The sequence below is a fragment of the Lissotriton helveticus genome, chromosome 10 (assembly GCF_964261635.1).
Source record: "Lissotriton helveticus chromosome 10, aLisHel1.1, whole genome shotgun sequence".
NCBI lineage: Eukaryota > Metazoa > Chordata > Amphibia > Caudata > Salamandridae > Lissotriton > Lissotriton helveticus.
In genome coordinates, this window is record NC_136071.1 from 1,043,624,919 (window position 1) to 1,043,769,097 (window position 144,179).

Genomic DNA, 144,179 nt, shown 5'->3' on the forward strand with positions numbered 1-144,179 from the left:
GGGGTGTAGAAGTTGAGTCTGTTGTTCAGGTAGGCTGGTCCGGTTTTGTGAAGTCCTTTGTGGGCGTGGGTGAGGAGCTTGAAGGTGATCCTCTTGCTGATGAGGAGCCAGTGCAGGTCTCTAAGGTGGGAGGTGATGTGGCTGCGTCTAGGGATATTGGGGATCAGGTGGGCGGAGGCGTTCTGGATCCGTTGCAACGTTGTAGGTGTTTGGTCAGGGTTCCTGCGTAGAGTGCGTTGTAGTAGTCCAGCCTGCTGCTAACGAGGGCTTGGGCCACCGTTCTCCTGGTTTCGGTCGGGATCCACTTGTAGATCCTGCGAAGCATGCGGAGGGTGTTGTAGCAGGAGGAGGAGACAGCGTTGACCTGTTTTGACATGGAGAGGGAGGAGTCGAGGATGAATGCTAGGTTGCGTGCGTGGTCTGTGGGTGTTGGTGCTGTTCCCAGCGAGGTCGGCCACCAGGAGATGTCCCAGGCAGAGGGGGTGGGGCAGAGGATGAGGACTTCCGTCTTGTCTGAGTTCAGTTTCAGGCGGCTGCTCCTCATCCACTCGGCGACGGACTTCATTCCCTCGTGGAGGTTGGTTTTGGCGGTGTGCGGGTCCTAGGTGTGGGAGAGGATGAGCTGGGTGTTGTCGGCATAGGAGATGATGTTCAGGTCGTGCTGTCGGGCCACTTGTGCGAGGGGGGCCATGTAGACGTTGAACAGGGTTGGGCTAAGGCATGAGCCCTGGGGTACACCGCAGATGATGTCAGTGGCTTCGGATCGGAAGGGTGGGAGACGGACTCTCTGGGTTCTGCCGGAGAGGAAGGACGTGGTCCAGTCCAGGGCCTTCTCCTGGATTCCGGCTTCTTGAAGGCATGTTCTTAGTGTGCGGTGGCAGACCGTGTCGAAGGGGGCTGACAGGTCCAGGAGGATGAGGGCTGAGGTTTCGCCATTGTCTAGTTGGTGCCGGATGCCGTCTGTGGCAGCGATGAGGGCTGTCTCGGTGTTGTGGTTTCTCTTGAAAACCTGACTGCGATGGGTCTAGGATGTTGTTGTCCTCAAGGTGGCGGTTCAGCTGTATGTTGGCAATTTTCTCAATGACCTTCGCCGGGAAGGGGCTCTTGAGGAGGGCGTTGATTTCAGCGTGCTTCCAGCTTTCCGGGAATGTCGCGGTGTCAAAGGAGAAGTTGCTGACCTTCCGTAGTTGGGGGGCGATGGTAGAGTCTGCTTTGTTGAAGACATGGTGCGGGCGGAGGTCAGATGGAGATCCTGAGTGGATGGAATTCATGACTTTGCATGTCTCGTCGTCGTTGACGTGGATCCAGGAGGTCAGCTGGTTGGTGCAGGTGGCGTATGGGGTGGGGACAGTCGTGGTTGGAGCGGATGGAGTGTTAAAACTGTCGTGGATGTCGGCGATCTTGCGATGGAAGAAGGTGGCTAGTGAGTCGCACAGATCTTGCGAGGGCGGGATGTTGTTGGTGTTGGCGCTGGGTTTGGAGAGTTCCTTCACTATATTAAAGAGCTCTTTGCTGTCGTGTGCGTTGTTATCCAGGCGGGCTTTGAAGGAAGATCTCTTGGCTGTTCTGATGAGGTGGTGATATCTGCGGATGGCGTCATTGTGGGCTGCGTGGCTGTCCTGTGTGCGGTCGTGGAGCCATTTCTTCTCCAGCTTCCGGCATGTCTGTTTGGAGGTCTGGAGTTCTTCGGTGAACCAGGCGGCTTTTTTGCTGAGGTGGTCGGTTGAGAGTTTCTTGAGCGGGGCGAGAGTGTTGGCGCAGTCGTCGATCCACTGTCTGAGGTTACGGGGGGCGGCGTCTGGGTCGGTATTGTCAGTGGGTGGGTTCTGGGCGAGGGTGGAGGTCAGTTGGTCCTTGTTGACTTTGTTCCAGCAGCGGTACAAAAGGGGGTGGTGATGGACGGAGCATCTGAACCAATCAAACACTCACACCCAGTCAACAGATCTGGGTTTAATCCATCGCCGTTCTTTAGCCCACTCTGCCACCCCAGTTCAGACATGGCCATATGCAAATCAGTCTTACCCTGAGCCTCATGGGAACAGTCCAGCCCCAACTGCCAAGCCATGCCTTCCCTGGACCGGAAACAAGCTGGATTCAAGCGAACCTGGCTGAAGATGGCCGAAATGCCAGAAACCGGTCCTAGGAAGCTTGTTTCCGGTCCAGGGAAGGCATGGCTTGGCGGTTCGGGCTGGACTGTTCCCATGAGGCACAGGATCAGACTGATTTGCATATAGCCATGTCTGAACTGGGGTGGCAGAGTGGGCTAAAGAACGGTGATGGATTCAACCCAGATCTCTTCTCTGGGTGTGAGTGTTTGATTGGTTCAGATGCTCCGCCCATCACCACCCCCTTTTGTACCGCTTTGTTCACCATAAGTTGGCAGGGTATGCTTAGACGTGAGTCCCTTGCTCACTTTGCCATTGGATTCAAGCAAGCCTGGCTGAAGTCCGATGAAATGCCAGAAACCAGTCCTAGGAAGCTTGTTTCCGGTCCAGGGAAGGCATGGCTTGGCAGTTCAGGCTGGACTGTTCCCATTAGGCACAGGGTCAGACTGATTTGCATATGGTCATGTCTGAACTGGGGTGGCAGAGTGGGCTAAAGAACCGTGATGGATTCAACCCAGATCTGTTGACTGGGGGTGAATGTTTGATTGGTTCAGTTGCTCCGTCCATCACCACCCCCTTTTGTACCGCTTTGTTCGCCACAAGTTGGCAGGGTATGCTCAGACGTGAGTCCCTTGCTCACTTTGCCATTGGATTCAAGCAAGCCTGGCTGAAGACGGCTGACATGCCAGAAACCGGTCCAAGGAAGCTTGTTTCCCGTCCAGGGAAGGCACAGCTTTGCAGTTCGGGCTGGACTGTTCCCATGAGGCACAGGATCAGACTGATTTGCATATAGCCATGTCTGAACTGGGGTGGCAGAGTGGGCTAAAGAACGGTGATGGATTCAACCCAGATCTCTTCCCTGGGTGTGAGTGTTTGATTGGGTCAGATGCTCCGCCCATCACCACCCCCTTTTGTACCGCTTTCTTCACCATAAGTTGGCAGGGTATGCTTAGACGTGAGTCCCTTGCTCACTTTGCCATTGGATTCAAGCAAGCCTGGCTGAAGTCGGCTGAAATGCCAGAAACCGGTCCTAGGAAGCTTGTTTCCGGTCCAGGGAAGGCATGGCTTGGCAGTTCTGGCTGGACGGTTGCCATTAGGCACAGGGTCAGACTGATTTGCATATGGTCATGTCTGAACTGGGGTGGCAGAGTGGGCTAAAGAACCGTGATGGATTCAACCCAGATCTGTTGACTGGGTGTGAATGTTTGATTGGTTCAGTTGCTCCGTCCATCACCACCCCCTTTTGTACCGCTTTGTTCGCCACAAGTTGGCAGGGTATGCTCAGACGTGAGTCCCTTGCTCACTTTGCCATTGGATTCAAGCAAGCCTGGCTGAAGACGGCTGACATGCCAGAAACCGGTCCAAGGAAGCTTGTTTCCGGTCCAGGGAAGGCATAGCTTTGCAGTTCGGGCTGGACTGTTCCCATGAGACACAGGGTCAGACTGATTTGCATATGGCGTGGGTGCTGGCGAGGGCGGCGATGGAGTCGCTGAACAGGGCCCGTGGGCCGGGGGGTTCCTCTGAGGGTGGTGTTGGGGTCCGTGTGGATCCGGAAGTGCAGGTGTTCGGTGGAGTTGAGGGTGTCGTCTGCGAGGGTGTGGACCTGGAGGGTGGACTTGTGGATGATGGATAATCCTCCTCCAGTTCCGTTGGTGCGGTCTCTGCATGAGATCTTGTAGCCGTCCTATGGCGATGTCAGGTGCCGAGGAGTCGTTCCACCAGGTCTCGGTCAGGAAGGCGACATCTGGGGCTAAGGTGTCGAGCTGGTCCCAGAGCTCGACGGCGTGTTTGCGTGTGGTGTGGGTGTTTAGGTGTTTAGGAGTATGCATCGGAGGTGGTTGGGTCCGGTCTTTGGAGTCTTGGCGGTTCTGTCGCAGGTGAAGCTGCAGGTGTGGCAGGAGAAGGGCCCGTAGATGCGTTTTGGGGCGGCATGGAAGCAGCGGTGGTCTCGGCCGGTGTTGAAAGCGTGGAGGGTGTTGGTGTCGTATCGGAGTCTGGCATCGTGAAGTGTGCGGGGTCCAGTGGTCCTGGCACTGGGCATGGTCCAGGCGCGGACGGGCTTGCCTTTGGCGTGCCTTCGACATGCCAGCGGCGCATCTGCTGCATTTCCGGGCGGTGGTCACCATAAGAGGCGAAGAGGGAGGGAGCAGCAGCTGGGAGACGGGAGCGGCAGGAACAGTGGGCAAAGCAGGCAGGAGTTGGGGTGTAGGGGGGCTGAGGGGTGCAACGAAGGAGTCTATAGGGGGCAGGGGGGAATACAAAAATAAAAGCAGCATTCAGGGATAACAGTTACGTAGAAACGGACCACCGGCTGAGCTGGGCACAGGAGGCTCGAACCCCAGTCAGGAGCGGCAGCAGCGGGGGAGAGCGCGCACAGGTAGTGCTGTGGCGGCAAGGGAGCGACCCGGCCCTTGACCAGGGTCGAAGGTCATTCAGGGAACCCAAGTGAGACGTGTAGGTGATTGGGAGGGTCTTTTCCTCATTGTAGATCACATAAGTGTAACCACTGTGACTGGGTATGACTGTGATACCTAGGTTAGTTTTATTGCCACCCATTTGTAAATATTTTGTCTCAAGCATGCCTGTTTTTAGAACACACACAATATCAGTATGTGCATTCAGCCATTGTTTGGGGGGAAATGTGGGAAATGTCAGGTCATACAGAGGCTTCACTCTCTCTGCGTAGTGTGGCAAATATGTATGTCCAAAGCCCCAAAAGGGATTGGAATGTTTTTACTGTGTGGGGGGGCTACAAGGTAACACATTTCTGGAGGACGTCTGGAGCTAAGCCCTCACTGGATAATTGATATCCAAGGAAGGGCACTCTCTTGTAAGTGATCTTTGATTTTTTTTTTATTAATCATGTAATAATGCGAGGGTAAAATAGTCACTAGTGTGTCTACCCTGATGAGGTGTAGATTCATGTTATCGTCACTTAAGTAGATATCATCAATATTCAACAATACCTCGGGATCCAAATGTAGGATCTCCATTATTTGTGATGAAAATCCAGAACTATCTTTATAGCCCATGGGCAAACGTCGGAATGAAAACTTCACTTTGTCAAAGCTGAAAGAGGTAAAATATTCACTTTCAGGTTCTATGTTTGGAATGAAGAACCCTTTGATAATATCCAGGGTAGTTTATATTTTTTCCACACCAGGTTCATCATTAAACCTGTGCTATGTGCATTTTTGTTCTGCTGATGTTCAGGTGTGCAAATTCAGGTTTCTTGTGTCTAGGAACATTCTATAGGAACCGTCTGGTATACAGATGGGGAAAATGAGTGGGTTCACAGGTGAGAGGCAAGGCGGTATGATTCCTCAATATTTGATTTGGCCTAGCATTGCTTTGAAACCAAGTTTTGTTTCTGGTTTTAAAGAGTGTTGTGGTTTTAAAGAGTATTGTGGTTGTGGTAGCATAGCATCCTGATCACTTGTAAGACACCTTGTGACCAGAAGAAATCATGCAGTCCTCCCTAGGGTTACCCAAAACAGGGCAAGGCCACAGTAGTTCAAGGTAACACCCTTGTCCATATTTCTCAGCAAGCCCGCCTGTTAGAAATGGGGGTCTCTAGTTGGCAGAGGTAAGTACCTTTGTCCAAATAGGGAACCTTGCTTCTAGTCAGGGTAAGGGGGATATACTTCTAAAATAACCCCTGCTCACCCCCTCTGTAACTTGGCATGAGCCGACAGACTTATCTCAAAGGCAATGTGTAAAGCATTTGTGAACACATACATTAATACAGTGAAAACACAACAAATGGACACCACACCAGTTTAGAAAGATAATATTTATCTAAACCAAAATAAGACCCAAAACTACAAGAATCAACAATAAAATAAAAGATATGACTTTCAAATGATAGAAATAGTTTAGTTCAAAGCAAATTGCAGATTCAACACTTTTCACACAAAGTGCCTTGGATGTGTCATGCAAACAACCAAAATGGGCCACAAGGAAGGTAATGCATTGGTTCCTTACACTTAGGGAAGGTGATGCATTGGTTCCTTGCTCCAGGGAGGTGATGCACTGGTTCCTTACTGCTGCGCAGAGGAGGTGATGCATTGGTTCCTTACCGCAGAGGAGGTGATGCATCAGTGTCTTACTGCATGGGAAGGTGATGCATCTGGTTTCTTTCTGTGTCCCCCAACGAAGAGACAAACTTGGTGCCTTAATGCGATGTGAGGATCCGGAACGATGCGTAGATTCTTGCAGCTGCACAGCAGGGCTTGCTTTGGAATCGGTGCTGTGATCTCAGACTTTGGAGATCATTGCACTCAAAGCGGTGTGCGGTGTGCGGTGATTTCTCGAGCTGCAGCAAGCGCTAGGCCGGTTTCTTAGGCGATGCATCCGAAACAGGTACGGATGCATCATGCTTCTCGGTGTTGTGTTGATTTTCTAGCTCTCAGTGAAAAACAGTCTCTAGAGGTGCCACAACAACAGCAGACACCTCTTTGCAGGTCAGAACTCCCAGCAAGGAAGTTCAGGGGAGCTGATGGTGAAGTCTTTGTGTCTCTGAGACTTTAAAACAGGAGGCAATCTCAGTTTCAAGTCATTGGAGATCTCCCTCAAGCAGGGGACACAGCTAACAGCAAAGTCCTGTCTCCTTTCTTTGGCAGCAAGTAGCCACTGCAGGCTAACCCTAGACAGCAAGAAGCACAGGGGCAGTATTCCTACTCAGCTTTGCTAGCTCTTCTCCTTGGCAAAGGTTCCTCTTGATTTCCCAGCAGTGATCTAAAGTTCTGAAGTCTAGTCCTCAATATTTATACTACAAAATCCTTTGATCTCTGCTGGCAGAGAATCTCTGTGCACAGTCCAAACCAGTTCTGTCCTCTCCGGTGCAGCTTCCTGGCAGGAGGTGGAGACTGTATTGTGGAAGGCAGACCAGGCACATTCAGGTGAAAGGAAATCTCTTACCCCTACTCTAAATGCAGCCCAGGTCTATTCAACTCAGCCCTGACTCATCAGACTCTCTGGAGCCATTGCTCTTCCCCAGCCCCTGTCATTCCAAAGCCAGACATGCAATACACAAACCTAGCAGAGGCACACTGGATGGCTAAGCAAGAAAATACCTAATTTCTTAAAGTGGTATTTTCAAACACAGAATGTAAAAATCACCCTCCCTAAAAGATGCATTTTAACATTCTGATTTCAGGCTTACTAAACGTTATTTTCCTACCTTGTTCCCAGGAGTAGTTATGTTTATAAGATGTTATAAGCAAACTCCCTTTCTATCCTATGAGAACAGGTAGCCTTGAAGTGAAAAACGAAATTTTCAGTATTTCACTATCAGGACATGCCACACACACCAAGGCATGTCTTACCTTCCACATAAACTGTACCCTGCCCACAGGGGTACCTTGGGCCTACTGGGTGCACTTGCCAAGTCGACATGGCAGTACCAGACTGAACACAGGCTCTGCAATGGCAGGCCTGAGTTCCATTTAAAGGCTGCTTATGTGGATGGCACACTCAGTGATGCAGCCCACTAGCAGCATTTGATCTACAGGCCCTGGGCACATACTGTGCACTGTACTAGGGACTTACTAGTAAATCAAATATGCCAAGCATGGAATCGCCAATCCATAACAATAATTTACCCAGGCAGCACTTGTACTTTGGCACTGAACAGCAGTGACAAAGTGTCCAAAGCATTTAGACCAGCAAAACAGTCCAACACACAGCAACAACACAGGAGGTCAAGGCAAAAAATACAGGGGAAACGCATGCCAATGGTGACAGGTCTAACACTGACCTCTGGGTCCTTTAGAGGGAGTTGGAAGGCAAGTGCCAATCCGTTCCGCTCGCGAAATTTTTGGATTTTCGGCAATTTTGCAATCCGGGAATCTCGCGAAATTGCCGCAGAATTCGCTAGCGGGCGGAATTATTTTTTTTTTGATGGCCAGCTGACTCAAGGGACCAACGTTACAGGCACACACGGTCACTGGAGGCAAAGCTTCTGGCCCTTTACGCAGCAGCAGTGTAGGAAATACATTTACCCAACGAGGTAGCACTTACTGATTCGCCAGTAGAAAGTACTCCAGTTGAGTAGAGGTATTGCACAAAATGGTGGCATCTTCGTGGATAACTATGCAGGGCAGGATTCATTCTGGCACGAGGCTCCTGTCACAAAAATTAAACCTCAACAGGAAGCACTTACAGATATAGCAGGTGCCCGAGTTGAAGCTCAAATTCAGTAACGTTTTAATCAGCCCAAAACATTAGTGAGCACGGTCGAGGCTGGGCAAGTGTGCTTTAACCCCATATCTGCTGTTGAAAATTAGCTGTAATACTTGAGGGAGGTCTTTGAATCCATGAGTTTCTCGAGCGCAATCCCCGTGTAGTTCCTGTGACCAGGAGGCTGCTTTCTCCTCATCTGCTGCCCTGCTCACTCTCTGACCCTTTATACACAAGAGGTATGTTGACACGCATAGAAGCCCCACCCGTTTGGCCCCGCACCACACAATAGCGGTATCAAACGTCTTCCCGCCCTTTCCCAACTATGATGGACAGCTCACTCAAGGGACCTCGGTGCCTTTTGGCGCGGTGGCAAAGTTACAGGCACACATGGTCAGTGGAGACAAATCTTCTGGCCGTTTAAGCAGCTGCAGTGTAGGAAAAGCACTTTACATTTACCCAACGAGGTAGCACTTACCGATTGGCCAGTAGAAAGTACTCCAGTTGAGTAGAGGTATGCACAAAATGGTGTCATCTTCGTGCAAAACTATGCAGGGCAGGATTCATTCTGGCACGAGGCTCCTGTCACAAAAATTAAACCTCAACAGGAAGCAACTTACAGATATAGCAGGTGCCCGAGTTGAAGCTTAAATTCAGTAACGTTTTAATCAGCCCAAAACATTAGTGAGCACGGTCGAGGCTGGGCAATTGTGCTTTAACCCCATATCTGCCGTCGAAAATTAGCTGTAATACTCGAAGGAGATCTTTGAATCCATGAGTTTCTAGAGCGCAATCCCCGTGTAAATCCTGTGACCAGGAGGCTGCTTTCTCCTCACCTGCTGCCCTGCTCTCTCTCTGACCCTTTATACACAAGAGGCATGTTGACACACATAGAAGCCCTGCCCGTTTGGCCCCACACCACACACTAGCAGTATCAAACTTCTTCCCGCCCTTCCCCAACTATGATGGACAGCTCACTCAAGGGACCTCGGGGCCTTTGACAGCGGTGGCAAAGTTACAGGCACAAATGGTGAGTGGAGTTAAATCATCTGGTCCTTTACACAGCTGCAGTGTAGGAAAAGCACTATACATTTACCCAATGAGGTAGCACTTACTGGATTAGCTAGTAGAAAGTACCCCAGTGCAAATCGCAAAAAAATCCGCGAGTTTGCAGGAAAATCCACGAATTCACGGATTTTTTGTGAATTCGCTGACCGCAGATCCGCAAAATTCGCCCATACTTAGTCTTCTCCTGGTAGCAATTTGTTCACATTTGAGGTCCTTCTTTACGCTTCTGCAATCCCTTCTTTTCTCTAAGTCCCTCCCTTTTTCAGGGGTTAAAATGCGGAGGTGGAGAATTCCAGAAGATGGGCACCTCATCCCAATCCTGACAAGCCACATCACCATTGGAAGGCTATTCTTAGGAGCAGCACAGAGACTGAACCACCACTCCAGGCACAGCATATTGGATGTTTTGGAAACTGCCGAAACAAGCTGCTATTTACTTGAGGACTCCTTGTGTCTTAGAGTCATCACTAACTGAGGCTCCTAAACTGGTTCTGTCACGCTAAGACAACAAAGGAACCCCTTGCTGTAAATGGTGCTGCTCATTCCCTATTCATTCCTGTGAAAAGAGTATGCACATGCTTGCCAGGTAATGTTATATAGTCTAGCTGTTTCTTTTTAAATATCAAGTAATTCACCTGATCCATCAGGGTAGTTCAAAATGCAGATCTCAGATCTCATTACAACTGCCTCAGAGAAATAACGTCAAAACCAAAAAAACATGAAGGAATGCAAACATGGCAAGATAAACATTTTATTTGTGCTCGGGACCTTTTTAAATATAGGAAAACTCACATCAATAATCCAAATGTATTACTTGGCTCAGTTTTCACCCAAAATGTAAACATAGAGAAGCACTACTGATTTACATTTACATTGTAGCCAAAAATGTATGTGACACTTTTTTTTTAATGTCCAATTAAATTATAAGGCCTGCTTGAGACTTCACCAATTAAAGCAGGCCCATTTCTGTGACATGCAACCTATGCATAAATACCAGGCTGTGTCCGACAGTAGTCTTTTTCGCTCAGCCTGCATACAACATTGCACACGTGTGCCCATGTAATTAGCATAAAAGGCTCTTTGCCTAACTGTACAGCAGTGGACCTTGTTTTAAATTATGAGCACTGGTTGTTGCTCAATTCTATTTAACCAGAAGCCAACAGTTAGTGAGAGTCTTTGAGTAGGACTCGTCCAACTATTAGGCTGTCCAAAATCAAAACCCTTGGGGAGATTAAATAGGGCAGAACCCAGTTCATAACAAACTCAAGATGAAGAAAAAATAATAGACAGCGAATAGTTCATAGAGTATTAAATAATGGACCAAGCACAGAACACAGGCTCACGCTATCATAGTGGAACTTCAGAAGATCAAGAAATTCTCCAAAGAACAGTCAAAGAACGACCAGATTGATGCATGACAAAATCTAGGACAGAAAGAACCAGAAATAACCATGAAATGTAAAGCATTGTTTCCTGTAGAAAACCCCACTCTTGGCCACTCCCACAATGTGTGCTGGGATCCTTCCCTCGTCTTGCACAAGAAAAAGGGGGTAAATATCCCTGGTTATCCACCATTTGGAATGTTGGGAAGAAGTTTGAGAATGCCAACAAAAACATGTTAAGTTAATGAGATTTATTGAGCGTGCGAAGGTGTCTTAGCGCTAGGAATGCGGTAAGCCCAGCCAAAGCGTCTAGTTCTGAAATAGTCATGTTTTTAGCCCTTCCCTGAAGATGGTGAGGGAGCTTGAACTTCTGAGCTCTCTTGGCAACATGTTCCAGAGTTTTGCAGTGCCATAAGAAAAACTTTGGCCGCCCCAGTTTGCGGACCATATTCTCTGAACTTTCATAAGTCTAGCACCTGTGGAAAGTTACTGTCTGGACGGTCCATGCCAGGCACAGAGATTTCTAAAAAATAGTGGTCCTGTTTTGCTCAGTGCCTTGTATGCCTGACATAATGACTTGAATTTAATTTGTTGTGCCACCGGGATCCAGTGGAGTCTACGAATTTCCTTGGCTACTGAATCGTACTTAGGGATCTTTAGCAACAGTCGTGCAGCTGTGTTATGAACTCTTTGAAGCTTTTTTTTTTGAGCTGACAAATCTCAGAGCAAACCCAGCCTTGACCTGTGCACGCCCCAGACCCTCTTGAATGGGGTTTACACCTGCCAAGTATTGTTTTGTGCATGTCTGAAATTATGTTATTTTGACCCATGAACTCAGTGTTAATACTCTTACTGGCTTCGTAAATCTGGTATGCAGTTTTTCGGCCGTGTTATAATTAGGACTCCCGGAATTATGGTATTTATTTTTGGGACATTTCCATCTGTATTTATCCATATTTACTTTTTGTCAACTTTATCTGTATTTATCCATATTTATAATGGGTTTTGAGAAAAAACATAAAGAAAGCTGAAACTGATATATATCTACATTTATTTAACCAATAAATAGGCAGTCATGTTTGAATACCTGCCCAATATCAGTGATACGCAGAAGATAAATCGATGCCCTTCTATCAGCCTTGTGCATATCTACTTCTGTTTAAGTCTCTTTACTAAAATTCCTTTCTTTTTTAACCCCCTTACCTATCAATCCACACAGTTATTGGCGTAGGCAGTCATGGAAAGTGTATTTAGAATCACTAGAAAAAGCACCCAACTTCCGTTCGTTTTTATCCACATTTAAAATTAAATACAGACAAGAAAATAAATGGTTCCTGTCTGTATTTATCTGGAAAAATCCCAAAAATTGGAAAGAAAATGGATTTCCAATGCTGATGCTTCTATTCCTAGATTTCCTTTCATCCGAAATTAGCATGATGCAGTGTCTAAACTTCAATTACCGTATGTGTAATGCTTCTCATAATATAGGGGCATATTACCAAGCAATAGCGATAATTATCGCTATACATGGTTAGCGGCTATAATTATATCGCCGTGCTCCGACAATTTTTACCGCTGAGATACCTTGATATTATCAAGGTTTATCTCAAAAGCGGTAAAAATCCTACGAAATGCATGAATATCGCTGACAAATCAGCAATATTCATGCATTATCGTGACAATGCTCTTAGCCCTGTTATCCATCTTCCATTGGATAACATGGCTAAGAACTGCTCTGGGCAGGCGTTAGCTTTTGGAGATAATCGTGCTTAGCGTGATTATTTCCAAAAGTAGGTAATAGGAGATAGCGATGTTAGCGACTGTTTCCAGTCGCTAACATCTTGGCACACCCACTTTGCATATCATTAGCGATAATTATCGCTGACATGCAAAGTGGGCCCCAAGATGATCGCTATCTCCTAATAGCTGTCGCTAACTGGTTTTAGCGACAGCTAGGTAATAGGGCGATAAAATTATCGCCACTTTAGCGGGAAAAATTCCCGCTAAATCGGCGATAAGGCCCTTGGTAATATGCCCCATACAGTGTTCATACACTAGCTAAATGAAATAGTGTCACTTTGAGAATGCTCATGCTCATTAATTCTGCATCTCTCTTTTTTTTAGAACTCCGATTTAAATAAATGTACGCATCGTTTCAAATATACAATATTTAGAAACCGTTTTCATTTTATTCCTTTGTATGACATTCTACGTGTGTTTATTACTGACCGGTAACGAGTATTTTTAAGTTCATCACCTACATGTGTTCAAATGTTACCCGGTAGCAACAAAGTATGCTGGGATGCACATCACATCCTTTCCACCGGGTAGGAAATGTGTAGAAATACATGTAATCGCACAAGAATAACCTTCAAAATGCAACAAAGGTCAGGCCGATTCTTTTTTAGAAGAGAATTAAAAAGTGAAGATGGATATCTTTCTTTCATCTGCATATTTTAGGCATCTTCTGCTTATACATAGGCAAATGAGCTGCAGCGCTAATGTTAGTGCTGTATAATGCTGCCATAAAACGACAAATGATTAATATAGCAGTACAGCATCCAGTGGCTATCAGAGAATTGTAATGCAGAGCTGAGTGCATATTCCTCTTGCAGATGCAGTCTGATTACACCTGCTATTGCTGCATACATCCTTGATGGGCTGTTTTGTATTTATGAAAGCTTATCACATCTTGGCCAAGGAACTGGAATATAATAAAAAGTAATGTGTTATTCTGATCACTCAGCATTGTGAAGGCCCCTGTGTTCATGCCATTTTTTAAGATGTGATAGCCCGTGCTCCTAAGGACCTCTCAGCGTTTCAAATTCCAGGAGGAGGATCCTCTCGTCTGTGTGTCATAATGCCTGATAATGTTTTCCTTTTGCATAGTTGCTGTCCTACTTGTGTCGATGTTTTCTTATCATACCTATTTCTTTCAGAGAATACCATTAGTCATTTTTCCCTGCCCTGCCTCTGGAGTGCAATGTAACTGCCCTTATATTATGCTATATTAGTTACCTCTAGGCCAGGATGCAATTTCTTGCAAGTCTTCCTTTCCCGGTCTTACAACTTTTTCTCTATATTCAGGATTAAGTTATTTCGTTAATTACTTGAAACTTTATTTTAAAATGTGGCATATACTGTGCAATCATTTTTAAATGACTCTATTCATTTCACAAAAGTATCCATTTATTTAGCTAAAATATACATCTCCGTACCATCCAAAACATATCTGTAGTCCTGAAGGCAAGGGCGAAATGAACAATAGGAATCGTATTTATGATTGTCAATAGCCTTACCTTGGGGTCTTTTTTTGGGCAAGGATAGTAAGGCCAGGGCCCACGGTATTTCACAGCAGACCACCGCAGCCTGTACACCCTGCTAGTGCTGCCAAGGGCCAATGTTGCGGTTACCTAATAAACCTAACACTCCAAAAATGTGTTCATTTGCATTAGCCCATGTCACAGTACTTGTAAGAATTGCCTGGATGAGATGTTGTTTGTTATTTTACTTTTCACGTATATATAATTTTGAGACCGTCTGCTGACGTTCTTTGTATGACAATAGGAAGAGAGTTCCACCATGTGGTTGACTATCAGAAATAGTTATGTAACGGAAACCCTCACCACTGGTATAGGGCACCCAGCTAGATGGGTGACTTTTCTATGCCAGGGAAGTGGTTTGTAGGCATGGCACACATGGATGTGTGCCACACCGACTCTTCACTTTGTTCTGCACAAAGACACGCAGCCTGCAAAGGCAGTGTGTGATTGTCAGGGTACAGGATCTCTAAGGGGGGCACAATAAGTGCTGCAGCCCTTTGAGGCCTTCTTTGGTCACAGTGCCCTGGGTACCTGTGGTACCATTTACCAGGGGCTGACCTGTGGCCAGAGATGCCACTTGGGTTTAGGCTTCAAAGTACTTTTAGGGAAGGAATATAGGCCCTGGGGACCTGATAAGCAGGAGCCCTGGGCACACTCAGTCAAAGAACCTCAGCAATCCAGCAAAAGGTAGGGGCAAACCATGAGGAACGAGTGCACATTCTCACAGACGGGCCTTCGTTATGTCGCTGGTAGCAACTACTCAGTCTCCTCCTCCGATACAAGCTTCTGATGGCCCAACTAAATAAGGGGCCTTCGGAGGTTTAGCTATGTGTTCTACCACTGATTTACAGTGGGCAAACACATGGCCAGTTTTCAGACCCCTATACTGGCAGGTAAAACCTGTCGGTAAGGGGAAATTGCAAAATACCCCCCTCGTCTTTGGCGAAAACCCCCATGGTGAAAGGAGAATTTTTTTTCGAAAACAAAATCCCACTTTGGGTTTTTGTTTTTGGAAAATAAATAAAAATATTGAAAGTTTACAGTGTGGCTTTGTCAAGTCGACAGACCAGTCTGTCAAACTTACAATGAATTGACAGGAACTGCTGAAGCACATCTCAAAATTTGGCAGATGGGGACTACATAAGGGTGACAGAGTAATTTATTTTGTTGCCCTGCCTGAGAAAAACCCTGTCCTTTGCATTCTAAATAGGCCCATTATTCTCTAAAATGGAAGTCAAAAATCTTCCAGAGAGAAACAACCCAAGTCTGGGGCTGGCAAAGTTCCCTTAAAGGTACAGATGTCATTGCCCAAAATAGTAGTTGGGTTTGGTGCCAAAAACTCTGATTAGGGTAAACCAGGATTTGAAATTCTGCAAGGCTGGAATTAAATTGCCACCACACCCAGGGTGGCATTGGGATCACAATTTGGCCCGGGCACTGACGAAAAAAGTGGCCCACATTCATGAGGCGTGGCCCACATTCATGAGGCGTGGCCCATATTTAAGGGGCGTGGCCCACATTCAAGGGGCATGCCCATTCATGAAAAACCCTTTGCACAGACAAGGAATGAAAGTGGGAGGATACTGTTCTTGAGCAGGACACAGGGCCAAGTTGACAATGGCCTACATGCTAAGCAACTAAAAAAAACAGCAAGGCCCCTTTCTGTCACAAAATTATTTGAGCCCTCAAGCGCAGGAGCCCCTGAAAAGCAGAAAGCCACTGCTATTACGAACCAACTTAGCCCTCCCCAGACCTTCAGCTCAGGAGCACATGAACAGAGGTAAGGCCCCTGCAATAAGTAAATGAATCAGCCCTCCAGGCCTCAGGGCAATGTCCTGCCAGGGGAGCACAAAACACAGCGTCTGGGTCATCCAAGGTAGCCAGGTAGCCAGGGGGAGGCTGAGGTGAAGATGATGTGAGTTCCAAACATCACCTGGCCCCCACAGCGAGACCCATTCTTCCTCGCCCACTATGCCCTGAATGTGAAGGGCTGTGGGCGAGGTGTTAATGCAAACACTGTTTCTGAGCTGCGTGGGCCCCAGGGGGGCTCATAGGCCTGAGCAACACCTGGCTCCCTGGGAGGCCGATGCTTGCAAACAATCACCCCTCCCCAGCCCAGCCTCAGCGTGATTGCTTGGCAGAGCAGGGGAGGAAGGAGAAGCCACAGCTGATAATCGCTGTATGGCCGCACAGAAAGGTTGCTTTCATTTCCCTGTCTCTAGTTCAAGTTCAAGTTCAGGAATTTATAGAGCGCACTACTCACCCGGAGGGTCTCAAGGCGCTTGAGGGAGGGTGGGTGCGTTTAAATATCGAATAGCCAGGTTTTTAGTTGTTTTCTGAAGGAGAGGTGGTTCTGTGTAAGTCGGAGGTGAGTGGGGAGGGAATTCCAGGTTTTGGCTGCTAAGTAGGAGAAGGATATTCCTCCCATGGTGGATCTGTGGATGCGTGGAATTGCGGCGAGGGCTTGATTGGATGAAAGTAGTTGGCGGGTGGGAGTGTAGAAGGACAGTCGTGTGTTGAGGCATTCGGGTCCTAAGACGTAGAGGGCCTTGTGTGCGTGGGTGAGGAGGCGGAACGTTATTCTCTTGTTGACGGGGAGCCAGTGGAGATCCTTCAGGTGACCGGAAATGTGAGCCTGACGGGGAATGTCCAGTATGAGTCTGGCTGAGGCGTTTTGGATGCGTTGGAGTTTTTTCTGTAGTTTGGCTGTGGTCCCGGCGTAAAGGGTATTTCCATAATCCAGTCGGCTGGTGACCAGTGCGTGGGTGACTGTCTTTCTTGTTTCGGTGGGGATCCAGCAGAAGATTTTTTTGAGCATGCGTAGGATGTTGAAGCAAGAAGATGAGACGGCGTTGACTTGTCTAGTCATCGAGAGGGAGGAGTCTAGGATGAAGCCAAGGTTACGAGCGTGATCTGTAGGTATGGGTGCTGTACCCAGGGCCGGTGGCCACCATGAGTCGTCCCAGGCAGAGGGGGATGCTCCTAGGATGAGGGCTTCAGTTTTGTCCGAGTTTAGTTTTAAACGGCTGTTCTTCATCCATTCGGCTACTTCTTTCATTCCTTCGTGTAGATTGGTTTTGGCGGTGTTTGGGTCTTTAGTGAGGGAGAGGATCAGCTGGGTGTCGTCTGCGTAGGAGATGATGTTGAGGTTGTGTTGGCGCGCGATGGATGCGAGGGGACTCATGTATACGTTGAAGAGGGTGGGGCTGAGTGAAGATTCTTGTGGTACACCACAGATGACTTCGGTGGCCTCTGATTTGAATGGGGGGAGGGGGACTCTCTGGGTTCTTCCTGCGAGGAACGAGATGATCCAGTCCAAAGCTTTACCTTGTATTCCGATGTTGTTGAGGCGGTGAATGAGGGTGCTGTGGCATACTGTGTCGAAGGCGGCGGAGAGGTCGAGAAGGATGAGGGCAACTGTTTCTCCGTTGTCCAGTAGCGTTCGGATGTCGTCTGTAGCTGCGATGAGGGTGGTTTTGGTGCTGTGTTTGGCTCGGAAGCCGGACTGAGAAGGGTCGAGGGAATTGTTGGATTCCAAGAATGCGGCGAGCTGATTATTGACGGCTTTCTCAATGACTTTGGCAGGGAATGGGAGGAGTGAGATGGGGCGGTAGTTCTTAAGTTCACAGGGGTTTGCTGAGGGTTTTTTCAGAAGGGCGCTGAGTTCGGAATGTTTCCAGCTTTCCGGGAAGGTGGCGGAGTTGAGGGAACAGTTGATGACATCGCGCAGATGGGGTGCGATGATGGAGCCTGCTTTGTTGAATATGTGGTGGGGACATGGGTCGGTTGGCGATCCTGAGTGAATGGAGTTCATCAGGCGGATGGTATCTTCAGTGGTGATTGGGTTCCAGGCGAGAAGGTTGTGAGATTGCTGTTTTGGTTCGGAGGTGAGTGGAGTGGGCTGTTCGTCGGACTGGTTTTCAAAGCTATTATGAATGTTGGCGGAAGAAAGAGGATAAAGAGTCGCAGAGGTTTTGAGAGGGAGTGATGTCGTTGGTGCCGGCGGTGGGGTTGGTAAATTCTTTGACAATGTTGAAAAGTTCTTTGCTGTTATGGGCGTTGTTGTCGAGTCGATCCTTGAATGCAGATTTCTTGGTGGATCGGATCAATTGGTGGTGTTTGCGGGTGGCGTTCTTGAAGGAGGTTTGGTTGTCGGTAGTTGTTTTTTTTCTCCAGGTTTTTTCGAGAGTGCGACATAATTTCTTGGATTTCTTAAGGTCATCGTTGAACCAGGGGGCCTTTTTGCTACCTTGTTTGATCTGGTGGTTTTTCAAGGGTGCTAATTCGTCAGCGCAGTGGGTGATCCATTGTGTGAGTTTGGTGGCAGCTTGGTTTGGGTCCGCTGATGTGGCAGGAGGGTTTTGGTTGAGCGATGTGAAGAGTTGGTCGGTGGTGATTTTGTTCCAGTTTCTTCGAGGAATAGGTTGCGGGGGGTTGTGGGTCGTGGTCTTTGTATAGTTGAAGTGAACGCAGTGGGGTCCGTCCAATGGAGAGATGTGGTGTGGTTGAAGGAGATGTGTTTGCTGGAGGTGAAGATAGGGTCGAGCGTGTGTCCGGCAAGGTGGGTGGGGGTGTCAACAAGTTGTTTGAGTCCGAGATTGGCCAGGTTGTCCAGAAGGGTGGTGGTGTTGCTGTCGTTGTTCTTTTCCAGGTGGAAGTTGAGGTCTCCCAGTAGAATGTAGTTCTCAGAGGTGAGGGCATGTGGATTGATGAAGTCTGTGATGTCTTCGGTGAATTGTGTGCGGGTTCCTGGTGGTCTGTAGATGAGGGTGCCTCTGAGTGTGGTCCTGCGGTCAGTGTGGATCTGGAAGTGGAGGTGTTCGGCGCTCAAGAGGTTATCGTCGGAGTTGGTCGTGATTTTGATGGTATACTTATGGACGATGGCGATGCCTCCTCCTGTTTGGTTGATGCGGTCTTTTCGGATGATCTTGTAAGCGTTCGGGATGGCTATGGCGATGTCGGGTGCTGATGAGGTGTTCATCCAGGTTTCTGTAAGGAAGGCGACGTCCGGCGATGCAGTGTCGAGTAGGTCCCAGAGTTCCGTGGCATGTTTGTGGATCGAGCGGGTGTTCAGCAGGATGCACTTCAGGTGGTTGGAGTTGGAGCTGTGTTTGGAGGTGGAGGAATCGGTGTGGGTCCTTGTGCAGGCGAATTTGCAGGAGTGGCAGGCGAATGGTCCATGGGTGTATCCTGGGGTGGCTGTGAAGCATTGTCGTGTGCGTCCGGGGTTGAGGGCGAGAAGGGAAGCGGCGTTGTACGTTAGGCGGGTTGCGAGGGTATTGCGTGGACCAGGGGGTCTGGCGCTGGGCGCGGTCCAGGCGCGGACGGGCGTAGACGGGCTTACCTTTGGCGCACCTTCGGCGCGCATGGGGCGCGACCGCTGCGCGCAGAGGCATCTGTCATATGTGGATAGTGGGGGGGGGGAGGGGCGAGGGAGGTTCAGCTGGGAGGCGGGAGCGGGGGTGGAGATCCGGAGGGAGCCACAACAACAACAATAAAAACAAAATGGCAGCAGGCCAAAAGCCAATCAGGATTGGGGCGCAAGCAGGAATAACGCGGTGCAAATGGCAGTGGCACCGGTACAATCAGGCAGCAATCACTAATACAGTCAGCGCGGCACTGTTTAAGAGTTAATTAAAGCTCTGGCTCTGGCTCTGGCTCAGTGCCCTCTGTGGGCCGATTTTTTCTCCCCTTTCCTACTCCACTCTCTGTGGACTGGGAAAGGGGAGAAAAAAACGGCCCACAGAGGGCACTGAGACACCAGCCCTTCGGCCGATGCCCGAATGCCCGCCTTGCCAATCCGCCCCTGACCACACCAGCTCCAAAGATTTACCTTCATACTTACTTGCTTTTTTGGAAGTCGAAATCTTCCAGTGGGCAAGGCTACAAGCCATAGCTGGGCAGGACTCGACAAAGCTGGATACCTTCGCTGCAAGCTCCTGCTAAACTAATTTACAGTGTGACAAAAACCTCAGAGTGGGGCAAACCTCTAGACTGCCTTGTGTGGGACTTTCCTGGGAACATGTCAGTACCTTGTCCTTGTCCTCTAAATGTGGAAAAAATTACTAAGTTCCAATTTTTTCAAAGTTTGGGAAAGTGTCATTCCTTCAACCACATGCTACTCAGGGCAGAAGTCGAAGCATCAGGTCTGTCTCCTGCAGGGTTCAGTCTTCTGTGGACGGCTGGGTCTTCTTGGGATCAGGAGTCCTTTAGCTTTTTGTGTCCCTGAAGCAGGAACACAGCAGTAAACCATTTGATGCTTGGGGAGCAATCTCAGACCCTGCGGTTCAGATGGAGCTAGAAGTCCTTGTGTGAGTCATCTTCTTCCAGCAGGGTTGTCTTCTTCATCAGGTGAAGTTTTCCCAGGTCAAGAAATGTTCTGAGGAAGAGGTGGGGGAGATGCCACTTGTTTCTGGTGCCTGAGCCAGCATTTGCAGATATTCTACCCCTTGATCCTAACCTTTTTCTCACAGTCCCCACCTCCTTTTGCAGCACTTCCTCTTTGCCTTACTGTAAAATTACCCAGAGCCCCTGTTTCAAAATTGTAAAACTCATCTGTCATCAGGCAGGCCTGTCTGGAGCTCCTAAGCTACTGCCTTAATTAAGTCTGCACTTCCCACATCTAACCAGGAGTGGCTGGTGTTGGTGGGCAAAAGGGGCGTTGCCCTGCCCTCCCGGCGACCCTGAGCCTGAGGGGAGAGGCAAGAAATAAATGTAAAAAATCAAGCAGCCGAAATGAAATTCCTACATCCTGGCTGCTCTGTTTATTACTTTTAATAAGCCAGCTGTAATAAATGACAGACGTCCTGCTGCCTATGTGCCTGCCAGGGCAAGGTCATCTATCGACCTGCAGGCACAAGCTACAGCAGTGACATAATTGCCGAGTGAGAATGCTGTGAATTAGGCTGTTTACCGGGCGATTACAAAATAGCCATGGGAGGAGTTGGAAAAACTCTATTAATTTTAATGGCAGGGGGCGGGGCAGGCTGGGAGGGAGAAGGAGGTAGTGGGTGGCAACAATTACCAGTCATCACGAGAGGGGCCAGGCTGTAGGAGGGGTGCAGCTCGCGTCTCTCTTCATTCCTTTCCTCAGGTGGAGTCGAGTGTGCTTTCACTTTTAAAAGCGGTATGGAGTTGAAGCTGAGCCATGTCTCGTGTTTAATACAGCGTAGGCTCAAAAGAATACAGGCTGGTAGGTGCCTATTTTCACTTTAAAATGTAATTATTTAAAACACAACTAACTTTTTGTAGGTTTTTATTTGCGTGCAGTTCAGCAGCCATGTGGTTTTCACGCAGGTATTAGCGCGCATTTCAGGAGCGCCTGCTACATTACTTGAGGTCATATTTTTCAAGGCAACAGACGGCTAGGTGATTTGCCCAGAATCATGGGATATACTTGGGACAAGCGCTGAGATTGACCTCACAGTCTCCAGGAGGCATTTCGTCTGTTCTCTGTCAATACAATCTCGCTCTCTCCATTTGGTGCTGTGCACATTTATTTGGCAAAATATTTCGTCCGGAGATGCGTCTTTATAATTTTTTTTTTATTTACCACCCATCCCTCACTTCCTTCATCCTGCCCCGCTTCTATAGTCCCTGCAGTTGCACATTTGTTAGGGGATTTTCCTCGTAGATTACAGCCACAGCAATTTAATCGTTCAGATGATCTCTGATTTAAGGGGACGTGCCTTTCTGTATTCGGCAAACAGGCCAAGGCTAGATGCTGTCAAATGAACTGTGTAACTATGCTCAGTGGTCGAAGTGGGGGGAAAAAAGTAGGGGAACTGTTGGTGGACAATCAGAGGGTGGGAATAACCCATGGATTGGGTCAGTGGGCGGAGTCAGAGGTGTGGCAGAAAGAGCTAACTATCCCAATTTACTTGTTTCCCATTTCACTAACCGGTTACAGCTTATTTCGTTATTTAATTTAACAGATTTTATTTAAGGTTTACTATTTGTCATTAACATTAAAATACATTCACAAAGTTGGATACCTCTCCAATCACTGAATGTACCAAATATCCTTAAAAGTGGAATCGCAAGCCATTTGTCTCACAGCCATAGAGTTTCTGTCATCCGCTTCTCCCTTTTTCCACAAGAGCAGTTCAAACATGGATGGCAAAATATTCTAGTTTGCAAATGTTTTCCACATAATTACGGCTCTGCCTTATTTACCACATAGTACATCATCTGCTGCATAATCTGACGCTGTTAACTAATAAATTGTTTAGAGCTCAAATGGATCAAAAGTTACTAAAAAATGTGACTTGTGCTGTTGTGAAGTGGAGGGCCCTTTGCAGAGGTTGACTGGTCATCTTTCTCACTGTTGTAGTTGTATGCTCCACTGGTACTAACAAGAAAACATCTCTGCAGAGATTGTTAGCATGTGTAAAAATGTCAAAATAATAAAGTATCATAAAATGTACAGCACCGCTAATACCAGGGTAGGGTGTCAGAGCACTTTACATCACACATATTACACAGAGACAACCAATATGTGTGTAAATCACTGTATAGGAAATCACTGTATAGGAAATGTTACATAAGACAAAGGACTACAAGGTGTAGGAGTCACATGACAACCATACTAGTAGGTGTCTTATGATACCATTGTTTCATACAACTTGAATATGCATCTTTCAAAAGATTAAAATAATTTTTCTCGTTTTCAATTTAACAGTTAACGGGATTCAAATTAAACAACAACATAGTCTTAGGGTTACTGTTTTAGTAAGCATGGGTGGATTTAGTTGGCTACTTGAAGAAGGCATCTATTCAGGTATTCTACTATGTAGTTTTTAAAAACGATTTAACATATGTGAAATAGCTATAATATATTTACAATATTTTCTTTATTTCAGTAGGGGTGGGGGTTGATGTAACACTTGTCCTACATATATAAATAGTTCATATACGGTTGAGGAATATATTCACATCTTAAGCCTAAACATTTTGGTCAGCATCTACTTAACCTCAATGTGAAATATTTCTCCCAACTTTAACCCTGACAAAACATACATCTTTGTTGGGGAAACATCCTTTACAACGAAACTTTTACCACGCAGTGCTTTTACAACGCAAGTATTACAACGAAAAGCTTTACAACGCATTACACTGGGGGGCGCTCTAGGATAGGGAATAGTTTTAATTTACTATCCAACACCTTCCCTAGTGTCCACGGGGACTGGAGTTGGAATAGTAAATTAAACTATTCACTATCCAGCACCCCCAAGTGTAATGCGTTGTAAAGGTTTGCGTTGTAATACTTGCGTTGTAACAGCATGCGTGGTAAAAGCATGCGTTATAACGTCATACATCCTTTTTGTTGTGTTCTTCACTACACCTAATATTACTTTTGGAATTTCTGTTACCAGGGTTTCCTTTGGGGTTAAAATGAAATGTCCATGATCTGTCTGCCAGCTTTTGCTGTGGTGGTTATACTATCTGCAACAGCTTCTGCAAAATTCAGTATCTGTGGTGCCCACATCCTGAGTCCTTTTGTTTTGATGATAGAGAAAGTATATGCTGGGCTCTTTGACCACAATCCTCCTTGTCTATCATTTATCCTAGCTACTGTTTCCACTGTGGTTTTCCGTTCCATTCTGATATATGTCCACTGTCTGTTGCAGTCCTGTATCAATTTACAGTCTGACCTCTAAAATAAGTCTCCATTGCAATCAGGTAAGGGAAAGACTTTAGTGTTTGTGCCCAGGTCCAGGTCTCTGTATAGCACAAATGAAAGATTGATGAGTGTATTTCAGAGGAAAATGCGTGTATTTGTTCAGAAATCGTAAGCTGAGGTCTTCGGAAAATGGTAGGATTTTCAAAACACTTTTAAAGCTGGTACTTGAGTGACCATTCATGGGGCCTTAGGATACAGTTAAGTAATAATATTAACCTGGTGGCAGGGGCATGGCATCTAAGGCTGCTATGTATTTTGCATGCAGAGGCATTCCACATTGACAAAACTTTTCTCTATTTTTACTCGAAACCGTGTCTGTTACAATGAGTTGATCATTGCTGATAATCATGTATATGATGGCCACTAATGTAGTCTTATCTGATGTGGTCCTTTCAAAACTGTAGCTCATGATTTTTATTGAAAATAAGTAGCTCTTATTACAGAAAAGGTTAAATGCCTATGGTCTAATCCATATTTCAGAACAGGGAACCTCAATGTTACTGATAACAGAAGCTTTGAGATGTACCATTGTTTATTTATCTAAGTAAGAATGCTGAACAAATGGGTGAGGTTAACACTATTTACACATTTACCAGGCGAGAGGGCATCTGACATTATAAAAGTCACATTGCAGCATGAAATGCTATCAAAAGAACATACAAGTGAAATACTAAAAAGATTTTGTTGAACTAAAAACACCCAAAAACTTTGTTGTAAAAAGGGTACACAAGTGAAACTGGAGCAGAAATATTTCATGTGTTGCTGTCCTGATTCAACCTGCCCATCAAGGGGCTATTGCTCGACATAAAGTAAAATGATGCTTTAGAAGATGCATTCAAGATTCACTCAAGAGCACATCACGTGATTTGAATATGTGAGTATTGTTGATGATCTGTAGTAACAAGGTCAGCTAAAATAGGACGCAAAGATGCAGGGTACGTTTTCTTGCCAAAGAAACACAACATTGAGGGGGCTTCTGGCCTTATTGCCAGGATCCTCCCATTTGTTTATCAGGTGGTAGTGCTTGCATCCATCATGAACACTAGGTTGTAACTATTCTCTGTTCCATTGTTCAATCATGGGCATTTTGAATCCTTCTTGAAACTAGGGCCGTTCTAGATTTTCTGGAGATTGCTTACCAACCACTGTTTTTGTGATACAAGTCTGAGAGCAAGAGAGGGTATCTTCAGTGAATCCAATTACACTTAAATGTGTCTTATCGCCACATGTATGACTCTGTGCTCCTTTTCATGCCTTTTTCCAAAAGCAGGATACCTTCCATTCTCTTTTCTGAATGTCAGATCTGTCTACTTATTGAGTCTTGAATCGTCCATGCACTAATTCTGGCAGAGAGCTGGAGGACCTGCACTAGCTCACTTCTGTCCTCTGTGTGATGCCCATGATGGGACTGCAAGCTTTTGTTTTGGTGGTTATAGTATCTGCCACAGTTTATACAGAATTCAGCATCTGTGGTGCCCACATGCATACTCTTTTTGTTTTGATGATTGAGAAAATATCTGCTTGAGCTCTTTGACTACAACCCCGATCAATTGTTTAGTCTGGCTATTGTTCCACTATGGTTTTCTGTTCCATTCTGAAACAAGTCCACTGTTTGTTGTGGTCCTGTATCAATTTAGAGTGGGACCTCTTCATTAGTCTCCATTCTGCTCAGGTAAGGGAAATACTTCAGTTGTTTTTCCCAGATCTTTTGCAGTTTTTCATGTAGCATCATTTTTAGTCTAATTCTATATTCAAACTGAAGACACAGCTTCTATTATAGCAGGCATAAACTTTGACCTTGCTCTATGGCTATTGTTAAGAACAATATACTGGCATAAATGTAAAGGGCTGTGCCTAACCTGCCAGTAGACACCTTGTCTCATAGCATACAGTCCTCACTTTGATCAAACCTTGTGACCTAGCACCCTTGATTGTTTCCTGTCTCTCTCTTTGTCACAGCTTACAGCCCGCATTTTCTTTTTAAGAACGGCTTGGTATTGGTTTTTCATGTTACATTGCATATTGAGTAAGTATGTTAACCGCCGAATCACTAGATTCCACACTCAAACTTGTCCTAAAAAGCCTGAAACACATGAAAAATATCTGATCCATGGTGTTGACTGGTCTTTCTTGAAATTAATATCCTGTAACATTCTATTTGAAATCACAGAGCTGCTGTAGAAACTGAGCCCCTGACTTGCAACACAAAAGTCATAGAATATTAGTTAGGTCATACTGGAGAACTCTTGATGAGAGTGGCCATGAAGGCCAATCCAGAAGTTAATACAGACATGAATAATGGGATCCATGAAGGAACAGTTTTTATGAGCTACTCACCTGATCACCGGAAAGTTCTGTTGGTGTGACAATGGAACCCGACTCCCGCTAAGGACCTTTCCTAGATAGCAATGAATGGTATTTACACTGTTCCAGTTAAAGTTCCCAAGGTAAAGGGGGAATGGGAATGAGAGACAAACAAAGCCACAGATCACACAGGTTCTGCACGTCTCTCAGGACACTGGACTGCTTTGACTGGGGAGTGATTTTCTTGACCTCTGTAAAGGACAAGTTATGATAATACACAATTGTTAAACAAAAACAGATATTGAGTAAATACTTTGCTAACTGGATGATTGATTACCTTTTTAAAACAGTCCTTGTGGATGCCATTGCCGCAGGAGTTATTTGTGTGGACAGCATGCTACCAAACCCGTGGGCCTGGACTAAGCCAGTAACCCATATGTTGGTGCCAATTTACTAAAGGCAACTGACAGTTTACTCATGAATAAACGCCTGTAATTATGTGATCTACTAGCACTGATGTTTAAGCCTTCTGTCAATTTTTGGCTTCTTGAAATTATTTGAAGGAATTGGCGTTATATCATTTCACCTATTCTTGGAGCCTTTGAATTTATGCATGATCTCCTGCGATTATAATTCAGCATTTCTTCTTGATCTTCATTCTACAGAATAATGTTCCGGACGGACTCCATACGATTGTTGCACCTTCAGTTGGGTCTACTTTAACAATAGATGTTTTATTGAAACTGGTACGGACGCGTGTTAGACCTGGCATCTTTGGCGTGGTTTCCCCCTATCTTTTTGCCTCTACCTCCTGTATTTTTGATGCTGTGCTGGATTTAGTTTTTGCTGGTTTGGAGGCTTTGGACACTCTGCCACTGCTGATCAGTGCCAGAGTGTAAGTGCTCCCTATGTAAATTGTTATTATGATTGGATATACATGATTGGCATACTTGTATCACCATGAAGTCCCTAGTAAAGTGAGCTGGGTATGCCAGGGCTGGTGATGACAAATGCTACTAGTGGGCCTGCAGCACTGATTGTGCCACCCACATGAGTAGCCCTAAAATGGTGTCTCAGGCCTGCCACCGCAGTGCCTGTGTGCAGTCTGTGAACTGCCATGTCCTCCTGGTCAGTGTCCCCACTGACCAGGCCTAACCCTTTCCTTTCTATGCACATTGGTCACCCCTATGGAAGGCCCAAGGTACCCCCCTGGGCAGGGTGCAGTGTATGTGAAAGGTAGAGCATGTACTGGTGCAGGTGACATGCTCTGGTAGTGAATTACAGCCATTTTCGTTTTTCACTATTGTAAGGCTATCTTGCTCCGTAGATTAACATGGGGGATGCTGGCTACAGTGGCTACCAGCATTTCTTCTCAAGATAGGACATAAGAGTCTAGTATCCCTGAACTCAGAATGTAATAACACATCTTTTAAGAAAGGTTGTTTTTAAATCCTGAGTTTGAGAACAGCGCTTTTAGAAAGTTGCTGTTCTCTTGTCTGACCCTTCTGTGTGCCTTAGCCTGTTTGTGTATTGACTGTCTGGTTTGAGAGTGACAGGGGCTGGGGATTCCCCAGGAGGCTGGCTGAGTCAGCCCTAGGCTGAATGACTGCATTTGCAACTTGAGTGGTGGGAGGAGATAGCACCTGGGCCTGAATAGGGCTGTGCCTGCCTTCCACAATGCTGGCTCCTCCTCCTGCTGGGCGGCTGACGACCCTGCTCCTCACGCTGAAAGGAAAGGAGAAGCCAGGAAAACAAAGTGCTCAAGAAACACCCAGAACTGGTTCAGACCGGGCTCAGAGCCCTCCTGCACAAAGGGATCAAATACTTTTTGGGGTATAACTACAGGGCCCCTTACAACAGGAAATCAGATCACCCTGGAATCAAGAAGGAACCTCTGCCAAGGACAAAAGCTGAAACTGAAGAAGGAAGATTGTCCAGCTGTTGCTCTGCTGGATTGCCCTGCTGTTGCTTTGCTGCCAAGGAGAGGGGAAGAACTTTGCTTTGTGCTGTGTCCCCTTGCTTGAAGGAATCTCCAAGAGCCTGAGAAGAGCTGGCTCCCTGTTCTGAAGTCCCAGGAACAAAAAGACTTCACCCCCAGCTTCCCCTGAGCTCTACTGAGAGAGTTCTGTCCTTCCTGGAGTGCTTGGCCCATGTGTGGTGCCTCTGGAAGTTGTACCTGTGTTGGGAAGCTGGAAACTAAGCTTGAGAGACTTTGCTAAAGAAAAGTTATCGCATCGCTCGCTGCGGAGCGCATCCCCGACAGTGTGAGAAGATTCCCGCCGCCACGAAGGTCAAGATCGTCGCAGCTCCTGTTGCCGCTGTCAGACCCGTTGCATCTTTCGTTTGCGGGACGCACCCGATCAGTGCGGGAAGTCTAACATCGCTGCGAGTGTTGTCGCAGAGCCTGTCGTGGCTAGGTGGGATCGCCGCACCGCCTGCTTGCGGACGGCATCACGTCCCTGCGAGAGTCATCGCCGAAGCCAACGCATCGAGGAGCTGCGAGAGAGAAGATCACTGCTGGTCCGCGCATCGTCGCCCTGGAGAACGCCGCACCTCCAAAGATTGTCGCATCTTGCCTTTGTGAGAACAAACTTCCTACGGAACCTACGCACCGGAATCCATACAAGTGACCTTCCTCCCCATACAGACCGGATTCGTCGCAACACGCCTGCTGCTGCAGCGGGGCTGTCGCAAACGCCTCCCCAGGGTCTCAGGAGCAACGCATCTCTTGTTTTCCACCGCACCAGCTTCTGCTTTTGGAACTTTGTCGCAACTAAAGGTACTGTGAGCTAAACATGACGCAACTGTGAACTTTTCACGTAACTGTGGATTATTTTATCGCAACCTGAAGAATTTTTATCGCAACCGTAAGAACTCTTTTGAAACCATATTCTTGAACTGTGTATGTTGGATTTTTGTCGTTCTGGTCTTGTGTAGTTTAGATTAAATACCTTTGCCGTGGGGCAAGATGGCCGCTACAGCGTTGTGCTGAGAGGTCACACTAATCCCTCTCTTGCTTTAACAAAAAGAATCATGTAAAGGGCGCTGTATTGCAGAATCAACCCGATTTTCTACCGAAATGGTGACTAATGGGGCCGGACTGGCTGAGCAGTGCTGCAGCAACTAGGTATATACAGAAGCGTCTGCTCCGATTACGGGTGGCCTGGACTTGGGTTAAACTCAGAGCGGCAAATATACATATCGGCCGTACTATGGCACCGAAGATACCCCCTCGGGAAAAAGCACACGAGAGAAGTAAGAAGGCGCCGGAACTTTCTACAGCTAAAGTCGGTTTAAATGCGAATATGCAACTGGACTCCCCCGCCGGGAAGAGTGCCGGGGCTGTAAGGACGAGACTACCTCCTCCTGCGGTCGACAAAGGCGGGGGGAAAGGAGAGCTGCGGGGAAGGTTGAACATAGGTGCCAAAACTGCGAGCGGACAGGCGAAGGAGGAGACCTTTCCAGCCAGGGGCGAGATGCGCCCTAAGGACAATATCTGCAAGAATCGAGAGGCAGTTTTGAGACAGCCTACCTTGGCACAGGTACTGGCAGGGAAAAGCGCGGAGCTGCGCACACCGCAGAGGAGCTCAGCCGATCCAGCTGATCCATCGGCCCAACACAGTAACGTCCTCGAGGACGCAATGGACGTGGCAGACCTCGGAGACGCGGCGCTGGTGGTTGCTGAGCAACGATCAGTCTCGGCAGAAAGCACAGCGCAAACCATCACCCCCGAGGCTTCTGAGGCCCGAGAAGAGAACTGCACACAAATCAGGGGTGAGAGTCCTGAAGGTCCCGTAGTGAATAACAGAGGGGGACCCAATAATAATTTGGATACAGAAATACCAGATACGACAGCTGATATGCTTGGGGCTCTGCTAAGGGTGGAGGAGGAAATGAATACATTGAAACAGCGGGACAGTACTTGGGGTAGCAGAGCTAGTTTGGATGCTAATATTATTACACAAAACAGTCAAGCTGCGGTTGGAGGCGACAATACCTCTGTGGAGTCAGAATTTTACTCAGTAAATGAGGACTCTGAGACAGCTGAGTCAGCTGTAGCTACTGATACTAGTTCCGAGGCGGAAGATGAGGAGTTGTCAAGCACAGACTATACCACCTCAGGAAGGGAATCTACAGCGAGGGAAAAACGAGGGATGCTAAGGAAGCTAAGGAGTCAGAAGACCGGACATTCTGAGCGCATGGAGCGCATGGAGGAAAAGCTGATATGGGACTATTCAGCAACTTCACAGGTATACCAAGAGGAGGACAAGGAAAAGACTAAAGATAAGGGAAACACCAATGCAATAATGTGCGATCAAGGAGCTACAGGCCCATCACCCAAGCAGGACTCTTTTGGAAACTTGTACAGCATTCTCAAACAGATGCAAGGGGAGGCCAGGGTAGAATCACGAAGGGCAAGACAGGCTACAAAGAAAATACAGAATACTTTGAGGAAAGTGAACAAACTTTATGAGGGGATAGCGGAAAGGGTAACGGAAGTGGAGGAACGCACAGGAAGATTGGAAGACGATGTTGGAACCTGGCAGACATTTAAAACAGAACAGGAGATGCTATCAGTGGACATGTGTTGGAAAATGGAAGATTTCGAAAACAGGCAGAGGAGGAATAACGTCAGGCTGCTGGGTGTGGCAGAGGGGACAGAAGGGCAGGACGTCAGGCAATTTGTGGTTAACCTACTGAAGGGGGCTTTCCCAGAATCCCAGTGGCAGTGGGATAGGGAGATTCAGAGGGCACATAGGTTCCCATTTACAGCAAAGAAAATTCAAGGCCCGGGGGGTGTAGTGGGAGAAGGAGCCGCAGGGCAGAGAAACCTCCCAAGAGCTATCTTGATAAATGTAGGAAATGTTTTGCTCAGAGAGGAGATTATTAGTAAGGCTAGACAAGACAATAGGAGGACATTCGAAGGTGTAACTTTCTTCGCCAGGCCTGATTTTTGTCATGCCACGATAGAAAGGAGATGGAAACTTCGGGAGATGATCTCCCCTTTTCAGACCCTAGGGGCGGAGGCTTACCTCAAAGTCCCAGCTAGATTTAAGTGATAGTGAGGGGTAAGCCTTGGATATTCACTTCGGAGATTAAAGCACAACTATTTTTGGAAGAGATGAAGAGGAAGAAGGAAGGTTAGAAGGGGTGGTTACAACAGTCACTGTTAGTAGAGAAACCACAGAGGGTCACTAGGGTGATTAAGTAGTACAGTACACAAAGAGAACTCAGGCGAGAGAGGGGTGCGACTAGCGCAACCTAATGCGGGCACGCATAGGTCTACTGACCTATTTGCCTGTAGCAAGGGGGAGAGAGGTGGGAGGGGGGGAGGGCGGGGAGCCATGGGGAGGAGGGAGATGGCTCAGGGGGGTTGGGAGGGGGAAAAAAACGGAAACTATAATTTTTGTTTTGACATATGATTTAACACATTGTTACTTGGTTAGAATTGATGCTATGGCTGTACACTGGTTGTTGAGCTTAAAAAGAATTGGACTCAGTGGATATGTTCTTCAACTCTTCTATAATGACGTGTAAAATAGCAACGATGAATGTTTGTGGCCTCAATGACAAGAATAAGAGGATGAGGGTGGCGGAATATTTAAAAACCCTGCGTGTAGACGTGATCTGTCTGCAAGAGACACATATAGAAGAGAGTAAGAGCTATCTTTTGGAGCAACTAGGATTTAAGGTTCTCGCAAGTACTAAACAGGGCACCAGGACTAGAGGGGTAGCAATCCTGTGAAAAGGTAGGGATACGACTATGGTCAGAAGGATTTAGGGGACAGACATTAACTATTGTTTCAGTCTATGGATCGACAGCAGATGACCCAGAGGTGTTCCAATTCTTAGATACTGAGCTGGCCCAGTGGCCCGAGCCTATAGTGTGCTGTGGGGATTTTAATATACACGATCCAGAGAGCTCTTTCACACAATCTAGTGGATCTTACTTGGGAAGGAAAAGGAGGCACTAGCAGCTATGGTGAATCACAATGCCTTGGTTGATCCATGGGTTAAGTTACATCCAAACCTAGATGGGAGCACCTTTTACTCCGCACCACACAAAGTAATGGTTAGGCTGGACTATTTTTTAACATCCACTACCCTACTTCCTGGACTGTGTATTGAAAAACTCCCACGGATTATATCGGATCATAGCCCACTGATTTGCACAGTTAAAACTACCCAAGCACAAAGAACACCCTCGCAATGGTCTTTTGAGAGAGCCTTGCTTAAAGATAGTACATACAGGGAGCACATGGCCCTATGGATCCAAGACTTTTGGGAAATTAATAGAGGGACAGCATCTCCAGGGGTGGTTTGGGACACATTTAAGGCTGGAGTAAAGGGGGAAACTATGAGTTTTGTTCTGGCTAGGCAGAAGAGGGAAAATGATAAGAGAAAGCAAATAGAAAAAGACCTACTCAGGGAGGAAGACAGCCTGAGCAGGGCTATTGGTCAGAACCTACCTCTGGCAGAACATCTATTTAAAATCATAGCATTAAAAGCGGATGCTGTTGAAGGTTTAGCCAGGAAAGCGGCAGACAATTACTTGACAAAAAAAGAAAGAACATATGAATATAGCGAGAGAATAGGACAGGTATTAGCAATAAGATCTAGACAGAAAACTGCAGCAGCAACAATAAAGGAGATAAAGGATGAACAGGGGGATATGGTAACAGATTCTAATTTAATAAGGGAAGTTTTTAGAAGATTCTATCCAAATTTATATACGCGAGAGGATATAGCAAGTCCGACAAATAAGGAAAATTATCTTAAGAATATTATACCGCTGATTCTGCCAGGCGAGAACCGCGCGGTAATGGAGGGCTCTTTCCACTTGGAAGAAGTAGAATCTGCCATCGGAAGTTTACCACCGGGGAAAGCAGCAGGACCAGACCTAATTCCAATTGAATTTTATCAAATATTCAGGGAGGTGTTACTTGCAGATATGTTTTATATAATGACGCAGGCACAATTAGGGGTATCTATTCCGGAATCCTGGGGCGGCGCTAACATCATAGTTATCCTAAAAAAAGGGAAACCATCAGATGTACCAGGGTCCTACAGACCCATAACATTAATGAATGCCGAGATAAAAATATACTCCAAAATATTGGCAAGAAGACTGGCAAAAAATATTGAACAATTAGTAACCCCCACTCAACATGGGTTTATACCCGGGAAAGGGACAACCCAACACGTCAGGACTGTAGTTACCATACTCGATGCCGCAGGGGTCCTAGGAGACCCTGTCGCAGCGCTTTTTTTAGATGCGGAGAAGGCGTTTGACAGGGTCTCCTGGGAATATCTGTGGTATGTTATGAAGTGGTCTGGATTGGGGGATGGGTTTATAAAAGCTATGCAGGCCTTATATATCACTCCCACTGCTAGAATTAGCGTTAACAGAGAGCTTTCAGCTACCGTTAGTATTGCTAGGGGGACAAGGCAGGGGTGTCCTTCCTCACCTCCGCTATTTGCACTATATTTGGAGCCGTTATTGAGGCATTTTGAATCTAATGTGGATATACAACCAATAAAAATTTATAATTGTACTGTGAAGACGCTAGCATACGCTGACGACGTAGCAATCTTAACATCGAACCCTACCTTAGCGATAAAAGAGGTGGAAGCAGAGGCCCTCATGTTTGGACAGATATCTGGGTATAGTTTGAATAGAGCTAAAACCCAAATTATAAAGAATGTATATACTAAGTGTGATGATACTAGAGTGGTAAGCTCGGCAGTATATCTGGGGGTTACATTATCGGCGGATCTTAGAGTAATAGTTGAGACCAATATGACTCCTTTAATTTCGAAGGTAAAGAATGATTTAGAGAGAATGAACAACCTTCACTTTTCCTTGATGGGATGTACTAATATTATAAAAATGTTGATATTGCCCAAATTTCTTTATTTTTTTAGAACTATTCCTTTGGTATTTGATGTTAAATGGTTTAATATGCTGGAAAATGTACTGAATAGATTCATTTGGGCACACGGAAAGACCCGGCGCGCATATCGATACATGACCCTTCCAAGAGAGAAAGGGGGATGGGGGGCTCCTGATTTCCGAATGTATCATATGGCAACAGCACTACAGTACATGCAGGGACTAATCGGGGGTGGCGGTCTTGATGTAAGAGTTACGACCATGTCCACAGAAGTGTATTCAGCAGTACTAGGGGCCGAGACGGAAAATTGTTTTTTAAATTGTGTAGAATTTGGATACTACAAAAGGACTAGATTCAAGACCGTAGAAGCAGCAGTTAAGATATGGAACGCTTTTTTAAAAAAAGCGCACCTAGGAAGATATAATAGATATATCAGGCTGTACAAGAATAAATCTTTTCCGAGGGAAGTTTTTGCTGACTCAATAATGGCTGGATGGGCGCAAAAAGCGATAAATCAGATAGGGGATATAATGGATGAAGATGGGATTGTCCAATTTGAAGAGCTAGCCCGAAAATATGATGTTGCAAGTAGGGATTTATTTAAATTCTTACAGATCAGGATTTTTTTCACCAATAAGCAGGGTGGGGCAGCCGGCTTTAGTCGAAATGAAATATTGGAGAAAATAGTATTAGGAGGGGATTGCACGATAAGATCTTTCTATCTAAGGGGTCGATTAGGATGGCGGACGGAAGAGCCACCGCGGCCCTGGAGTAGGCGGAAAAAGCCTTTTCCGTGTCCGCCTGCCGCGGATACTCCGTCCGCCATATCAGGATAGGAAAACGTGTCAAATTTCCGTCCGCGACGGAAAAGCACGCACCGCCGCCGAACTACACACGAGCACGTGGCGGACGGAACACATCCGGAGGCCCCGCCGTACGTACTGACGTCTAAGACCGTCCCCCAAATCAAGATGGCGGAAAATACACATAAAACCGCAGCGGAAAAACAACCTGTCTGAACACGGCGGATTCTCCACAGCGAACATAGGTGACATAGCAGAGATACCCACCGCAAGCTGACCTCCACCATGGACCCAGCGCTACACGCTTTCCCGATGCTCTTCGCGATCCACCACGTCCTAGTCATGGCCCACTATGGACGACGACGCAGGTAAGGCACAAACCATTGGCTGTCTGGAGGGGAATACCAGCAAGGGACGTGACTTAGGGAGGGGGAGTGTCATGTTACCGAAACCACTGATGAGAAGCAAATACGAATACACATTTGTAGTACGCAAGCAGGAATGACAACGACAGACCACGAGACTTGATAGACTACCTTTATTGTACAAAATAGGGGTATAATCACAGTGTATGCGTGAGCATGGGCAAAGTGGGCACCAGAGCAGCTACATCATTGGCAGTTAACGAGAGGGCAGAATGCAGTATCAGAGCATCAACAGGGCATTGTGCAGTACAGAGCAGGTACATCATAGGCAGTAAACGAGAGGGCAGAATGCAGTATCAAAGCATCAACAGGGCATTGTGCAGTACAGAGCAGGTACATCAGAGGCAGCACGTGAGAGGGGCTAAGTGCATCAACAGTCCATTGCACAGAACAGGTCCATCAGAGGCAGCACGTGAGAGGGGCTAAGTGCATCAACAGTCCATTGCACAGAACAGGTCCATCAGAGGCAGCACGTGAGAGGGGCTAAGTGCATCAACAGTCCATTGCACAGAACAGGTCCATCAGAGGCAGCACGTGAGAGGGGCTAAGTGCATCAACAGTCCATTGCACAGAACAGGTTGATCAAAGGCAGCACACGAGAGTGCAGAATGCAGTATCAGAGCATCAACAGGGCATTGTGCAGTACAGAGCAGGTACATCATTGGCAGTAAACGAGAGGGCAGAATGCAGTATCAGAGCATCAACAGGGCATTGTGCAGTACAGAGCAGGTACATCAGAGGCAGTAAACGAGAGGGCAGAATGCAGTATCAGAGCATCAACAGGGCAATGTGCAGTACAGAGCAGGTACATCAGAGGCAGTAAACGAGAGGGCAGAATGCAGTATCAGAGCATCAACAGGGCATTGTGCAGTACAGAGCAGGTACATCATTGGCAGTAAACGAGAGTGCAGAATGCAGTATCAGAGCATCAACAGGGCATTGTGCAGTACAGAGCAGGTACATCATTGGCAGTAAATGAGAGGGCAGAATGCAGTATCAGAGCATCAACAGGGCATTGTGCAGTACAGAGCAGGTACATCAGAGGCAGTAAACGAGAGGGCAGAATGCAGTATCAGAGCATCAACAGGGCATTGTGCAGTACAGAGCAGGTACATCAGAGGCAGTAAACGAGAGGGCAGAATGCAGTATCAGAGCATCAACAGGGCATTGTGCAGTACAGAGCAGGTACATCAGAGGCAGCACAAGTACGTGTCCCTACCAACCCGTCACAGGAACCACAAGAGTGCCACGCAATTCTCAATGGACACACCATGTGAAATAACATTTGAGTGAAGTGTTCAGCACCTCACATCACAGAATCAGGGGGACTGCGTGAACTACCTGCCTCAGCCACACTGGCAGCACCAGCAACAGGAGTGTGAGTCACAGCCACAGCCCGAGTGACACACACATGGGCCACGGACCCAGACACACTGGCAGCACCAGCAACAGGAGTGTGAGACACAGCCACAGCCCGAGTGACACACACATGGGCCACGGACCCAGACACACTGGCAGCACCAGAAAAAGGAGTGTGAGACACAGCCACAGCCCGAGTGACACACACATGGGCCACGGACCCAGACACACTGGTAGCACCAGCAACAGGAGTGTGAGACACAGCCACAGCCCGAGTGACACACACATGGGCCACGGACCCAGACACACTGGCAGCACCAGAAACAGGAGTGTGCAACACAGCCACAGATGTAGTCACTGACACGTGACCCACTGACCCAGACAGACTGCCAGCACCAGAAACAGGAGTGTGCAACACAGCCACAGATCTTCTAACTGACACGTGAGCCATAGACCCAGATACACTGCCAGGACCTGCAACAGGAGAGGGCACAACTGACACTGTGCCACTACATGATGCATGACAGCCAACAACAGACACAGTGCCACCATCTGATACATGAGAGTCAACTGCACCAGCGCCACTGGGACAACTGAAATGATGAGCCACAGGGCTGTATGGGCCAGGAGGCAGGATGGGCCTGGGAGCTGGGGATAGCTGACCTTGAGCCAAATCGGGGTTGGCAGGTGTCAATGGTGTGTGTCTGCGTTTCTTAGGGATGTGTGAGTGCACCCTGGACAGGACAGGACTGCCAAGTGGTGGGGACTCTCACCACCCACCATAGGTGGAGCATCTGCAGCCGGGGATCTGGTTTCTGGGGACGTGCTGGAGCCTGCTTGTCGTTTGCTCTGTGCCTGCCGCCTGGACTCTGAATCATGTGTACTGGGGGATGCAACAACAGGGGACACCCTCCTCTGCTTCTGACTGGCCTGGATGGGAGTGGAGGTATGGGGGGACTCCTCCGCGGAGACATCTGTTTGGCGTTCAGTAGAAAACATCAGCCTCAGTGCAGCCAGGGGTGAAGTATGCCTGTCCTTGATTGCGCCATTGTCCATGCTAGATGCCTTGTCCGTAGGATGTGCCTTATCCTTAGGTGGAGTGTTGTCTCTGGATGTAGCCTGTGCCCTGGTCGCCGCCCTGTTCCTGCCAGCAGACTTGTCGTGTGTGGTGCACCTGTCTCCAGTAGACACCTGCTCTCTGTGTGTGTCCCTGCCCTTGGGAGATGGACCTTGCTCTGCTGTGGGCCTGCCCTTGGGAGTCTCCCTGCTCCTAGGAGGTGCCTTTGTCTTGTCACTGTCCTTGGGAGTGTCCCTTTCCTCTGCTGTGGGCCTGCCCTTGGGAGTCTCCCTGCTCCTAAGAGGTGCCTTTGTCTTGTCACTGTCCTTGGGAGTGTCCCTTTCCTCTGCTGTGGGCCTGCCCTTGGGAGTCTCCCTGCTCCTAAGAGGTGCCTTTGTCTTGTCACTGTCCTTGGGAGTGTCCCTTTCCTCTGCTGTGGGCCTGCCCTTGGGAGTCTCCCTGCTCCTAAGAGGTGCCTTTGTCTTGTCACTGTCCTTGGGAGTGTCCCTTTCCTCTGCTGTGGGCCTGCCCTTGGGAGTCTCCCTGCTCCTAGGAGGTGCCTTTGTCTTGTCACTGTCCTTGGGAGTGTCCCTTTCCTCTGCTGTGGGCCTGCCCTTGGGAGTCTCCCTGCTCCTAGGAGGTGCCTTTGTCTTGTCACTGTCCTTGGGAGTGTCCCTTTCCTCTGCTGTGGGCCTGCCCTTGGGAGTCTTCCTGCTCCTAGGAGGTGCCTTTGTCTTCTGACTGGCCTTGTCCAAGGTACAGTCCATGGACATGTGAGTATCCCTTGCCTTGGGAGTACCTTTTGTGTTGAATGCCTGTGTAGCTCCTGAAGGCATGTCCCCCAACAACACTTGTGGATCCTGTGTGTGTACTCCAGTGTATCTGACGTTGTCTACGTGAACAGATTTAGCTGATCTAGGGGATGGGGTCTGTGCCCTGCGTGCCCTGACGTGCTGTCTGACGCTGCTTCTAGTGCAATAACCTGTATTAGAGTCCTGGTCAGAATAATCACTACCCCCTGAGACATCCAGTGGTGTAGATGGGGAAACAGAAGTAGCACCCTGTTCATGCGACTGTACTATTGCAGACGACACACTGCTTGCCAATGACTGCCCTGTCCTGTGTAGACCTGCAAGATCGCCATGCATCCCTTCCATGAATGCCACCACCTGCCCCAACTTCCTATCATGGTCCTGGAAAGCATTTGTCATATTGGTCTGCCCCACACACAGCTGTCGCAGCAGATCAACGGCCTCAGCACACAGTGCATTTTGGCTCACCGTGGCAGGGGCAGCGGTGCCTGCACCGAACGCCACTCTGCTCCCCCTACTCCTCCGGCCACGAACAGTACATGGTGCAGTTGGCGGAAGTGTGGGCCCTGTGTGCTGTCTTCCGACAGAAGGTGATGAGTGCCCACTCCCAGTCTGTGACAACAGTGCAGGCTCACCAAGAGTGTCCGAAGAGGAGGACGATGGTGTCTCCACATGCGAGTCCTCAGGGGCGGTCCTGTCCCCCTCTCCGGCGCTGGCCTCCTCTGTGTCAGTCTGCGTGTGTGCGAAGTCTGAGCCGGACTCATTTCCTCGACTACTCTCCACCGTCTGTGGCTGAGTGTCCTCTGTCATAGCTGAAATGCACATAAAAGATGTGTGAGTCATGGGCAGACTGACATACAGAAGGACCAGGATTGCCAAAATACATAGCTGACAAAGATTTTGTAGCCCTCATCCTGCACACGGCCCACCTCTACCAGTCATCCTCACATTTCCTGCCATGGGGCCATGGACCACTAGGGGATGTGCTTCAACACTCAACTACTAAGCAAGTGGCGTGTCAACATGGCGGACCTGGATGTCAAATGAGAACGACCCAATGGGACCAAAATGGCATCACAGAGATACATACGCAACACGGAACTCAATACTGTGTCTGTGCACCAATACATGCATAGCACTCACAGGTTTCCTACACAGACAGTATGCTCACCGCTAGTTTGCTGTTGATCGGCACTCAGACGTTCGGCCAGTTCAGGATGCGTCACTGCAATGATACAGTGCATGAGAGGGGTCATGGAGCGTCGGGCCAGATGGGGTGTCCTTGGAATCATGCCCAGTGTTACTTCCGCTACATTCTTGCTCAGCCTGGAAATGTCGTCCCAGCGTTTGTGGCAGTGTGTATGTCGTCTGTTGCACACCCCCAATGCCCGTACTTCCCGTGCTATGCTCCTCCACAGGTCCTTGCGAAGGTGCAGCTTGACCTACCATGATGGGAGACAAAAGGGTTTAAGTCAGTGGACTGGTGGCCTGTCACACACATAGGGGCAAGACGTAACTGTCAGCAGCCATGCACAATCAGGAACATATGTCTAGCCCACACTACACAGCTAAGATAGAAATAGGCCTGATTATTTGGCCCCCTCATGCACACCAACATGTCCCACACTGCACTTACCACCCGTCCTGGTGCGCCGTAGAGGCGGCCATAGTTGCGGAGTACACCGTCCACGAGGACATCAAGCTCCGCGGCGGTGAAGGGTCGAGACCGGATCTCTTTGCCTCTCGACATGGCAAGATCACGGAGTATGGCACTAGAGCAGCAGTCGGTGGTCAGCTCAGCAGCAGCAGCAGGTCGAGGGGATGGTCACAGGCAGCAGTCGGTGGTCAGCTCAGCAGCAGCAGCAGGTCGAGGTGATGGTCACAGGCAGCATTCGGTGGTCAGCTCAGCAGCAGCAGCAGGTCGAGGTGATGGTCACAGGCAGCAGTCGGTGGTCAGCTCAGCAGCAGCAGCAGGTCGAGGTGAACAGGCAGCATTGGTCCCCAGGGTAGGAAGTGTCATTTTGGCCAACACACATATATAGGGCCCTCAGCACGTGTCAGTGGCATACGTCGCCAGCAATTGGTCAGCCCTGGAAGCGTGTTCGTGAAATGGGCCAATGACTGGCCCTGTTGTTGCGGTGCACTGCTTCCGCTACTTGCGATTGGCCATATGCGGCCAGCGTCCCTCTTCCCATTGGCTGCATGTGCAGGGACCGTCACGGGCACACATCGGCAACCGCACGTGCAAGCCTCAGGCACGGATGCTTCAGTTGCAACAATGTTCTATCACTGGCGCCTCCATGGCGGTGCACGTACTCAGCGGGGGAGGTGCAGGCCTATACACCCTGTAGATGTACTCAATGGACATACCAGTTCATGACCCCCCTTACAGTCACCTTGCATCATCCACCGTACACCGGCCGGAGCGGCCGGGCCTAGGACGGCCGTGCCCGGCCATGTACACAACCGCCGTGCCCGGCCATGTACACAACCGCCGTGCCCGGCCATGAACACAATCGCCGTGCCCGGCCATGTCCGCAACCGCCGTGCCAGGCCCGGCGGTTGTGTACATGGCCGGGCACGGCGGTTGTGTACATGGCCGGGCACGGCGGTTGTGTACATGGCTGGGCACGGCGGTTGTGTTCATGGCCGGGCACGGCGGTTGTGTACATGGCCGGGCACGGCGGTTGTGTACATGGCCGGGCACGGCGGTTGTGTACATGGCCGGGCACGGCGGTTATGTTCATGGCCGGGCACGGCGGTTGTGTACATGGCCGGGCACGGCGGTTGTGTACATGGCCGGGCACGGCGGTTGTGTACATGGCCGGGCACGGCCGTCCTAGGCTCGGCCGCTCCGGCCGGTGTACGGTGGATGATGCAAGGTGACTGTAAGGGGGGTCATGAACTGGCATGTCCATTGAGTACATCTACAGGGTGTATAGGCCTGCACCTCCCCCGCTGAGTACGTGCACCGCCATGGAGGCGCCAGTGATAGAACATTGTTGCAACTGAAGCATCCGTGCCTGAGGCTTGCACGTGCGGTTGCCGATGTGTGCCCGTGACGGTCCCTGCACATGCAGCCAATGGGAAGAGGGACGCTGGCCGCGTATGGCCTTTGGGAAGTAGCGGAAGTTGAGCACCGCCATGGCGGCGCCAATTATGTTATCTTGTCAGACGCTGCACCGTGATGTGTTGTGTGCAGTTGCATCATGAGGGATGTGAGCGTGATAGGGAAAAGTCATATGTCATACAATATAGCATGTGTGTCCATACTATGCCCATCGGTCGGCACACAATGGGCAACAGATGTGCATTAGTACGTGTTGACGTCGGGTGTGACCCTACAGACGTTCTTACATCTTCACAACTACACAGTACATCACGGCTGTATGGCCAAATTATGCATCTGTTGTCAGTGTCTTGTTCTGGCGAGGTGACTACAGTGGTGGTGGTACACATGCATTCCGTGTATGTGTTTTGGACGTTGTGTCACCATGCATGTAATTACCGTATGCACAACATTATTGGTGTTGGCATTTGTGCTTGATGACATGGCGTGTGTATAATTATCGTTTGTGTGCATGCAGTTGCATGTGTGTCTGTGATGTGGCTACTAAACATTAGGGTTAAGACTGAAGTTTTGTCAGTAAGGTTCACATGTGATGGAGTTGTACACGTATGCGTCGTTTGTAAGTTGACCTAAGTTACATCTCTCTCCCACACAGGAGGGCTCCAAATGTGCATCGCCCATACACTGTGCTGGAGGACATGGTTGACGAGGAGGTGATTCGGAAATTCCGGCTGGATCGACGTCGGTTGCTGGAGCTTGTGGCTCAATTGTCTCCTCATCTGCAGCCACGTAGGACGTATCCTGGGTCGATTACACCCACTGCAAAGGTCATGGCGGTACTACATTTCTTTGCTACTGGCACATTTCAGTACACAGTTGGACATGCCGGGGGGATGTCACAGGCCATGTTCAGCACGGTTCTTCGGGATGTCTTAACAGCTATGATGCTGTACAAGAATGACTACATACATTTCCCACGGCCGGAAGAGTTGGCAGCAGTCAAAGCTGACTTCTATGCACTGGGCCACATACCTCACGTTGTGGGTTCAATTGATGGCACACACATTCCACCACGGGCACGGGAACAAGTGTTCAGGAATCGCAAACACTTCCATTCGCTGAACGTGCAGGTGGTGTGCCTGGCAAACAACATCATCTCCCATGTGTGTGCAAGATTTCCTGGCTCCGCACATGACGCCCACATCATGCGGAGCAGCATTGTCCCACGACTCATGGCAAATCTGCGACCCGGTCAAGCGTGGCTTGTTGGTGAGTGTGCAGTGGGGACTCTTGTGATCTCTGTGTTGCATGGGGTACCCACCATATCTTGTTGTGATGTTTGTGTCTGTCATCCCCCTACATAGGCGATTCGGCGTACCCAAACCGGCCCTGGCTCCTCAGTCCCCTACGTAATCCTAGAACAGCGGGTGAAATGCGGTACAATGATGCACATGGAAAGACACGGAGAGTCATCGAACGTACCTTTGGACTGCTAAAGTCTAGGTTTCGGTGCCTCGATAAGACCGGAGGGGCCCTGCCTTACTCACCAGGAAAAGTATGCAGGATCGTGATTGCCTGCTGCATGCTCCACAACCTGGCAGTACGCAATGACATTGAACTGCTGTTGGACCCTGAAGACGAAGAAGTTCCTCGGCCTCCCATCCCACCCATGTCGACTGATGAGGATAGTGGTGAGGAGGAAGGTGTGGACCAGAGGCGCCAGCTCATAGATCGCTACTTCCCTTGAATGTGAGTAACTACCTCTAGTGGCGGTTGACAATGCCTCATGTATGTTTGCTGGTGTTGTGTGGATGTGGGGTTCATCAGCTGGGTGTTGTTTGTGATGGTTGCATATGTGTGTCTTCATGTCTTTGGACATACAAGTCTCCATGATGTGTGTGCTCTCATCCCATGCTTTTGTGATGGTTGTCGTTTGTGTAATGTTGCTGTGCATTGTGTTGTGATGTGTGTGTATCTGTTTCCTGACGTGTGTTTGCTGTCTCTGATTATCCCTAGGTCACTCACGCAGCACCATGATCATGTACGACTATGATCCCTGAACCTGTTTACGTCTGTTTCTGAAGGCAATCATGTGAATAAACATGGAGGCAGAACATCATTGTGTGTGTAAGTGCAATTTATTTACAGGTTGTGCTTTTGTGCTGGTGAATATTTACAAGTAAGTGGGGTGGAGGCAGTTGGAGTTGAAGGTAATGGCAGATGAAATGTCCGTGCTGACACCAAATTGGGGGGTGTCAGGGTAGTCCAGCAGACCAGTGGGAATGATTGTCTGTGGGACAGGATACTTAGCAGGGTGAATGTCTGGCACAGGCTGTGACATTGTCATTGGCGTCCCCTCTTGGAGCGTGTGGATGGCGCTCCAACACTGCTCTCAGCCACTTCCTGCCTCAGCCGGCCCCTCCGTCTCTGAGGTGGAACAGAGTCAGCTGGGAGGGCAGGTTGTTGATGGGCCACATCCGTCGCGAGGGGCACAGGTGGTGGTGGCAGCGGTGGTGGCGGAGGTGACGGTGGCGGTAGAGGCGGAGGTGACGGTGGCGGTGGAGGCGGAGGTGACGGTGGCGGTGGCGCTACGACAATTGGTGGAGGGGGGGGGGTTGTTCCGGCCAACCCATTCCCTCCACATCGTTGCCTGCTGGCCCATGATGTCCACCATCTGGCCAAGGAAGCCAGAGATTTCGCGCAGGATGTTGGTGTTGTCCACTGAGTCCTGGTGTGCACGATCAGCGTTTGCCTGGGACCGGTCGTATGACGCCTGACACCTGGCAAGGGCTTGTAGGGACTCTGCCACTGGATGGGGTAGCTGTCCTTCCTCTGCACGGCGGTGTGTGGCTTGCCTGATTGGCTGATGTCCCGTTGCCTGTGTTTGTGGCCCACTCACCCTGCTTGTGTGTGAGGCCGATGGACCAGCGTCGTGCGCTGGGTTATGCTGGGTGGCACAGGCAGGAGTCGTGGTACTGGTGGTACTGGTGGTACTGGTGGTACTGGTGGTGGTGGGGACTGTGCAGATCACAGAGACAGGTGTCGCTGGAGTCACACATGCGACGTTGGTCGGTCCCGGGAGTCCCTGTGAGCCAGATGGCCCTGGCTGCGTGCTTGGTCCCGCTCCATCCTCCGCACCGGAGCTGCCTGTGTCCTCGTCACCAGAGAGTCCTGTCTGTGTGGGAGGCGAGGCTGGCGGCCGGGTACTGGTTTCCCCAGTCAGTTGACGATCACCTGAGGGACAAGATAGAGCTGGTCAGTAATGTGGACATTACATGGTTATATAGATTTGCAGACATTTCTGTTTCCTGTCGCACACACCCCACCCTCCACCACCACCACCCTCCCCGTGAACATGGGGGCCTGTTGGGAGTTGTAGTTTGGGCCTCTCACACACCCCACCCTCCACCACCACCACCCTCCCCGTGAACATGGGGGCCTGTTGGGAGTTGTAGTTTGGGCCTCTCACACACCCCACCCTCCACCACCACCACCCTCCCCGTGAACATGGGGGCCTGTTGGGAGTTGTAGTTTGGGCCTCTCACACACCCCACCCTCCACCACCACCACCCTCCCCGTGTACATGGGGGCCTGTTGGGCGTTTAGTTTGGGCCTCTCACACACCCCACCCTCCACCACCACCACCCTCCCCGTGAACATGGGGGCCTGTTGGGAGTTGTAGTTTGGGCCTCTCACACACCCCACCCTCCACCACCACCACCCTCCCCGTGAACATGGGGGCCTGTTGGGAGTTGTAGTTTGGGCCTCTCACACACCCCACCCTCCACCACCACCACCCTCCCCGTGAACATGGGGGCCTGTTGGGAGTTGTAGTTTGGGCCTCTCACACACCCCACCCTCCACCACCACCACCCTCCCCGTGTACATGGGGGCCTGTTGGGAGTTGTAGTTTGGGCCTCTCACACACCCCACCCTCCACCACCACCACCCTCCCCGTGAACATGGGGGCCTGTTGGGAGTTGTAGTTTGGGCCTCTCACACACCCCACCCTCCACCACCACCACCCTCCCCGTGTACATGGGGGCCTGTTGGGAGTTGTAGTTTGGGCCTCTCACACACCCCACCCTCCACCACCACCACCCTCCCCGTGAACATGGGGGCCTGTTGGGAGTTGTAGTTTGGGCCTCTCACACACCCCACCCTCCACCACCACCACCCTCCCCGTGAACATGGGGGCCTGTTGGGAGTTGTAGTTTGGGCCTCTCACACACCCCACCCTCCACCACCACCACCCTCCCCGTGAACATGGGGGCCTGTTGGGAGTTGTAGTTTGGGACTCTCACACACCCCACCCTCCACCACCACCACCCTCCCCGTGAACATGGGGGCCTGTTGGGAGTTGTAGTTTGGGCCTCTCACACACCCCACCCTCCACCACCACCACCCTCCCCGTGAACATGGGGGCCTGTTGGGAGCCATGTACATGTTTGTGAGTTGGTGTCCAACGTGCATGGGTTGGGGCGTAGGAGATGTTTCTTCTCAGTTGTGTGAGCCTGACCATGTCGTGCTGATCGTGGTGCTTGGTTTGTACTCACCAGCCTCTTCTCTTTCGTCAAGTCCATCTAGGCTCTCTGGGTGTAGTATCACCAGCACCTTCTCCTCCCAATCGGTGTAGGGTATGGGCTCCGGGGGTGTGCCACCGCCAGTCTGATTGGCTCTAGCGAAGTTTTTAGCTAGAATGCCCTTGACCCTGGTCTTCAGGTCATGCCACCGCCTCTGAATGTCATGCTTCGTCCTCGGCACAGTCCCCGACGCATTCACCCGAGTGACGATCCTGTCCCACATGTGGTTCTTTTGCGCCACAGACGTCTGCTGGACTTGGGCCCCGAAGATGTGGGGCTCAACACGGATTATTTCATCTACCATTACCCTCAACTCTGTCTCCGTGAATTTAGTTTTTTTTTGGGGTGCCATGGTGTGTGGTGCTCAGTGTGTGAGTTGAGTGAGTTGGGGGGTGCAGGTGTGTGGTGTGTGATGTGTAGGATTTGTGTGGTGGGTGTTTGTGTGGTGGGTGTGGTAGGGTGGTGGTTGTGTGTCTTCTATGTGAGTTAGCAGTATCTCGAATAGGGCCTCTTGCTAGCAGCAATGCTGTGATGCAAAGGATTGTGGTAGTGTGTGGGTGTCATTTTATAGTCGTGTCTCAATGGTTGTTGGCAGTCAGGTGGTAGGTGGGCGTGTTGACTAGTGTGCATTATTGGATACTTGGGACGTGTCATGGTGGCTTGTGCTTGGTGTTGGTGTATGGGGGGGCCTTGTCAATGTTCGTATGTTTGCTTTGGACTTGCGGTACACTTTCTAACATTTGTTTGCCGCTAGGGATGTTGTGCGTGTTGGCCTTCCGCAGTGATGCTGTGGTTATCGTTGCATTCTTTCCGCCGCGGACGTGGATGGCTGTGCGTTCCGTGGTACGGGCGGATTTATCCTAATTGCGGCCACGGAGTATTCACAGGTATGGCGGTACATGTGATATTTTCCGCGGTCATTTCCGTCCGCGGCAGTGGTTGTTCATTGGACTCCGTCCGCCGCGGACGGAGTTGGATGTGTTCCGTCCACCGCGGACGGTGCTGGTTATGATCCGTCCGCCGCGGTCGGAGTTTCTTGACATGATTATCCTAATCCCAACCGCGGAATCTCCGCGGCGCAGCCGGGAGTAAAATTTCCCCCACCGTGGCGGACAGTACCCATTTCCGTCCGCCATCCTAATCGACCCCTAAGTCTTGTGAAAGGGAAGGTGGATGATTTAGATAAATTCAGTAACAAATGGATTGAGAAGTTGGGGGGAGAGTCTGGAAATTTTGCGGAATCTCTTGAGCTGGGGCGTACCATCTTGTGTTCAGGTCCTCTCCAATCCCAGCATTATAAAACTCTTTTTTCACTGTACCACACCCCGGCTAGAATAGCCAAATGGGGAGGATCGACTGGCACCACCTGTCCCGCTGTAATGCTGTAGATGCAGATATTGTCCATATGTTCACCACCTGCCCGCAGCTACATACCTTGATTAAAAGCATAGAAGAATTTTTGGGTAACACGTTAAGAATACCCGTCCATTTGACATCACTGTTAATACTGCTGGGGAGGGATAGAGGGGAAGAGTATACCCATATTGAATTTATGTTTATTGTCACTGCAGTATTAAGGTTATCAATAGCAAGAGCATGGTTGGAGTAGTCGCCTCCAGTACTTCAAACTTGGCTTTCTAATCTACTAGGCATGTACAATCTGGAGAAGGCAATATATGCACGCAAGGGGAAAAGAGGAAGAAAATTAGGATTAAAAATATGGGAGCCAATTGCGAATTGGAAAGAGACCATGTTATTATAGTTATTTACTTAATTTGAACACAGAGTAGGAAATACAGGCATACTTGTAAGACAAAAGCCCAGAGGGATATTGAATAATTTAAAGTATCTTTGTTTTTGCTTTTTCTTTTTTTCCATGTAAAACTCTTGTAGAATTCTGGTGTGTTATATAGCTGGTGATGCCTTATCTAACCAGAAGTGTTTAAGTATTAATGCAAAATTATCAATGGACAAACTGAAAATGTATGTATAATATAACTGATACAATGTGTATTGAAATAAAAATAAAAATATAATTTAAAAAAAATAGATTAAATACCTTTATTTCTCCAAACTGTTGTGGAGTCAGTTTGTGGTGTTTTCACTGTGTTACTGTGAGTGTTGGTACAAATTCTTTACACATTGCCTTTGGTTAGGCTAGACTGCTCGTGCCAAGCTACCTAGAGGGTGAGCAGAGGTTATCTCAGAGGGTTTCCTCCTTACCCTGACTAGAAGCAAGGGTCCCTATTTGGACAGTGGTACCTATCCCTGCCAACTAGAGACCCCCATTTCTAACAATGCTCTTATAATTACTGTTTGTCCTGATGATATCCATTTAGGTTCACTATGGTCGAAACGCCGTAGACGCACATATGTGTCCGAAAAGGAAGAGGACGCATTGTTTGATCTGTGCTGTTTCAGTTTTGTACTTCGGATTTTTCTAAACCTTTTTTCCTCAGCCACTTGTCTGTTTACACACTGCACTGTTTACAGGTCTTTGTTTGTGTATTGTGTTGAGCGCCTTTTGTCTTATATGTTTTAAGATTGAATAATTTATCATTGTTAATAAAACTTTTTCTAGGAATTGTATATATTTAAACATGGGTTTTCTCTTATTTCTCCTTTTTTCTTTCCTTTTTCTTTTCTGTGTCTTCATTGGTATAATTTTCCATATTTTTCATATTATAATTTTTCTTTAGGTTATTTTGATTTTTTGTTTAAAATGTGATGCACGTATTGTGTTAAATTGAACCCTTGTTAGGATTCCATAGTAATGTTTGCCCCTGGTTCCAGTTTTCAGGGATCTCCTTGTTGTTGATAACTATTGCCAAATGTGAAGCAGGGTTATTTTAGCTGATTTACCAAAATGTTGAGCCTTGTTCCAAACCAAACTTGGTCTTGTTGATTCCAGAGTTCGGTATAGTAACAATAAAACTGTCTTAACAAATCCTTAGATTAAGTTTTGTCTATCGAGCATACAAAAAGAATCGGAGAGATAAGCGCTTCCAGTAGTATATGCAAGAAGCGATACACTCGTGTACATCTATCTGTTTCTTACAGTATACTTATGATTCCCTAAACTCATGATCTGTCCTTTTGAGTCTTTTGTTACAATGTTTTTAACTCTTGCGCTGTTCTTATTGTGCCTGCCTTTTAGAAAATGAATTGGTTTACCTGAATGTGGGTTGAGATTTGAACATCAAGTGGCGGTTCTGTGGTGGGTTATTCTTGTTTTTTTCCTTTCCTCCTTTGTGTTTGTCAGTAGGAAGATTGAGTCCACACGGAGATGAGGTGCACAGCTGGAAGAAGATCCGGGATTTAAGTGGTTGCCGTGGAGGCCTTGAAGACGCAGAGCTGGGCCGGGTGACAAGCAAGACAACAGGAGTTGCTACAATGAGAAGAGCTGGACCTGCTGCAAAAAGGTAAGTAGGATTCAAAGCAGGAGAAATCCGGAGCTCAGGTGAGTAGGTTTGGGTTACGAGGCAAAGCACTCATTCCAGAGCCTAGGGGGTTTAAATAGATAGTAGGTGCAAGTGTGATGCAGAGTCATCAGAAATTAGATTGGGGCTAGCAGGGACCAATTAGCGAGTCATCAGTAATTACCAATTAGTGAGTCATCCCAATTACCAGCAGGAAACAATCAGTGAGTCATCAGTAATTACTGGCAGGAAAATAATCAGTGAGTCATCAACAATTACTGCAGGAAACAATCTGTGAGTCATCAGTAATTACTAGAAGGAAATAATCATTGAGTCATCAGCAATTACTGCCAGTGTAGGTAATCAGTGGTGGTACAATGACACATGAATGTTTCATAAGAACTTTGGAGGTCATTATTATGGTGGAAGGACCGCCACCGCTGTGACGGCAGTGGCAGTCCTTCCGCCATCACCAAGCTCATTACCCACTGCCAAATTAGGATGGCAGTGGGTATCACGGCGGACGCAAAGTCCGTCCGCCGCTTGTCCACAAAAGGCAATCGTACCTGGCTGATAATGCAGGGCCCCTGAAATGGTGGCGGTGCCTAGCAAACACCATCCACCAGATCAGAATGTGGGTTTAAGAATGCCTTTCCATGGTAGCGATGACACTGTGGAAAGGCTCACGGGGAGTGTGTTTGGGGCCCTGTTGCGGGCCCCCCTTGTGTTGGGGAAAGTCTCTGCGCTGGGGGTTTCCATGCACCAAGCGTCAGGCACCGGTAGTAGTGCCTGACACGTAGTGCAGGGAAATGCTGTGCCCGCACTTTTCACATTGCGTGCAGTGCTGTAGCCAGCATCACCGCCCACAATGTAAAAAGCCCAGGATATGCCTGCCAGTATGGCGAGCCCATCCTAATCGCAGTGGTAGGTCTGCCGCATGTCTGGCAGGTGGACCCAAACACCACTACACTGGCTACCACTACAGTGGCGGGCGGACTAGGTCTGCCCGCCATCCTAATCAGCCTCTTAGTTCTTTTTTCAAAGTCAAGAGCCATCCTAGGGGCAACAAACGCACATGTGAAAAAAAAAGACCTACTTGAGTGTACATTACCATTGCTATTAGAGAATTTCTACTCCAAGTAATGTCTTATAGGGTAGGGGGCACACTATGGACAATGACAGGAACAAATATTTAGGGTTTACATGCCCTGAAAGAGAAAAACCTCAAAAGTTTTTTTTCAGTGTAGAAAGGCTGGTGTAATAATTTATAGTGCTAAATTCAGATCAGGAGTAGCTAGAACAATGATTCAAGGGCTCATCATTTTAATAGTAGATTACAAAATCCAGCTTAATGGTCAGGTCGGACTTATAGAACTATTTTGAAAATTACACTTTTTGAAAGTTATCATTTTTCTGATGATGCTGAAAGTGACCTGTTAGTGTCACCTGAATACTGATGGCTCTCCTGTAGTGTGGTTGTAAATGGGTCCCAGACTGTGGAAACGGACATGGGTGTGGAGAGGTGTTTTTCCTTCTTAGGGCGTGATTTAGAGTATGGAGGTCCACAAGACGGTGGTTCGACCTCCACCACCACTGCTGGTCCTCCTGCAATATTTGGAGTGTGACGGTCAGACTGCCACAGGACAGCCATGTCCACCAGGATCAAGGATATTGTTGCAGTAGAGCAGCAGTCAGGAGCAGTAATATGCTGACGGTGCAGCCGTGGTACCTCAGAGCATATTACCAGTTGCCTGTTCACCACCCATTTTATGGCAGTGAGCATGCATGAAATTGTGGTAGAGAGGAAATTAAGGGGCCCTAACAGGGCCTCATGCCACTCTTAGGCCTTTGGGATGCATGCAGGGGTGCACATATTGTACCCCCCTGGAATTGCACCCCTGATCCTGCAATGTGGTCTGCATGGCATGGTGCATTCCACACCGTTCTGGCACTAGGCATAAATTGTGGCATCCAAGTGCCCTCCTCAGAACTCTCCTGAGCTGTGAAGAGTCAGAAGAAAGACTGAGCTTCTATTGTAAGTTTTTCTTCCTGGAACTGCTTGCCCTAAGACCAGTTGCCCCGGAATTACTTTGGCTCACCTCCAGTTTGAGCCATAGGGACAAAATGAGCTTGCAGAGGCCTTTTACTGCAACTTCCCAGCTGACAGTACCACTGGAACTGCCATTGACCTTGCTGTAGGCCTCTGTTGGTGGACATCTTAATCCCCAATCAATTGGTACTCCCCAGGTCCTGGACCCTTGACTGGTGTTAGAGTGCACTCCTCCTGTCCTCAAACAGCAAGAAGTAGTACTTAGAAAATGTTTGCTAACTTTCTGACTGGAGAGCCAACATAATCTGTGATCACCGTTGAAGCCTCAGCTGGTGACGTTAAATCACTGGTAGGCCTCAGCTTACTGGTTTGCTCTGTTAAAGGGGATCTGACTTCCAGAAAAGTTTTAAAGTACAAACACAGACTGACACCGAGCAACAACCCATTGAAAGCGAGGCCTTCCTGGGCACAGACTCTGGAATTCACCTGCTCAGATATTTCCTGCTTTCAATGACAAACGCCGTGGGGCCCTGCTCTTCAGCAACCTGCCATTGTCGAGCCCTAGCCACACCCTTTTATTTAGCTTGCAGCTTACTCTGCACACTTCTCATTATTGGCCACTCTTTCTGTTTGAAAGTCTTTGAGTCTGAAGGTAAACTTCGACCAGGAAGAACCTGGTCTCTGTATCCGATCCATTCTCTGTCATGGTCAGTCTTAACTTGTATTATTTACAGGGTCTAGAAGGTTTATATAAACAAAGTTGGCGCTTTGTACTTTTTTGCACAATTTTAATTCAAACTTTAAAAAATCATATCTCCTGTTCTACTTATTAAATAAATGGTCGTTTGGGTGTCATTTTATTTATTAAAATGTACTCTATTTTTCTAAATTGGTTTGGGGGTTTTCTTGTGTTGTCTTTTAACTTTAATACTGTTTGAGTGCGGGATAAATGCTTTACACATTGCTTCTAAGTTAAACCCGAGTGCTTTGGGCCAAAGCTACCAAAGGGTTAAGCACAGGTTTATATAGTGACTTTGTTGGCTTTCCACAACAAAGATTGTGATTAATATTTCAGGTGGATTCTCACCTCCTAAAAACATACTCTAATTTATTTCAGTACAGTACAACAAAAGTATCACAACTGTAATAGAAATGCGATTATCCTACTAAAGTTGTATGTTTCTAGAGCAATGCAATACAGTAATAATATGTTGAAATAACCATTTCTCTAGTTTCCATGAAATGTGCAATCATTTCCGTAACTAGTTCTTAACTTAGTGGAAATAAATAAACCCAGACGTTTTTGGGAAACTATTCTGATTGTCTAGAAACTTAAAACCATTGGATATTTTTTCTGTGTGGATATTTTAAGTACCCAGACGCCTGAGATAATATCGGGTTGATTATACATGGAATTTGGCGATTACATATGGGCATGGTGCATAGACAGATTGCCTGTAATCAACTACTAAAGGTTGGTTTCGGAACACAGTACCTATCTACAATTCTGCACTAGTAGGTTCTTCTAAATAATGACTAAAGACCTTCTTTTGGAAAAGGAAATTCCATGTCAGGATTAACCAGGATGGAATAGTTTGCCGTGCATTATAAATCTTTGAATCTATAATGTATCCATTAGGCCTCTTCCAAACCTAAAGCTTAAATCACCCGTACCCATTAGTGCCAAAGAAGTACTCATTTCACTTTCTTCTTTAGCTGGTAAGGGAGTGATACACGAATTCAAATCAGGCAGTGTCTGTAAAAGCCTTCATCAAGAAAGGCTTGGAGCTTTCTATCCTAGAGATGCAAGTGCTTGTAAACACAATACATACATATATAAAAAAAATGGTTCTGCATTAACTTGATTTTTGTTTGGCTTTAGTTATTGCTTAAGACTCAGCATACATAATTTTGTTTTTTTAAATCTTGAGGCACTTTATAGAAAATGTATTTGTCGTGATGGAAGGTATGCTGCCAAAGAAAAGTGAGACACAGAAACCACAAATTCATTTTAGTAGTATAGTGTTTGCTTTTCCTACCAGTGCAATAAGCCCTCAAAAATCATTCGATCTTCACCTTGAAAACTTGCCAAGTAGTAGTGTTTGACACGAAAGGGGCTATCATTCAGTACAATAGGTAGTAAAGAACACATTGTTTTTGCAGAGTCGCTGCAGGTTCACTGCCAGGATAAACTAAGGCAATTAAGTAATAGCAAAATGTCATGTAACGAATGTACAGCTAATATTACAAAATTGGACTTAGATAGACTTAAAAGACATACACTTGCAAACAAAGTAAGCGAAAAAATGACACAGTTCATGTAAGTAGTGACCTGTCAGAAAATTATGCACAATACATGCTCTCGTAGTGTCAATGAAAGCAGGCAATCCTGACAAAAGCACCCTCGGCGAATGCATGTCTGCCAACTAAAATCCGACAGAATGCAAACCTGACAAAAGGTTGAAAAAGGGTCAAGTTGGAGATTAGTTAAACTGTAATAAATACAAAAAAAGATGATATTTATCATCCAGGGTGAAAACTCTGTTCCAGAGGGGTAATAAACTTAATAGGTGTGCACCAGTCCTAAAGCAATAGTAAGGGTAAATATACTTAATGTCAGCAATTAAAATAAAGAAGGAAGGGAATGTTATAGTATATTTAACAAGCAGTGGCAGAGACAATCATTTTGTATATCGAAAACATATTCACAAGCTTGAGCATAATCCAAAGAAAAAAATGCACTACTAATTAAGGTGATTTATTTCCCACGCCTAGGGAGACACTGCTCAATTCACCAAGAACCCATGGGTAGCAGAAGTGATGCACGCCTTTGACCCCTCTGTATTCACAGGAAGTGAGGTCACAGAATATCTACATTTGATGGCATTATAGTGAGTGATTTTCTATGTTCATTGACCCTAATGACATTACAGGAAGTGACACCACCAAAGGCTTTTTAAAAAAATAGAAAACCAAAAAAAAACAATGCATTGAGGGCAAGAACATTTCAAGAATATTTACACAACAAAAAAGTTGATGAAGCAGATAATATATTTTAGTTACCATCTATATACAATTTGCTGTAATCTTCAATTTCCCATCAGCATTTCTACTCCTAGTGGCCCCTTCTATGTGGTGGTACCACAGGCACTCTCTTATGGTGTTATGTGTTATTGAGCTCCACTCATGACCCCCAGCCCACCCCCTGAACTGTGGCCTGGCTATGTGGGGACCAATAACAAGGGCAGGGGAAAATAATGATCCTTGACTGACACGCAGACATACCTTGGCGTGAGACTGCCTCTCTCCTCATCCCCTGAGGCCTTCTTCCATTTGTATTTGCCTTCAGCCCTTCCTCTCCCTTCACGCTCCTCCATCTGCCCTATTTAAAAGAATAGGAGAAATGTTTTTTTTTATTGCTTGAACAGGTAAAACTGTGCTAGCAAGCATTATGTAAAGATTTCAGTTATCATTCTCAGTTGTTTTCCATGAATGGCTGTATTGGTGACTGAGCGGATGTATGAGTGCTTGTATAGATGTGTGAATGGATATGTAAGTGGGTGTGTGAGTGAGTGTTTGTATGGGTGAGTGAGTGGCATCCCACCCAGAGGACCTACTCTCTACTGATGGGGACTGTGGGGGGAGCCCCAAGCCCCTGCTGTCCCTGCTGGCTCCCCACCTCCAGTGGGAGCCGCCATTGCTTTTACAAAAAGGGAGCTGCTAACATGCAGCTCTATCTCTGTCAAAGTAATTGTGCTCTCTTTCAGCAAGTGAAAGCATTTGGAAGAGAGCACTGTTTGCTATGGCTTGGTGGGAGCGTTAAAGCTCCCGCCAAGCCATAGCAAAGAGGTATGTCCCGGGGGTGAGCATCCCGGGACATAGCAGGAGCTGGCCCTGGGGTCCTCTCAGCTATGTATGGCTCCAGGTTAAGGAACCGAAACGCATCGGGGAGGCACACCTTGTTCATGTTCTGAATGGAATGAACAACATTAGAAGCCTACAGTGAGCGTGTCTCCTTTCTCCCTGTGGGCATTGGAGATACTATATATTTTCTTCAAAATTCAGACACACAGGTGTACACCACTTTATAATCCGTTAATCAAGATGAATCATATATAGTATCAAAAGTCTATGTCCCAGGTTTACTGAATCATCAAGCAGCACAGTGCAGCAGATGCAAATACATGCAAAGTAGAGAGCAGGAGAGTGTCATATTTACAGAAATATGGCACACTCTTCCCCTCTCCCTAGCAGCAGTGCAGAAATGTGCTGCCGTGCGCCATGGGCACACTTTTGCAACATAGTGGAGTGGTGTCTCTGTAAGTCTAGCACAGGTTTTCTACTAGAAGGATACCCTTCCAGTACAAAATACTATGGTTAGACTAACTTTAAACCTTTTCCCACTTTGTATGGGAGCTGTACAGTGCAGTACACATACAAAGTTGAAAGAAAGGAGAAATGAAAGCTTTTCTCCTTCACAGCTCCTATTTGAAATGAGCACAGTTTTTGGCCGCAATACCCTCTTTACTTTTTTAAGTAAATAGGGTTTTGCGCCAAAAACCTTGGGTGGTTGATGGGAATGCCCATGCAGCACCCAGGTAACGTCCCCTTGGGGCTAAGTAATGCAAAGCAGTGCTATGCACTGCTTTGCGTTACGTTCAAGGGATTTTCCAGCACTAAACAGGTTTAGCGCTGAAAAGTATATAGGTAAAAAAAGATTTTGCCTCAATTTCCGTTATTTTTGTGAAACCTTATATGACGGGAAGCCAACGCGTTTTGGCAAACGCCTTCAACCAGCACAACCCATAAGCAAAATACAATACTTCTTATAAAGTCCTTCCTCTATTGCTTTCCAACAACTAGACTGCAGACCTCGTTTTCTATTTGGGAATTTCCCTTCACCACTGAATTCTCCCGATCTATTGACGTGACAAGCGCACAATGTTCTATATCTCCAATTATTTTATCCTCAAGTACAAATACATATTCATCTATATTTGCTAAAGCACTTCCTAGATCATAAAAGTGGGAGATATAGGTGATGACCAAATGAATGATTGCAACAATGATGGCAACAGATACCTTTCCTTTGCCCTTTTTCTTTTTGGTTTATACATCTTTCTTTTCTCAAGAATATATATGTATCCAGCTTCACAAACTTCATGCGTCAATAAGGATAAAAACTCCATCGGGAATGCTTCACATTCATCAATTTGGGACTCTTTGTGATGTTACCCTTGTGATTCCTTTCCAGGAAGTCCAAGGATGTTAACTGGCTAGCATACTACTTTGGGAGTGAGCTGAGGGAGTTCCGTAAAGAGAGGAGGCTGAATGCGGACAGGAAAGCTTCCACAATAGAGGTACAGATAGCCCTTAGAGGCTATGAGGGTGTCAGGAGGCTGCAAGCAACTACAGAGGATGCAAATCTTTAGTTGAGCGTAGGGTGCAGGGTGCAGGGTATATCCCTCGAGCAGAATATATACCTGGAGCGGGACACATATGGTGTTGTAAATCGACAACATTGAGAACTACAGCGAGGCTGAGTTGAAGAGGTTGTCCTGAGAGAGGGGACTGAGAATCCCAAAGAGTGAAGTAAAATTGGACTACCAGTTCACCTTCAGTGCCTGGGAGGATATCCACAGGAAGCAATCTGCACCACCAGATGAGTCTGAAGAGTACTATTCAGCACTCTTGAGAATATTGAACTCTGGTTGTAGCTGCACTCAGAATCAGGACTCCAAGAGGGCAGTGGCCCTGAGAAGGATGAGGAGGAGAACTATGACTGGGCAAAGGCCCCAGAAGAGAAAGGGGAACCTAGAGAGAGGAAGTCCCCTACTGGATCCTATGCTGGGAGCAGTTTTTCCTCCCATATCCCATCCCCCAAGATGCTCAAGGCCAGGCTGAGAGGGACCTGAGGCCGCAACTGGCCCAGCTAGCGGCAGAGGAGAGAAAAGCAGAGGCTGAGAGAATTTTGGGAAAGAAAAAGGTCTTATGGGCTCATGAACTGAGTATCAAGGACCTGGAAATCAGAGCCTTGCAAGTGGGGGCAGCAGCAACAATATCAGTGGCAACAAAACTATTGTTTCCAGTGGTAAAGTTACAGTCCACATATCCAGTTACTTGGTGCCTGACTTCAAGGAGGGGTGGTGACATACACCAGTGATTTGAGGCATAGGAGGTAGATCAAGAGGTGCACAGAATACCTGAGAAGGATTGGGGAGCTGGCATATCGAGTCATATTCCTGGTGGTGCGAGGGATGCCCTACTGGACCCAGAAGAGGGGGTAGGTTGAGGTATACCCCTTTGAAGGAGGACCTGGTTAAGAAGTATGAATTCACCCCAGAATAGTGTAGGTTGAGATTCAGAGGCAGTCAGAAGCTGTCTCAACAATCCTGGGATGATTCTGTCGGGTACTTTTACACAGCACTGAATGTTTGTTGATGGGCAGCATGATAAACACTTTTGAAGGGCTGTACAATTTGATTGCGAAAGAACACATGTTCAGTAATTGTTTTCCAGGCTTATTGTCATGAATTAGGCACATTGGCTAGAAAACTACGATTCCCAGAATGCTTGACCATGAGGTCTGTCTTTCCTTTCTCCTCATTCTCCTCCTGTTTTCTATATCTCCTCCTTCTCACCATGCATCCGGTGCTTGTCACCTGTGGTGTATCTAGTTTGCTTCGTGTTTCGTGGAGGAAGATTATTGCTGTTTTCGGCAGAAATCAAGTGACTGTGCCGATCTGGACAAGCACGGCGTGCTGTGAACCTTGACCCCTTCCTAGGAGCCCCGCTGAAAGGGAGCCGCGCTGGGAAGGAGCCGCGCCTTTTCTGCAAAACCTTTTTGGGATTTCTTAGCGCTTGGAGTGCCTTTTTGAGGTATCAGTGAGAAGGACCCGAGTTTAGAAAAGCGGGTGAGAGACGCTTTTCTATTTTTTGAACTTTTCTTCTACAGACTGGTAAAGTGACTTTGGATATCGGAACGGAGGTTCCTGTCGAGCACTGTGTTGTGCAGTGGCGCTGAAAACAATGTTGTAACGTGAGAGCTATAAAGCAAGAGTTATTGCTTTTTCATCACGTATTGGACATACCAACCTGAACTGTGTTACAAGTGGGAAGGACTATAATTCGAAAGCCAGTTGGTTAATACTCGAATGACTAGTTACCTGTGAATGGCTATGTTTCATAGTCCTTCAGAACTTTAATTCACAGGTATTATTTTGCTTTCTTTTTTCTTGCTTTATTTTTTCCCTTTTTTCTCACATGACTTTTTCGTGGATATTAGTGGCAGTCATTTCAAGTAAGTGTAATGGGACACACACATAATTAAATCACTAGGTATAGAAGACAGGGGTGGGTTGAATTGATGTGTGTTGTTTATGTCTTTTCTGCAGGAAACTTAATACAGATCTACAGAAGGTGCCTAGTTTGTCGACCCTTGCTGTGGATGGTTTCTGGCTGTCAGCCTTTATATTTTATTTCTCCACTTTTTCCCCTTCCCTGTGTGAGGTCCTCATAGTGGAGTGTTTTTCCTTGTACTCACTGGAGGTACCGCATTCAGGGAGGGACGAATAGAGCAACGGCATCGCTCCTGCTGTACCTGGATTGCAAGGTTAGTCAATCTGCCTTGCTTTGTGACAGAGTGACAAGCCCACGTAGTCATACGGCCTGAGCGATGGATACAGACACGGTTTTGGTGTCCGTGTTGGACGCTATTTCCGCTTTAAGGGTGGAAGTAGAAGCCATTAGAGGGGAAAATCAAGGATTGAGGCACAATATGAGTATACTTAGACAAGAGGTGGCAGGAGTGGCTAGGCCTAGCCCCACTGTTTCAAAGGGAGCCCATTACATTAGAGAAGCAACCTTATTCCCTCCTGTACAGACTCAAACCCCTGGGATAACAGGAATGCAAGGTCCGTCTACTATTCAGGTTATACAACCGGTACAATTACCATTGGCACCACCGGAGAGGTTTTTGGGGGATCCCAAAAAGTATAGCACGTTTTTGGGACAGTGTAAATTGCATTTCATGTGCAAACCAGCTGTTTTTCAAGATGACCATTCTAAAACAGCTTTTATGTTGTCCTATTTAGGGGGTAATGCCGCTAGTTGGTCTTTTCCTCTAATTGAGAGAAAAGATCCGGTATTAGACAATTTTGATGAGTTTTGTGAGGAAATGCGCAAATTGTTTGATCGCAAGGCTCATATGTTGTCTCTAGATAGGGAACTCATTACGCTAAGACAGGGCTCACAGGATCTTCTGTCCTACATTACTACATTTAAACGTCTTGTTGTCGAAACTGATTGGCCAACTGAAAAGCGAGTCTCCTTGTTTTATCAAGGATTGAGGGGTGAATTAAAAGATGTGCTGGTCCAAGTGGTGCATATGCCAATGACTTGTGCAGAGTTAATTGATCTGACAGTCCAGCTGGATCATAGACTCCAAGAACGCAAAGGTGATAAACATCGAAACGAAATGCGCCTTCCTTTCTTTAGATCAAGGGCTGTTATGAAGAGTACGGTACCCACAGAGACAACTGAACCTATGCAGATAGGAGGAGTGCGGGGTCCTTTGAGTCAAGAAGAACGAACCAGAAGGCGTAATCAGAAACTGTGCATGTACTGTGGAAAGGCTGGGCACTTTATCAAGGATTGTACATCCAAGACCAAGGGGGCAAGAAACGTTCCAGTGGTTGCAAATCTCTTCAGTGCTTCGGGAAACGAGAATGCTCAAACAAGTCTGAGACCCCTTGTTGGAGTCAAGATGTGGAGAAAGCGGTCTTACATGCTGTTGCAAACACTATGCAACCTTCGGTACCCCATATGAAATTGTGCGTTACGATCAAATGGCCAGAGGTGACCCCTGTGATGGTACTCGCAATTCTGGTGCTACAGGCAATTTTATAGATCTTCAATATGCTAAGAGATTGGGAGTGCCTTGCATTCGGAAAGAAACACCTGAAGTTGTAAAGGCCGTGGATGGATCAGATTTGACGTCGGGCCCGGTGTGTTATCATACACGCCAATTGATCAAGCAAGTGGGACAAAACCATTATGAGCACATTTCTTTTGATCTAATTGATGCTCCTCAGTTTAAATTGATTTTGGGAATGCCGTGGTTTACGCAACACGATCCTTTGGTACGATGGGCAGCTCGTACTATCATTCTTAGCTGGGGCTACTGTGCAGTTCATTGTACCCTGCAATGTGTACATGAAGAAATAAGGATGGAAACGCCTGCAAGGTCTTTAGCTGAAGGAGGGAGAATCTTGAGCGTAAATGCTGTTACTACTCTTCCAGAGATCTATAATCGGTACCGAGAGGTTTTCAGTGAGAAGGAAGCTAGCAAGCTACCGCCACACAGAGAGTACGATTGTGTGATCGAGTTGGAACCTGGAGCTAGCATTCCATGCAGTAGAATCTACGCACTGACGGAGAAAGAAAACACCTATCTTCAACAATATCTGAAGACGCTGCTGGACTCGGGGTTCATACGCCCATCTACTTCCCCGGCATCGTCTCCTCTCTTTTTTATTCCTAAGAAGGAAGGAGGGTTGCGCTCCTGTATTGACTACAGCGCGATCAATCGAGTGACTAAAAAGAACAGGTATCCACTCCCTCTCATACCGGTCTTGTTGGATCAGTTGAAGGATGCCCGGATATTTACCAAACTTGATTTGAGGGGTGCTTACCATTTGGTGAGAGTCCGCCGTGGAGACGAGTGGAAAACAGCATTCCGCACTAAATATGGGCTTTATGAGTACCAAGTCATGCCTTTCGGCTTGTGTAATGCCCCTGCGGCGTTTCAATTCTTTATGGATGAAGTGTTAAGGGGGTTACTTGACATATCATGTATTGTCTATATTGACGATATTCTGATTTTTTCCCCCACCCCGGAGGAACATGTACGGCATGTTTTGGAAGTACTGGAGAGGTTGCACCAACACGAACTCCATGCCAAACTGGAGAAATGCCTCTTTCATGCCACGGAAGTGGAGTTTCTGGGATATGTCATTGGTCCGAATGGGTTGCGGATGGACCACAAAAAGACACAAGCCATCATCCAGTGGGAATCCCCTTCGTGTGTAAAAGCTTTACAAAGTTTCCTGGGATTCGCAAACTTTTATCGGCGGTTCATTCAAGACTTTTCAGAAACCATACAGCCATTGACCCATCTATTAAAGAAAGGAGTGGCATTCCAGTGGACAGAATCAGCTGAAGAGGCCTTTCAAGCTCTAAAGAACCGTTTTGTCTCTGCGCCCATCTTGCGACATCCGGATGCTAGTCAACCCTTTGTGATGGAGACAGATGCCTCATATTATGCTATTGGAGGCATCTTATCACAAAGAAATCCTGATTCAGGCCAATTACATCCGGTGGCTTACTTCTCACGGGAACTGACTGCTAGTGAGATCAATTATAGTATCACCGATAAAGAACTGTTGGCTATAAAGAGAGCGTGTGAGGAATGGCGTCACACTGTTGAAAATGACAATGTGTATGTACATAAGCGGCGTTCATTTGTGTTCACAGTACCCCTTGTTGTAAGCAGAACGGATATCGCTAAAACACTGACTGTGTTATCCCGCTAGCATAGACCCATGCACACACGTACACGACAGCCATTTTAGGTATCATGGTCTCCCTGTTCACGATCGATCATCGGCGCACTTCCCTGACCCTGCAAGCATCCCCCACGCACCCTGGCTGCCCCCCGCTCTCACATGCACAAGTCATGAGCCCTCCCATCCCGCATGACTCTGTCTCTGAGAATCACACCCCGCGCCTGACCAACACCTCCTTTCCTTCCATGAATACCCCTCTTCTGATAAACCCTTTTCTCTACGCTCGATTTTCCACACTGATCCTTCCTTTCATGAATATCTCTCCTTTGATGACCTCTTCCTCTGAACCTAATTGTCTACATGGACCGCTGGTCATCCCTTAGCCTGAGGATACGGTTTATTGCCCACTACTGTATGCACTCGCCTCTCTTGAAAGGGGCTACTATTGATCATGACCTCCCCACCCCCTGAGATTCGATCAGGCGCACACATTCCAAAGGAATCAGCAGAACACTCAGCTGCGTGACAGCCCCCTCCTATTGTATGGAGGATAAGGGCCCCTACTGTAGCCACGTGTTGGAATATCTTCATACTTCACAATGTCTTGATTGTAATGAAGGATGTCTGTGTGCCATAAACCTGTGTATAAAAGACGAAGCCTCAGAGAAACTTGTTAGAGCACCTCCTGAAGACACTATGCGAGTGTCCGAAATGACAGGCTCTCCTCATGAGAAATAAAACTCTGTTCTTGTTTTCCTGCTTCCAGTGCCCGTCTCTTTATTTGGTAATTATTTACGATGGGAACTAAGAGGCGCCTTGCGCCAGCAGCCTCGGCATCTGGTGCGTTATGGGCTGACTTTTCCACAATTGGCGTCCCAACGCGGGGCCCATCAGCAACATAAGGTCCGGTAAGAGAGGTCCAGACGATGGGGTGAACATCTAAATGATTGGAGTATACCTGCCTTGAGAGGTCCCTCGTCCGGCTGCCAATTGAATGAACTTCACAGATTCCGAACGGACCTCTCTCAAGTGACCTAACGTCCTGACTGGAATCCCACAGGAATGCTGCGGTAAAAACATGGAGAAAGAGAACGATCGGGCGCTGGAAAAAGGAAGGCGAAGAACTGTCCACACGGTCCGGTCCGGGTAAGGTTAAGTAGGACGTCTTTACGTCTAATTGGTTGGATGGCTTTATCCATCTGATTGATTGATTGATTATTGATATTGGAAACGGTATTTAGATACTGGTATTGTTCATTGATTGGTTCATTTAGCCTTGGGTGCTACTTGAAGTATTGGTTCTCTTGGAGACATTCTCTGTTTGCAAACAGCGACAGATAGGAACGTCTCTCTCTCTTTGCAAATAGTGAAGGATAGGTAATGCGGACTTTTGTCCCCCATTGTAATCCGTCATGCCTATTTTTCTCCCCTTTGATTGATTGTTTGATCGAGCATTGAATTGTTCGAAGTTGGCTCTCTTAAGGATCTTCTCTGCCTACAAACGGGGAAGAATAGGAATATTCTCTCTCCCTTTGCAGATAGTGAAGGGTAGGTAACGCAAGCTTTTGCCCCCATTGTAACCCGTCGTGCCTATTTCGTTCCTCATTGATTGATTGGTTGTCCGAACATTGACTGTTTGGAATTTGTTCTTTTTGGAGGTATTCTCTGTTTGCAAATAACATAGAAAAGAAATACTCTGTCTAGTCTTTGCAAGTAGTGAAGGGTAGGTAATGCGGACCTTTGTCCCCCGTTGTAATCTGTCATGCCTATCTACTCCCCACTGATTGATAAACCAGTTCCACCCGGACCATTTACTAGAGGTAGGTCATCTGGCCCGACCAGAGAGCACCCCTAGTGAAAAGGACATATGCACTAATAATGAAGTGATCACTGTATCCTGTTAACAGAAACTTTAGCACGAAACAAACTAGAAAGAAAGGAATAGGAAAACGAAATCAGTAGGCCACTGATGAAATTTGTATTAAATAACGAATAAGGAAATGATAACAATACTTAATGATAAAACATATGATTGTCCTAGAAACAAGAAACATTAGAAATAAGCCCGTAATAAGAAACATGAAAATGATAAGAGAAGCCAGGCTTGACATTGCGACGGCCACGAGGCAACGAGGCTTCATCGCCCCTCACTGCTCCAAACATGTCTGCCCCACCGCCTGCCACGCCCCAATAACGGCAACCTGGGAAAGATACAAGTCAGCAGACATCCGCCCCCATTCTGGAAACTCCCAAAGTGCAACAGGTTTGCGGCTACGCCCAGCCGGAAGACGAGATCTTCAACACATGTAGGGCGGGTCCTGCTGCCAGCCGTTGGCCGGAGGTCATCGCATGAGGTGGGCCTGAGGAGAGGCCGGGGCCGACGGGATCCGGCCGCGGTGGCGGCTGTGACAACACTGAAGAGTTGTAGGGGGGAATGTCCATGCCCCGACCCCCCCTCTCTCAGACAGTCTGGACCGGCTTCCATAAGAGGCCTGGGGGTGGAGAGGCCACTACGCGAATAGCCTGAAGACGGCACCACGCGCCAAGGTCTGTCCCCCGGATGAACCAAGGGACCCGTTCCTGGGGCCGTGGCGAAGAGCGTCCGGCCGCCATCAACCGGAGGCCCGGCCCGAAACGTACTAGGCGCCACTTCTTCTATAATGGCTGCGACAACACTGGGGGGATGTCTTGCACATGCCTCCGACCCCCCCCCCACTCGTCCTCATCACCTGGTCCGGCCATAACAAATGTCAAGCGAGACGCCGTGGGGTGCACCGGGAGGGAGAGGCGGCGCAAACAAGCCTCTACCACCTCCCCAGGTGAAGGCTCCCCAGCTGCACCCCCAACGCTCCTCGCACCCGGCAAAGGGTTCGTCCACTGTGGCGATGCTGCGACGCCTCGCCCGGCAGGTTGGAGCCCGTCTGCTCATTTGACCCCGCGATTGCCGGTGGCTGCCGAACTCTCAAAATGGCGGTCGACCCTGCAAGAGCGGGCCCAGCATGAAGGAATGGCCCGGTCACTTGTTGACTCCACCATCATAAAAGTTCTCCACGACCTTGAAGATTCTATGGGAGCCGCGGGGGCCTCCGACCCCCGCAGAAACCCCCGATGGGGAATGACTGCCATGATTGCCCACGGAACGATGAAAATGTAGCCGCAAGACGTCGACGCTCTCATGCTGACGCCAGCCTCGATTTGAATGACTAAAATCCTGCAGACTACAGTTTGGATCAGTTCCGGTGAAAACCCAGTATGACCCGGTAGGAAAATTGTTGCCTCCCTCCCCCCTTTGACTGATGGTTCAGACCACCGATCCTTTCTTTTGCCCTTTAACGGAACTTTTGGATTGCCGAAAGAGGCTCTGGGCCAACCACGAGTTAGTGGAGATTTAGACTATGCCTGGATCTACCTGGTCGCACCCAAAATGGCGCCGGTACAAATGAAACTTTCAACTCCTTGTTGCACCCCGATTGCTCAGCCTTGGTGTCATGGGATATGTATGTAGTTTTTAAACATATGGATTGATATAGGATTTGTACTGATTATATGTTCGGACAATGGATTGATATAGGATGTATACTGTCAGTTCGGACAATGAATTGATATGGGATGGGTACTGATTATGTATTCGGACAATGAAGGACAATGAATTGACATGAGATGGGTACCGATTGAACATTCGGACAATGAATTGTTGTTAATTAAGTTTTGGCACCTCATGATTATTGCAAGTTCAAATTTCAACACTTATGATACTCGCTCACACTGAATTCTCAACATGATTTTATTGCACTTGTCGCACTTTTTATAGTAAAATAAACAAGCCCCGACTCCATTTTTTTTTCCACTAATAAAGTATCCCCACATCTACAGTTCCAGCCTGCTCCGTGGCCGGCCCACGGGGTTGTAGGCCCGTATTTGTGCACCGACATTCTTATTAAAGATTTTTTGGAAAAAGCAAACGTAGTCGTCACGCGTAGATTGATAAGTTTCAAATAAATTATCACTATTTCCGATATAACTAAAATACAGGTGAAACGACTCAGCTCGATTAGTTAAGGGTTAAAAGGTATAATATATAGAGATATTGCAGATATGAAGGGTCCAAGTTTTAGTTGTGTATTTTCCCCTTTTTGTACAGCCAAAAGCAACCGCTAAAGATCCTGGTATTTAGCCTATACTTTATATGCTACCTGTATAGGAAAAGTCACACTAACGGTCCACCTGGGCTTGAACGCCCAGTTGGCAAGGACTGCATCCCGTGGAGATAGGCCGAGTATGCAGTAAGTAAAAGCCTTTCTGGGTTTATGCGCGCTAATGTGTCTATCAATGTAGCCCCTGCCCCCTTCTTTTTTCTTCTCTCTGCAGGTCACATCGGAATGACGATTAATGTACGAAAATGGTGATCTAGCGGACGAAGAGACGGGAAAGAGGGTTTGATTATGGTACCTAACCGCGACAAACCCCGAATAATGCAACCAAAAATGACGTACAATAATGAATACATTCCTAGGTTTAACTAAATAGGGAAAGTTTAAGGAATATTCCGAGGTAAGGTTTACACAAGTATCCTCCGCCGAGAGGACTAGGAATATTGCCAATATTTAAAAACCTACTACCTCCTTTTTCGCATCCTCATAGACATGTAACTCAAAGCTGCCCCATTGTTCTCCAATTGACACCAACTGTTGTCTCAGCCTGGAAACACATTTGCTAAAATGACTCGAAAATCCCACCGTGAGCATTAGCCCGACCAGGTTAGTTCATGACCAATTGGCAGAGGTGTAAGTGTGTGCAACCACAACATCCAGTGAAGGCAGCCGACAATAAAAAGAAAAAAAAGGGTAAAGAGAGCTTAGGATGCTGAGAATGCGCAGCGTACAGGAAGAGATCATTTTGGCCAATAACTGTTCTATGTTTTGTCTTGGATTTTTGTATATAATACATGTACTGTCTCCCCCGTCTGAGTTTGTGTACGTGATGTATAGATCTACGTCATCCCTCTGCCTGTGTTTCCGTATTGCTTAACCCCCGCTGTTCTGTGTTATGTGCGCACTGAATGGACCATTATTGTACACGTCTCTCTCTCTCTCTCTCTCTCTCTCTCTCTCTCTCTCTCTCTCTCTCTCTCTCTCTCTCTCTCTCTTTCCACGTCATACGTGTACCAAATGGTTCGTTTAGAGTGCGGGCGACTCTCTCTGTCTCTGAGGGTCCCCCTGTTCCCTCCTCCCTTGTGGTAACGTTGTGCCCCACCAGCACGAACCTAATTGGGTCTCTTCGAACACAAAGGTGTTCGGCAAAATTGACTGGAACCAAAACGATTGTAACTTGCCATATTACTACCTCTCCTTTCTGCAAAACGATAGAACCCGAGTTGGTAATAAAAGAAAGGACAGGTGAGACGACTGATGTCCCCTAATATGGCCTTCTACAGGGGGACTATAACGTCAATGGTCTTCTGTTTTTCAGTTTGTTAGAAATGCGATCCCCAATGCCCAGATTGTCCCACCCCTCTGCACTTAAGTGCGGATGTCCAAAGTGTCCCCGCTTCTTCCGATTGACCCCAGCTCCCTGTCCAAAGCGTCCCCGCTTCCCCCGATTAACCCCAGCTTCATGTCAGCTACCCTCGAAGCATAATTGATGACCTTGATTAACGGTCATTCCCCAAGAAACGCATGCTTTACATCTGCCCCCCTCCCCCTTCTTCATGACGATAACGCCCCTGCTTGCAAGAGTTGGCCGACTCCGAAGGAGAAATGTAAGATTGTCAGTACTTGGGTTAAAAAAGAAAAAGGGCGAGTCTCTACATAAGGACTCGATTTTGAGTTTGATATAATACACCATGTATAAAAGTCCAATTTCTCTCACCATACGTCGCGAATGAACGCCACACAGGTTTATGAATTCAACAGCAATGCACTCCTACAGACTCCATAAGTGACGACTTCTGACTGTGACCGATGAACTTATCCCCCACCTACATAGGATTGGGGACGGAATTGAGATGTATAAATGTCTTCTCCTGCCAGTTTTTCTAAAACTTGTTTTGTACTCATTCAAAGATACAATCACTGGAGGAGAGGAGCTGGACGTGACGCACAGCCTGGCCACAGATCATGAAGCACGTGTGACCTCGACCAAAGATGGAGCCGCAGAGCAACGAGACGCGGGACGAGGCACCACTCTCAAACTCGGCAGATGAAGGAATAAAGGGCTGCCTTGAAGCCCTCGATTTGCTGACCCACTCGTGCCTGAAGTCCCCGTCCTTTTTGAGCCCGACTGATGGGCCTGCCTGCTCGTCATCCTTTGCTCCTTTGGTCCCTTGGTGTGTTCAAAGATCTGATCCCACTCCGCCCTCTTTTCCCTTGATTATTCAACAACATCACCCTTTTCGCATAAACTTTTGACTATAGAATGAGGTTTTGCCACGGAAAAAGAAAGACACGCAGGTGCCCAGCTTGAGGCACCCCTAAGAAAATAAGTTAGGAAACAGGACTGTGATCTAACAGCAGAGGACTGATCGCACCCTGCAACGTGTAAGGATGAATCAGAGCTGGACCTATAGCTCCACCGCCGGTGCTCAGCAGCGCCAACAAAAGAAGACGGACTCTGTTAAAAGACATTGCGACAAAGACCCCCCCCCCTTTCCAGAACTTTCTACTCACCCCTTGACTAATTGCTTGTATCGAATTGAATCCCTCCCTCAACTATTTTGTATTGCCTTTTAAAATGTTTCATCGGTCACTCATGTATTTAGTTTTTCAAAAGTCTCTTATAGTACTGACAAGACCCGAAGGTATCAGAGCACTTTCTACTGTATGTTGATGCCACCGGAGAGAAAGTCGAACATGATTTCCTTTATTAACCCCGACTAAGTATTATACCAATCTCTAGACTTGTATGAAGAACACAACAAATATAAATTCACATGTACCGCATTCTATTTATCGTATCGACCGTATACAACTGAACTAGCTTATGAAAAAAAGCGGCGACTGTTGAAAATGACAATGTGTATGTACATAAGCGGCGTTCATTTGTGTTCACAGTACCCCTTGTTGTAAGCAGTATGGATATCGCTAAAACACTGACTGTGTTATCCCGCTAGCATAGACCCATGCACACACGTACACGACAGCCATTTTAGGTATCATGGTCTCCCTGACCCTGCAAGCATCCCCCACGCACCTTGGCTGCCCCCCCCCGCTCTCACATGCACAAGTTATGAGCCCTCCCCTCCCGCATGACTCTGTCTCTGAGAATCACACCCCGCGCCTGACCAACACCTCCTTTCCTTCCATGAATACCCCTCTTCTGATAAACCCTTTTCTCTACGCTCGATTTTCCACACTGATCCTTCCTTTCATGAATATCTCTCCTTTGATGACCTCTTCCTCTGAACCTAATTGTCTACATGGACCGCTGGTCATCCCTTAGCCTGAGGATACAGTTTATTGCCCACTACTGTATGCACTCGCCTCTCTTGAAAGGGGCTACTATTGATCATGACCTCCCCACCCCCTGAGATTTGATCAGGCGCACACATTCCAAAGGAATCCGCAGAACACTCAGCTGCGTGACAGCCCCCTCCTATTGTATGGAGGATAAGGGCCCCTACTGTAGCCACGTGTTGGAATATCTTCATACTTCACAATGTCTTGATTGTAATGAAGGATGTCTGTGTGCCATAAACCTGTGTATAAAAGACGAAGCCTCAGAGAAACTTGTTAGAGCACCTCCTGAAGACACTATGCGAGTGTCCGAAATGACAGGCTCTCCTCATGAGAAATAAAACTCTGTTCTTGTTTTCCTGCTTCCAGTGCCCGTCTCTTTATTTGGTAATTATTTACAATGGGAACTAAGAGGCGCCTTGCGCCAGCAGCCTGGGCATCCGGTGCGTTGTGGGCTGACTTTTCCACAACCATCTCTTGGGAGCTAGACATACTGTGGAGATCTTTACTGATCACCGGAATCTTCTCTTTTTGAAGAGTGCAAAGGCTTTAACACCACGCCAGTTGAGATGGTCTCTGTTCTTCGCCGACTTTGATTTTGTGATCAAATATCGCCCCGGCCCGCAAAATGGCAAAGGTGATGCTCTTTCACGACCTGAATCAGGTTTTATCCATCAACCAAGGGAGCATGAGAACCCTCCTTCCATCTTACATATGGCTTCATTCGTTCCAACGGTCTCAGCAATCACCGGCTCAGCTGATTTCTTAAGACAAGTGGAAGAAGAAATCAAAAACCTGGATGCCCATTCTTGGATAACGAAAGAACCACTATTAAGAACCCGGAAGAACAAATTGCTGTTCAGAGAAAAGCAGTTTTATGTGCCAACGAAAGAATTACAGACTTTAGTCCTACATTGGACTCATGATTCCTCCTTGAGTGGACATATGGGAATACAAAAGACATTTCAAACTACTTCCAGATACTTTTGGTGGGAGTCAATGCGAAAGGACATTGAAGAGTACATTGTCAGATGTTCTATATGTACTCAAGCTAAAACAACGCACCAACGAAGCAGTGGTTTACTCCGTCCTATACCAATACCCCCAGCACCATGGCATACTGTTTCCATGGATTTCATTGTGGAAATGCCTATCAGTTTCGGCAACAATACCATTCTAGTGGTGATAGATCATTTAACTAAAATGGGTCACTTTATTGCTTTAACTAAGTTGCCCACATCAGGAGAACTGGCCTTAGCATTCATGCAGAATGTGGTACGGTTACATGGTGTGCCCTCTGTTCTTATTACAGATAGGGGTACACAGTTCACTTCCAAATTCTGGAAAGCTTTGTGTACTTTGATGTGTATTGATGCCCGTTTGTCAACAAGTTATCATCCGCAAACGGATGGGAAAACCGAAAGATTAAATCAAACGCTGGAGCAGTATTTAAGGTGTTTTACATTACAGCAAAACGAGGAGTGGAGAACATTGTTGTGGATGGCTGAGTTTGCCTACAACAGTGCTACTCATTCTTCGTTGGGATGTTCACCTTTTTATTGCCTTACTGGGTTTCATCCCAACTCTATGCCTTTTGAACAACCTGGTACGTCTCCCTTGCCTTCTATTCAACAGCATCATACCCATCTCATTACTGTTTTGCACGATGCTAAAGAGCATCTGGCGACAGCCAGAAACCGTGATAAGCAACAAGCAGACAGGAAAAGAACCCCTGAGCCAGATTACGTGCTGGGAGATAAGGTGTGGCTGAGTACTAAACACTTGAAGTTGAAGGGGAATACACGCTTGCAACCCAAATTTGTTGGGCCTTATCCCATTGTGGCAGTGGTTAATCCCGTTGCTATGAAGTTACAACTCCCTCCTTCCTGGCACATACACCCTGTGTTCCATGTGTCCCTATTGAAACCCTATATACTGGGTACCAGGGTTGTTGGTAGACCTTGTCCTTTGGAGATTGAGGGAGAGGCTGAATATGAGGTGCGAGCTGTGCTGGATTCCAGGAGAGTGAGGGGTGTGTTGCAGTATTTGATTGATTGGAAAGGATATGGGCCCGAGGAACGTTCATGGGAACCGCATGCTAACTTGCATTGCCCTGGCCTGCTGAGGCGGTTCCACGTGATGCATCCTTCTAAACCTGGTGGACCGCCGGGACGGCGGTCATAGTGAGGGTGTTCTGTCATGAATTAGGCACATTGGCTAGAAAACTACGATTCCCAGAGTGCTTGACCATGAGGTCTGTCTTTCCTTTCTCCTCATTCTCCTCCTGTTTTCTATATCTCCTCCTTCTCACCATGCATCCGGTGCTTGTCACCTGTGGTGTATCTAGTTTGCTTCGTGTTTCGTGGAGGAAGATTATTGCTGTTTTCGGTAGAAATCAAGTGACTGTGCCGATCTGGACGAGCACGGCGTGCTGTGAACCTTGACCCCTTCCTAGGAGCCGCGCTGAGAGGGAGCCGCGCTGGGAAGGAGCCGCGCCTTTTCTGCAAAACCTTTTTGGGATTTCTTAGCGCTTGGAGTGCCTTTTTGAGGTATCAGTGAGAAGGACCCGAGTTTAGAAAAGCGGGTGAGAGACGCTTTTCTATTTTTTTAACTTTTCTTCTACAGACTGGTAAAGTGACTTTGGATATCGGAACGGAGGTTCCTGTCGAGCACTGTGTTGTGCAGTGGCGCTGAAAACAATGTTGTAACGTGAGAGCTATAAAGCAAGAGTTATTGCTTTTTCATCACGTATTGGACATACCAACCTGAACTGTGTTACAAGTGGGAAGGACTATAATTCGAAAGCCAGTTGGTTAATACTCGAATGACTAGTTACCTGTGAATGGCTATGTTTCATAGTCCTTCAGAACTTTAATTCACGGGTATTATTTTGCTTTCTTTTTTCTTGCTTTATTTTTTCCCTTTTTTCTCACATGAATTTTTCTTGGATATTAGTGGCAGTCATTTCAAGTAAGTGTAATGGGACACACACATAATTAAATCACTAGGTATAGAAGACAGGGGTGGGTTGAATTGATGTGTGTTGTTTATGTCTTTTCTGCAGGAAACTTAATACAGATCTACAGAAGGTGCCTAGTTTGTCGACCCTTGCTGTGGATGGTTTCTGGCTGTCAGCCTTTATATTTTATTTCTCCACTTTTTCCCCTTCCCTGTGTGAGGTCCTCATAGTGGAGTGTTTTTCCTTGTACTCACTGGAGGTACCGCATTCAGGGAGGGACGAATAGAGCAACGGCATCGCTCCTGCTGTACCTGGATTGCAAGGTTAGTCAATCTGCCTTGCTTTGTGACACTTATGCGTACACCTGGTTGGGTGTAAGTTCTCTGCCCCCAGGGAACTTGCAACGGAGGTAGACCTCTGGGGGAGCACCAGAGGGTCTGAAAATGCATTTAGGAGTGATCCTAAGGGGATTGGCTGAGATTCCCCACAACCAAGGGCAGGGGACGCTCAGAGTAACCCAGACAGGTCCCATTATAGTGGGGGGCTCGTTTGTCCATTCTAAGAGAAGGAGGACAAGTGGGGTTGGGCAGAGCTTGGATTGTTCCCAAAGCGAGCACAAGCAGGAGGGCTTAGTGTGTACCAAGAGATCATCCAGTGATGGGAGCGCCACAGTGTAAGGAGAGCTGGAAGTCAGCTGCCACAAATGCTCGATCAGTTCTGTTGTCTCTGGGTCCTAACCCACCGCAGAGGGTGCACAGGTCCAGGGGTAGGGGTAGGGGGTGGAAACAGTCCACAGTGGGAGATCCAGTGGGTCAGTGGTTTCTAGCTCTGAGATCAGAGAACCACAAGGCTGACCCTGGTCAACTATTTCTGACCTGGGGTGGCTGCATGCACTGTCACAGGGACAGAGGGCTGGAGACCTGCACCATGGAGACTCTTGTACAACCCATGTGATTGTACTTCTCTGGCCTATTACCCCTGGCCTGCTGAGGGGGCGTAGAGAAAGGAGACAAGTCACCTGGCGTCTGCCCCCCACTCTGCAAAACTTCAGATATAAGATATCAGAGAGCCCAAACTGGCCTCTGGCCTGGCTCCTGACACTGACCGCTCTCAGTGATCTGTGTGGGTTGCAGTCCCTGTGGGCAGAACTTTCCCTGGGATGGGGACAGTATTCAGACCCAAGGGGTGGAATGGGCCACACCACTGTGTTGGCCTTGGTGGTACTGTAAACCTACTGTGATGCATCTGTGAGAAAATTAAAGTTAGGTGCTACAAAGATGGGGCCCACATGTAAGGAGAAGGATACCCCATGGGTTAGCCCAGTGACCCCTGTGTGCATAGAAAGAGGGGTCTCTCGGGGTTCAGAAAGGCGTAGAACTGGCAGGTACCCCAGCAGTAGTGGGCCATTGTCCATGTTATACTTCCTCAAGCAGGGATGTCCATCAAGGTATTGATTAGGCTACCCTCCCTTTAGGCTGGAGAGGGGTTGTATTGGAAAATGGCCCTCTCTGAAGTGGCACCCAAAGCTTTTTGACTTCCTCCTCCTCCTCCTTATCTGATCTTTTTTGTTGGCTTTAGGACTAAGTGTGGCAGGGTATGCTCAGACGTGAGTCCCTTGCTCACTTGGCCACTGGATTCAAGATAGCCTGGCTGATGAGGATTATGAATCCGAAACCGGTTCCAGGATGCTTGTTTCCGGTCCAGGGAAGAAATGGCTTGGCAGTTCGGGCTGGACTGTTCCCATGAGGCACAGGGTCAGAATGATTTGCATATGGCCATGTCTGAACTGGGGTGGCTGAGTGAGCTAAAGAATGGTGATGGATTAAACCCAGATCAGTTGACTAGGGGTGAGCGTTTGATTTGCTCAAACGCTCCGTCCATCATCCCCTTTTGTATCGCTTTGTTCGCCCTAAGTGTGGCAGGGTATGCTCAGGCGTGAGTCCCTTGCTCACTTGGCCACTGGATTCAAGATAGCCTGGCTGATGAGGATTATGAATCCGAAACCGGTCCCAGGATGCTTGTTTCCGGTCCAGGGAAGACATGGATTGGCAGTTCGGGCTGGACTGTTCCCATGAGGCACAGGGTCAGACTGATTTGCATATGGCCATGTCTGAACTGGGGTGGCTGAGTGAGCTAAAGAATGGTGATGGATTAAACCCAGATCAGTTGACTGGGGGTGAGTGTTTGATTTGCTCTAACGCTCCGTCCATCATCCCCTTTTGTATCGCTTTGTTCGCCCTAAGTGTGGCAGGGTATGCTCAGACGTGAGCCACTTGGCCACTGGATTCAAGACAGCCTGGCTGATGAGGATTATGAATCCGAAACCGGTCCCAGGATGCTTGTTTCCGGGCCAGGGAAGACATGGCTTGGCAGTTCGGGCTGGACTGTTCCCATGAGGCACAGGGTCTGACTGGTTTGCATATGCCCATGTCTGAACTGGGGGGGCTGAGTGAGCTAAAGAATGGTGATGGATTAAACCCAGATCAGTTGACTGGGGGTGAGTGTTTGATTTGTCAAACGCTTTGTCCATCATCCCCTTTTGTATCGTTTTGTTCGCCCTAAGTGTGGCAGGGTATGCTCAGATGTGAGTCCCTTGCTCACTTGGCCACTGGATTCAAGATAGCCTGGCTGAGGAGGATTATGAATCCGAAACCGGTCCCAGGATGCTTGTTTCCGGTCCAGGGAAGACATGGCTTGGCAGTTCGGGCTGGACTGTTCCCATGAGGCTCAGGGTCAGACTGATTTGCATATGGCCATGTCTGAACTGGGGTGGCTGAGTGAGCTAAAGAATGGTGATGGATTAAACCCAGATCAGTTGACTGGGGGTGAGTGTTTGATTTGCTCAAATGCTCCGTCCATCATCCCCTTTTGTACGGCTTTAGGACTGGGCACTTTACCACTGCTGATGAGTGCTAAAGTGCATGTGCTCTCTCCTCTAAACATGCTCTAATTGGTTTATACCTGTTTGGCATATTTGATTTACTTGTACATCTCTTGTAAAGTGGCATACCATATACACAGGGTCTGTACTTCAAATGCTACTAGTGGGCCCACAGCACTGATTTTGCCACCCAAAAAATGATCCTCTCAAACCTGTCTAAAGCCTACCACTGCAGGGCCTGTGCGTACAGTTTACTGCTACTTCGATTTGGCATTTAAAACCACTTGCCAAGCCTTAAACTGCCCTTCTATTACATATACATCACTCCTCGGGTAGGCCTTAAGTAACCCTAAGGGCAGGGTACTATGTAAGTAAAAGGTAGAGCATGTATGTTTATATTTTGCATGTCCTGATAGTGACAAACAGCCTATTTTGTTTTCCACTACTGTGAGGCCTACCATTCTCACAGGCCAGCATTGGGAATTCATTAATACATGTTTAAGCTGTTATTCCTGATCAGAGACGAGTAGCATTTTCATGCTTCATATCTTTGGATTTAACACTTCTGTTTTAGAAATACCACTTTTAGAAATTGGAGATTTCTCTGCACTTACTGATCTATGTGCCTGACAACCTGCCTCCAATACAGGCCGGGTTGGGTGACAGCTGGACTGTGTATTCACTGTGTAGTTGGGTGAAACATGGGGAAGCTGATTACTGTGCAGGTTTTGAATAATCATAGGGTATATAGTGGAGAATGTATTAGTTAAGAAAGGGAACGATTAAGGTGAACGGTGGATGCTTCTCAGTACTGTCTGAGGGAGGTAGAGTGGGGTAATAAGAGAGGGCTGGATTGCAAATATAGTATTTTGTAAAACGCATTTTGAACAACGAATTTTTGGATGTCAGTTTAAAGCATGATATATTTGTGTGTTTTACACAAATGGTAATGGTCATTATTGTTTTTGTTCTTTACAGTGACCCCCGACGAAGGGCACTTGATTGCCCGAAATGCATTGGGTTTTATTTAATAAAACACTATCTTGGATGAATTATTGCATTGGTCATGTTCTTTCAAGAGGTCCGGACGGGCACAGTTGGAGCATAAGAAACTTGGGAAATGTCAAACCATTCCGTGTGTGGCTTGAAAAACAAGTGAAACTTGAAAGGATGTTAAAAAATTGGTTTAAAACGAGTATAGTGATTATAATTCATTAAAATGGACTAACAATATGATCGTCATGATGGCGCACTCAGCTGTGCAACTGGTAGGGGCAGGAAGGATGCCCCATCCTTTACTGTTGATATTAACCTGGTGCCAATTGGGCAAGGCACTATTTACCAGTTTGCACGCATTCCTTGATTAACGGAATAAAGTTTGGACAAGCAAATGTAGGAAAGGTGTGCATCCCACCCTCACAATTGTTCATGTATGAAGATTGCCCTGCTCTGGGGTAGCACCCAGCAGATTCAGATGGAATAAATAGCGGAGAGAGAGAACTGTGTATGCGACCACACACGGTGAAAAATCTTGATTCATCATACAAGCTGGTGTTGATATTAAAAAGGAATTTTTTTTCCAAACGAACAATAGAAAAAAATTAACATTACCATATGGAGATTAGTTGCATTGAATGCGTACTTTCATCTTTCACACTGTTTGTCTACCAGGGGTTAGGTAGTTGTGTGACTATGCAAGCTCTGTCAGAGCTTTGATCAGTTCACTGTATTATGGGTGATGTAGTTGGTGTGATATGTAAGTAGTCTTGATTGTAGCACTGATGGCGGCAAAGCATTTGAAACGGGCCAATCAGGAAGTTTAAACTAAAGACACACTTGGTTAACCCCTTCGACGCTCATGACGAGCTGGGCTCGTCATGGCGTAGCCTCCTCGCACGCTCATGACGAGCCCAGCTCGTCACGTAAAGTGCGCTTTCGCAAAACCCAGCGTACGGGCGGAATTCGCCCCGCATGCATGCGATTAAATAAGGGATGGATGTAGAGCTAACAATTGGCTTTGAATGGAGAGGAGACAGGATGGTTTTATAACGCTTATTGCAGGTACGGGAGGAGTAGGGTTGTTTATCATAGCTGAGGGATGAATGAGAGGTGAAAGACTGTGTTATGGGGGAGGATAGTTTATTATGCAGTTATGATCGTAGCACTGATAACAGGAAAACTCAGGGTAATTATGAAATAGATCGAGTTAAGAACAGCAGTTTTCGAATGCAGGAAACTGACATGATAGGAGAGACACAGTGCTAGGATTACGTTTGAGGGGGAGAGTACTTGGTCAGTTTGCTGTGGGGAGGAAACGTAGGATAAGGATGAGGGTGCAGGTTGATGGGGGAGTGTTGAGGATGGTAGCCGAAGGGAAGTTGGGTAAAACATGGGGAAGCTGATAATTGTGCAGGTTTTGAATGATCAAAGGGTATAGAGTGGAGAATGTATTAGTTAAGAAAGGGAACGATTAAGGTGAACAGTGGGTGCTTATCAGTACTGTCTGATGGAGGTAGAGTGGGGTAATAAGAGAGGGATGGATTGCGAATATAGTATTTTGTAAAACGCATTTTGAACAACGAATTTGTGAATGTCAGTTTAAAGCATGATATATTTGTTGTGTATTGCACAAATGGTAATGGTCATTATTGTTTTTGTTATTTACAGTGACCCCTGACGAACGGCACTTGATTGCCCGAAATGCATTGGGTTTTATTTAATAAAACATTGTCTTGGATGAATTATTGCATTGGTCATGTTCTTCCAAGAGGTCCGGACGGGCACAGTTGGAACATAAGAAACTTGATAAATGGCAAACAATTCCGTGTGTGGCTTGAAAAACAAGTGCAACTTGAAAGGATGTTAAAAAATTGGTTTAAAACGAGTATAGTGATTATAATTCATTAAAATGGACTAACAATATGATCGTCATGATGGCGCATTCAGCTGTGCAACTGGTAGGGGCAAGAACGATGCCCCATCTGTGGAAAAGTAAATTTTGCCATGTTCTGTGTCCCTACGCCTCATCCATCATATGTTATGTGTGCATGACCAATATGCATATGTTATTCCCCATGTCCGATTAATGACGCAATTCCAGTTGTGTCCACCTCTAGTATGTTAGTTTCCAGTCCTCGTGAATACTACGAATATCAGGCCTATGTAAAGTAATGTTGCCACGTTTCTCAGTGTGCACGTTATTCCATTATAAAGTCCCCGTTTCCAGGCCTCAAAAGGGCCCGGACCACAGATTCAGCTCCTGTCTCCTGAAAGCCTCGCTGAGGAGCGATACAGCCCCCACCTGTATCCTCGACCCTTCACTTACTTCCTGCCTCGCAGTGCCCGGTGCAGCTTGGCTCTGCCTCTGAGTCTGCCAAGAGTATGTTATGATTCCAGCTATCAGTTCAGTCCTCCTCCTCTGCATTCCTAAGCTACTGAACTGCATCAATAGTTTCCGTCATTGTCTAGCCTATTCGGCTCCACGTTAGAGAAATACTGTATTAATGGTCATTTAGTATTCTTCATCACGCACTACATGTAGAATAATGCATGGTTCAGTCTTAGAGTCAAGTTAGCTTTTCCCCTCATGACTTCTAGTTTATATCAACATGTTCCCTAAACATCAGATACCAGATAGGGTTTAGGTACATGTCGCTCCGACCCTCCAGACTCTAGTCTCTGCTCCTAGCACAGAGTTCGTAGCCCCCAGCTTCTCCTAGTAACACGTCATTGCCAGTTTACGCGCACCATTAGGTTAGAGGTCCCGGCTCCTTAGGTAGCCCCCTCCTATGTTTCCGCCCATTCATGACATATTCTGTTACGTTTGCATCACATGTCTATGTATACTCCCAGTTACACCTCTTTTTACTGTTATCTTTCGCGACTGCTACGCGTCACGCCTTCTGCTCCACCCACTGTTACGCCTACTGCAATGTAATGCTATGTGTTTGCGCTATGTATATAAGTCAATGTATTGTTATTAAAAGTTAGCGCGCTCATCCCAGATCAAGCCCCGGCAGCTGCTGGGCCCCAGTTGTCCTGCTGGGCCCTGTTACCCCTGTTCTACGCAGGTTGTCCTGATCCTGTCCTTATGCTGTAATAAACCTGCAGAAACTCCTACTACCTCGAATCTTGACTCTTATTTTATTGAGCTATCTGTTATTCATTCATTCATCCAAAAATAGATCCGGTATTATTTATTTATATACCACATAATGGCGCCCGAATAGGGACTTGCCCTTTCCCCACGCGTCGGTGAAGCCACGCCGACCCCCTGACCCTCTGCAGTCGTGACGGAACTCTTCTGCGCAGTGGCAGATATTTCTGCTCAAGTATCCCTCAGGCCCACGGAGGAGACGGAGGAGGCGGTCCAGCATCCGAACGAGACGGTGGAGGAACGCGGCGAGTCCCGACCAGAGCCCAAGCCGAGAGTCCAAGGTCCGAGGTATCCGGAGGCCCACCTGTAACTGAAGTCCGAAGTTCGTCGTCCGTCGTCCAGTCCAGTCCGAGGCCTTCCGTTCCGTGCTGCCCGGTGAGTACCATTGCTGGGGTAGTATCTAGACAGGACCAATCTAAATTGACTCCTGGTCCGTGGGTTGGTGGTGCCCAGACTCACAAACGAAGTGTTCACCTAGGTGGATGCGGGTCTTGATGCGTCCCTTTATGGGACCGGTATGTTCCGTACTGTTACAGCAGTGCATCCAGTAACTCTAGTCTGTTCCGTTCTCGAGAAAATCTGTTCTGTTTCTGTTCTCAGTATTCCAGGTAATATTCTGTTCGAACTGTTATTTATAATGTTGTTTAATGTCTTTCCAATGTCGTGGTATGCCTGAATTGTTTTTCCCAGATGTTATTGTTTTTCGTGTATTGTATTGTGTTCCGATTCAAGTTTACAATGCCGCTCTTTTCCAAGTTACGTCAGTTAAAAACTAGAAAGGGTTTATTAGAAGAAGCAGTTCCTGTTCCGCCTAGGGACAGTCCAGGTCACTTTATGTATCAGAAACATGGCATAAGCGCCATATTGTATCTAGATTTATGGGTAGAGTATACCAAACAGTTAGAAGAAAAATATAGATGGCCCGTATCGGGTACATGGGATGCCGAATGTATCATGCGAGTAGAAGAAGCATTATGGAAAAAGAAAGCCAGACAGTCACAGAAAGATGCCATCGAGTTATGGCGTAAAGAAGCGCATAGAAGAACGGAAAAGGAAGTCAGAAAGTCAGAGTTAAGTAGAGAATCCCAGGAACGAGCCCAAGAAAGAGAATTAATCGAGATAGGTGAACAAGTCAAAGCCGAACAGTCAGACAGACAGAGGCATGCCCTTATTAGGGGTATGTATCCTCTTCTTGCCGAATGTTTGCCAAAAGCGACCCCAGAGGCATCCAGTAATTTCCCGCCACCATTAGTTCCGACTAAGCTACGTCACAAACAGACCGCAGCTGATATTTTTATTTCGTCCTATTTGGACGACACAGTCCCAGAATATGCAAATCCTGTTCGCGCCCCGCCAGTCCCTGTAAATCAGGCACTTCCCGCTCTTCCAGACACCGGAGTACCTGTTACGGTACCCCCGGTCCAGCCTACAGTTCCATTTCCCACTCTGCCAGGACGTAGAGCCTCAGTAGACGACTCCAGTCTAGGGGCCGCAGGAGGAGCTACTCCTCAAACCCCGCCGCCACACAAGCGTTTAACGTTAGCCGAATTACATGCACAAGCATCACAGCGTACGCCTAGATATCAGTCTGTTGCAGAAATAAGAAAATCCCTTGCCGAATGTTGCTATGATCCAGTCCCAGGCGAGGATAATATGGTTTTATATTCATTCCGCGTAAGAAAGGTGACCGAGTATCTAGTCACCTTGCCGAATATGAAAGAAGATCTAGACAGAATATATCGTTTCATCCGTACAGGGGATGATCCAGAAAGTATTAGCGAGACTATGTCTCAAAGGAAAGCCGAGATCCAGCTCATGATATTAAAGTTTCTGATCAATTGTCTAATAAGAGAACAAGATTACCCGTCTAAAGATTCCGCCGAAATGAGAATCCTGACAAGGTGGAGTGATAATATAGCCGAGGGTAAGCACAAGACCGTCGGTGCCATGGAGAGTATGTACAAGAAAATTCGTAAAGAAATAATAAGGTTACACGAACAACGTAAAGCAGCACAAGTAAGCGAGAAAGAAAGTATCTCTGATCCTGAAGAGGAAGAGAACGAGAATTCCGCCAGAATAGCGTATGTAGGAAAATCTAGATTTCCAGATCGTCATTTACGTCTAGAACACAAGTCTGTTTTCCATCATCAAGCACTAGAACAAGGTTCTCTAGAACAAGTATTTCAAGCTACCGATCACATTCTGAAATCACGAATCGGTTATAGTGAATTAAGTACCATGCATGAACAAGAACTAGCCCGATCAGCAGTCCGATGGATTACTGATTCTACCACTTTTCCAGACGAAATAGTGGCACAAATGTTTCTGAAACTGCCCCCAGCCGAGCAACGACTGGTGGGTATGTATATGATCCAGCACCTCATCACTCTGTATGAGGGTCAACATTCTGATCCAGGTCCGTTGCATGATATTCTGAACGAGTTACTCCAGTATAGATGGAGAGGTCTAGGTACCGATTTAATTAGTGTCATTCTAGAACAGCGTCACAAGTATAGAACGTTCCTGAATCCGCATTTTGTCCATGTCTCACCCCCAGAAAGTAAATCATTTTACATAGACAGACAGAATCCGTTACGAGAAGTCCACCCAGTCCAAGGGGCGGGTGGCGTAATGCAACAAGTGTTTGTATACACTCCGATTTCAAAGATGGAACTTCTTGAAATGAAGAAATTAATTCCCTGTCATGACAAAGATCCAGCAGGGTTCCATAGAGAATTAAAAGACATGCTCCGTATGGGAGAATACACTTACCCAGATATCATTAAAATGTTAAAGGTCCTGTTACCCGCAGGGGTGTATGAAAAGTTAAAGGAAAAAGAATGGGAGGTGGGAGAGAAAAAGATCGATTGGGCAGCTCTAGAAGCTGAAGACAAGGCACGAGTACCAGGTACCGGTCTTGGAGATAAATGTAAAGAATTACCAGAATTACTGATTCAAGTTTTACCCAGATTATTGACAACTAGGAAGGAAGACTGGGATGCAATCTCAGCCTGTAAACAGAAACAAGATGAAGATATTAGTGATTTTTATTCTAGATTTGAAAAATGTTTTAGTATTAACAGTGGTCTCAAGACAAGTAGTGAGTCATACCCTCACCTTTTCGTTACCAAATTAGTCGAGAATTCAAGTCCACAGATTAAAAACCGAGTTTTGAAAGTCGAAAGCACCTGGCAAGCAAATACCCCGTCCCAGATGCTCCAGATGCTCCAGTATCACCAGAATAGAATCAGGGAAGAGCAAGAACACGAGAGAAAACGTATGAAAGACACGAAAATGAAAGTGCTAGTTGCACAAACTGTTCCTCAAGACAGTCAGAAGAGGGGTCCGAATCAAGCCAGTCATCCTGCAGCTCCCGTTAAAGGGAACTGCAATTATTGTAAACAGCCAGGTCATTTTATAAACGAGTGTGCAGTTCTGAAACATAACATAGCTACTGGTAAGACTAAAGAAAGACCACGTCCGCCTAGACAAGAACAAGTTTCACAGATTCCTCAGTCACAGAATGCACAACAGACAGTTTCCGCACCGCAGCCTATTGCTGCAACACAGCATGTTACATCACAGATGTACCAGTATGCACAGTCCGAGTATCCAGAGTACCAGCCATATTCATGAAACAGCCTAGAGAGGGAGGTAGGCTTGCCTCTCATCGAGATACCTGTAGATCAAGAAGGTCCCTATGTCCACAGTCAAGTATTAGGGAAAGACAGAAAGTTTTTGATCGATACAGGGGCAAGTAGGACCACAATTAGTCATGCCGAAGTTCCAGGGGCTCCGCTCTCAGGCTCAAGAAATGTTTCCCTTGGATTTTCAGGAAAGCCAATAGTTAATGAGATATCAAAGCCAGTTACTCTAGAAGTAGGTCCATTGTCCCGTACTACTGATCTGTTACTTACTAAGTCATGTCCAGAAAATCTGTTAGGCATTAAGACACTGAAAGAATTAGGTGCAGTTATTTGCTGTTCCCCAGAGGGAATACGACTGTTCCTACGTGACTTTAAGGGTCACTATGTATTACGAGATTTTGATTCAAGATTGTCTAAAGTTCCACAGCACTTATGGGCGCAAGGTCCAACTGATGTAGGTTATATGCAAATCACACCCTATCGTGTGACTCTCAAATCAGGTGTAGTGTTACCCCGAATCAGACAGTACAGATTGCCACCTGAGGCTGTAGCAGCCTTATCCAAAATTATAGACGAGCTCATTGCTCAAGGAGTAGTTGTAGAAACTGACTCCAATGTATGCAATTCTCCGATCATTCCAGTCATGAAACGTACTGATCCGAATGCACCCCCAGTATATCGATTAGTGATTGATTTACGAGAGCTTAATAAATGTATTATTCCGCAGTACCCAGTTGTCCCAGACATCTCTTCCCTGTTAACAGCCATTGATTCCGAAGCCATGTTTTTCACTGTCATTGACCTCAAGAATGCATTTTTTAGTGTTCCAATTCATCCAGACAGCCAGTTTCTTTTCGGATTTTGTTTAAATGGAAGGAGCTATATGTTCACACGCGCTCCTCAAGGTTTCACAGAAAGTCCTAGTATTTACAGTCAGGCACTCAAGAGACAACTAGACAATATTCACATGCCAACTGACACTGCCCTGCTCCAGTATGTCGATGATCTACTGATCACAGCCCGTTCTGAATGTGCCTGCGAGCGAGCATCCCTTACAGTTCTGTATTTTCTAGCCGAGATGGGGCACAAGGTGTCACCTTCGAAGCTTCAATTCTGTGTCCAGCAAGTGGTATACTTAGGACACTTGCTGTCCAAGAGGGGTAGGCAGTTGACACCAGACCGTATCCAGTTAATAGCGAGTCTTCCCCAGCCCAGAACCCAGAAGGAGGTACGTGCTTTTGTCGGCCTTACTTCTTATTGTAGACAATGGATTCCCCAGTATGCATTTCTAGCCAAGCCACTGATACAGTTAACGACACAGGAGGCAGCCGTATCGACTGTCCTCCCTTGGACATCTGACCATACACTTAGTTTCAATGAGTTAAAGAAAGCCCTATGTCAAGCTCCAGTTCTAGCTACACCGAACTACAGTAAGCCTTTTACACTTTTCGTTACTGAACGCGAAGGTACAGCATTATCTGTTCTCACACAAGATCAAGCAGGACAATACAAGCCCTGTGCTTATTTTTCGAGCACATTAGATCCAGTCGCCCAGGCGTTGCCTGCGTGCCTCAAGTCAGTTGCAGCCACAGCACTAGCTATCAGACAAAGTGATTCCATAGTTTTAGGACATTCCCTGACAGTACAAGTTCCACACTCCGTAGAAGTTCTTTTAAACCGAACACAAACTCAGCACTTGACAATTGCACGTTTAACAGGTTATGAATTGACACTGTTCCAGCCACACATAGAAATTAGACGCTGCAACGTTCTGAATCCTGCTACACTGTTACCATCAGTTAATTCAAATCCAGACACACATGACTGTGTGGAAGTAGTCAACATTACGACTAAGCCAAGACAAGATCTGACAGACATTCCGTTATCAGATCCTGACCTGACACTTTATGTGGATGGTTCATGTATGAGAACCAGTACAGGAGAACTAGTCGCCGCGTATGCAGTGACTACTGACACTGAAGTTATTGAAACACACCGTATTGACACCCTGTCTGCTCAAGCAGCAGAGCTAGTCGCTCTGACACAAGCCTGTATACACGCCAAGAACCAGAAAGTTAATGTTTACACAGATTCACGTTACGCATTCGGAGTTGTACACGACTTCGGAGTGCTCTGGCAGGAGAGAGGTTTCATGACTTCTCATGGAACCAAGATTCAGCATGGTCTCCTTATTCAAGCCCTGTTAGATGCCATACATTTACCGACGTCCATCGCTATCATGAAATGTAAAGCACATACGAAAGATACGGACATTATTTCCCAAGGTAACGATCTAGCAGACCGCACAGCCAAGCTTACAGCACAGACTCCAGACATTCCAGTTAATCAGACACATACTCCAGATCCGACTACATGCATGACAGTTAAGGACCCTACACAAGACGTCATAGATATACAGTTACATGCTACCCCTGATGAAATCAAGAAATGGTCTGAACAAGGAGGGGTCCAGACAGATCAAGGATGGTTAACAAAGGGTAGAGCCACATGGTTTCTCCCCGACTCTATGGTTCAAGTCATTATCAATACCGCACATAGTCCAGCACATTTAGGAGAAAAAGCTATGTTAGACAGTATCCAGAACATTTGGTTCAACAAACATTTACGAGCTGCAGCCAAGCAGAAAGTCCGTACCTGTATGATATGTTGTCAGTTTAATCCAGGTAAAAGTGTCCCGGTGGAACAAGGTGGTTTCCAGCCCCCTGACCACCCTTTTGAGGTCCTCCAGATGGATTATATTCAGATGGAGCGATGTCGAGGTTTCAAGTATGTCCTTGTAGTTGTATGCGCTTTGTCCAGGTGGACAGAAGCATATCCAGTCCCAGATTACACAGCCGCGACCACTGCCAAGCAGTTGGTTCGTGAATTCTTCCCTAGATATGGACTCCCTAGAGTCGTATATTCTGATAACGGTCAGCCATTCTCATCTGAACTCATGAAGCACGTTTCCCTTTTGTTAGGGTACCAGTGGAAGTTCCATTGTGTACGCCATCCTGAAGCAGCCGGTCTAGTCGAAAGACATAATCAGACCCTGAAAATCCGTATTGCCAAAGTCTGTAAAGAAAAAGGTGTGGACTGGCTAGTAGCTCTGCCAGTCGCTTTGTTTTATATGCCCATGGTCGCACATTCCAGATCAGGTCTGTCCCCGTATGAGGTCGTATTCGGCCGCCCCCCTAACATGTGGGGTACTCCTAGACCCCGAAGTATTACCGATGTTTCATGTAATATGCTGACAGATTACCTAGCTTCCTTGATGTCTGCCCTCAACTCATGTCGTTCACAGGTTGCTGCCGCCTTTCCAGACAATACCGAGGTGGCACCACATGAAATCGTTCCAGGCTCCCTAGTGATGATCAGAAATTTCGACAGATCAAGTCCGCTGGAACCACGTTGGAAGGAGCCACGTCAGGTCCTCCTCACCACCCGTACAGCCGTGAAGTTGGAAGGCAGAAAAGGATGGATCCACCTGTCTCATGTTAAACTTTTTAAAGGACTGAAATCCGTTTCTAAAAACATTTCCCAGGATTTGAAGGACTGCCAGAATATTGCTCTTAAGGACTGTCCCGCACAAGACATTATTACAACCCCTCCCTTGTTAGAGAAAACTCCGCAACAGGAGTATAAGTTAAAGCTCAGGTCTAGTAAAATAAGTCAGTCAGTTTGATTGTATAAGTCCTCCCCTAGGTGAAACGGTTAGACTGTTTCTGACATGTATAAAATAGACCCCCATAGTGAGAGAGTCAGTTTAAACGCAAACCGATGTATTGTTTTTCTGAGTTTCATATTATTCATCAGCATTATGATTTCCTGCACCAGCTATGCATTCTATCTGTATTTTCCAGTTCCTCATGTAAATATGTCTGCTAATGCTACAGCAGAGCACACGTTTAGTGATCTGCCTCCTCACGAATATTCTTACCGCCTCGCTATGCGCAACAACACATTTATCCGTATGTTACATTACTCACACCAGACCAGCAATGCCACTAATTGTTGGGTGTGTGGTCGACTCCCCCCTTTTCAGACACCGAAGGGAGTTCTGCCACTCTTTCCTTATCCATTCTCACACAACGGTTCGTGTGGAGCATGGTCCACGTTAACGTCATCCTCAACAGATATGTCTTTTCTTAACAGTACATGTTTCTCAGACAAGCAAGGTTTCCCCCACAGAACAGGTTTAGATCTAGAAAATGAAGTATATAATTTAGGTAATTATTCGTCGAATTTTATGGTCCTGAATGTTCAGTCTGATACTACTCCAGACTTACCTGCTATTTCAGTACTACCAGTCAAAGGCGAATTATGTGTCCGTAATTATGGTTCCGTACACGTAGGACATAGTGATTGTACTACTGTTATCCAGTATAGTGACAGTGGGAAATCTGTTTTCAAAGCTTCACGTCATTCTTATTTTATTTGTGGTCAGACCGCATATGTCCGTCTGCCCCTCGATTGGGAGGGAACCTGTTACATTGCTTTCCTACTGCCACCTGTTTTCCTAGCCCCATCTGATTATCACAGAAACACACATCTAGTACACATTAGACATAGAAGGGAGTCCCCAATTGTCGATTATACTGAAACTACTCTAGAACAGTATACAGATTTCAATAAAGGTTTCTTCTTCTTTGTAGGACCTGTCCAGAATAGTAAACTGATCCGTAGGTTAACAAGAACCCTTGAAGCTGTAGTAAATGAGACTGCCTCTGCTCTAGGTAACTTAACCGAAGAACAATCTGCTATGAGATTTGTCGTTTTGCAAAATCGTCTCGTCCTTGACGTCATACTGGCCGATAGGGGCGGGGCCTGTAGAGTCATCGGATCTAGTTGCTGTATTTTCATTCCAAATAACGCACCGTCTGTTTATTCAGCTATAACCAGACTCCATAAAATTGCCCATCTGTTACACCAAGATCCAGGCACCTGGACATGGTCCGGTTGGTTCTGGAATATAATTTCCGCATGGGGATGGAAAGTCCTGTCCTTTCTAGGTATTGCAGTAGCGATCATATTTAGCTGCTGCCTCTGTATACAATGTGGCCCTGCGATTTGCAGCATGTGTGCTACCTCTTGTATTCCTAGTCCCAAGCCCCGTTCTAAATCCCGTTCCAAGACAATTCGAGACGAGCAAATGGTACTGTATGAAATGATAGATGGTATCATGAAAATTGATGTTTCCTGATGGAAACGTAGTGACAAGGAGGGAATGTGGAAAAGTAAATTTTGCCATGTTCTGTGTCCCTACGCCTCATCCATCATATGTTATGTGTGCATGACCAATATGCATATGTTATTCCCCATGTCCGATTAATGACGCAATTCCAGTTGTGTCCACCTCTAGTATGTTAGTTTCCAGTCCTCGTGAATACTACGAATATCAGGCCTATGTAAAGTAATGTTGCCACGTTTCTCAGTGTGCACGTTATTCCATTATAAAGTCCCCGTTTCCAGGCCTCAAAAGGGCCCGGACCACAGATTCAGCTCCTGTCTCCTGAAAGCCTCGCTGAGGAGCGATACAGCCCCCACCTGTATCCTCGACCCTTCACTTACTTCCTGCCTCGCAGTGCCCGGTGCAGCTTGGCTCTGCCTCTGAGTCTGCCAAGAGTATGTTATGATTCCAGCTATCAGTTCAGTCCTCCTCCTCTGCATTCCTAAGCTACTGAACTGCATCAATAGTTTCCGTCATTGTCTAGCCTATTCGGCTCCACGTTAGAGAAATACTGTATTAATGGTCATTTAGTATTCTTCATCACGCACTACATGTAGAATAATGCATGGTTCAGTCTTAGAGTCAAGTTAGCTTTTCCCCTCATGACTTCTAGTTTATATCAACATGTTCCCTAAACATCAGATACCAGATAGGGTTTAGGTACATGTCGCTCCGACCCTCCAGACTCTAGTCTCTGCTCCTAGCACAGAGTTCGTAGCCCCCAGCTTCTCCTAGTAACACGTCATTGCCAGTTTACGCGCACCATTAGGTTAGAGGTCCCGGCTCCTTAGGTAGCCCCCTCCTATGTTTCCGCCCATTCATGACATATTCTGTTACGTTTGCATCACATGTCTATGTATACTCCCAGTTACACCTCTTTTTACTGTTATCTTTCGCGACTGCTACGCGTCACGCCTTCTGCTCCACCCACTGTTACGCCTACTGCAATGTAATGCTATGTGTTTGCGCTATGTATATAAGTCAATGTATTGTTATTAAAAGTTAGCGCGCTCATCCCAGATCAAGCCCCGGCAGCTGCTGGGCCCCAGTTGTCCTGCTGGGCCCTGTTACCCCTGTTCTACGCAGGTTGTCCTGATCCTGTCCTTATGCTGTAATAAACCTGCAGAAACTCCTACTACCTCGAATCTTGACTCTTATTTTATTGAGCTATCTGTTATTCATTCATTCATCCAAAAATAGATCCGGTATTATTTATTTATATACCATATACGTATACTTTACTGTTGACATTAGCCTGGTGCCAATAGGGCAAGGCACTATTTACCAGTTTGCACGCATTCCTTGATTAACGGAATAAAGTTTGGACAAGCAAATGTAAGAAAGGAGTGCATCCCACCCTCACAATTTTTCCCTCTGGACAGCCTCAAAGATAGGAAGGTGAGGCTCATCTGCACTCTGAGCATTCATCTGAGTTCTGATGGGTTTTCCAGGGCAAGTAGGAATGGGAGGGGCTGACAAACTTCAATAGGCAGTTTCTTGTCCACACACAAAGCACTGATTAACCCCCCACAGATAGACTGGCAGACGGAACTGGGTTGAGAGGGATTCTTGTACACTTCAGAGAACTGCTTTGAAGTCACTTCTACTTCAAAGGCTCTTTTGTATATAAGTACTGGGACAAGGATCCCTTAAAATCAGACACTTCTAGATCTTGATCTGCCTTTCCTCCAAGTAATCCCAAGGGCTTGCTCCTGTTTCCTGAAGTCTCAGGAACACAAAAGACTTCTTGCAGCTCTGCCTTCTTGGACTTCTGTGAGTCTTATTCTTTCCTAAGGTGCCCTCTCCAAGTCTGGACCGTAGAAGGAGGTTTTGTAGCTGTTTTGCTACAAAATTGATGCATTGTCTTTTTTTTTTTTTTTTTTTTTTTTTAATCCTCATATTGCGATTTTTATGTTTTGTTTGGGAATCCTAGGGGTTCAAGCCTCTCAATTGGTGTACCAGCACTGCCCCAAAACGCGAGTATGCTAGGGGAGTTTCCCTACCGATGGTATTGCAGAGGACTCCCCTTTGGAACCAACACATATGTAACTTGTCTGTTTTTTCGTAAGTCGGGGAGAGCTAGCCACCATTGACTACTCGATGAGTATTATACCCATCAACAGATGTTACCATCGCTTAATCATAGGATCATCATTTCATCAATCCATCTCGACCATTAATTAGTGTTAAAGTGATTTTCCCAAATTCCCCAAAAGTTATTTCTTTTCGTATGCTTTTCCCTTCTATCTAGTTTGTTTATTTTTATGACCGAATTCATCCATTCCCCGACCGTTGGAGATACTGGACCAACCCATTTAATACAAATCTCCCTTCTTGCGAGAAGGATCAGCACAAAAACTAGATCTTCTTGCTCTTTTGTTAGCTTGCCCGCTCCCATATTACTATCAATCCCAAAAAGTACAAGAGAGGTACTTACAATTATTTGCTGTTGGAGGACTGTAGTTAAATTCTTACCCACATCGTACCAGAACTCTTCAAGGGATGGGCACTCTTTAAAGATGTGAATATCGTCTGCCTTCTCCTCACCACATTTCGGGCATTTCCTGATTTGAGCTCCCTTGAATTTGGACAGTTTTTTAGGAGTCCAGTAGGCTCTATGAATCGTGAAGATGTGATTCCTTTTTAGGGCCGCTGATTTTAATGTAGCCCAACATTTCTCAATTGATTTCAGCCACACCTCTTCAAGATTTAGAATTTGGAGGTTCTTCCCCCAAATTGGTTCTGCAATCAGGGCATCTTCCTCATTTGATGTTATTAAAGCCCAATACCATCTGGCTATCTCTTTTTCTATGGGGATAACTTTCTGCATTTCTTTCTCCAGTTCTTCGGTATCATTTTCCTGCTTTGTAAGGGTATTTGCCCAACTGGAAAGCTGGTAGTATTTGAATTTGGAGATAGTAAAGTTGGTCTTGATTTGAAGGTCCTCCCATGAAATTAGTGATGTTCCAGTTAGTAACTGGCCCCAGTGCTCGATGTTTGATAATTTTAGCGGATTTGCCAGGCAATCTTTCAGACAGTCTGGGGTGCCTGGGGAGTCCCATATGGGAGCCAGAGGGCTATAGTATGAGATGTTTAGAGACCCTCTGACCTGAACCCATGTTCTGGCCGCGTCCTTCAGAATCTTCAATTTAACCTTTTTGAAAAATTTTGGGTGGCCAAATTTATACAGGAAGTGGTCGGATTTCATGGTCATTGCTTGAAGATATTCAGGGTAATATTGATAAGCTCTCAACAATGGTCTTATATTTTTAAATGAAAAGGCTCTATAGTATTCCCACAGATCCGGGCTAGCTATACCTCCTTGTTCTTTTCTTCTTCTGATTTTCTTCCACGATATTCTGGTTCCCTTAGATGCCCAGATAAAGCTTGCAATTTCTCCTTGTAATTTTTTCAGAGTATTCTTTTTAAATTCTAAGGGGATTGTGTTGAAAAGGTAGGTATATTTGGGTAAAATAGACATTTTTACAATATTTGATCTCCCTATAAAACTTAATGGGAGGCTGGTCCAGGTCTTTAAAAGTTTTCTTGTTTCCTCTGCCACTCTTTTTAGGTTTATTTGTGGTATTTTTTCCAGATCGTGAACTATTGTAATTCCTAGATATTTAATTTCCTTCTTAGTATCTGGGCTGGGAAGAATTGAGTTCCAAGCCATGATTTCCGTTTTGGAGTGATTAACCAGGTAACCTGAAACTTTCCCAAAATTCTCCAAAGTGATTTTGATTTCGGGTATAGAGGACTGATAATCATTGGTAAAAATCATTAGATCGTCGGCGTATAATGCCACTTTTTTAGACCATTCCTGGTGTTTAAATGGGAGTATTTTTTCATTTCCCCTTAACAGATTTGCCAACGGCTCGATGTATAGGTTAAAAAGTAGGGGCGATAATGGGCAACCTTGCCTGGTGCCTCTTTCAATTTGTATGTTATTGGTTAAACACCCATTCACTAGAATTCTCGATCTCGGGGATCTATAGATTTCTTTTATTATATGCAAAAAGGAGTCTCCCAAATTATTTCTTCTCATTACTTCAGTCAAAAAAGCCCAGTTCACCCGGTCAAAAGCCTTTGCGGCATCAAAGGTAAGTATTGTGAGAGGATTTTTTTCAGAGATAGCAATGTCGATTGCCCCAATTAACTCATGAGTCAGGTCTTGCAGTTGTCTTCCTCTGATAAAGCCTTTCTGGTCATTATGAATCAGTTTGGTCATCCATTTCCCTAGCCTTTTTGCTATGATTTTTGTGCAGATCTTGTAGTCACAGTTAAGTAGGGATATTGGCCGGTATGATTCACATAGTGTTGGCTTTTTCCCGGGTTTTAGGATTATAGTTATGATGGCATCATTCCACGAGTCTGGGATTTTTTCTTGATGTTTGTACACCTGATTAAGTAAATCTGTTATTTGAGGTGATAGCGTTTCTCTAAGTGCCATATATAATTCATTTGGGAGAGCGTCTGGTCCCGCAGCCTTTCCTTTTTTCAGATCCTTTATTGTTTCTTCTACTTCCTCCTTAGAGAATTCTTCATTTAAAATTTTTTTCTCCTCAGTTGTTAGTGAAAGGGTGGGTAGAGTATTTAAGTAGCCTTCTATTTGTTTTTTCGATGGGTTTACATCTTCCGAGTATAACTTGGCAAAGAAGTTTATGAATTCCTGTCTAATTACCGTGTCTTCGAAGGAAGGGGCTAACTGACTGTCTTGTAATATGCTAACTACCTTGTTCCTGGCTAAATCTGATTTTAGTTTCCATGCCAGAAGTTTTCCGCAGCCTTCCCCATATTCGTGGTTTGCTAATTTGCTCGCTTCCCACTTTGTTCTTATTCTATTTTCTAAAATGTCTACGAGACATTCTTTTTGTCTTTTTCTTTCCTTCTCCAGTTCCTCTTTTATGTCTGCCCTATGTTCGACCAGAATTTGTGCATCCTGCATCTTTATGGAGTTTTCTAATCCCCTGATCTTTTGATTTATTGTCTTTGATCTGTATGCACCTTGACTAAGTAATTTTCCTCTTATCACTGCCTTGTATGTATCCCATATGGTTTGTTTTGATGTGCCTACCTTATTATTTTCAAAAAAAAGTTCAGTTTCAATCCTGAGCTCATCTATATATTGTTCTTCAAGTAATATAGCTCGTTCAATTGTCATTCTGTTTTGTGTTTTAACCTCCGTCCTTTGAATCATAAGCTGGACCGCAGAATGATCTGATAAGTGAGCAGGAAGGTGTTCTAACTTTATTACATCTTCTATTAAGCTTCTATCTATTAAGAAGTAATCGATTCTCGATCTATGACCCAGTTTCTTATTATGTAGGGTAAACGGTTGTTTTTTCTCCCCTTTTAACTTCCATATGTCTAGTAAGTTTAAATCTCTTTTGTAAATCCCAAGCCACTCTCTCATATTAGGGAGATTTTTTTGTCTTCCCGGGGGTGATCTATCTACTTTAGGATCTATAATTATATTGAAGTCACCTCCCAAAATTATTGGTGAAGTCACCGACAATAAATGGGTATATAACTTTTGTAATGGACCTGAGTCATCTGTGTTTGGGCCATAGTACCCTGCTATTGTGTAAAAATCGTTTCCAATTCTTAGATTGGCTATAGCCCATCTGCCTTTACTGTCCGCTTCGGACGATACTAGCTTGATTTTGAGTGTTTTCTTGAAGATAATTACTATCCCTTTCACATTGCATTCCTGATTTGTGCATACATATATGTCCACCCAGCCAAGATTTTTCATTATCTGACTCCATTCTTCTCTCAAAAGATGAGTTTCCTGTAGTATAATAATCTCATTATCTGATGACTTTAAATACTCCAAAATTCTATTTCTTCTATTTTTCACCCTGAGCCCGTTTACATTCCATGAGAGTATATTAAACTTTCTGGTTATTGATCCCATCAATTATCCAAATTGTATAGTGTATGCTGGTATTCACAGTATTTTTTGCTAGCTGTAACCTTGGATGCCCATTTTCCATGATAGTTTGAGGATTTTTTTTTTTTTGTTTTTTCCCCTAATTTGCTCCCCACCCGTATTCTGTTTATATTTTTTGATTTTGTTTCATGTGCAACTTGATTACCCTCCCTGGGGAAGCCTCCTTTTTCTTCTTTTTTCAGGGCTACTTTCTTGCCCCTTTTCAGGCTCCTTGACTCTTCTGTTTGCGCCTGTTTTTGTGCCTTCTATTTTAACCCTGAAATGGTCCTTTTATATTTCTAGTGGTTGGTTAGATTTTCAGTTCTTATGGTGTTTCTGGCCATCTCGAGAAACTCTTTGACCTCCTCCGGATCGCGGATGTTTCACATTTTATTCCTCCACATTATTCTAAGCGATGGGGGGAACTTCATTTGGACCACTGCCCCCAGGGATTTTAATTCTGCCATGAATTGCCCCAACTCCCATTGCCGATCTTGAGATGCTTTAGACATATCTGATCTTATCCTGAAAGACCAATTATCTTTGCTGAAAACTCCCTTTTTTAATGCTTCACCGAGTATTTTCTCCTTCAACGTGTATGTTTTAAAGTTGATGAGGATTTTTCTAGGCGTTTTCCTTTCCTTTGCTCTTCCAAATGGGTCTCGGTGGACCCTATGTATGTCTTCTTCTAGAATCTCTAGGCTAGCCCATGGGAAATGTTCTGCAAGGAGAGAGATCACAAATTTTTTAATATCTGTTCCTTCCTGGCTCTCCGGGATATTTAAAATCCTTAGGTTGTTTTTTCTGGCTTGATTTTCCAAAGATTCGAGTTTCTCGCTCATGTTTTTTCCCTCTTGTCTTAAGGTTCTGATCTCCTTTTGATGGCCGTCTACCTTCTTGCTGAGATGTCCCACCTCTTCTTCTACTTCTGATACTCTGTTGCCAAGGTCCTTCAACCTGCAATCCAAAGCCTCGCACGCCTCTTGAATTTTTCCCTGATTGGCCTCTGAAATCGCAAATTTGTCTCTCATTTCATTTAGCATCTTCTCCATAAATTTCTCCATCTGATTAGCCTGGGGCTCCGAGCCTTTTCTCGGTATTTCTGTTTCATCTTCCTCTCCTGTTGTTACCCTTTCACTGCTCACTTGTAAAGCTTCACCTATCTCTGCTTGATTTATTGGATTGCTCTCCGCTTGATTTATTGAATTGGTCTCCTCCATATTTATTGCCTCAGTGCTCTTTAGAATCTCTAGGCTCTGGATATTTGGGTTCAACTCCAGCTCTCTTGGTGCGGTGAAGAGGATTAGGTTTGAACCCTGTTGGGTAGGCTGTTCACTCTGATCCTTATTGGGTTGAAAAACGCCCTGTTGTGAGAGATGTTGGACTTTAAAGAAAGTTTTCAAAGACGGGGTAATTTTTGCTTTCTTCTCTTCTAAATTTAGCCTTTCTGTTCGGAGCTTGGGTAAGGGACGTACCTTCTTGGGGTTCTTTCCAGACTTCTTCGGTGTTGTACCCTTTATAGTAGAGAGGTTATAGTCCTGCTTAAAATATTGTTTATTCCTGAGATTATAGCAAGACCTTGCGGTTTTGTTCTGTTCTGCTTGGGAAATAACACCTTTTTTTGCCCCCTCCTCCTGGGAGTGTGCTGTCAAAGGAGTAGTGTTAACTAATGTGTCAGCAATCTTCCCTTCTCTATTCCCAGATTCTGTTTGGGGGGCCTCTCTGAGGTCTTCTCGTCCTTTTACTACAATTAGTGATTCGGGGACATTAACAGTAACAATGCTAATTCCCCTACACTCCCCCTTTCCTCCCCCCTCACAGTTTGCCCTGCTCATGGGCTGAGACGCTGTTTTGAAGTCTTTAACTTTCAAGGGGATTGCTTTCACTGGCACATCAAATTGGTCCGAACCCTCGGAGAAATGCCCATTGAATACTTTATTGTTTGCCAGGACACTTACTTCCTTTCTCCCAGTCACCACCACCCTCGGGCTCTCTCCACCTCCGAAACTGTGCTTCCTATTTTCAATCGGTTGAGTCACAGGAGGATGCAGGCTCTCCTGTGAGAGTTCACGATGCAGTGTTTGTCCCCGGTGAGCTCTGCTGCTCTCCCCTCGGAAGTGAAAGCCGAGTCTTCCCGCGATGCTCCGGAGGTTTTTTTCGCGCAAGTGCAGCAGCCGCCCAGGATCTGTGAAGCAGCCCGCCAGCAGCGTCTCGCGTCTCCGACCCTTTCCGCTCTTGCAGTGACCGGCTGTTGTCGTCTACGAGGTAGGATATCATCTCGTTTTGATTTAATAATAACTCTCAGTTCATGTAGTGCAGCATACTTGAATTACACTTTTTTGTAAGTGGGCGCCTATTCGTACAGAAACTTTCCGACTGCAGTCAGGAGCCTCCGACCGGGCTTCCTAACCGGCCGCCATCTTCCCCGCCGGGTGTTTTCTTACACGTGTGCTGCGCTTGAAAATTGATGCATTGTCATAACTGTGCCTGCCAGGACTGACGCAGTGCCCATTGACGCCAAATCATTTCCAATCCAGAGATAGCCCTGCACTGTTTGACGATGATACAGGCCTGACTGAGCGGTTTGGCGATGACTCAGCAGCAATCCAAGGTTCAAACGTGAGGCTCAACTGCAATGCATCAACATACCTGAGTGAATCGGAACCAACGCATTGCCTTCACTGCGTGGAGAAGATCAAAGCATTTCTTTGTTTGTAACCAGGAAAGGTACATTAATCACTGGGACGTGTGTGGGTCCTGCAGCCGGCCTGCACTTCCACGAGGTCAGCCTGAACTCTGACTTTGTCCCGGGCAAGCGTGACCTAAAGTAACCTTTTTAATGCTTCTTGGTTCCAAACGCTTTACTGCATTTATTCCTTTAAAATTCAATACACATTGAAATGTTGTCATTTGGTGTTTTGTTCAGAATATAATAATCTATTTTGATAAACACATGAGTATTTTTTGTTGTATTCATTGTTACTGTGTGTGTGTGTGTGTGTGTTGCACAAATACTTTACACATTGCCTCTTTAGGTAAGCCTGACTGCTCTGTCCCAAGCTACCAGAGGGTGAGCACAGGTTATCTTTTAGTGTGTATCTAGCTTACAAGAGTGGTGCCTGGCCTGGGTACATACCTCAGCCAACCAGGAATCGCATTTCTAACAGTTCCTAATGCACAAAGAAAAAAAGGTTGGGGCTATAACTAACATCTCCAGGTTTTCATTTGCCATTTGCCTCATCTGTTTTTTGATTATCAGTTTTGACTTCTGTGAATGTTAATACATAGGAAGTTTACCCAAGTCTGTGATGTTATAAACCAAAACTACTATTGGGTCTTAGCCGGAAAACATAGAAGAAAAGCTATTACTGCATGCATGCGCAAACACATTCTGCTATATCTTCTGCCACCTGCCATAGCAATAAGTTGATTTAACTTTATGCATTATCATTTTCCTCGTATGTCTTATTTTATGTACTCCTAGACTTAGTAATAGTCTTTCAAATTCTGTGTTGTAGATTTCTTGCAAATGCACACTGTAAAGTTGTGAGGGCCTTAGGCCCACATGCTGGTAAATAAGGTGACACAGACACCTACGCGGATGACTCGCAGATCGTCTTTTCCCTTTCACAATCGGATCAGTCTCCCCTTCCTCCTTCAGTCGGGCCTCAGTGAAACAGCTACTTGGATGAATCAAAATCTGCTCAAGCTGAATGGGGGGAAAACGGAGATTCTGATCCTTGGGAATAAGCATGATCTGTGGTGTTCCAAGCATTGGCAGGCCGAAATGGGTCCTATTCCATCCGCATCTGAGCACGTCCGCAATTTGGGGGTGATTATAGATCAGGGGCTTACAATGCAGACACAAGCGACGAAAGTGGCAGCCACTTGCTTTGCCATCCTGCGCTGGCTGAGTAAGATTTTGTGGAGGCTGCGTGTTGACACCCAGAGGTCTGTGGTTAATGCCTTGGTGACCTCCCGGCTGGATTACGGCAATGTACTCCACCTGGGGGCTACCAAGGCAGTCACCAGGCGCCTCCAAATGGTTCAGAACGCCGCAGCGCGTCTACTCTGCGGCTGCAAAAGATACGAACCTATTGCAGGGCGTCTTAGGGACCTTCACTGGCTCAGAGTGGAGAGCCGTGTGAAGTTTAAAGCCCTAAGCTATATGTACAAAATTAAAGCAGGCACGGCCCCAAGATATCTAAAATCACTGGTCAAGACATACTCCCCAACACGCACACTGCGGTCGTCCACCCAAGAACTTTTCTGTGTGCCTAAGGTCAGACTCTCAAGGATTGGCGGGAGGTCCTTCGCCTCTATGGGTCCCAGGCTTTGGAACTCCCTCCCTCTGGACATCCGCGCTGAAAGCTGCTATGGCAGTTTTCGGAAAGCCATTAAAACCTGGCTGTTTAACCAATAATCTATGATCCAGTGTTTGTGGCTCTTGTCTCCGTTAGCGCCGGGAAACCCTTTTTGGGTAGCTGCCGCGCTCTATAAACTGAAAAAATAAATAAATAAATAAATAAACACAGTGGGGTACTGGGTGAACTGGCCCTGAGCACGTGTGCTCAGCCCTCTTTATTGAGCAGGGTCATCTGACCGATGACACCTGCGGCGGCTAGGTGTTCAGTGTGTGGTAACATGCTGAACACTAGAGCGCTGACTCTAGGTCATTACATCCCTCCCAAACTTGGTGAAAAATCAAACCAACGGAAAAGTCCGAAAACCTGTGGGAGAAGGATATACTAAAACATAACATAGGACTCATGACTTCAAACGAGTTTCTTTGGCTGCCGCGGGCAACTTAGTCAGTGCGGCCAAGGCCAACAGTTTGCTGTGGCACGGTTCGCAGGTGTTCGGCGAGTTCGGTCTTCTGCCTGCGCCGCTGGCTCAACTGGTGACGATGAGTAGTTGGGTAGAAGGGTCAATGATAAGGGTGTTGTCTGTCTTCTAGCTTCCCCTACGCAGTCTTGGTCTTTAGTGATTTCTCCGGGCAGACTTCAAAGTGTCTCTTTGCAGGTGAAAAGAGTAGGTGCAAACATCCTTCTCACTAGGATGCCCCTCTTGCCGGTATTCTTCTCTCACAAGATGTCCGGGAGGCCCTCTTTGCCATGCTTCCACTGGACTGTTGCTTTCGGTCGTGTTGCTCTACCATAGCCATCGGGCCATGAGCGGGACGCAGCACGAGCCTCACCGTTGTGTCCTTAGTTCCACCCGAAGGTTAAGTTGTTGACTCCTTTCCTTGCACACAAGGATTTCATCCTCGTGGGTCCTGCAATCGTGCAGCTATGGATCTGTCTCCCGTGCGGGACTTGCTGCCACCAGAGTCCCTTGAGGCCTCTGCTTCTTGGGTTGCCACGGGCTGGTGTGGAGTTGTCAGTTCCTCAGCTTCTGGATGCCTGAGCACTCTCGCCATCCAATCTTCCGCTCAACCCCAAAGGTAGATGTTGCCAACTGTCCAGCTTGCTCTCTTCTGCGATCACCATGTGGATGGATGGCTCATAGGTAGATGTCTTTGATCTGTGCTGCTGGTGCTCTTCCCAGGCCTTGTTGCTGCAGTGTACTCAGATTTTGCAGTGCCTGTCACCTTCCTTCTTTCTTCTTTCTCCTCGCAGTTGCGGCGTGCCTCTCTGATTTCTTCTTCCTTCTTTAAGCGAGTGGCGGCGAGCCACTCTGATTTATTCTTCCATCTTTTCCCGAGTGGCGGCGTGCCACTCTGATTTCTTCTTCGTCCCCTCCATTTGGGCAACTTTGAGCTTGTTGGGGCTCTCTGCTGGATGTATTAGTCGAATACTGCAGTATGGACTCCCTTGTTGCAATGTGCAGTCTTTCTTCCCCTTTTACTAATCTTCAGCAGTCTGGGACTGTCTCTCTCTCTGAGAAACCTCTGTGTTCCCCAGGCACTCTCTTCTGATGCTGTTGCGCTGTATTTGTTGAGCGGGTGAGTTATCGCTAGATGGCCACTAGGTGGCACTGCAGGGCTAAATATAGGACCTTCTATCTGGAACCTCACTCGATTCCGTGGTGCTGCTGTTCGTCCTGCTTTTGCCGGCGTCGTTGGGGACAGAGGAATGGAGGGCGACTGGTGTTGCCTTCTTTGCACCCGATGCCCTTACGCTGCAGACACCTGTGTGCTTCTCGGAATGCTGCCTATGATGCGTCCACATTGCCAGAGGATGGGATGGCCACAGGAGCTCTGCATATGCTGCGAGTCTTGCTTTTCTGCCCCTTCATCTCACGGCTGCTCTCGTGCGGTTTCTCCTTTTCCCCAGGCCGGGCAAGGACCTCGGGGCATGCAGGCGTGGACTAGTCTCTTTGATCCTGCCGCTTCACGCGTACTCTTCGATCACGGTCAGTGCACCATGCGGGGAACTTCCCCTCCCGACGTGAATAAGGCTTCTATTGTTCGTTCTATATGAGGTGGATCTTGTGTGCTGAGCGTCTGACTCGCGCTCGAGTTTGGCAGGGGGGTCGCTCACTGTCCACTGGCCGGACGCTGTGTTCGCACTCTATCAGACACGCGTGTTGGGCGCTGCTCCGCGTCATTGCTGTCGCTGGGGGCCTTGCCGATGGAGGAGGTGTGGGGCACTCGCTACTCTACCTTCGGTGCAGCGTTGTACCCAGGCTGTGTCGCAGCGTGCCGTGGGGGGTGTTTGACGAATTGCTGGCACATGCATGCCACGGCTCCTTTGCTCACCGGGCTCGCCGCAGACCATTCCTCGTCCGGCTGCGCTGGGGAGGGGCTTGCCAGCTGCGGGGCCTCGCGACGGGTCACTGTTCGCTTTTGGCATTCGATGCGGGGTGGGCTTCCGCGGGCCTCATTACGTTTGGGTCACGCTTCTGTGTAGCGTATCCCCGCGTCCCCCTCTTCATTCACGGGCTCACCTCCGACCAGCGGGCCTCCTCTGCCACGCCGGTGGGATCCCCGTTGGTCACCTCACGATGGGGGCATTCTGCCGCAGACGATGCGGGTGGGCTCCGCTCGGTTGGTACTTCGTATGTGGCCTCTCGCTTTCGGCTGGCGGGCCTCTTCTTCCAAGCGGGTGGGCTCTGCGTGGATTATCACCCTTGCGGGGGGCATTCAGTTGCGGCCCGGTTGTGGCCGATGCGGATGGGCTCCGCTCGGCCTTCACTCTTCATCCCCATGCAGGAGGGGTCGGCTCACGCCAGGCTCAGAAGGTGCGGGGTAGGCTCGGCACACGCCCTACAGGCCTCTCGCCGGCCAGCAAAGGGGGGTGCCCTCGAGGCAGGCAGCTCCTTCCCCTTTTCTCCACAATGATTTATAGCTGTGGCAAGCGTGGCACAGCTTCCGCCCTGTAAAATGTAAAACGAACAGAAAATTATAACAGTTTGACTTTGTAAGGTTCGTCCTCTGAGAAACCTGTTTTTTATGAAGGTCAATGTGACAGCATCAAGTGCAAGAAGTCCTGCATCAACTTGAGTCAAGAATGACTCATTTGTAAGTATGATTAAGTCAATAAGGGTGTCTGTCTACTAAGCTCTCGACCGCTTTCTCCCTCCCAATATCTTTCTCAGTGGGCCTTTTTTCTTACCCAAGTTGAAAACAAAATGTCTTTACTTGCTTCCCGATAGTAAAATAATCGTGTTTCATTTCATTATCTGTGCATTGTCTACCACTTGTGTTTTAATAGTGCCTTCTTCCAAAACCATGAATTTCCAAGGTTCAAGTCATTGCTGAAATATTAGTGGTAGCATCATTGCAAGATCCAAATTAGTCCATTCATAGGCAACCATTGTCAATAAATGCATGGACCATGTTTGGAACAGCTTTCTATGGATGCATTATTTTTGTCCAACGTTTACATTATGATGAAAATTGTCTTCTTTATGGATCTGCAACTCAGTACATCTGACCTCACATACTTATTTTCACATCACGTTGGATTCCTTTGTTCTTACATGCTAAATATTTTTCCTGAGATCGCAAAAAATGTTTTTCTTTTCTACGTTTCCCCTTCATGGAGTAAAATCCACCTATCTCCTACCTTCAGTCATCTTCCTCATATTGTGTAGCCTTCTTATCTCCAAAGAGCTTTCACAGCTTTGTCTGTAGGTTTGTCCTGCACTACTTCCCAACTCCCCAACCTCACACTCTATGGCTTTTTAATCCCTACTCCCTTAACCCTTCACTTCTCCTGTTCTTTATTTGTCTTCTGTTCACTGTGCTCCTGTAGTCGTTTTCTTCTTTCCATGTTGAGCCATCTTGGTTCACTGTCCGAGCTGAAGGAATATTCCAATACATTTACGTTTTGGTCCAGGGTTAGGCAGTCACTAGGCCACAGAACTGGGAGAATCTTAGCTCCGTCCGCAAATCCCTGTCCGGCATATACTGCCCACAAGTGCTACTGTCCCAAGAGTGTTATCACTGATTATAGAAGCAGATAAACGACTATCACAATTGACAAAGGGGCAAATTAACTTGAATAAATGCCTTTGCATTGTCTCATTTTCGGAATCAGTTGCATATACAGGCTTCATTAAATTCTTTGCATCTATTAAAGCAGACACATGAGAAGTGTTTGTACATTGTGCATCCTAAAATTATATATTTCATGGTGCTGATGAAGACTATGGTGAAGGAACAGGAGGAACAGTTAAATAAAACAAATGTCTAGGGTCACTCAAATTGGGTAAATGGGGAAGTCGAGATTGATCTCAGGTTTCCCGTTTTAAAATTGTTTGTTTCACCCACTAAATGGGTATCTCCTCCTATCTCCCATTTTACATCAACGGTTAATGCTTTGTGTTGAAGGAATTAAGGCTCTAAATCAATATAAGTATTAAATAAATACACATATGACACATTAAATCAGGTTCGTGGTCTAACTGGAAGAACCTGAGTGCAGTGAGCACTGTGCCTATTAGAACAACCGTTCTTTGCCTAATCCAAATTCAGAACCAACGCATCGCCTTGCTTGCCAAATGCACCCTCGACATAGGATCTCACAACCACCCGCAACCAGAATCTATGGTACTCTCGTTCAGCAATGCTAAATGGGTCCCTGCAGCCAGGACACGATCCATTGCAGTTGTTCTGAACTTGTGACTTTGTCCTATTCCAGTGCGACCAGATATCCACAGTTGCCGCATTGTGACTTTTGGCACTATTTTCACTAAAACCTTTAAAATTGCATATCTCCAAATCTACAGATTGGAGTTTTGTTATTTTGGTCTTCTTTTGTTTTTTTTAGAAATACTATATTTTTCTAATCTAATGTGGGATTCTTTTGTGGTGTGTTTTCACTATGTTAGTGTTTGAAGTGTTGCACAAATATTTTACACGTTGCCTCTGAGTTAAACCTGACTGCTCTGTGCCAAGCTACCTGAGGGTTGAGCATTGGTCAATTTATGGTTTGCTTGTGACTTCACCTGACAAGGATTGTGATTCCTGCTTGAGTAGGGGTTCACCCCCCTCAACCAGAAACCCAATTTCTTACATTTACAATTTATGAACTGCAATGGAAAATGATTTGCCCTTATTAGTTCTCAACTTAATCAAGCTAATTCTCTCTAGTTGGGTGTACAATATTAATTGTTAGACAGACGTCAACTTACTTAGAGCACAGCCGCTCACCTGATTCTTGGAGAAGCTCCAGTTGTTCCTCAGGAAACTCTAGAATATCACAATTGATCACAGCAGGGGCGGTTTCGTTGTATGGACGTGGGGGCTCCACCCACCTAGTTGTCGCCTCTGTACATACTTTTTTAAATAAAATGATTGCATCCTACCTGCTGCCCTAAATAGTGATCCGGTACAAAAGGGGGTGGGAATGTGTAGAGAGCCACTCGGCCCCTGTTCAACAATGTATCTACTTTAAACACGCATGCATACACCCTCGGGGCGGGCGCGCCCCGAGGTATATAATAAATAGCGGAAGACCGCTCGGGGTCTTTCCGGCATACCTGGTATCCTGAGTGTGTGTCCAGTCATTCCCAGCAGTCCCCGACCACGTGCGAGGCCCAGACATCGCACCCAACATTGGCGACGAGGCCGGTACCGCCCCCGCGCGTGCCTAGCCGCCTGCCGGAGTTCTTAGCTGCCCTCCGCAGGCATCCGTCCCCTCAAAGCTGCCGTCACGCTCCGGTCCTGGCCGCGGAGCTCACCCGCCTGGCCGACCTTCCGGCTCGTTCTCCTCGTGCGTGCTCGGCTGGAGGCCCCCGCCCACGCGCCTCCTGCAACGGGAGCGTGTTCAGCCGGCGGGAGCCTGCCTCACGCGAAGACCGGGTGAGTGCCTCTTCTGCGGCCCCGCCTGCGTGGCGCCCCTGCGGCCTGGCCTGGCCCCGCGCAGCACGCGTCCAGGGCCGAGTGTAACATCCGTGCCCAGGCGCGTAGCGCATGTGCGCTCCACCTCGCGCGCTGCCCCGGAGGGGGAGGGGTGAAAAGGAGAGACGGTGCACGTCTGCTCCAAGCCTATTTTGGCCCTCCAGCCTGCGTCACCACCCACTTGGCCGTGCCGGCAGCATTCTGCATCAGCCCTGGGATCCTCCTGCCCTGCCTCTGTCACGGTGCAGACCATCATTAAACAAGCATTGGCAAATACAAGGACATCAACCTTGGGATCCTCCTGCCCTGCCTCTGTCACGGTGCAGACCATCAGTACACAAGCGTTGGCAAATACAAGGACATTATTCCTTCCCCCACCCTGCGTGTTTCTCTGCGCAGCTGCACACAGCCACCGGAGGGACACAGCCTCTTTGCATCCAACAGCCCCGTGTCTGGAGGGTATAACACGGGCTCGCAGAAAGAGTAATGTCGGACCCTGCGACAGGAGGCGCGACAGCTGCGCCCACCACCAGCACAGCGCAACCAGGCCCCGCTGGCCTGCCCCAGAACCGCGACACAGGCCCGCAGTTGATCAGTCATGCCCACACAGGGGTGGCCCCCATTCCTCCTTTCAGTGAGACGGCTGATCCGGCAACCGCGGCACCGCGGTGGAAGGCGTGGCTAAGCCGCCTGAATCTATACTTTAAAGGCACTCGTGAAACCGATAACACTGTGAAAAGATCCCTCTTGATCCTCTATGGGGGCCTGGAAATTTACGACCTCTTTGAGACCCTCCCGAACACAGGTGGCAAGGATAACTACGACGCCGCGGTGAACGCGCTAAATGCTCATTTCGATCCCCAACTAAACAACGACTATGAGAAATTTAAATTCAAACGGGCCTGGCAAACGGAGGCCGAGTCCGTTGACATGTATTACGCCAGGCTACGCCAGCTGGCCAGTAGCTGCCCATTCACAGACCCGCGAGAGGAAATCAGGGATCAAATCATCGTAGGGTGCAGGTCTAAATTGCTCAGAAAACTCATCCTCAGGCAACCCGGGATCACGCTGGAGGAAATCCTTGTCCTCGCTCGCCCTCATGAACTGTCAGGTTCCAGAGCTGATGAGATGGAAATGGCGCTACGCTCGCCCATGGCCCCGCCGGCTACACCCAAGATGGCGCCCATCAAGGAAGAGAGGGTAGACGCGTTACAGAGAAGGCCGACCGGTGGTCGCGCACGTCAGTGGCAAGCCCGAGACGCCCAGTGCGCATACTGCGGTGGAGACCATCCGGCGACAGCAGTGTGCAACGCAAAAGGAAAGACATGTTCGAAATGTGGTAGACTCAATCACTTTGCTGCATTGTGCCAAGGAGGGAGGTACAGACCCAATGCCCCCAGGTCGCGGGGCGGATATGGACCTAGGTCACTAACACCAAGGGTGAGACAACTATCGCTGGAGCCAGAACACCCGCCGCCCGACAATCAAGCTCAGGACAGGAGGCCGCACTACGAAGATGAGGACGATGACGAAGTGTACGTCATATCGTACGTCAGCCGGGTCTCCACAAAGAGACGGCCACCCCCCATGTGTACGGTCTCAGTTGAGGGAACTGAAATGAGAGCGCTCATCGACACCGGGGCACCGGTGAATGTAATGGACTCCGAACAATATGAACAGATGTTGCCCAGACCCACACTTGCACCCTCAAGCGCACGCATCTACACGTACGGTGGCACTGAACCACTGTCGCTGCGAGGAGTCATTAGCACCACCATCGTCAATGGTGAATACTCAACAGAGGCCCGATTCCACATCACCGAAGGCAAGAAGGGCACGCTTCTCAGCTGCCACACAGCCGAAGTCCACCAATCGCATGCCGACAACATGTTACAAGACTTCCCCACGCTATTCAGTGGCCTCGGGAAGCTCAAAGGAAAGAAGGTTTGATTGCACATCGACACTTCCATACGACCAGTCGCCCTGAGACACAGAAGGGTGCCGTTCAATCTCAGACCCCAGGTAGAGGCGGAGCTCAAACGACTTGAAGATCTAGATGTCATCGAGAAGGTATCGGCGCCAACTCCCTGGGTATCCCCACTGGTCGTAGCACCCAAGCCCAAGCAGCCTGGCGCCATCAGGCTGTGCATCGATATGAGGTTGCCCAACGCCGCTGTGAAGAGGGAGCGCCACATCACCCCAACGATGGACGATATCATCGCCGACCTAACCGGTGCGAAGTGGTTCTCCAAACTGGATCTCAACGCCGGATACCACCAGCTGGAACTTGAGCAAGAAAGTCGGTACATAACAACTTTTTCGACTCATGTCGGACTCCGACGGTACAAGAGGCTAAGCTTCGGCGTGTCATCAGTGGCTGAAGTATTCCAGAACGCTATCAGAGAAGTTCTGTCGGGACAGAGCGGAGTAATTAACTTAAGCGATGACATCCTCATATACTCCAACACGTTGGAGGAACATCATGCCCATGTGAGAGCCACACTGCAGAGGCTCCAAGAGCATGGACTAACCCTTCACAGGGCGAAATGTTCGTTCTATCAAGAGGCCGTCGACTTCTTCGGCTATACGTTCACGCGTGAAGGTCTCAAGGTGGACCCAAAGAAAGCAGAGGCCATCAGGAATGCAAGCACCCCCCGGAGCCCATCAGAAGTTCGAAGCTTCCTCGGAATGGCCACGTACTGTGGCCGATTCATACCTAATCTACCGGCCCTAGCAGCACCATTGAGAGCGCTCACGCGACACGACCAGGAGTGGGAATGGACCTGCGCAGCGAATCAAGCGTTCCAGGACGTCAAGACGGGCCTTCTGGACAAAGCTACAATGGCGTACTTCCAACCGCGCAGGAGGACAGAACTCGTCGTAGACGCCAGCCCCGTAGGCCTGGGGGCAGTACTACTCCAAGAATACGGCCGAGATGAATGGAAACCTGTTGCCTACGCCAGCAAAGCCCTCACAGACACGGAGACTCGATATGCCCAGATCGAGCGAGAAGCGTTAGCCATAAAGTGGGCCTGCCAACACTTTCACTTATACCTCTGTGGACAAGAGTTCACCATATTAACTGACCACAAACCACTCCTGCCACTCTTTACCGGATCATCCAGGCTGGCTCCCCCACGGATTGAGCGGTGGGCGGTCCAACTACAGGGCTACAACTTTAATCTAGTATTTCGAGCTGGGGCCCACAACCCGGCAGACTATCTGTCTCGACACCCAGATGTGACAAAGAAGGCACTCCCACTCGTAGATGGGCAAGTAGCCGAAGAGTTCGTCCGCATTGTATCCATGGCAGCCTGTACGGACACGCTAACTCTGCAGGAGATAGGTGAAGCCACCAACTCAGATGACGTTACAAAAAGGGGGGTTTTACCCATGCAGTCGCGGGGACCTGGGCGCTATGTAATATGTGTAGAGGGGGGTCCCCGCAAGGGAAACGTGTTGTGTACAACACACACAACCAACACTACTTAGTAGCACTCTCTCAATTATATAAACATCAGTCAAAACAATAGAGAAAGGTATTGTCATTTATTTTACAATACCAATTTTCAACCATCTATATCAACAATACTTTATATTTTTTCAAGAAACCCCAAAGTGGGAAGAGAGAAGGGAGGTGAAGGAAGGGGGAGTGCTCAAGGCAGTGTATAGTCAAAGAAAATTAGGCATAGTCAAAATGAAAACAATCGAAAACTATAACATCATATGACTCAGAACTAATCTAACACAAAAAGGCCTAAATACTTCAGGCGTTCATTGCAAAATTATTACAGTAAAACCCTTCAACGGCACACAAAAACATTAGACTTGGTTAGAGGACATGTGCCGGAGGTCCACAACAAGGGAAAAAGAGCCGTCGACGTTTCGACCCCTGGCCGTAGGCTAAGTTGGGTCCTTTAATGGGGTCTTCATCAGGACAAGTGCGGGAGGGAGAGGGAGCAAGGTGGGAAGGGGCGATAATATCTGTAAAGTTAAAAACAATTGGTCAGATCACTATTTATAGATTTCTAAAGCGTCATCCTATTTGACAGAGAACCAGTTACTTTGACAGGCAAAATGACCATGGGCTCGGGGCCTGCTAGGCCTCAAAGCGTGGGAAAGAGAGCATGACCACCAATAGTCTCGGTCAAACTCAGCGATCTAAATTCGCATCTACACAGAGGAAAAGTTTTATACTGGTGGACCCTCAAGCAACTGTAATTATAAAGGGGCTCCACTCACATGAAATGTCAACCAATCAGTTGAGACTCTCTTGGGTTACTCCTCAAACAACACGGGAATTGGGGTGCAGAAAGATATACACCAACTGTAAATAGATCGATTAAAAAAGTGTTAGGTCAAACACTGTTTATACTAGTGACCTAAATGAATACTGGTCGAGCCATGCAATAACTTACATTGAAGAAGCAAAATTGAAGGCCACCACGGGACTTATCACTCAAAACTCTTCTCTTCATCAGACTTCCAAATTGAATGGTCGCTGAAGATGAGAAATGAGTATAGATTGCCAAAGGCTGCACATATTGCTAGATTAATCTACGAACATTCAAGGAGACATTGTATCCACGTACATACCTCCAAATGGAGACTAATCGGGGAGCCGACCTTCCAGGCCTTTGATGGCGGTGTGTCACATCAGATTGTTGTAAGGGCCGGACTGGTTAAAACCTTCAATCCGTCTCAGGCAGTGGAAACCTTTTAAGGAAGTTAAAAAAGGGGTTGGGGCTTACAACTCAAATGCCCGAACAATATCTATCCCAGAGTTTTTAAAAAAAACGAGATTCTTTATCGAAGAAGGAAGGATTAAGGAGTTATTTGGTCACGGACTTACGCGTGTTTATTGGGGAAGATCGTTGCACTTCATCAACGCATCCGCATACTTGCTTCGCGGGTTTAAGTCGGGAACCGTGATAATCACTTTCCGTGGGAGATCCGTCTACGGATTGGGAAAACAAACTGACGTCAAAATTGAAAATAACCCGTCATAATTTGACAGAGTATGCAAGGCTCGTAACACGCGATGCGCATAGTACTTACGAGCGCTTCAAAGAGCCACAGCAGTCAATGCTAGTCCAAGGCAACTCCGCAAAAACAACTAAGCGGAGTTGGGGGCGGGGTCTGCTATTGACTGACAAGTGAAAGATGGAAGAGTTACTTACAGACTCACGTCGTTCGAAGGGTGTAATTTGAAGGGTGTAATTTTATAAAAGAACCCGGTCGACATTCAAATTCAAATGATTAAATAGATCTCATGTGCCTTAACATATACATATTAACAATATTTAGAAATGGAATACACCGGCTCGTGCACATCTCAAACATGAGTGTGTAAACGGGCCCGGTCGACATTCAAATGATTAAATAGATCTCATGTGCCTTAACATATACATATTAACAATATTTAGAAATGGAATACACCGGCTCGTGCACATCTCAAACATGAGTGTGTAAACGGGCCGCCTCAGACATACATTTGAAAAACCTTGATGCCAACGCAAGCACTTCTCGAACATGAGAGTGTAAATGGGTTAGGTCACACATAGTCAAATGTTATATCTCCAGCAGTTAGTTAGGTAAAGTTACGCATATTCAGATATTATGAGTGTGTGAACGGGCCACCTCAGACATACCTTCGAAAACCCTGATGCCAATTTAAGCACTTCTCGAGCATGAGAGTGTAAATGGGTTAGGTCACACATAGTCAGATGTTATATCCCCAGCAGTTAGTTAGGTAAAGTTACACATATTCAGATATTATGTCTCCAGCAGTTAATTATTCAACCAAGTGCTGCTAACTGAGCCAGACTGCTATCCTGTTCATTCAAACCATTTTTTATCGAATCCAAAAGGGACATCCATTTGGATTCTCGTGTATTGAGAGCTACTTGCAGGTTACCCCCTCTAGTGCCTAGGGATACCCTCTCAACAACCCACCATCTTAAATCTGGCACCACATGTCCTGCCTTCTGCCAGTGGTCTACTAAAGGGTCGCCCAGTACCTTGCATCGCAATCTACTACAGTGAGAAGAGATACGAGATTTGACTTTCTGTTGAGTTTGCCCAACGTATACAAGATTACACGGGCATTTTACAATGTAGATCACACTATTAGTGTTACAATTGGTGTGATGTTTCAGGATGTAAGTTCGACTTCCATGGGTGAATGACTTAGTTTGGATGGTAGTTTCACAGGCAGTGCAGGTACCACATCTGAAATGCCCCACCAATGGAGGTAGGTTCCATAATGTTGTTAATGTTGGATGGCTCACTGGTTCCAAATAGGAATGAACCACCATATCACGTATGTTTTTTGCCCTTTTGAAGGAGTGAAGTGGGAGATGTGGTTGTTTTATCTCGCTTGCCACTAGATGCCAATTCTTATTGATAATCTGTTTGACCTCATTACTCCGTGTAGAAAAGGTTGTGACACAAATAGTACGTTCAAGCTCTGTTGCAATAGAGGGTTCAGGACTCAGCAGACTTTCGCGTGGGTTGTACCAAGCCCTTTTCCTGGCCCGTCTGACCATTCGTGCTGGATACCCTCGTGCGATCAGACGGTCATTTAGGATCTCAGATTCCTTAATATAATTCGCTCTAGTGGAGCAATTTCTCCTGATTCTCAGGAATTGCCCCACGGGTAAATTATCCTTCAGTCCTCTGGGGTGGTGACTCCCATATTGTAACAAAGAGTTGCACTCTGTGGCTTTTCTAAAAAGTGTTGTCTGGAGATGATCCTTGTCCACATAGATGGAGATGTCAAGAAACGGAATAGACTCATTACTGGAATCCATAGTGAATTGGATATTGGGGTTTCTGAGATTGAGCCAAGTATGGAATTCAGCTAGTTCTTGTTTGCTGCCCTCCCAGATGCACAGAACATCGTCGATGTATCTGACCCAAAGGGTAAGCCTAGTATGAAATGGATTATCAATAGAGAAAATATGTTGAGTCTCAAAATGGTCCATATAGATGATGGCCAGATTTGGGGCACAGGTAGCCCCCATCGCTACGCCCTTGGTCTGAACAAAGAACTCTTCCTGGAAGATAAAGAAGTTCTGTGTCATTGCGATACTCAACAACTCGATTATGAAATCCGTAGGGACTTGTACAGGAGCAGGTCTTTTGTCTAGTACCCCTCTTATAACATCCAAAGCGTCCTGTTGGGGGATGCTAGTATAAAGCGATATAATATCGCACGTCACTAGAAGTTCCTTTTGTTGGTCAAATGGTCTTTCGTCTATCAAATTGATGGTTTGTGTTGTGTCTCGAAGATAAGCCCTGGTGTTAAGTGCAATAGGCTTTAGAACAAAGTCAATATATTTACATAGTGGCTCTAACATCGAGCCACACCCCGACACGATCGGGCGTCCAGGGGGACTGTCAAGGTTCTTGTGAACCTTTGGTAGGGTGTAAATTGTGGCCAATCTAGGAAATTTTTGATTTAAAAATTGATATTCCTGCTCACTTAGGAAGCCATCATCCAAACTTTTCTGCGTGGTTGACAGAATAGTAAGAGCCAAATCCCTAGACGGATCGATCTGTAACTTGCGGTAACTGATGCCGTCTGACAATTGTCTGTGGATCTCTTCCTTGTATTTAGTCAGGTCTTGTACGACAATTGCCCCGCCTTTATCGGCGGGTTTGATGATCACGTCTTTATTGGTGCCAAGATCAGTCAAAGCCTTCTTCTCCTTTTTGCTTAGATTAAATTTCACAAACTTTTTCTGATCTAGTAGTTGATCTACAGCAGACGTCACAATTTCTTCAAATGCCAAGATCTTGTGGCTCATCGCATAGGTAGGTGGAAAAAAGGTCGAAGGTTCTCTAAGGCCCGTGATGGAACTTTGTTGCCTAATTGTTTGGTTGCGGAAGTAGTATCTTAACCTGATCTTCCGGAAGAATCTGTATAACTCTGTTTTAAGCAAAAATTTGTTGGCTGGCGCTGTCGGGACATAGGATAGGCCTTTACTCAAAGCCTTGATCTCTTCATCTTGTAGCTTGTACTTTGAAATGTTTATGACTGGATTAACGTTAGACCCACCGGAACAAGAATTGTTCAGTCCAGTGTTGGGAACATAGTTCACCACCTGTAGGTGTTGCGTCTGGTCGAGATCTCTCCATGCACTTCGGGGCGGAACGTCACCCGTTTCTGTGGTTTGCCCCTGTTGCCGTCCCATCCGGAATTCTGTTGCTTCAGATGAGACACTGACTCGAGTCAAAAGGGCCCTCGAAGATAACAGCTGGACTCGGTTCCTCGACGGGGAGCAAGGTTTGAGACCGGAAGTGAGCCATGCCCGGTAACAGATATGGCAGATCTGAAACGAATTGAGCGTAGGAGATGAAGGGATCGTGCTGCGAGGACATCTCATCGTTGTGCCTGAAAGCCTCCAACGACACATGCTCACTATTGCCCACGTGGGCCACCAAGGGATGGCCAAAACGAAAGCCCGGCTGAGAAACAAAGTCTGGTTTCCTGCCATGGACAGCATGGTAGATGACATGGTACGATCGTGTCATGCTTGCACCATTACAGGGTTAGATCCAGCCCCAGCCCCGATAATCACGGAAGATGCGCCGCTAACCCCGTGGACTCACCTGAGCATCGACTTCGGGAGTTTCCCGGATGGCAGACACACCCTGGTGGTAGTGGACTCATTCTCAAAATTCCCAGTTGTGGAGATCATCACATCCATAGCTTTTCCCCAGGTCAAGAAGGCGCTAGATCACATCTTTGCCACGATGGGGCTCCCTAAAGAAATAAAATCGGACACCGGGCCGCCATTTCAAGGAAAGGACTTTCAAGCGTATCTGGAAGGCCTCCGGATAAAGCACAGAAAAATTACACCATTATGGCCACAAGCCAATGGCGAAGTGGAACGACTCATGCGGACCCTCAACAGGGCCCTCCGCATCGCTGTGGAGAATGGGATTGACCCGGAGGCGGCTCTGGATCAATTTCTAAGCGCATATAGACAGACCCCACACAGCATCACTAAGTGCGCCCCCGCGCACGTTCTGTTCAAGAAAGCTCCACGGGGAAACATACCAACGTCCCCCACCTGGACACCATAATAATAATAATAATAATAAGCATTTATTAAGCGCCTGGCTGCACAAAACTGTGTGTCCCCGCGCTGACTGCAAATGCAAAAACCACCTAAAGGAAGAGAACAGGCAGACGGGGATTAGTTTTTGGGAAATAGGTGAGTTTTGAGTCTGGCTCTGAATCTTGTTTCAGCTGGTTCCATACGTAGCTGAATTGGCAGGGCATTCCAAAGCTTGGTGGCCAAAAAGCGGAAGGATTTTCCTCCCATCTTCGCTTTGGTGATGCGAGGGATTTTAAACAGCATCGTGCCCGCTGATCTAAGATTTTTGATTGGTCTGTGGATGGTCAAGAGGCCTCTTAGATAGCTGGGGCCTTTGTTTTGGGCAATACGATGTGTGTAGCAGAGAGTTTTGAATATTATTCTTTCTTTAACAGGGAGCCAATGAAGCTTGGCAAGTGCATTTTTTGCCGATGCTCTACGGGGGAGACCGAGCACCAGTCGCGCTGCAGAGTTTTGTATGCATTGTAACTGGTGCAGGCTCTTTTGATTAAGACCCAGTAGAAGAATGTTACCATAGTCTAGATGGGGAGATATTAGGGCATGGACTATAGTTTTTCTTGCTTCAATTGGAAGCAGGTCAAGTACTTTGCGCAGCACTTTAAGGGTGCTGTAGCATTTCCCTGTCACTTTATTTACCTGGGCTCTACCTGAGAGATTTGGGTCAAGCATGACACCGAGGTTCTTCACCTTCTCTGCAGGCACAGGAAGTTCTCCCAATTCGCTAGGCCACCAGGCGTGGGACCAGACTGAGGGGTTCTTCCCTACAATCAATACCTCCGTTTTATCTCCGTTCAGACGGAGGCAGTTGGCGTTCATCCATGTCGCTATCCCTAGCATACAGTTTGAGAAGTTGGAGGCTAAGTCTCTGCTGTCTGGTGTAATTTTGAACACCAACTGGGTGTCGTCAGCATAGCTGACAATGCCCACCCCAAATTTCTCTACAATGTGTGCCAGGGGTTCCATGTAGATGTTAAATAAGGTAGGGCTCAGACTTGAGCCCTGTGGAACCCCATGGCTAACACTGCGAGGAGATGACTTAAAGGGAGGGCAGTGAAGTTGGAAAGTTCTGTCAGAGAGGTATGACTGGAACCATTTGAGAGCAGAGTCTTTAACTCCCATGTCTGAGAGTCGAGACAGCAGCGTGGTGTGCAGCACGGTGTCAAATGCTGCACTTAGGTCTAATAGGACCAGCGCTGCTGTCTCTCCCTCATCCACCAGTTTCCGGATCTGTTCGATGGAGAACAGAACGGCAGACTCCGTTGAATGGCCTGCTCTAAACCCTGATTGGGAGGGGTGGAGGAGAGATTCTTTCTCCAAAAACTCCATGAGTTGGAGATTGGCCACCTTTTCTATGATCTTAGCACAGAAAGGGAGAAGTGAGATTGGTCGCAGATTTTGAAGCTGGGTAATTGGGATGTTCGGTTTCTTTTTTAGTGGTATTACCTGGGCAGATTTCCAGTTACTCGGGACAATGCTCTCACGGAATGAGGTTGTGATCATGTTGCTTATATGATCCAGTATTACGCTTTCCATGACCATTTTGTACTGTTCCGGAGGGCAGGCATCCATAGGGGAGCCAGAGCAAATGGTGTTTATGATTTTCATCAATTCCAGTTTATTAGGGGTCCTGAAATTAGTGAACTGGGGTTTTTGCGGGCGGACGTCTAGAGTCTCTGCCTTATTGTTATCTGACCTGGTGCTAATGGTGAATGTGGCATGAATATTTTCTACCTTTTTCACAAAGAAATCGGCTATTTGTTCACATATCTCCGTGGAGTAGGTGTCTTTAGTATCCAAGCGAGATAGTGTGGTGATTTCTTTATAGATACCGAATAGTTCTTTGGTAGGGTTTTTAGCTTCCATAATTCTGCATTTGTAATAAAGACTCTTCTCTACTCGTACCAATTTTTGGTATTTTTTCAGCTCAGTTCTATACTTTTCTTTGAGTTCTGGGGCGTAGTCTTTCCTCCACATTCGTTCAATGAATTTGCATTGTGCTTTAGCCTTTTTCAATTTTTCAGAGAACCAGGGGGCACTTTTAGTTTGACGAGCTGGGGGCTTGGTCGTCCAGGGAGCAGTTTTGTCTAACGCTTTTGTTATCCATGCTTCAAAGTTGTCCCATTCCTCCTGTAGGGACGTGGCTGCAGTCAGGGGGTGATCGGTAAGTTCCTGCAGCAATATTTCAGGGGTGCATTTTTTAAAGTTTCGGCGTTTGTAAGGGGGGTTTTTCGCATATGACTTGGTGATAAAATTTTTAGCTATTCTGAATGGCACCATACTATGGTCAGACCATATCAATGGAACTGGTGGGGAAGATTCAATGCCCATGCAGTTTGTAAATATAGGATCTAATAAATGCCCTTGTTGATGCGTAGGTAGAATAGATAGGAGCTTCAGATCGATAGTATTAAGAGCATTCAGAAGGAGTTGCGCATCCTTAGAGTGGCTGTCTTCTAGGTGGATGTTGAGATCGCCCAATATGATGATATTTTTATGTCTTACGGCTAGTTGGGTGGCCAGTTCAATGAGTTGGTTACAAAAGGATGTTGCAGCTCCAGGAGGTCTATATATTAGTAATCCTGTAATGGTGTTAGTGGTGTCTAATTTAATAGTGAATCTTCCGCATTCCGTATCCGTGATTTTATGTTCAGTTAAAGTACACTCCAAGTTATTTTTAAAAATCATTGCCAGTCCTCCCCCCCTTTGTTTCTGGCGGTCGATTCTTAGCAGGCAATAATTACTCGGTATAGCCTCTAATATCTCTGGGGAGGAGGCTTCCTCTAACCATGTTTCAGTTAGAAACACGATGTCGAGGTCTCCATGAATCAACAGGTCGTGAATTTCATTTTTATGCTTAGGCATAGATCTGCAGTTCAGTAGTATCATGTTTAGGTGCTGAGTTTTGTTTAAGATGGAGGTAGCGTTGGGAAGTAGTTGGTGGCATATGTTGCATTGTGCGGGTAAAGATAACGGATCTGTAGCATGCATACAATAAGGTGATGAGGGCTTACCGAGATTCAGCAGGTGTGCTTTAGTGTACTGATGTCGTAGACTTTGATTGTTCTGGGGTAGCATAGGAGATTGGGAGGTGGATCTGTGATGTCCTGCCCCGAGCCCCGTCCTGTCGCGGACGGGCGCAGACGGGCTGGACTCTGGCTTGACTCCGGCGCGCGAGCGGCGCTCCCGCAATGCGCGTCCGCTGCGCGGAGCCATGTGCGTCTGGTTTTATAACGTCGGCCGAGCGACGTTCCCAGCGAGCCCACACTAAGATGGCCGCTGTTGTTCTTACCCAGTCCCTAGAGATGACGGCCCTTCAATCGGCCACGCCCCCAGAGTGAGTCCGAGCAAGTAATCAGCTCGTGACTGTGAACCAACAAATATTAAGAGGTACTGTACACCTTTCCTCAAAGTGGATGTGGGTGTAATGCGTGGCAGTTTAATTAAATCTCTAACTGCTAGCGTGGTAAGATCGCGTCTGGTGTATCAGCGCGAGGGGGAGGGAAAGGACACACAGGGAAATTCAACAGATCGGCAAAATTTAAAAATAGCAAGGTTTAAAACGCATGACCTCCCGGCTCAAGCCTCAGGAGGAAAGCAAGCAGTCTGCGCAAATTTGGGTTTGCCCTGTCTTTATAACGTCGGCCGAGCGACGTTCCCAGCGAGCCCACACTAAGATGGCCGCTGTTGTTCTTACCCAGTCCCTAGAGATGACGGCCCTTCAATCGGCCACGCCCCCAGAGTGAGTCCGAGCAAGTAATCAGCTCGTGACTGTGAACCAACAAATATTAAGAGGTACTGTACACCTTTCCTCAAAGTGGATGTGGGTGTAATGCGTGGCAGTTTATTTAAATCTCTAACTGCTAGCGTGGTAAGATCGCGTCTGGTGTATCAGCGCGAGGGGGAGGGAAAGGACACACAGGGAAATTCAACAGATCGGCAAAATTTAAAAATAGCAAGGTTTAAAACGCATGACCTCCCGGCTCAAGCCTCAGGAGGAAAGCAAGCAGTCTGACACCAGAGTCAAGAGACAGCGATGCGATCCAGTCGAGAAGGATTAGTACCAACCAGAAGGCGAGTGAGGCTCGACATGCGAAACAACCTGGATTACGGGAAGGAGATACCGTGGTGGTCCAAGATCGTCATCCAGGGTGGAAATTCAGAACCCCTTTCGAACCAGAGAGGTGGACAGTTGAGAAGATCCAGGGAACCATGGTGACCGCGCGCCTAGGCCGCCAGACTGTCACCCGCAACGTATCCTGCTTTAAAAGAATAGGAGGGCCAGACAGCACAGAAGCATCGGGTACAGAACCTGGCTATCAAGACGAAGATGGACCATGGGCTGAAATCCCGGCACCGTGCCTGGACCCGGACAGACCGGACGAAAACATCAGCCAACAGAACACACCTCGAGACACCGTGTCAGGACCTTTGTCTCCAGTGCGGAATGCCGAAGCAACCCCGGCTGGGGTTACCAGCTCCCCTGCACGCAAAAGCCACCGGTATCATCTAAGGCCCAATCCCGGCCCAAGCCAGAGACTAAGGGACTTTGTGTGGACATCGCCCTAATAAGAAAAGAAATAGTTCCCGAAGCAAACTAAATTGAAGGAGGGATGTAGAGAGCCACTCGGCCCCTGTTCAACAATGTATCTACTTTAAACACGCATGCATACACCCTCGGGGCGGGCACGCCTGAGGTATATAATAAATGGCGAAGACCGCTCGGGGTCTTTCCGGCATACCTGGTATCCTGAGTGTGTGTCCAGTCATTCCCAGCAGTCCCCGACCACGTGCGAGGCCCAGACCTCGCACCCAACAGAATGGACGGAGCATCTGAACCAATCAAACACTCACACCCAGTCAAATGATCTGGGTTTAATCCATCACCGTTCTTTAGCCCACTCTGCCACCCCAGTTCAGACATAAATAGTGATCCTTCAGCTAATCTTAAAGTTCTGACCCTCGCTCTGTGCGAGGGTCAGGCAGTCACAGAAGCACTGACAGGCACATGCACTGTGCATGTGCAGTGTCGCAGAATGTTCGGAGCTTACTTGATTTCAGCCCTTGCTTCTGTGACGTGCTCGACTGAAGGGCCACTCCTCCCTTGGGAATTGCACCACCCTCGCTGACTGACTGCATTTGGGCGCTGAAGGCTGCAGCCTGAGCTTTCCAAAACAGCACGTCAATCAGCAAGGGTTTGTCTTTCCCAACTCTTCACAGAGTGGGGTGGATCAGCCAGACTTCCCACACCCCACTCTTTGTCGAATTGGTAACAGGAAGCCAGGATTGCAGGAAGAAGGGTCACGACCTGCGGGCAACTCGTGGAACACTTTGGATTGAGAGAACAAAATTTGAATAATCTCAGACACGGAGCCCAGGACTTTTATTTTTGAAGCTCTGCCTGTTCCCTGCGACGCGTTTGTCTCCACTAGTTTGTGCCACTTGAGCACTCTTCTGTAGTCGACCTCGAGATTGGATTGGGTCAGTTTGGCCAGGTAATTAATTGGTAGCCAGGAACTGGGGAGGTGGCCTGTTTCTATATTTCTGCTTTGATAGTCATTTGTTCAAAGCAGCAGCACAACGTGGAATAAAGAATTACTTCAGTGCGCTGGCATGTTACATTTTTCAAGTGCACCACGTCAGCTTTGCAGGTGCGTGCCTTGAAAAGTTCATTGCTTTTCAGTAAAGTCAACTTTGCTACTCATGGGAATAGTGAGCTGAGCAGAGTTTTCATTAAAACAAAAAAAAAATTAAGGCATACTTGAGGGACCTTTATTTTTGCTGTAGTAGTTGCCTAGAAAACACCTTTAGTAATGGGTTTGTAATGGAATATGCATTTAAATGTTGAACGTTTTCCAGTCCCCACAAAAGTTTATTTCAAATAATTGCAGTTTAGCCACTTAAGTATTTTATTTCAGAAACCTCGCTCTTCATATTTTTATGTTTTAATGCAGTAAATATAGTGTCTGCATTCATGATTGGACACATTATACAAATTGTGTAAAGCGTGCTGTATGTTGTTGTACTGTAGGAACATAACTGTAAAATAACTCATTGTATCCAAGGATGCTGTGCTTGCCTATTGATGGAGTTTCACAACTAATTCTTTCATAGGGTTGTCATTCTGCACTTGTATGAATCCAACTGAACTTGGTGCCTGTCTCTCCCACTTCTTCATCCATCACTTTCCTAAGTGCTGTGTCCCATAACAAGAGAGCACCACGGCAGACCTCCAGCAAGACACGAAAACACTTACCACATAGGAACAAAACAAAAGAAACACACTTCAACCACACACCTTACAAGATGCAGCATGCTACCCATGTACGCAAGCGCTTCTAAGCACCACATAGGTAGTAGGCGCTACATAAATATTGCAATCCAATCCAATCAGTGTTATGAGGAAATTGAAGTAATACGTAGCAATAGAAGAGGAGAGTGATGAGATAAAGCAGGATAAGGAGAATAAAGGAGGAATCGAGTGATATGTATAAATGGTAACAGGTAGAGGAAATCCTCTTAAGAATTCAACCGTTACAGAAATGGAAATGGAATTGAATAAACTAGCTTGGTGTGGCAGGGCATAGAGAAAGGAACAGAGTAATGGATGGATAGAAGGGCACAGAAGGGCATCGAGGGTACAAAAGAGGGGTATTTTATTTCTGAAAGCCATCCACGAAATGATTGTGGTACAGGAGTAATCTAGGTAGACTATCAACTGCTAAAATATACCTCAGTTAAGTATGAATAGCTGCATATAGATTTAATATCCTGAATTCAAAATTAATACACTTTGAGACACTCACCAATGAAGTCCCATGGTTACAGTTGCACTCGCTCACTACACTTGCTTGTACAAGCTAATTCAGGATTAAGCCTCACGCCCCAAAATTCCGGATTAAGCTTTACGCCTCACCACTTTTAAAATCAACCAGCCCCCACTGGATCACAGCCAATCAATCAATCAATCAATCAAATCAGACATGGCTAATCACCCACAAGGATATCCAGGCAGTAGGTTCTTGCTGGGATCAGTCAAAAAGCCAGGTCTTGTGTCCCTTCCTGAATTCAGGAGCAAGGATGATGTGTGGAGGTGGAGGGGAGGGTAGGTCATTCTAGACATGGCAGTGAGGTAGGAGAAGGAGGTACTCCACGGTGGTTTCGGAGGAAACGGGGCGTGTTGGCGAGGAAGGAGGAGCGCAGGTGTCTGGAGGGTTTGTGAAAGTTCAGGTGCGGGTTGATGCATGCTGGCCCTTGGTCATGGGTGGCCTTGTAGGCACGTATCAGCATCTTGAATTGGCATCTTTTCTGGACGGGTAGCCAGTGGAGATTCTTGAGGTGGGGGGTTGATGTGGGTCTGTCTGGGGATGTCGAGGATGAGTCAGGCAATGGAGTTCTGTATCATCTGGAGTCTTTTCAGGAGGTGGATGGTGATCCCTGCATAGAGTGTGTTGCTTTATTTCAGCCAGCTGGTGACTAGGGCTTGAGTTTTCCTGGTTTTGGCAGGGAGCCATCCATAGATCTTTCAGAGCATGCAGAGTGTATGAAAGAAGGCAAAGGAGACTGCACTGATCTGGCATTTCATGGTGAGTGTGCTGTCCAGGATGATGCTAAGGTTGTGGGGGTGGTCGGTCGGTGTAGGTCCGAGTTCAGGGGGCCATCAGGTGTCATTGCATGGGAAGGTGTTGTTCCCAGAAATCACCACTTCCGTCTTGTCTGTGCTGAGCTTCAGGTGCAGGCAGATGGCTTAGTACAGTAAATCAATAAACTACTCCCAAGTTCAAAAAAAGGGGATTAGGCTTCTCAGTAACTTTTGCTGAAAGAATTGCACCTTACACCAAACCTGAGCCTTGTCTGGTGTACTTTGAAAACCCGGTTATTTTGTAAAAACGTCCTGCCCAGTCAGATTAGTCCGTTGTTCTGTATCACCTATTGCTAAATGCCTACGGTGAATTTGCACTCTATAAGTACTTTAGACATGACATGACATAACATAACATAAATCTTTGAGCCGTGGTGTTCCAGGCATTAATAAAAGAGCTAGCACTCTTTAATTGGGTATTAGGAATGAGCTTAGATTTTTTGAGCAAACTTTATAAACTCCACTGTTCTGTAGTCTTCCTTTGTGCAATGAGGCACAGGATGATTATCTGCTGGGAGCAGGGCAGTATTTTGTAGAACAACTTTCTCTCCACGGTTGTGCCCATACGCACACACACATACACACACCACCACACATCCTCCACCTCCCTTTTGCGCTCTTTTGGACAGTCCACTGTGAAGGAAGATTAGTACCACCATAGGTTTTTTGGGACAGAGGTTCCAAGCGAGATTAGAATATAGGGTCTGATTCACAAAGGTAACTTACACTTTTTTGTAAGTTTACTAATTTTCCTTATTCACAAACTTTGAGTGAATGCTATTACAAACAAAATAAATAATAATATGTTCTCCTCTACACATGGCCAACCACTAGTACTGCAACAACCCTCCAATAGAAAATACTGGAGGTTGCAGTACCAGTGGTTGGCCATGTGTAGTTTTGGACTTCCAACAAAATTATAAGTAAGTACAAAAGTGTAAGTTACTACAAAGGTGTACTTTGTGAATACTGAAAAGTAATACATGTATTCAAAAGTGTAAACTTACTCAACAGTGCAGTTTGCACATTAGATCCAATAGTGTTGACTTATTAATTCTCACAAGTTCTCATTAGTTCAATGTTCTCGATCATATAACTGCAGTCTGAGCACATATAACACCTTCAAATTGTTTCCAGGCACCCACACATGAAATGTCACAGTGACAAAATGCTCTCAAGCTTTCATGGCCCAATTGCTAAAGCACCTCGTGGATGTACGTATGGCTGAAACAGGGTTGATGGGGAATTTGATGAATTCCCAGTGGACACCTGTTAGAACTGGGGGTCTCTAGTTGGCAGAGGTAGGTACCACTGTCCACATAGGGACCCTTGCTTCTAGTCAGGGTAAGAAGGAAACACTCTTTAGATAACCTCTGCTCACCCCCTTGGTTTTTTGGCACAAGCAGTCAGGCTTATCCAAAAGCAATGTGTAAATTATTTGTACTAACACTTACAGTAACACAGTGAAAACACCACAAACTGACTCCACAACAGTTTAGAAAAATAAAGGTATTTAATATAAACTACACAAGACCAAAACAACAAAAATCCAAAATACAAGAATATGGTTGCAAAAGAGTTCTTAAGGTTGTGATAAAATAATACACAGTTGCGTGAAAAGTTCACAATTGCGTCACGTTTTGCCAACAGTACCTTTTTAGAAGCGACAAAGTTCCAAAGCAGAAGCTGGTGCGGTGGAAAACAAGGGATGCGTTGCTCCTGAGACCTTGGGGAGGTGATGCGACAACCCCGCTGCAGCAGCGGGCATGTTACAATGAATCCGATCTGTATGGGGAGGAAGGTGGACTTGTATGGATTCCGGTGCGTAGGTTCCGTAGGAAGTTTTCTCTCGCAAAGGCACGATGCGATGATCTTTGGAGTTGCGACGATCTCCGGGGCGACGGTGCGCGGACCAGCGGCGATCTTTCTCTCGCAGCTCCTCGATCTGATGACTTCTGCGATGACACTTGCAGCGACGTGATGCGGTCCGCAAGCAAGCGGTGCGGCGATCTCACCCAGCGACGACAGGCTCTGCGACGACACTCGCAGCGATTGTAATCTTCCCGGTCTGGTGCGTCTGGCAAACGAAGGATGCGACGGATCTGGCAACGGCAACAGGCGCTGCGGAGATCTCGACCTTCGTAGCAGCAGGAATTTCCTCGCACTGTCGGGGAAGCGCTCCGCAAGAGAGCGATGCGACAAAACTTGCAGAAAATCTGTGAAAGCTTGGTTTCCAGCTACACAGGTACAACTTCTAGAGGCACCACACATGGGCCACGCACTCCAGGAAGGAAAGAACTCTCGCAGTAGAGTTCAGGGGAGCTGGAGGTGAAGTCCTTCTGTTCCTGGGACTTCAAAACAGGGAGCCAGCTCTTCTCAGGCCCTTGGAGTTTCCTTCAAGCAAGAGGACACAGCACAAAGCAAAGTCCTTCTCCTCTCCTTGGCTGCAAAGCAACAGCAGGTCAGTCCAGCAGAGCAACAGCAGGACAGTCTTCCTTCTTCAGTTTCAGCTTTCTCCTTGGCACTGGTTCCTTCTTGGTTCCAGGATGATCTAATTTTCTGTAGTCAGGGGTCCTGTACTTAAACCCCTAAAAGCCTTTGTTCCCTTTGTGCAGGAGGGCTCTCAGCCCGGTCTAACCCAGTCTGGGTGTTCCTTGAGCACTTTGTTTTCCTGGCCTCTCCTTTCCTTTCAGAGAGAGGGGCAGAGTCGTTAGCCGCCCAGCAGGAGGTGGAGGATTGTGGAGGGAAAGCACAGCCCTGGAGCACTTTGTTGACGTGATTCCTCCTCTTCTTTCACAGTGCAGGGCAGAGTTATCAGATGGACCACAGGGGGTGGAGCCAGCACTGTGGGGGGCGGGCACAGTCCTATTCAGGCCCAGGTGCTATCCCCTCCCACCACTCAAGATGCAAATGCAGCCCCTGTCACTCTCAAACCAGACAGTCAATTCACAAGCAGGCCACGGCACACAGAAAGGTCAGACAAGAGAACAGCAACTTTCTAAAAGTGCTATTCTCAAACACAGGAGTTAAAAACGACCTTTTCTAAAAGATGTGTTATTAAATTCTGAGTTCAGGGATTCCACACTTTTATGTTCTATCTTGCTCTTATGGGAAGATATGCTGGTAGCCACTGTAGCCAGTATCCCCCATCATAGCCTATGGAGCAAGATAGCCTTGCAGCAGTGAAAAACGAAAATGGCTGTAATTCACTGCCAGAGCATGTCACCTGCACAAGTACATGCTCTACCTTTCACACACATTGCACCCTGCCCAAGGGGGTACCTTGGGCCTTCTACAGGGGTGACCAATGTGCACAGAAAGGGAAGGGTTAGGCCTGGTCAGTGGGGACACTGACTAGGAGAACATGGCAGTTCACAGACTGCGTTATTCCGATCGAGAGTAACGTCACCAAATGCACTCATGAAACAAATTTCATTAATCTTTGTTGTTGTCAATAAAGTTTTATTCAAATTTCCATTGAATTCTTTACATTTCTTTAGATGTTGTTTTCACATCTGTTTATAAACATCGTTTTTCATAACCCGTAATTTCACATAGCCCAATGCATTTCGGGCATTAGCCCTTCTTCGGGGGCCTTTTATACTATCAAAGAAAAATATACACAACAATAAAACCTACAAGTCTATTGAAGTTGAAGAAATCTTATCAAATTGGGATATAAGGTTTACTATACAATTTGATAAGAATTCTCTCGATCGGAATAACACAGCAGCATTAACTATTCGTTCCTTGTACTCAGAAGGAAGTACCAAATAGCACCGACATACTTGTTTTGAGTGTACACACCTCGATACTTACAACCAGAGTGCGACGGTTCTTTATGTTTTTCAGTTCAGTTCACAGACAGCACACAGGCACTGCGGTGGCAGGCCTGAGACACCATTTTAGGGCTACAATCAGTGCCGCAGGCCCACTAGTAGCATTTGAATCACCAGCCCTGGCACACACAGTGCACTTTACTAGGGACTTCTTGGTAACACAAATATGTCAATCAGGGATAACCAATTACAATAACAATTTACACAGAGAGCATATGCACTTTAGCACTGATCAGTAGAGGTAAAGTGCGCAGAGTCCTATTGCCAACAGCCACAGGTCAGGAAAAATAAGGGAGGAAGAAGCAAAAAGTTTGGGGATAACCCTGCAAAAAGGGCCAGTTCTAACAACACCCATTTGCCAGTGACTCTTATTAAATGATCTGTAACATTGTAAATTTCTATGTATTGCCAGTTATGTACGTCTACGGTTTTATTGGTAGCTATATTCCTAAAGTCCTAAATTGCCAAGAGAGCTTAGGCTCTAATTAGATTTTTCCATAACTGCCCCTTGTATGCGCCCATTCCACTTATTCATAAACCATCCTAAAATTTTTACGTCTTGATGTTCTTTAAACACGTTATCAGTGCCAATGGCATATTTTTGCTACACTGATATATTTTTTTAATATGCTGATGTTTCTATACAACTATGCACTGTAACCATGTAAATAATGTGTCTTTATACTTCCCACTCTTTGTTGCTGTGTTATTAGGAGTGGCCTAAAGAGGAAATTAACCTTCCCCGTTCTTTCTTCCATTTCAAATTAAAGGAGCTTTCAGTAATGCAAAGAGTTAAAGTTTATAACGATGCATTCGTATGTATGGGAGAAGGACGAAGAATAGTTGTCCACGTTTTTTTTTTACTTATACACTAATGTTTTGAAAATCCGCAAGAAAGTCAGATGCAATGGATCCCTACAGAGCTCACTAGGATACTGTCAAAAAGATGCCCCGGTATGCAAAAAATACTACATCTCCTAAGTTTAAGCCCTCCGTCTATATATATTATGCACGAAGCAATGCACATCAAACACCAGAAGCGGTTCATTTCCTGACTACAACCTCAGGGAGAATAGTTGTGATTATCATAAAGTCCTGCTAGTTTGATTCCACACGAAGACAGCGAAACTGCCGAAAAAGAGCAATGACAAATAAAAATAAAATAAGAAACCATTGCTAGGGTTTACTCTTTATTTATTATAAATAAAATTAATATATTATTTATGGTCAATAGTCCATAAAAATTAGGTTTAGGCAGAATTGCCAGATTATGATTCAGTTGAATTCTGTGGAATTACATTAACATTTCCCAAGATACTGCAAAATTCCATGGCAAGGCGGAGTGGCATTTGGTGCTATTTTCTTACCGCAAAATGCACTTTACGCAAAAAAAATAGCACAGCCAAACACCACTCTGACCCATTGCCTTCTCTAGAAACCACTGTATATCACTATGCAGTGCACACTCCTCGGCGTCCTTACATACTCCCCAGTAGTGACTGCAGGGTAAGTAAGGCTGCCAAGGGGCACGCACTGTAGGAATTTTAAAACTGAGCAGGAAGAGGGAGCAGTCCCTCTATGATTAAAAAGAACTGAACTACCTGTATAAGTTGTAATTGTTTCTTTAAATCGACACCTCAATGACAAAATCCACCAGAGGGTCTCCATAGATATGCATTTTTAAAGAAAAAATAAATCAAACACTTTTTCCTAGGGCAATAAATCATTGTAATCTACCACCACTCGTGGTTTAGTGTTAGTTACACTAAGAAACTTGTAAATAGTTATAAAACCATGCTTGTGGAGTCCAACTCCGATAGGGAGCCAGTCACAAGGACCTGTCGGGTCCAGCTGAACAGTTATCCCGTAGTTTAACATTTCCTGTCTAGTTCCAGGTCCTACGGGTGAACCACCATATAAATCAAAGGAGTGGTCCTAACGCAAGGGATGCAGGATGCTGAAGATGCTCAAGGATGCTGAGCCAGAGTGGAGGGTCTTTCTGTGGCCACCCCTTGGTTCCCGAGAACTGGAGGGGGGGGGGGCAATCCTGGCCTCAGGGAAGGATGTCCCATGAAGTCTGGATGAAATGCCGCACAAAACCAGTTCACACTGCTCTACTGGTCTCCAGTTACAGCAAAAAAGCAGTTCCCTTTAACTTACAGTAGCCTTTGTGCCGGGTGACCAAACTGCTCTCTGGGTCCAGCAGACTTGGGTGCAACTTTTGAGGGTCATCTCTCAGGCTGCACCTCAGCATTCAGAAGTTGTCATGCTTCTAATCGCTAGCCTCCCAAAGTAGCAGGCTTCGCAGCTTTTGTGGCCTAAGGCTGTAATAGGTAGTCAGCTTATTGATTATTGGAGTTACCTTCCCTGCCTGGGGCTTGGGAACACATTTTCCTCCAGCTGGACACCACAGGCTTTGTGCTTTCTTTGCTAGCCAAAGATGCAGCAGGTGCAGCCTAGCCTTTGGTGCAGCCTCCCTTTGCTGGGTCCAAGGAACAGCAGATCAGTACTTCTTCAGTCCAGATGTGATCTGAAGTCTGGATCCCACAGGTGACACATTTATTCCCACTATGAGCCTAGAGGAAAGGGTGATTAAGTAGACAATGGACTATTAGGTCTCCCGGCCTGATGATAACTTCCTGAAATGTGTGGCAGACTCAGACTAGTTTGTCTAAGCTCAACATTGCAAACCCTTCTCCTGGTGTGTGGAGCTCCCTAGCCCAGCCTAAAGGTGTGGATCCCTGGGGAATATACATCCTCTGAATAAACAGTTTGACAATGCCATATCCCTTTCTACCTTAGGAGTCAGCCTGTCCACTAAAACAAAAGAGCAACCACTTCCATGTGTGACTAGCATTTGCCCTTCAAAGGTGGCTTCCCCTGTGAAACTTGCCTTTTGCACTCACCTCTTCAATCTTCAGGTTCTATCTCTTCAAATTACATGTCCTTTGTTTCCATTCATGAGAGTCATTCACATCTCTCTCCATGAGGGCAGAATGCTGTCTCGAGGGCAGCAACTTGTGTTCAACCATAAACAGCTGCTAAAAGCTTTGGGCAACAAAATGGCAACTCTCTAAAGTTGCTACCTGTGCAAAAGTTACTTTAAATTCCACTTGACCTTCGACCCTGTCACCAGGTAGGTCACCCCCTCAGCCGCCACATGGTGCCCCTGTGCCGCCGCTGCCTGCTGTGTCCTGCCCCACTCGAGCCCCATTCGCCACCCCGCTCCCGCCTCCCAGCTGCTCCTCCCTCCCATAGCCCTTCTTATGGAGGCCACGCGGAGGTGAAGGGAGCGACCTTTGACCCTGTCACCAGGTAGGTCGCCCCCTCCGCCGCCACACGGTCCCCCTGTGCGGCCGCTGCCCGCTGTGTCGCCTGTGATTGCTGCAGTCCTCTCGTCTGCCTCAGACTGCTTTTTTCCTTATTTTCCTTCTGTGACCTTTTTTTTACTGCCTTTCCTTTTAACTTTATTGGTCTCCTCTCTCTTTTGCTCTGTTGCCCCTAGTGCCCGTACCCTCCCCCCCTGCCCCCCACCCGCTCCCCTCCCTCGAGCTTCCCGCCGCTGCCACCCTGCGGCCCTGCCCACTTCGAGCCCCATTCGCCACCCCTGCTCCCGCCTCCCAGCTGCTCCTCCCTCCTTTAACCCTTCTTATGGAGGCCGTGCGCAGCGGATGCGCCACTGGCGTGCCGAAGGCAAGCCCGTCTGTGCCCGTCCGCGCCTGGACCGCGTCCAGCGCCAGAACCCCTGGCCCCCGCCGAAACCAAGAAACCCGACTGAGATACGACACCACCACCCTCCACGCACTCAACACCGGCCGACCAGCCGCCTGCTACCAAGCCACTCCGAAGCGCACCCATGGACCCTTCTCCTGCCAAACCTGCAAATTCACCTGCGTCCGAACCTACATCCCACCACCCAGACCAGGCAACAACAACAACCAACTCAAGTGCATCCTGCTCATCTCCCGCTCTGTCCACAAGCATGCTGTCGAACTCTGGGACCTCCTTGACACAACAGTACCAGATGTCGCCTTCCTCACAGAAACCTGGATGAACGCCTCCTCAGCCCCCGACATCGCCATAGCCATCCCGGACGGCTACAAGATCACCCGAAAGGACCGCATCAACCAAACCGGAGGAGGAATCGCCATCATCCACAGGAACACCATCGACGTCACAACCAACTCCGAAGATGCCCTCACCACCGCCGAACACCTACACTTCCAGATCCACACCAACCCCAAGACCACCCTCAGAGGAACCCTCATCTACAGACCCCCAGGCCCACATACACAATTCAGTGAAGCCATCGCCAACTTCATCAGCCCACATGCCCTCGCCTCATCAGACTACATCCTCCTAGGGGACCTGAACTTCCACCTGGAGAACAACAATGACAACAACACCACCACCCTGCTCGACAACCTCACAAACCTCGGACTCAAGCAATTGGTGAACACCCCCACCCACTACGCCGGCCACACGCTCGAGCCCATCTTCTCTACCAGCATCCACGTTGCCTTCAGCCACTCCACCGGACCGACCACAGCTGCATCCACTTCACCTTTAAGAAGACCACATCCCACCACCGCCCGCAACAGATCCCCCGGTAGATGCTGGAGCAAAGTCACCGCAGACCAGCTAACCACATCACTGAGCCAGAACCCACCTATCACCACAACTGACACCAGCGACGCAGCCCGCAACCTCACACAGTGGATAGTCAACTGCGCCGACGCCCTTGCACCACTGAAGAACCCTTCAGGCAAGCCGGCAACAGAAAAACAACATGGTTCACCGACGGCCTCAAAGAATCGAAGAAATCCTGCAGATCGCTCGAGAAAACCTGGCGCTGCGAATAAACGACAGAAAACATGACAGCCCTCAAGAACGCCACCCGCAAACACCACCAGCTGATCCTCACCACCAAAAAGACATTGTTCAAAGAATGGCTGGACAACAACACACACAACAGCAAGGAACTCTGTAGTATCGTAAAAGAGCTCTCAATCCCAACGCCAACAGCAACGACATCACACCGTCGCAAGACCTCTGCAACTCCCTCGCCACGTTCTTCCACCGCAAAATGGCCGATATCCACAACAGCTTCGGCGCCCTGACTACACCCCCAGCCACCGAACCAACGCCCCCTACAACCACCCTCAGAGCTTGCATTCCCATCAGCACCGAAGACACCGCCCACGCTATGAATACCATCCACTCCGGCTCTCCTTCCGACCCATGCCCTCACCACATCTTCAACAAAGCCGACACCATCATCGCTCCCCACCTACGGAACGTCATAAACAACTCCCTCGCGTCCGCCACCTTCCCACAGAGCTGGAAGCATGCAGAGATCAATGCCGTACTGAAGAAACCCACAGCGGACCCTAAAGACCTCAAAAACTTCCGCCCCATCTCTCTTCTTCCCTTCCCGGCGAAAGTGATCAAAAAGATCGTCAATTAACAGCTGACCGCATTCCTCAAGGCCAATGGATCCCTCGACCCATCCCAGTCCGGATTTTGAGCCTACCACAGCACCAAGACCGCCCTCATCGCAGCCACCGATGACATCAGGACCCTACTCGACAACAGGGAAACCACCGCCCTCACCCTCCTAGACCTCTCAGCCGCCTTTGATACAGTCTGGCATCGCACCCTAATAACCCGCCTCCACAATGCCAGGATCCAAGGCAAAGCCCTGGACTGGATCACCTCGTTCCTCTCCTACAGAATCCAGCAAGTCCACCTCCCTCCCTTCCGCGGCCACCGAGAACATCTGCGGTGTACCCCAAGGCTCATCGCTCAGCCCAACCCTCTTCAATATCTACATAAGCCCCCTCGCCACCATCGCACGCAAACACAACCTCAACAACATCTCATACGCTGACGACACCCAGCTGAAACTCTCCCTCACCAAAGACCCAGCCACCGCCAAAACCAACCTACAGGAAGGAATGAAAGACGTCGCAGAATGGATGAAGCTCAGCCGCCTGAAGCTGAACTCAGAGAAGACGGAGGTCCTCATCCTCGGACAATCCCCATCTGCCTGGCACGACTCCTGGTGGCCCACAGAACTGAGCACCGCACCGACACCCACTAACCACGCATGCAACCTGGGATTCATCCTGGACTCCTCTCTCACGATGACCAAGCAAGTCAACGCCATCTCATCTTCATGCTTCAACACCCTGCGCATGCTTCGTAAGATCTTCCGGTGGATCCCTACCGGAACTAGAAAGCCGGTCACCCAGACCCTCGTCACCAGCCGACTAGACTACGGGAATGCCCTATACGCAGGAACCACAATCAAACTCCAGAAAAGACTCCAACGCATACAGAACACATCCGCACGACTCATCCTCGACATCCCGCGCCACAGTCACATATCAGCCCATCTGAGAGAACTGCACTGGTACCCGTCGGCAAAAGGATCACATTCAGGCTCCTCACCCACGCACACAAAGCGCTCCACGACATAGGCTCCGAATACCTCAACAACCGCCTCACGTTCTACACTCCAACACGCAAACTCCGCTCCGCCAGCCTCGCCCTAGCCACCGTCCCACGGATCCGCAGAACCACCGCCAGAGGAAGATCATTCTCCAACCTGGCTCCAAGATGTAGAACTCTCTCCCCGCCCACCTACGACTGACCCAGGACCATCTCACATTCAGGAAACACCTTAAGACCTGGCTCTTCGAGCAGTAGCAAATGCAAAAACAACAATTGATGGACAGAATGCAGAACAATGTCATACATTCACCCCAGTACAGAGATCTGGGCCTAAATCCATCGTTTTTTTGCACTCCACACCACCCCAGGTCAGAAATGGCCATATGCAAATCAGCCTTGACCCTGTACCTCATGGGAACAGTCCAGCCCGAACTGTCAAGCCTTGTCTTTCCTGGACCGGAATCAAGCATCCAAGGACCGGTTTCTGGCTATCAGCCGTCATCAGCCTGGATAGCTTGACTCCAGTGGTGTGGAGAGCATGGGACTCACGTCTGAGAATACCCATCCCACTCGGGGTGACAAATGCAAAAACAATAATTGATGGACAGAATGCAGAACAATGTCATGCATTCACCCCAGTACAGAGATCTGGGCCTAAATCCATCGTTTTTTTGCACTCCACACCACCCCATTTCAGACATGGCCATATGCAAATCAGCCTTGACCCTGTGCCTCATGGGAACAGTCCAGCCCGAACTGCCAAGCCATGTCTTTCCTGGACCGGAATCAAGCATCCAAGGACCGGTTTCTGGCTATCAGCCTGGATAGATTGACTCCAGTAGTGTGGAGAGCATGGGACTCACGTCTGAGCATACCCATCCCACTCGGGGTGACAAATGCAAAAACAACAATTGATGGACAGAATGCAGAACAATGTCATACATTCACCCCAGTACAGAGATCTGGGCCTAAATCCATCGTTTTTTTTTTGTGCACTCCACACCACCCCAGGTCAGACATGGCCATATGCAAATCAGCCTTGACCCTGTGCCTCATGGGAACAGTCCAGCCCAAATTGCCAAGCCATGTCTTTCCTGGACTGGAATCAAGCATCCAAGGACCGGTTTCTGGCTATCAGCCATCATCAGCCTGGATAGCTTGACTCCAATGGTGTGGAGAGCATGGGACTCACGTCTGAGCATACCCATCCCACTCGGGGTGACAAATGCAAAAACAACAATTGATGAACAGAATGCAGAACAATGTCATACATTCACCCCAGTACAGAGATCTGGGCCTAAATCCATCGTTTTTTTGCACTCCACACCTCCCCAGGTCAGACATGGCCATATGCAAATCAGCCTTGACCCTGTGCCTCATGGGAACAGTCCAGCCCGAACTGCCAAGCCATGTCTTTCCTGGACCGGAATCAAGCATCCAAGGACCGGTTTCTGGCTATCAGCCGTCATCAGCCTGGATAGCTTGACTCCAGTGGTGTGGAGAGCATGGGACTCACGTCTGAGCATACCCATCCCACTCAGGGTGACAAATGCAAAAACAACAATTGATGGACAGAATGCAGAACAATGTCATACATTCACCCTAGTACAGAGATCTGGGCCTAACTCCATTGTTTTTTTGCACTCCACACCACCCCAGGTCAGACATGGCCATATGCAAATCCGCCTTGACCCTGTGCCTCATGGGAATAGTCCAGCCCGAACTGCCAAGCCATGTCTTTCCTGGACCGGAATCAAGCATCCAAGGACCGGTTTCTGGCTATCAGCCATCATCAGCCTGGATAGCTTGACTCCAGTGGTGTGGAGAGCATGGGACTCACGTCTGAGCATACCCATCCCACTCGGGGTGACAAATGCAAAAACAACAATTGATGGACAGAATGCAGAACAATGTCATACATTCACCCCAGTACAGAGATCTGGGCCTAACTCCATTGCTTTTTTGCACTCCACACCACCCCAGGTCAGACATGGCCATATGCAAATCCGCCTTGACCCTGTGCCTCATGGGAATAGTCCAGCCCGAACTGCCAAGCCATGTCTTTCCTGGACCGGAATCAAGCATCCAAGGACCGGTTTCTGGCTATCAGCCATCATCAGCCTGGATAGCTTGACTCCAGTGGTGTGGAGAGCATGGGACTCACGTCTGAGCATACCCATCCCACTCGGGGTGACAAATGCAAAAACAACAATTGATGGACAGAATGCAGAACAATGTCATACATTCACCCCAGTACAGAGATCTGGGCCTAAATCCATTGGTTTTTTTGCACTCCACACCACCCCAGGTCAGACATGGCCATATGCAAATCAGCCTTGACCCTGTGCCTCATGGGAACAGTCCAGCCCAAATTGCCAAGCCATGTCTTTCCTGGACTGGAATCAAGCATCCAAGGACCGGTTTCGGGCTATCAGCCATCATCAGCCTGGATAGCTTGACTCCAATGGTGTGGAGAGCATGGGACTCACGTCTGAGCATACCCATCCCACTCGGGGTGACAAATGCAAAAACAACAATTGATGGACAGAATGCAGAACAATATCATACATTCACCCCAGTACAGAGATCTGGGCCTAAATCCATCGTTTTTTTGCACTCCACACCACCCCAGGTAAGACATGGCCATATGCAAATCAGCCTTGACCCTGTCCCTCATGGGAACAGTCCAGCCCGAACTGCCAAGCCATGTCTTTCCTGGACCGGAATCAAGCATCCAAGGACCGGTTTCTGGCTATCAGCCGTCATCAGCCTGGATAGCTTGACTCCAGTGGTGTGGAGAGCATGGGACTCACGTCTGAGCATACCCATCCCACTCGGGGTGACAAATGCAAAAACAACAATTGATGGACAGAATGCAGAACAATGTCATACATTCACCCCAGTACAGAGATCTGGGCCTAAATCCATCGTTTTTTTGCACTCCACACCACCCCAGGTCAGATATGGCCATATGCAAATCAGCCTTGACCCTGTGGCTCATGGGAACAGTCCAGCCCGAACTTCGAGCAGTAGCGGCACTTCTCCCTCCCCCCTCCCCCCCCAGCGCCTTGAGACCCTCACAGGGGAGTAGTGCGCTCTACAAGTGTATTGATTGGTTGGTTGACTTGAAGAAAAATTCTTGTTTAAGGTAACAATTCATTTCATACCTTGAAGTACCATATTTAGAAGTCCCATTTGAAAGTTAGCACTGCTGAGTGGTCAGCATATAACTCCATACTCGCCAATGGGATAACTAGCATTTCCACAGTAAAAACAGCAATACAGGATTTTTACTGACAGGACAGGTAAAGTTAGGAATACACATGTCCTTCATTTTAATATGATGCACCTTGCCTTTATGGCTCAGTATGCTTTGCTATGCCACACCTGTGGTAGCACAATAGGCGCTGCAGTTCATGTGGGGCACTTAACTTACAGGTCCTAGGAAACCCATGGAACTTATACTAGAGACTTATAAGTAAGTTAACTCATGCAAATTGCAAGTTTACCAATTAATACACAGAAATCACCCTTACATTAGTCCCTAAATGCTCAAATGTCAAGGTGTGTTGTCTTTAAAAAGTAGGACATGTGTCTTTGCCTTTTATATGTTCTAGCAATAAAACGCTGAAAGTAATTTGTCACTGTTGTAAGGCGTATCTCTTCTGACTAACACTTAGTTACCTTATTACATTTAATAGGTTATAACTTTTGATTGGGAGCAAATAGAAATATACTGTTTACAATTAAAGTAATTGCAATTTAAAGTCCTCTTGAATGGTCACGTTGGATTGTAAGTCACAATTCTTTTTGGAATGGCAACTTTTGGAAAGTTGCCATTTTCTTGTCCTAACTGTTTGTGCCTTCTGCCAGTGTCCTGGGTCACATGACTGCGAATAGCTTTGCTGCTAGGTTTTGTGTATTCCCTCCAGACAGTGACACAAAGGGAGCTTAGGTTTGTACAGGATTGTCCTTCCTGGAAGGAGAAATGGGAGGAGCTGAACCCAGCCACACATGAACGTCAAAGGACTCTGCCTCAGACAAACACACAGAAATCTGATACCAGGCTTACCCTGTCTTTTTTCACCATACATGCCTGGAAACCTTAGCAGGGGAAAGGTAAGAACGTTGTAATACCAGAGGTGGGGGTAGTATAGGGAACCCCACTACATCAAAGGCAGGCACGGGTACAAAAATTAGACCTCCAGATCCACTTATCAGAAAATTCATGGACCTGTGGTCATTACCGAAGGACTGTCCTGCTGCCAGAGGACTTCCTTGCTGCTTGAGGACTGCCTTGATGACTGAGAAGCAAGTTTGGACCTGCTTACCTTCATCCCAGGTTAACCTGATTTATTCCAAGGGCCAGTTGAATGAAGTCTTGTTTGAACTATAGGGACATATCAAGCTCCAGAGGTCTCCCTGCAAGTGCCCAGATCAAGTGCTGCAACTGGACCTGCCTGGACTGGCCTGAGCCCTGCTAGCCTTTGCTAGAGTGAGGTCCTGATCACCAAGACGTGGCCCCTAGGTCCTGATCCCTTGACTGACACCAGTTGTGACTCCTCCCAAGAAGAACAAGAGAAATCCTGAAGTTTCAGCTCTTCACGACCATTGGTTTCTTGTGATGGGCGCTGTAAAATAGAGTTTAATTACTTAACTTTCTGTCTTTTCTTTTCCACAGGTTACAGCTGAAGATGTGAGCAGAGATGCTGTTAAGAAGCCAAGAAGAAACCGGAAGAAGAACTGAATGCAAAGGAGAGCTGCGTCAATATCCAGGTAGGCGTCCCGGACACAGCTCTCTCCACAGCAACAGACGGAATTCTAAGCACCTTCCAGAAGACAGGTGTTGCATTAAATAGTAATGCCACACCCAAGATGGCCGCCAACTCGACGTCCGCTCTGCGTGACGTGGCATTCGGCAATGCTTAGGTCTTTCTTTCGCCTGTGCAGTCAGTCACGATGCTGGCTTGGATCGATTCAGGGTCATTTTACCTTCGTGGTGCTAAATTTGTGGCAAAAACACTGGACATACAATATTCCGAATTTTACCCTTTTCTACATTTCAAAACTCAGATGTATCTTTCCTTGCTCGTATGTATTTTAACAAGTAATACAAAACACTTGTGGTTGACTTGACAACATAATGTTTTAACACATCATAGTTTGAAAACGTGATCATATTTGATTTAATAATTAAGGCTCCCAGTTTTCCGTTTAAACGGATTTTTACATATAAATACAGACAGGAAGCTTTTTGGTTTCTGTCTGTATTTATATATGAAAACGGGAAAATACTAACAAAACCAATGCTCCTCCTGCCTCTGTGCTCCCCTGTAAAATCTGAGCCAGAGATGCACAGGGGCGACCAAAAGAAACGGGAAACTGCTGCCCTGAAACTGCTCCAGAGACAGGGGCGACTGGGAGCGGCGTGTCTGCAGAGACACTCTAGCACCCCCTCACAGCAGTAGTTCACACAAGATAATTGTTGGAGCAATTACCACCACTAAGAGGTGTGAAAACACCCTAGGACATCAGCTGCAGCTCTAGCAACCTTTTGTTGTTTAGCTCTCACGTGTGGGGGATGTAGGGCACAACTCGAATTGGGAGTATTTTGCCACAAATCAGAGTGGGCTGGTGAGAAAGGTGGGTTGCTGAATGAAAGGCAAGACATTTTTTGAAAGAGGTGGCCGTGGGTGTAGTCGATGTGACCTAAACTGTAGCTAGGGAGGGGCACTGCATTTAAATATTTAAATATAAGAAAGAACGTTTAACGTATGAACAGAGGGCTGGGGATGTAAGCGAAGTGTCGTGGCACATAGGAACTAGAGGCAGGAAGAGCATAGTTAGGTCATCGCCATTTGACACAGAGATTGGGAGCCAGAGCTGCAAGGGGTGATGTACCAAGGGAGAAAAATCCACAGGGGTTTAGATATGCCGTAGGAAAGAGATTCTTAGGAACTGCCATGTGCACTGGGAGCAATTTGTGCAAAATATGTCTCGGAAAATATGCACTGTTGTGCTAAATAGTTGAAGAGAGTTGTGCAAGGTGAATATGACACAAGAGCAAGCGCTAACAGCAGTGATAGGATTGGGGGATGGGGGTCGTTCAAAGACAGCAATTTGCTCCTTGAGGGAGGATGGAGGGGCTGGTATGGCAGAAAGCTGCAGGCGGTGTTGGGCTCAGTGGAGGAGTGAGAAACATGCTTGCTGGTATGTAGGCAGAGATAGAGAACTGCAAGTATGAGGTGACTTGGTAGAGACATCCGCTGGCTAGAATGTCCCCGGAGTCTGGGTTTGTTGCAAGCAATTATATGTTTTGGGAGAGTGAGGTGCTGTGGGTGAAGTGCAATGGGGGAGAAAGCTTCAGGGAGTGTTGTTCCAAAAGTGAAACAGCTGCAGAGGAAGTGCGGTGCCATGGAGACAGAGAGAGGCCCAGAAGAGTTGTGGATGCATCCATGAGATACAATTCTGCAAGTTTAATTTGCTTTGCGTGTGAGCTCCAGGGGTGAGACAACCTGGGAGTGAGATCTGAATGGTGCGAACTGCGCGTGCGCTAGAAACAAAAGATGCAGGAGGCAAGGCCTAGGAGAGAGAGCTGCAGGGGTTGGTGCTCTATAAGAAAGCTCTGAGCTTGGAGATGCATCCTTAGTGGGAGAAACATATCTGCAGGCTGTGACATACCCTAGATAGATACCCAAAAGTAGTGGGATGTGCCTTAAGAGAGATGGCTGCAGAAAATGAGTGATGCCCTTAGAAAAAGTTGTGAAGCAGATCTGTGCCTGGAAAGATAACTAAATGGCTGGTGATCCTTAAGAGAGGTGCATGGCTGATGTGCCTTGTGACAGGTGCAGTGGTAATGTATCTTGGGAGACAGTTTTGTTGTAATATTTACACAGAGGGAGAGAATTGCCTGATATAAAATTGGAAGTGCAAAAGAGAGTTGTAACAGGTAGAATATGCTTTGAAAAAGACATCTGCATGGAGTGGCGCAATTAAAAAAACCCAGCTATAACAACCTAGTGCAAGTGTGCATGCCAACTTAAATAAATGTGGAAAAATGTTAGCTTTAGCGGGTTTTTTTCTTGCGTCAAAAATCAATGTGGATAAATACAGATAAAATTACCAAAAAATAAATATGGATAAGTACAGATGAAAATGAGAAAAAAAAATAACATAAAACCAGGAGCCCTATTAATAATACATATAAAACATATCACAGGTTGTGCTGGTTGCACGGGATGGGGTGGGTGTTCAAACAGGAATCTCCCTGCAATCGGCAGAGGACTTAAGAGAGTACAAAGGATCATGACAGGAACAATCCCTACACTAGCTATGCCCTTAGGCTGCCTACTAGTGATGGACTTCTTGGTGCACACAGAATCACCTCTTCTGTGTTCTGGCTGTTGGCTGCAAAACACACCCCAGCCTTTTATTATGTTTGAAAAACCCCATTCTCATTACATACTTGTTTCGAGCCATAGTAGGTTAGCAGTTTGTGGCTAAATTAGATCTCATTTGTATTCACGTCATGCAACCCACTGAGTTATCCTTTCAATACTTGTGCTTCAGTTAGAAAGTGTGACTCCATTTTGTATTTCGCAATCCATATTATGCTGTGTCTGAACTAGGCCTCATTTTTCGTATTGCTTGCCTCAGCGGTACACTGTATTCAATTATTATTTTCCTTCTCTGTTCAAGGTTGTTTTCTATCTTATTAATGAATGAGTCATTCTGCCTCCGCATACCTATTCATGTATGTAGCTCGACCCAGCACGGCAACCTTGAAACTGTGATAGTGTGTACCCATCCAGCAGGTGGTAGCCCATCCTTCTGTGTCCCCCTTTGTTCATGTTTGGCCTAAGCAGGTAGCTTTCCACTGTGGGTGTGGTTGCGGTTTTTCGGATGAATAGTTATGTGTTGTCAGCTGTTGGGGGGCCAGTCCCTCGGCAGACATCTTAAGTAAGCATGGGCGGATTTTGCGAATTGGCAATCCGCGAAATTGCGTATTTACGGATTCGCAATCCGCAAAATCCGCGAACTCTCGCGAATTTGCGGATTTTTCATTTTTTTTGTGTTCGCAAGGATTTCTGCCAGTTCGCGAGGATTTTGTACCAGTTCGCAAACGCGAACTTACTTTTCGGGTAGCAACGGTCGCGAACATGTTGTTTCTACATCTGGTTCATCACAGCACCCTCTGTTTCACCACTGCCACCCTCTGTTTCACCACTGCCACTCTCTGGCTCACCCATGCCACCCTCTGGCTCACCCATGCCACCCTCTAGTTCATCACTGTAGATTATGGGTGGAAAAGCACACCTGCCCTGCCTCAACTGACATAAATGAATTAGGGGCTGATTAATGTGTTACTGAATTTGAACTTCCTGGCTGAAACCTGCTTCCTTATCTGTAATTGCTTTCTCTGAGCCTGCTGTGAGGGTCAGAGCAGGGTCATAGAATAGTTGCATGTAGGCAACTGAACTCTGAAGGGGCCCCTCAGGAAGCACTACAGGGAATGGTTACTAATGATAAGATTGAACTTTTGCACCTGCTGAGTGCTTTCAGTTTAGCAAAAATCCAAATATCCAGCAGCATCCACAAAAAGTAATCCTTCCAGGCACTACAGGGAATGGTTACTAATGATAAGATTGAACGTTTGCACCTGCTGAGTGCTTCCAGGTCAAGATCCAAATCAAAGTGACCAGCACATGAAGAAAGCACTGAGAGGAGCCTGCTGGACAGGAACAGGAAGTTGGAGACTGTGGGGCACTTCCTTCCTCCCCCCCCCCCCAAAATGTATTCCTTGCGAAAAAAAAGTGCAGGCAAATGTCAACCTGAGGAGTTATTCTAACAAAAATCATAATTTTCAAGGTTTATGCTGCCTGCTGGTGGATTTCTTGTGCGAAATTGCAAATTTTGCAATCTCGCAATTGCGAGATTGACGCTGCCCACAGCCTCTACGTTTTCGCAAGTGTTTACTCCCGCGAAATTGTATAGTATTCTAGTTGGCAAGTGCGACCAAGCAAAAAAAATCCGCTTCGCACGGATTTACGAATTTTCGGTAAGTTCGCGAGAGTTCTCGGATTGCGAATTTACCGAAAATCCGCAAAATCCGCGAGCGGAACGGATTTTACGCCCATGCTTAATCTTAAGGTGCAGGTCAGATTGGACTCCTCTGTAGAGTATTGCTAATAAATGCTTGTTTGTATTCTCTACTGTCTGACCAACTCTTCCTTTAGTAGAAGGCGAGTAGGAGGTTGTATATATCCCTGGTGGCCCCTAAGGGCCACTTCCTTCAGTTGGTGCCTGAACAGGGAGCCCGCAAGGTGATCCAACTCACCCGTAAACCTGTTGTAGGTTCGGGGTGACATCTAGTAGGTCGGGCGGATAGGAGATCCCCACATGATAACAGCCTGGTTCTCTTGGCTGGTCCGTTCGTCTGATCAGGCGACTCCTCATCTAGTGGTCACGGGCTTGGGTCCTGAGAAGGCAAAACCTTGGATTTTACCATTTGGTCCGAATAGTTTGCAGTGGAGAATAACTTTGCTTGACCGGATTGCACCAGGTGAGTGATTAGATTCTTGAAAATTCGGTCCATTCTTTAATGGCACAAGGCCACGGGCTGAGTCCTAGTACATTCTGCGGATTGTCTTGGTGCAGTCTTTGGACGGCCTTGTTTGAATGGCATGAGCTCACGGGCTGTGTCCTGGTACAGTCTTCGGACTGTCTTGGTTTGAACTTGGTGGGTTTGCAGACCCTTTAAAGACACAGAGTGTTTGCGAACAATCTGCCAGGCCAACTGGAAATTTGGCTCACTCTTGTAAAAGGTCTGGGGCTGAAGCCTGTCTGCTTGAACTTGGTACAGTCTCTTAACTGTTTTCTTGAACTTGGTGCAATCTCCGGACTGTAGGATGCGGTCCTCGGACCGTTTTGGTTTGGTTCTCAAACCCTTTTTGTTGCCTTGTCTGAGCAAACTGGGGTGTTTTGGATGCCAGTGTTTTTCTACTAAGGCTCGATTAGAAGAGAGCCAGCCTGAGTTTCCAGAGGGTACCCCAAATTTTGATGTATATGTTGGCTCTATTATGTTTAGCACATTTCGGAATAAATATACGAGGGACAAAACTGATTTGCAGTGGCCGCTTACTGGCATATTTGATGAACAAAAATTGAATTTCTTGCAGGACAAATTGTTTGCCGAAAATAGAAGGCAGTCGATGTTTGATTCTTTAAGAGTATGGCAAAAGGAAGCAAAGCAACGATGTATGAGAGCAGAGAAGGAGGCCCGGACGAGACAGATGCAAAGAATTTTCTTTCTTTCTTTCTTTCTTTCTTTAATGTTTTGTATAGCGCAAACTTGACCCTGTAGGGTATCAGTTCTCTTCACAGTTCACAGCAAGGTAATGTTTCCAGTACAGAGTCCTGTATGGCATTTGATAAATTCCAGTCCAGTTACAAGTTAACAAAGCTATTTCTTTTGATAACTGCTTTAGTACGTACACAGGCTGTGAGATTAGAAGGACCTCAAGGGAAGGAAGTCTTGTGTCCTTGCGCAAGAGTATTTGGGTGAGCCAGATGCTCTGTAATGCTTACGGTAGGAATTTACTCATTAAGAAGATCTTGGTTTCTTTCTTGAATCTTGCGTGGTTAGTTAGCCTTCTGATGTCTGGAGGTAACAAGTTCCATATTCTCGGTGCGGCCCCTAAGAATGCTCTGTTGTAAAAAACATTTGGGCGGAACATCGGTGGTTTCTGGCGTTCCTTGATTGTCTGTTTCCCCCAGAGATCACCAGTTTCTGCGCTAGGTATCTTGGTGAATTGAAGGGTAGAGAAAAATCACGCAGAAAGCAGTGGCCTATGATAAAGAAAAGGTAGAGAAAGGCATAGAATGTGCAGATAGGAAGTTTCCATTGCAGAATGATAAATGGTATGTTACTAGAGAGGAAGGGGATGTTTTCGCGGAGGAATTATTAGATTCTCCTCCCCCACCTTCTTATGCCCCTGAGCGGATATATTAAAAAATTTTGACATCACAGTCTCCGGCCCGTGGTGCCGCTCTACCTAGTATTTCTGTTTCTAGCCCTACTGCTTCAGTCCCGGCCCCAAATGCTTCTTTTTTACTTATGCAATTCACAGGGGCGGGATCCGTTTGCTATCCTATTCTGTCTACTGGCTCTGTATCTGGTGAAATGCCCTCTTTTAGTGCTACAACACAGTCTCTGCTCACGATGGTACCTGTCTCTTCATCTGCACTTTCCCCCTTAAGTGTGATACCGCAAACACTGCAAAATGGCGAGACGCCTGTGCTTGGGGTACATGGAGCAAATTGGGCAGCACTGTGGAGAAAGTGTTGGTGCACTCTGCTCTGGGTGATGAGAAAAAGTAAATGGTGGCTGACCAGGCTGCGCAATGGGCTTGGAACCCAATCTATAGTGTGGAAATTGTGTGGAGTGTGATGAAATATTATGGGCCATTCATACAGCAGCATGCTCTTAAGCATATGTCGGCTATGCTGATAGGACTGCGGGAGCAGTGTTTTCAGGGTGTTGCACCGCTGCTCATCTCTGAGATATGAGGACGAGTATATGTTATGGGTATGGCCCCCAATGAGGTTTTCAGTAATGTAACAATATTCGTGAGATATCGGGGAAGATTGCTCCAAAAGGTTCCAACAATAGGGACACAGCTCCCCATGAGAGAGGTTCATCCCATTTATCATCCTGAAACACCAGAACTGCGCGATACAACGAATACTGTCATTATGCGATGAGTCGATGGTCAGATTCAGGAGCAGTGGATCTACACTCCATTGAAGAGTAGTGAGGTAATATGCCTTAAACCTTAGTTGCCGTACCCTCGGAAAAATCCGAATGCGTACTACAAAGTTGACAGAGGCGGCCTCCTCCACGGTGATGACATTAGCGGATATTGTGTTGATTTTTAGTCTGTTGGTAGACATATGGAGCCAAGTACATATGCAGGATCATGTAGAGGAAAAGGATGGAACATGGGATCAGATTAAAACATGGGACAAGGAACGCAAGCCAGGCGAGAAGCCGAAGGTGGAGTTATTAGCCTTACCGGGTCACATTATCACTTATATGCATTCCCTTATCCCGCCGAGAGAAGGGGATTGGGACAAGTTGACTGCATGTCGTCAGAAGAAGGATGAGAGTGTGTCTGATTTCTTACTTGGTTTGAAGGGGTGTTTCTAGACTTTAGCGGGCAGGATCTGTCATTGGAGGGTGGTGTCCTATTGTTTGTCAGCAGGTTTGTTAATAACTTGCTTCCCGAGATTGCGACTAGGTTGCAGGCTTCAGAAAGTTCTTTGAGCACCTCCTCCCCATCAGTAATATGGAGTATGGCACAGTACTATGAGCATAGGGAAAATGAGGAGAAAGAGAAGGTGGAGAAAATTGTCAAAGAGTTGAAGACGAGGGTGTTGATGCAGCAAGTAGCAAGGGGAAGTGGAAGACGCCGGGGTTTGGGTGCGGCCCG